Source organism: Prionailurus bengalensis, chromosome C1 (genome assembly GCF_016509475.1).
Source record: "Prionailurus bengalensis isolate Pbe53 chromosome C1, Fcat_Pben_1.1_paternal_pri, whole genome shotgun sequence".
Lineage (NCBI taxonomy): Eukaryota > Metazoa > Chordata > Mammalia > Carnivora > Felidae > Prionailurus > Prionailurus bengalensis.
The window spans coordinates 124252076-124396254 of NC_057345.1; the positions used below are offsets into that span (position 1 = coordinate 124252076).

Below are 144179 nucleotides of genomic sequence, written 5' to 3' on the forward strand. Positions count from 1 at the left end.
TTGTTACTTCAAAATCTATTGCAATTACTAATCTGATTTTGCTTAAATGATTTCATCTGTTGCTAGTGAGAACTTTATGAAGTTACACCTGAACCTTTCTTATATGACCAAGTAGTCTTTGATAGCTTCATTGTTTCTGGTATGACAGGATGCTTCAGACTTCACATCAGGCATTCAGCACTTAATTTTATAATCTATAGACAGATCCAGGGATGGAGGGTCAACTTAATTTTTAATATATTTGAAGAGAGTTTATTTTCAGTTGGAAGATTAAGTAATTTTGTGACCAGGACATATTTGTATATAAAATATGCTTTAAAAATTCAAAATTTTAAATGTGGTAGTGAGATTGTTTTCACCATGTTTCAGGAGAGTCAAGCCATGTCTGGTGAGGGCTAACTTCAGAGAGAATAAGGGGGGACAATCACCATTGTGTCTTATGTCAGCTTCATCCTCCCTTCAGTACTGAATCCAGGGCCCAGAATGTGACATCTTTCTATCATTGATAAAACCTAGTATTCATCTTTGGCTTTACCCAAACCTTTTAGATGGCACATACATCTCTCCTGTAGTCAAACGTATTTAATTCATCAAGTACTAACAAGTACTAACTGAGCTCTACCATTGTATAAAAGCAACCAACTGGGGCATCTGGGTGGCTAAGTTGGTTGAGCATCCAACTTCGGCTCAGGTAATGATCTCATGGTCTGTGAGTTCGAGCCCTGTGTCAGGCTCTATGCTGACAGCTCAGAGCCTGGAGCCTGCTTCGGATTCTGTGTCTCCCTCTCTCGCTGCCCCCTCCCCCACTCATGCTCTGTCTCTCTCTCTCTGTCAAAAAAAAATTTAAAAAAAAGCAGCCAACTGGGCTCTGTAAAATACAGAAGAAATACATGAGAAAGGTGAAATATATTCCCTGCTTATACAGTCAGGCTGGAGAGACAAGATACAGGAAGAATTAGATTTTGATCCCAGATAATATGTAATTATATGTTCAAACAAGTGACACTAATACTTATTGCTATGGGATTTCAGAGGACAGAGATTAATTAGCTTAGCATGGTCCGAGATGGATTTATGGAGGATTGTTCCTTGATCCAAATACTGAAAAATGAGTGTCATTTCCATGGGTTTAAGTAGAAAGGGGGTGGAGAACATGAGCAGTTTATAAAGATGAGAGTAAAAATGGCCTGGAGGACAGTGGGGTGGCTGGCCACTTTGCAGCAGAGGGCACAGGCTGGAAAGCTGAGTAGATACATTGGAATACATGGGCCAGAATCAATCTCCTGGCAATTTGAACGCTAGGCTAAAGAGCTCAGATTTCAGAAAAGCATTTGCCCTTCGTCTCAGCTGCCAAGGTCTTTTCTGTTAACCAATAGCTAGCATATTTATTTCAGAAAAAAATCCAAGTGTATGATTAAAGTAGGAAAAAACTATCAGAGTTTGAAGTGGTAATAGAGTTTGCAGAGTAGAGACTTAAGTGAATGGTAAGGAAAATAAGGTAGTAAACTCAAAGAGAAGAGTCTACTCATTTATGTAACAAATATTTATTGAATACAAACATGTGCAAATCATGGGCTAGGCACTGAGAATGAAGAAGAGTACCATTCATTAAGAACTTATTAATGGTTTGAATAATTGAAGAAGAATCAATACCTTAATATAGATGACTTAATAATTTATTTCCTAACAGTAGAATTTCAGGCTGTGTACTAGTCCACAGAGGAGGTGTTTTTTGTCATACTTGCCTTTCCTGTCATCTCAGGTGATCACACATGCTCACGCCTACACTACACCCATGTGTTATGCCACACTTGAAAAGTGAATTGAACTCCTCCAAACTGTTAATCTCATTCTCTACACTCTCGTATTCTTGGCTTTTAAGAGCTCCCAGGAGGACAAGGGAGCAGTAAAGCAAGAGTTCTGAAAAGTTGAAGACAACAACATTAAGCGTAAGCTAGCTGCTCTGGAGCAGGGACCTTATTTAGGAATATTTGTCAGAGAGCATTTATCATGCACTCATTCCATCAGTAAATATTAATTTAGCTCCTTTTATATTTTAGACACTGATCTAGATGCTGGGGATACAGTTGTGAACAAGACTGAAAACCTTCCTGTACTCATGGAGCTGATAATCTGGTGGAAAACAAACGAATAGTGGTAAGTGCTATGAAGAAAAGTATACAGCGAGGCAGGATGATGAAGAGTGACGGGGGTGGGAGTGGGTGCAGTGATGGGAAGGCAGTAATTTTAGATTGGGTGGACTGGGGAGAAACCTCTCTGAGGAGATGGCATGGAACACTTCAGGAATAGTGTTCCAGGAGAAAGAAAGGCAGATACAAAGGCTCTAATGCAGGAAGGGCTAAGGATGGCGGAGGTACTGCAAGAAGGCAGTGTGGATGGAATCCTGTGAGCAGGGGGATACATGGCAGGAGAGGGAGGTAGGGGCCAGTGTATCTAGGGCCTTGTAGGTTCTATAGGAATACTGGATTATTCAGTGTGATAAGAACTGTGGATGGTTTTGAGAATGGGAATGACATGACTTGATTTATATTTTTAGATGATCATTCTAAATACAGTCTGGAGAAAAAGACTGTATAGGGGAACCGTGGATGCAGGTCTGTAGATGCACTGTTGGTAATTGAGGTGAGAAGTGACAGCGGTTTGGACTAGGGTGTGGGGGGAGAGGTTGTGAAAAGTGCCCAGACTTTTGAAGGTGGAGCTGGCAGAACTTGTTGATGTACTTGGGTGTGAGAAAAAAGGTGAACAAAGGCTAACACTCCCCTACCCCAGGGTGAATGGTACGCCCATTTACTAAGATGGTGAAAGGCTGGGGGAGGAGAAGGTTTGGCACTTATTATTTGCTGACCGATCCAGTAAATCCAACAATCAATGATGGTCCAGAGTGAGGTAAGATGATAAGTGCATATAGTGGCCGGGAATCATTCTAGATCATCAGAGAATTTCAGGCATTGGGGTATAGAAACCCTTGAAAAAAGAGAATTTATGAGTGCCGTGGCAGAAAGAAAATTAGCTAGTAGTTAGCACTGGACTGAAGCTCAGAACATTTTCAGGGTTTGAAATAAGGGATGGAAGAGAAAGGATTAGGCATTTACCCCTAAGGCCTCTAACTTTTACGTTGACCGTGTTCCTCCATTGATCTACTATTTTAGACGCTCAAGAAAGTAAATTTTTTTCTTGATTGTGTAGGAATAAGCTGCCCCTTCAGCTGGAACAGGGAGCTAGAGTATCTCTCCATCCAAGTTTTACAGGCTTTCATCCAAATCTAGCATTGGCATATGTTGCCTAATAAGAAAAGCACAACACTTCCTGAATTGGCTTAACTCCATCTCACACGTGAACCTTGCTGTAGCCACATAAGTAAACCATGCTTATAGCAGATGGCGGAGGTGTAGTTTCCATTTGAGCAAACTGTCTTCTCAGCTGTATGCATTCAAGCAACTGCCAAGAGTAAGTTAATTTTCCTTATTTTATTTTGCACATATGTAATTTTAAAATTCTTTATTTTGAAAACTTTAAAGTTCCAGAACATTGCCAAGAATTGTACAATGAAGTCTCATATACTCTTCCTCTAGACTAATTGCTGGCATTCTGCTATATTTGCCTTACCACCATCTCTTTTGATGTATATATTCATATAACTACACATACACGTGTATTATTATTACTGCTATTTGTGTTGTGGAACCACTTAGTGTAAGTTACAGATACCATAACCCTTTATCTTTTCCTGATGTATTTCCTGATATTCTCTTATATAACCACAGACAATGACCAGGTCCAGTAAATTTAACTTTGATACCCATTACCATCTAATGCACAGTCCATATTCAAATTGTACTTGATGTCCTAGTAATGGCCTTTATAGCTTTTTTTCTTCTGATTCATTTCACTGTATTTAGTTGTCACCTTATGACATATTTGATGTTCTTCTTTTCCTGTCTCTATAGTCATAACTTATGTTGTAAGTCTTTCCCTCCCTTTTTTAAGTCACTAAGCCATTAACCATTTAAGGGGAGGGGAGGACAAGTCTAGGGGAAGACAAAAAAGTAGAGAAGAAATTTCCCATTATGTTATTTCTTAAGAAGACAATGCTTCCATTCATGACATGACAAGACTATAGCTTCAAACCTTCAAGTGTGAAATAAGGTATATGTAAGAGCTCAAGGAATTTAGAGAATAAGGGAGGAAAGAGAAAAAGGAAGGAGGAAAAGGAAGAAGGAGAGACAGAGAGGGAAAGAGAGGGAGAGGGAGAGAGAGGGGGAGAGAGAGAGAGAGGCCGAAGCACCATAGGGTCAGGGTTAGCCTCCAACTTAGAGAGCCCAACTCTCTGAGGTGGGCTGGGCATTTCTTTACTGGATACTAAAGTAGGAGTGTAACCTGCACCAAAGGTTTTAATTCATTTAATTCTACCTTGGTCCTTAGGTTGAGAGTCATTGTAACACAATCCGAAAACATCACGGTAAGCCAAACAAACTGCTCATCCTGTGCATTCTTCTGATGTTGGTTGGATCTATTTTGGTTTGCAGGTTTGAGACGTCTATATTGACCTCAAAACACATCATTCTACGTATGCATTCCCAGTAGGGGCAATCCTCCAGGGAAAATTTAGTTTACTGTTCAGTAAATCTGTGAGTAACATATTTCCATTCATTACACCAAGGTATCTCAGCCTCAGCACTATTGACATTTTGGGATAGGACCATTGTTGGCACTACCGCCATTCTTTGTTAAGGGGATATCCTAAGTTTTAAAGGTGTTTAGTACCATTATTTGCCTCTACTCACTAGATACCAGTAGCACCTACCCCATTGTGATAACCATAACATATCTCCAGAGGTTGCCAAATGTCCTTTGCAGGGTTAAAATCAGCCCACTGAGAACCACATTAGACGGAACTCCTCAGGGATGGGGCCATTTCTGATTAACTTATTATTGTGTGATAAGCACCATGTTTGCTACAGAATAAGTACGTGGTAAAGAGCAAGCTAGTGAATTAAAGTGCTATATTTGTGCTAATTTGCTCAGTATCCCTATTATGTTTGTACTCCGTTGTCTCCACTACAGACTTTCTCAGGGATTGAACAACGAAGGGCTGGCTTGGCTCCATGTAATCTTTATGATGAAAATACATTTCAATTAATATTCAAAGTCCTCGTTGACCCATCAAATGCAGATGAATAAATACAACCCAGTATGCAATTACTGATCTTCCTCAACTGATGATAGAGTTACGGGCTGATAAGCCCGTAATTTATGATAAGCCCATCATAAATTGAGACTATTATAAGTCGAAAATGCATTCAATACACCTAGCCTACCAAACATCATAGCTTAGCCTTGCCTATCTTAAATGTGCTTAGAACACTTACCTTAGCCCACAGGAGGACAGTATCATCAAACACAAAGCCTATTTTATAATGAAGTGATGACTGTCTCATGGAACTGATTGACTATTGTACTGAAAGTGAAAATCCGAATGGCTACATGGATACACGGCTGTTGTAAGTGTACTGCTTGTTTGCCCTCGTGACTGTAAGGCCGGCTGGGAGCTGCAGCCCGCCGCCCAGATCACAAGAGAGGATCCTATCATGTATCACTAGCCTGGGAAAAGATCCAATTTCAAGTTTCAAAGTACAGTTCCAAGTGAATGCATATCACTTTCACATCAACATAAGAAAAATTAAAAATTGACATACGAAAAATCATTAAGTCCAACCATATTTAGCTGGGGACCATCTGTATGTTCAGATCTATTCATTTCATTTATTAAAGGAAAAGATCATTGACAGTTTAAGAGGGGGGGGGCAGGGAAGGTGGTGGGACAAAACAGCTGACATCTCTCACTGAAAATTCCTGGGTGGAATATATAGAGGGGCGGGTTTTAATGCCCTTGGGGGAATGATCAACTTGGTCTGTCGGGAAAATTGAAGGGTCAATCATCTAAACTACAAGAGACTCCTTTTTAGCTGTAACAGATGCACAGTGTGCAAAAGAACCTTTTGTTTATTTTCATCAGACTGGAAAGGCACGGAGAGATGGGGTGTATGTTAAATCACCGCATTTAAAATACTACCTTAATCTGTGCAGGATGCTAATAGAGGGGGAGTCTGGGTGGGTAGGGGCCAGGAGGTACACAGGAACTCTATATACTTACTTTCTGCTCAGTTTTGCAGTGAACCTAAAACTGCTTTAAAAAAAACAGTCTATGGGGAAAAAAGAAATGTCTTAACATTTGCTAAGACATTAATGCTAAGTTTAGTGGACTCAAACTACATTTTTCAAATTTTCCTATTTCATGTGTCCTTCTCATACTTAATGACCTCAAAAATCATACGGTTTCAGTGATAACAGCTGCTCCAAGGAGAGGATAATGATGCAAACTCCTGGCAGGGGGAGAAGCTGAAGTGAAGGTCATTCTAAGATGAGGCTTTTCTGACAGCTTCGGCTGCCTGGTTTTTTTCACCACCTGCACCTCCCTGATTTTCAAAGTACCTATTTTATATCTTAATTGAACTGCAGTTTAAAACCCTTGAAAGCACAACACAGAGGATTTTTGGAAGGTGAAGCAACACTTCAGGTATTTCAGATTTTGCAAGATTCAGCTTTTAACATCTGGCCTAACAATATCCACATAAATGATAGCTCACTACTTAAAAAAAGAGAGAGAGATCGAAGATTTAAGTGCATCTTCTAGGAGGCAAATTAAGGAGATTTTCAGCAGGATTTATACTCCCCCCACCTCCTGCAGCACAGTGTTCTGGTTGCCACACCCTATCATTACATTAGTTGGTTCCCCTCCTTTTCCTGGCTTGGAGCAGCACTCTGCTTTGCCACCTGTTAATCCCATTTCATGCTTTGGAGTTGCCCACTTGACCACTGATTTTATCTTTGATATTTTCTAGCAGCTGTCATAGATAGCACAGGATAGGATTTGACAACACTGTTCTGTATTTCTTGCTCAGTTCCGACCCTTCTACCTGCTCAGCCAGTTTTACCCACTCAACAGATATGCGCATATGCTCCAGGGACTCTCTGAGGCACTGAAGATATGCACATTGTGCTGTTGGGAAGATATTTAATACTCTTGGTGGCGATACCACATCCAATTCATCGGCAAGTTCTGTTTCTAAAACCTATTTTAAGGTTGTCCAGTTGTCTACATTTTCATGCCTTCTCATCAAGCCTGAGACACCATTGTCTCAGGACTCCCACAGTGACCTTCTGATCTCTCCACTTCCTCTTAACCCACTCCCTATGTGTGCTTCCTATGGCAGCCAGAGCAATTTCTTTTTTTAACATCACCCAGAATGTTGTCGCTTCCTTGCTTAAAACTGATCAATGGCTTCCCATCACACTAAGAAGGGAATCTTAACTTTTTACTATGAGCCTCAGGACTCTGCACATGGGCTGCCACTTGCCACTCCCATCTCATGTTCATGTTGAACACCTGGTCTTCTTTATTTTTTGTTTAATGTTTTGATTTTTTTTAAGTTTATTTATTTATGTTGAGAGAGAGAATGAGCAGGGTAGGGGCAGAGACAGGAAGGAGAGAGAGAATTCCAAGCAGGCTCCATGAACCGTGGAGCCTCGAACCCATGAACCATGATATCAGGACGTGAGCTGAAACCAAGATCGGATGCTTGATTACACCTAGTCTTTCTTAAACCCACCTGCTGATTCCTCCATGGGGTTGCTCTCCCCACAGACTGCAGTTCTCCATTACTGGCTCAGTCTCAGTCTTTAGAACCAAAGTCATCTGCTTAGGGCCTTCCCTGACAGATCTATTGGAAATGAGCCTTTCCTACTTACTAACATGTCTCCATGTTTACTTCCTTCTGAGCATTTATCACAATCCATATTTGCTTATCTATGTACCTCTCCCTTCTAGAAAATAAACTTCATAATATAAGGGCCTTATTTGTTTTGTTTATTGCTATATCTCTAGGTACCTTGAGGTTAAGGTCATTCTTAGATGGTCCAGTATCTTGAATAGAGGATGGAACACAGTTGGCACTCAATAAATATTTGTAGAGCCGATGGATATTTGCCCCATATTGTCTAGCAATGGTCATTCAAGAGAACATCAATAAATACTTTTTGATCAATTGCCCTATGAGGGCCTATGATAGAAAACAATACCTTGGCAGAATTATGTTTTGAGTTATAGTTCTACATTTTGTTCTTCAGAGTTACTAAGAATTATAACATCATAAACTTACGGTATAAAATATTTAGTGTAAGTGATATATATATTATATATTATACATATATATTATATATTATATGTATATGTATATATAATAATATATATACACATATACATTAGTACAAACATGTATTGCAACACTTTCTAAAAGATGTCTTATGCATAAATGGCACACTTAAATATTTAAAAATTATAACATTATGAATAAACTTCACTTACTAACATGTATTTTTTGTGAGCTCCAGAAGCAAAACCAGGTCCTTGAAGTCTTGTCTGAAGCAAAGGTCCCAGAGCCATCTTAGAATTTCTCAGGGATGTAACTCTGGCCACAGAAGCAACTCCCCTTCAAAAGAATCACTTCCTAGGAAACACCCTCTCACTTGGTTAGGGGTAACTTAGTGATGTGGTCATTTTCTGTGCCCCCCACACATTCTTGGGTACAAACCAGGAGAATGAAAGTGGTGATGGAGAATAGCTGCTTTTAAGGAATGGGCTCAGTCATTTTAGGTCACTAAGTATAAAAGTCTCCCTTTTTAGACTTAGTAAGTTGAATCTTTTTATGAATTAATTAATCTCAAAGGGGAGAGGAACTCTTTCATAATTGCAAAACATAAGCCTGCCTCCATGTGACAGATGACTCTCAAAAGTCAAATGGGGCCTGGACAAATTGAACTCCTACTACATGAACTACCCAGCATGGACAACTTGTAGCAGGACACTATTTTTAGTGCCTTTGGTTTATAACCTGAATTCACCCAGGCTTTCAAGTGGGTACAAGTTCACAGTATCAGCTAGATCTCTCGTTTCACTGGCTTGCACTCTTATCCGTACACATACATAATGCTGGGCCTCATGCCCTGAAAGATCTCCTATACCCCTCTAGTGATTTCTGTAGTCTACATGCTCCAAACATGTGCTCACACAAGAGCCTTCTCTCTCTTTTGGATGGTGCTTAATCCATGAGGATGAAACCATAATGAATGGGATTCATGCCTTACAAAAGCAGCTCCAGAGAGAGATCAGTGAGATCAGTGACCATGTGAGGGCAGTGAGACACAGTCCTGTCTATGAACTAGGAAAAGGGCCCTCACTTAAATGCAACCATGCTGGTGCCTTCATTTTGAACTTCCCAGCCTCCAGAACTGTGAGAAATAAATTTCTGTTATTTATGAGTTACCCAGTTTGTGGTATTTCGTGATAGCAGCCTAAATGGACTAAAGTCGCCTCCCTTTGGGCCACAGTGAATAGTGCTGCTATGAACATGCGTGTACCTGTAACTGAGCTTTCTTTTACTGGGTGAAACCACTACATTTGGGGCACCACAGAGGGCTTCTACCTCTCAGCATCATTGTTGCACTGCTATGCACCCTCAAAAATGACTTTGATGGCATTAAGGTTGTGTGGTTCTCATTTTGTGTGTTGTTCTATTCTTTTAGAATGCTGCTTGTTTCTCAATTTCTTACAGAATTTTGAAAGGAAGAGCCCTTTCTCTGTTACTTCTTTCTGCTAGTGTTCAGTGAGGCTGATATGCTAGAAATGAGAATAATATAAGATTTTACTTAACATTACTCCTTTTCTCTGAGGACCAAGACTTTCTTACAGGGCCACAGACTTGCTCCTGGCTTCTTTCTTTCTTAGGATGAGCCATTTTCAAGAAAAACCTTGGTCTTCATGTGCCTGCCAATGAGTCCCAGATAATTCCGAATGCCTCTTAGACTCCAGCTAGAGCTCCTATTACATATAGATAAAAGGATTCACGGTTAAACCTTCAATAATGGGTACATAATGGTTTGGGTTAACTTGACTATATCAAATACATGTGGTTGTTTATTCAGATGTTTACTGGTTGTGGTTTTAAAATATGTCCACAAATTTGATACTTCCCTCTATCAAAGGTGGAGCCTAATTCTCACACCTTCTATCCTTTCCACCTCTCCAGTATATGGGCTGGACTTGGTGACCTGTTTCTAATGAGTAGAATATGGTGAAAGTGATGGAGTTGCTCTAGGAGCTAGGTCATAGAAGACACTGTGGTTTCTTCCTTGCTGTCCCTCATACTACTTGCTCTGGAGGAAGCCAGCAAGCCACCATGTCATGAAGACACTTAAAGTAGTCTGTAGAGAGGTTCACTAAGGGAGGAACTGAGGCCTCCTGTCCTTAGCCATGGGAGTTTCCCATCTTAAAAGCAGAGCCTTCAGCCCTGTTCCAGCCTTCAGGTGATGGCAGCCCAGCTGCCATCTTGATTGCAGCCTCATGAAGAAACCTTGAGCCAGAACCACTAAGCCAAGCCACTCCCAAATTCCTGACCCACAGAAACTGAAAGTTTGTTATAAAGCAATATATAATTAGTATATTTATTTAATGAGCTAGACTTTGCAGGATGCAAACAGGTAATAAGAGTATTCTTTCTCGCTTTTTTTACCTAATAAATATGCCTTCTCTGTTTTTTGCTGCTCAGGATGAAATAATAGGCATGTTGTTTAGCTTTTCTGGAAATTTTTGGGTATTAAAGAGCCCATTTTTGTCTAATAATCTTGTAATTTGAGCTCGTATACAATTTAAGTTTCATCCCTCTGCCAACTCAGGGATATATTTCAGGCCTGAAAGCATGTGGTTGGGAGGGAAGTGTGGTTGGTTTATTTCCCATCTTCCTCTACTTCCTCTCCCCCACTCCATAGGCTGTGTCTGATGCCTCTGCAGGTAGGGGGTTGGGTAGAGGAATGAAGCCAGGTGAGGAACAGAAAAGGTCTTGACTGGTTTGGTGGCATTATGACATTTGTGACTTCTGGGAATGGCACAGTGGTACACTCATTTGCCTGTACCAACTTGCAAGAGCTAATTGTTCAATTGTCAGGGATATTAGGTGGTTGTTAAACCTAGCCATCATTAAAAATTAAATTATACATAAACTTACAATTGTTTTAAAATAAAAGATAATAAAATCTTATCACCTCCTACTTAACTGCATTTGACTGCAATCTATGTTCCTGAGTTTACTCATGTCTACTGCATCTGCAAGGTGGAAGTACTTTATAATGGTGTTCTACGTTGCATCTTTTCCCAATGCCACGCAGATGTCATGTGGGTAGCCTGAAGTTGGCTGTGGTGGGAGTCTGGAGCCATGGAATTATATCTTGTAAATCAGAAATGCTACAAATCTGGATCCTTTTCCTGAAGATCTAGTTGTTAAACCTTTACCAGAACATCACTGCTATGGTATATTCCAAATGCAGATCTTCATTCTCCTGGAATGCCTCTGGTGGAAAATGTGGTTTCTATAGTTGCCTTTGCATATGCTGTCTCATCTGCTTGACCACTTAGAATTTCCCCCCCAAGTAGTTTTCTGTTAGGAATACCCCATTCCTCTAGGCAGCCCTAGTGTAGAGAGTTATCCAAATTGCTCCTTCCTATGGGGTTCCTTTCTGGCCCAGGAGGAACTCACCTTCTTTTGCCTCATCTGAAAGTACAGGCCGTTCCCATCAGAATTCCCTTTGCTCATCTTGCGGTCAGAGCTGCAAGCCTTCTGCAGGCTGCAGCTGCATCCTGTCACTCTCAGATTTGGACACCAGTCTTTGTGTTCCTTACTCTTGAGATACCATGTGCCACGACGTTTGAATGCTCTCTTGATGTGCCTGCCCCCTTGGTTGGCTTGAAGAGAAGCACACCTCCCAATTCCCTATGGGGATATTCAGATTACATGACAACTCTCTTCAAGCGAATATTTTCCCATATTTTGAATCCTTTCATGGATTCTTAGTCTGCATATACAGCTTGGATACAAATGGTGTGCTAATGGTACAACTGGAGTTGGACACCCCCTTTATAAGTCTCCCACAGACTGTTTGAGACCTCACCTTAAAAAATGACTCTCTTTGCTACCTATTGTTTATTCTGTGTTTTGAGGCCTCTGCTCAAAGCAGGAGAAGACAAGAATAGTCACATCTAACAACCTGCTACACATGTCTTAGCCTCAATCTGTTTTTTCTTTCAAGTCTGTTCAGTTGGGAGTTGAGGCAACGCAGGCTGTACAAAGGCCACATGGGCTTCATAGGTTGCATGGGTTGAGGAAGGGTTCCAGGGACTATGAAGCTCAGTCTGAGTCGTTTACTTAGTGCCTAGCAGCAGATGGGAGCTCAGCTGTTGATGCAAATGATAAGAGAGGAAAGATCCAACGCTGTGCTGGATGAGTGCTATCAAGTATCAAGTATCAGGAACAGAGCACAAGCCAAAGATGGGGGATACGAGAATAAGTTAGAAGCTGAGGTCAAGATCACGTTGGGAAGTGGATATGGCTCTCAGAGAACTCATTACCATGCTCTAGCCTGCTGGCATGGGCCACTCAGCTGGCCGGGGCCTGGTCAGCTGGTTGAAGGCACAGGGTGGGCATGGACAATGTCATTTTAAGTTCCTCGCGATTAATTAGATGGCCTTTAGTTTCTTGTCTAGTACCTTGCCAATTATGTTTTCAACGGGAAGATACAAAAGGAAGTAATATTCAAGTAAGACCCTTTTCAAAATGAGCATCAATCTGGTGGCTAGCACAGAGTGCTAAAGGGATACTAGAGAGGCACATTTAGATTCAGTATTTCCTAGCTTAGCAAATACTTGCCCTAATTACATAGTCAGTTTTGCCTATAACATGAATTTCTTGAAGGCAGGCTCCTCATTGTATGCAATGTCCCCACAGTACTACCACACTGGTAAGTGTCAAGTGGGTAGTCAGTAATTTCTGATTTACTAAAAGTGTTTCTCTCTTATTTAAAATTCTTAGTTTCCATCATATATAAAAGTCCAAACTCTCTAACCTAGTTTCCAGAGCATGCTGCAACATCAGAACTCATCTGATCTGTCTCATTTCCCACTGTTTCTCTACATACATGCTGTGCTCTGCCCAATCAGTTTTATAACTTGCCTCTGGACACACCTTTTACTGTTGCTCACGTAGGGGACCAGAATATGCCATCCCAAAATATGCTACTTTGGCATAAGGATTATTTTGAGCTGGAGACAAAAGAGAATCAATAGATGTAGAAAGAAGTCTCCCCAAGGCTTCCCTTATCTGACTAAAAGGAGAAATTTGTGAAAAATGAGGACTGTCATTAATAGGAAGTTTCATGGCCATGAAGAAGGTGAAAGGTCAGTGTCAAGATGAACCAACACAAACTTTATTCCATTAGTTTCTCTCGTATATTTACCTTCCATTGGTTTAGTGCTCTTGAAAGTTTAATAAAACTCTCTCTGTTGTTTTGTTATTTCTCTACAAATTATTGTCTTGTTAAGAGCCTATACTAGCCCAAGTTCTAACCACCCCTTTGAGTTACTCTTCATTGAGGTTTCTCCTGAATGATGAGTGTTGTACATGTTAATAAACTATTTTTATTTGATCAGTCTGTCTTTTATCAGTCTAATTTTACACACCGTCTTAGCAGGAGAACCTAGGGGGATAAAAGGAAAAATAATTTTTCCTCCCTTACACTCAGACTTTTACTCTCTTAGGAAAAAAAAATATCATTCTTCTCCCTGCTCCCTCATTAAATCCTACACATCACTACACACTACACTACACTACACATCACTCAGATTCTACCTGTTCCTAAAGCCTTCTCTACTTAGATGTTTGAAGTGATCATGCCTTCAGAACTCTAGTCCATGCCCTCAAAGACATGGCAATGAATGATCATCAATCAAGCACTGACTTGGCATGTCTATTCTATGTACATTTGGAACTTTTAGTCAAATTTGTGTTGATATTTTGCTCATCTAACCTGCCTTTAAACCCTTTAAAATTTAAGACTTGGTTGTATTCAATAAACCCCAGTACCTGAGATACCTCAGAACCTCCCAAGTTTATGACTTTCCCTGAAGCATATGATTTACCCCATAAAATTCAGTAAGGGACACATTCAAAAGCAGTCTTTTCTATACCACAATTTGTTTAATTGCAAACCTCAATCCATTAAAGTATGTCTTGGAAGCAAATAAAATCAAATATTTATTGAGCTATATGCCCAGCATGCTGGTAGCTACTTCAGAGAATAGAAAGATACATAGACTTTTGTGAGACTGAAAATACAAAGGGACAAAGACCAGAGCATATATAAAAATAGAACTCTGACCCACAACCATTGCAGCAGTCAGTCCAGAAAGCCAACCACAATCTCTGCGACAACTGGCCCAAAATGGCCAGGATTTGATCAGTAACTCCTAGTCATGTATAATTTTACTAGAGCTTGAATTGAATTGTAGTCTTTGAGGCTGGTGCACAGGAGAGTTAGCTAGTGGCTGCTCTGTACATACACAACTTTATTTTCGTACTCATATTGTGACATATGTATTTTGTGGGAGAAATTACACTCTACATTTCTGGTGGGTTTTTTTGAAGGTGTCAGGCTTAATACCTGATGAATTTTAAGGGTCTACTTTTGTGAGATCTCAGTGAAGAGTGATCAACTTTGAAGAGTAAAAAAGGAAATTAATAAGTTAACCGTTTAGTCCTGTGAGACTAGAATAAAGGTGGTACCAACTGACAGAAATGGAGACTTGGGAAAATTAGGTATAAAGGTCAAGAGACTACAGGAAGTTCAAGTTCATTCAACAGATATTACTGCCAACTCTGTCCTAGGTATTGTTGTAGATGGTGAGGATATATGGAGAATGATATTGACAAAAATCCTTGCTCTTGTGGAACTTATATATGAAAATGTAGACAGTTGGTATTTGGTGTGAGATTTTGAAGTTACTGAGGACTTATCCTTGAGTATATATTATCCAAGATATATACCTGGGGTCCAAAGAAAGCAATGCCTGAAATTAAGATGGTATCACAGCACAGAAATCACACTAGAATCTGTTGTCACAGAGCAATACAGTGGAATCTCCTTCAGAGGGAACTGGGGAAATACATTAATGGACGATTAACCTAGGGTTGGAGACTGCTTGAAGACAGCTGGTCTAGAATTAACCGTATCTTCACTATCACAAGAGTATCACAGCATTGTCCTTTAGCAGATGCTGCGGAAACAGGTGGTAATAATGGTAACCTGCATTTACATACATTTACAAAGTACTATCATTTGCATTATTTAATTAAGAAAAAACCAACTGCCTCCCTATGTTTACACATGGAGAACTGAGGCCAAATTGAGAGTAGAATCATCCTCAAGATTAGTAAACAAATTGTGGTCAGATTAAGAATTAGAAGTTTTCATGATCCTTAGATACTCAGAGGTATTTATATTATTATTTTTTCAGCCTGTATATTATAAATGTAGCATATAATGAGCTTGTCACCCTAAAGAATGTTAAAGAAAAGAATAAAAAGGGTGCTGATTATATTACTTACTATATGCAACCACATTTCCCCTAAGTAGTAATTTTAAGAACATGGTTAAGATTTTTCCAACTCTCAATGACAGGTTTCTGAATAATTCATTAGAGGTGCTTGATACTGATCATTTATTAGAAACTGGTTGAGCAACACAAAAAATGTCCATTGATATTGTTTCATTAGTCATCTGAATATGTAATTTCAGTGAAACAAAAGATTTAAAAGAATTAAAAAATGTAGTATATTGTCACTACGGCAAGAAAGTTAAATTCTTCCTATTTCTTACTATTGCACTTGAAGATGTTAAAAACGCACTGGTGGTGGATAACTCCAGTTAAATTACAGAACCCTTTAGTCTTGTTTTTCTTTTCTAAATACAAATTAGGACGTTGGTCAAGCATTTTTTATGGGATAGTCAAAAGATAGTTAAGAAAAAAATCTATACAGCTTACTATTTACATTTGTGGAGTTCCATGAGCCATGAATTGATCTAAGCCCTTCACATTTGTAAACTAATGTAATCCTGGCATGCATATGTATATGTGTGTGTGTGTGTGTGTGTGTGTGTGTATACACACACAAGTGTGTAGATATACATAAACAGATGAGGCAGGTGCCATCATTTTCTCATCATATGAGAAAACTGAGAGCCAAGGAGGTGAAGTAGTTTTCCCCTAGGGATACAGCTTGTACCTCCGAGAACTGGGATCTAGTTTTACACACAAAAGGTTCCAGAAAGCAAAAGTTCTGCCAAGCCACTTTGCTTTTAGGTCCTCTCCAACTCTAGGAAACGGAGCTGCTAGCTTTGGTTCTAGGGCGGGGCCATGTGGAGCCTCGGCCACCTCCCTCGTCCTTCATTCTGCCCCAGCCACCCACGCCCGCTTCCCTCTTCTTCCACCACACCCTGCTTTACTTCTTCTATCTCCGCTCCTCCCCAGCGTCACGGAATGGTCATCGAGCTCCGCGCCCTTGCAACCTGTAGCACTCGGCTCCAAGCAGCCAAGTCACCTTGGAGACGCGCCCACGCGCGGTGGGCCGTCGCGCCGCCGTGACGTAATGTCGGCGCCGCCGCCGTCGGGCTGGGGGGGGCGGGGCGGCGGGGCAGGCTGGCCGGCTGGGGGCGTGGCCGGGGTCCAGCTTCGGGCCTCCGCGGCCATCGCTGCCTGAGCGGTCCCTTCCCCTCGCCCACTCCCGCCCTTCTGGGCCGAGTGGGGCTGGGTGGCGTCCGCAGCCTCGCCCCGAGGGACACCGCGGCTTCAGGTGCTGGGCCTCCAGCGCAGCGCAATGTCAGGCGCCGCGACAGCTCTGTGAGTCCGAGGCCGCGGCCGTGGCGCTGGGCGGCGGCGGGTCCGGGCCGAGGCCGCTCATGGTGCCGCCACGACACCATCGCGGGGCAGGAAGGCCAGGTAGGCAGGCAGGGGAGGGCCGCGAAATCAACCTGCCCCCAAACCGGCACTGAGTGTCCACGAACGGCCCCACCCCCAGCTGTTGGTGGCGATCGGAGCGCCCTGGCCGAAATGGTACTGGTCTCCGAGGGGCGGCGTGAGGGGAAGGCTGACAGGGGCGTGTGAGCCTGATGAGGACTCAGGCACTAGTGGGAGCTGCTCGAGCGCCGCCTCCGGGCTTTTTCTCACTCCCTGAGGAGGCGTCACCGGCTTAACTTTTGTGGTTTTTTTTTTCCCTCAAAGGAAGAGGATTCCCTTTAACAGCTGTTTCCTCACTCGTCTCGTGAATTTCTCTTTCGATCTAAAGAAAGTAGATGCGGTGACAGGCAGGGGTGGGTGCGGGAGCGTGGAGTATCCTCCCCTTCTACCACGTGAGGCGTTTGGAAACGTGCCCTCAAGACTCAAAACAAATCACTTCCTCTCAAATAATCAAACTCCCCTGCCAAGAGACAGGGGGCCGAGGAGACACTCAGAAACAGGCGCGAGTCTAGACCTTGCCCCCTGTGGTGGATTCCTCTGTAGGGAGAGGCGAATGGAGTTGTGTATTTACGAAACTTGGAGGAGCTATTTACCAGTAGTTAACTATTGTTAAATACTGCCGTTTGTTGAATACTGGCCTTTTTTTTTTTTTCTGTACTGTGTACGTTTCTGAATATAATTTGAAATATACAGTGAATACCATTAGAGGCTAGAGAATAGTGTCAATTGTATTTAACACACTTAGGTATTTTTCTTTTCATTTGTTCATTTTGAATTTTAAGAGTTAAAAAAGATGTGATGAACCTTATTTTGAGTCGTTGATGTTTTCGTAATCATCATTTTATGGTTGTTTTTAGGTGCGCTGAGTTCTTTACCTCCTTTTAGACTCAGATCTGCCAAGTTTTCAGGCATTGCTGTTGAAGATCTCAGAAAGGCCTTCAAAGTAAGGTAAATCCAACTTTTAATTTACCGTGTGACCTTTAAACTGAACCTTAGCTAACAAGTGATGTTTGTTTCTCTTACGCTAATTTCTCATTTTCTACGGTTATTTTTCGAAATCTTCTCTAATGGGATCTGTATTTTCTACAAAACAGACTGCAGATGGTGTGTGTATTTATCATGAACCGGATGAATTCCCAGAGCAGTGGTTTCACCCAGCGCAGGAGAATGGCTCTTGGGATTGTTATTCTCCTACTTGTTGATGTGATATGGGTCGCATCCTCAGAACTTACTTCGGTATGTAATTCTTGTGTAGGAATGATGTTGCATTCTAGTAATGCTGCTGTCAATCTGCAGTATCTCTCTAATCATTTCTATCTCTCGTGCTTACTTCAAGCACTATTTTGGGGGCGCCTGGGTGGCTCAGTCCTTTAAGCATCCAACTTCGTCTCAGGTCATGATCTCACCGTTTGGGAGTTCCAGCCCCGCTTCCGGCTCTGTGCTGACATTTTGGAGCCTGGAGCCTGCTTCAGATTCGGGGTCACCCTCTTTCTCTGCCCCTGCCCTGCTCATGCTCTGTCTCTCCTTCAAAAATAAAATAAACATAAAAATATTTTTTTTAAAAAGCAGTATTTTGAATGTTGAATTACTTATATTTTCTTTGATAAGTGAATTCGTGTCAATTCAAGTTGAAACAAAAGATACTCTTTTTTGTATCATAGTTTTCATCTGTCTTCTAGAGAGTTATTTAAAAAAATGAGACTATGTGCATGTTTTCTTAATATTTGAATAATGTATCTGCTGTTTTCTTGTAAATTCAGGGTTTTTGCTGTTGTTTATAAATACTATTTTCTAGTGGAACAAGTATCTAGGATGCAAAACCATTTGTCACCATTTAATGGATAGTAAGAATGCTTTTGGACAAATGAGTGAAAGTGATCAGAGTTTTCATTATTGTGCATATGCATGAGTGCATGCACAGTTATACATTTGCCGATTCAAACATTGTAAAATACATGGTACACAGCGCATTCAGTTAAATTTTATTTTGCCTTTATCAGAGTACTCGTGATAGTAATGTGTTATTTTGAGTGCACAAAGTAGTTTTTCTTTCTAATTATATATGTAGTTATTTTTATTTGTTTAGTTAATCTCTATAAAAAGACATGCTTTTTATAAAGAAGTTTCACTTTCAGAAATTACTTTTCAACTTACATGTTGCAGTCTTAAGGCTAATATACAAAAGGAAACTAGCATTTATAAAATGAACTTAAATGTGAAAAAAAAGCAGTTTGCTACTGCTGGTCATCTCACATCATAGCTAAGTAAATAATTGATATTGACATTGTAGGCAATGAATAAATAAATTTTTAGCTGTTTTGGAAGTAGGCTCTGGAATAAAACAGCCATTTATTTTTCACTCTTCTATAACTTTTTTTTTTTTTTTTTTTAGATTAATATTCTGTAGTTTAACCACAAAGAAATCTCTTTAATGTTGACAGGGAACTAAGCCTATCTTTAAAAATTTATTTTAGTTTTAAATAAATGGTTTTATTTTTATTTATCTGGTAATAAAATTTAGGACAGAAGAGGACCTGATCAAATTATAATTTAAGTAATTCCAATCTGTTGATAAGAGGATATTTTATAATTTTGTTATCCAAGAGCATATATGATGTGTCTAATTTTTCAGCCAAATATGCTCATTAAACTTTTGAGATATATTGTGTATTTCAACAAGAAAATCAATCTTTGTATTATAAAAATTTTCTAACATCTACAAAGTAGAGAGAATGGTATAATGGATCTTCATATACCTAACAACTATCAAATTTTGCCAATCTTCTCTTATCAACCTCCCAGACATGTTTTCCTGGACTATTTTAAAGCACATTCTAGCCACTTATCCTTTCACCTATAAATTTTTTCATATTCACCTCAAACTGAAAGGTCCTAATTTTTAAAAATATGATCACTCTGCCATTAACATATCTAACAAAATTATAATTTCTTAAAATCATCTGGTACCTGATCCATATTCAAATTGCTTTTAATTCACTTTTGTTCCTTAACTGTACTCCCCCACCCCTGCCTTTTTTAAAAATCATGCTATTAATTTGTTGGAAAAGCTGGATCATTTTTCCTATAGGATATATCACATTCTGGGTATCACAACAAGACTGCCATTAGCCTGGGTGATTCAGACAACAAACATTTATTTCTCACATCTGTGGCCTGGAGAGCTCAAGATCAAGGCACTGGCAGATGCAGTGTCTGGTGAGGATATGCTTCCTGGATCTTAGGTGGCAGTGTTCTCACTGTGTCCTCTCAAGGCAGAAAGGGCAGCATTCTGTGGTGTCTTTATAAGGCACTAATTCCATCCATGAGGGTTCTGTCCTTAGTTATCTCCAAAAGCCTCACCTCCAAATACCATCACATTAAGGGTTAGGATTTTAACATATGAACTTGGGGAAGACATACATATTCACTTCATAACACACATTCCAAATTTTGCTGATTGTTTCCTTGGGGTGTCATTTAACTTGCTCCTCCTTTTCTCTTACTTCCTGTAAAATGGTACTTAGGTTAAGTCTTGATTTGATTCAGGTTCAGTTTTTCGGGAAAAATACCTTGGTGGAACTGGGTACTTCCCGTGATAACACATGAGTCACAAATGGCTGCAAGTCTTACTTTGGGTGATGCCAACTTTGGCACTATAAAATTTCTTACCAACCTTTAGGTAGTAGTCAGTTATCCATATGATTATTCTCTTGATGGACTATTTCATTTAGGGTTGTAAAATGATGATTTTTCTAAGGGTCATTACTTCTGCATTTATTAGCTGGAATTCTTTACGGAGAGCTTTCTGTAACTACTATGTGGTTATCCTGAAACATGGTTCATATAGGAAGGGTTGAATAAATCTTGATTCTTTTCTTTTGTTCATTTTAGAGTAATGTTGCTTAGCAACTTCCATTAGTAACCATAGAGTATCATTATACATTCATGGATTTTTGTATACTTACTGTGTTTCAGACAATTGTAGTTACTCCGTTTTATGCTTAAGCTGTCCTATCTTTGACCAGTGGGGGCCCCTTCAAATTGGCTCTACTGTCCTTTCAGTATGATCCTATTAATCTTTAACATCCTATTTGTTTTCTGGTGCAAGATGCCCCAGGCTCATCTGGTACTTTTCCTGCTCCATACTTGGATTTGGTCATTTCTTTAAGAACCCATGGTTTCTTTTAGTGCAAGATAATACAGATTACCATCAGGATTCTATAGGTGCTTACTCCTCCTGGGTCATTTTTTCCAGGCCTTTCAGTATACATAACTAGGAATATTTTTTTAGGAAACAAGAAAATCATGAGTTCTAAGTTAAATGAAGGTGACAGGTTTTATATAATTTCCTAACTATTAAACTTCATGCAATTTTATTCATACACTATTCTGCTTTATTACCTTCCTTTATGCTGTTTCCTCTGGGCTATTATTCAGTCCCCCACACTCAGCTCAAGAATAGCTTCTCTTAGGAAACTTCCATAATCCTCAAAATGGTCTGTCTCCCTTTGGTAATTCCATGGTACCTGTATACCCCTATTGTGGTACTTAACACATTATGCTGTTCTTTTCATAAATATATGAAAAGAAAGGCTGTCTTATTTTTCCTTAGCCTTTAGCGCAAGTACTCTTTCTTGCATAGTAGGTTTTTGATGAATGTTGAACAGAACATTTTTTTTGGAAGTTGTTGCTGTTTTGTTTGGGAATATTCTTTGTATATAAGCAAATACAATATTTAGAAGTGAGTATAAAATATTTTCATAATCCTTTTTGATTTTCTGTTTCACTTGAACTTCTAGAGTTAAAAATCATGTAATAGGCTTATTTTATTAGAGATAAGTAATAAGGTTTAAAGTCATTTCATAGTTTCTGTAAATTTTTCCTCTACAGTATGTTTTTACTCAGTACAACAAGCCGTTCTTCAGCACCTTTGCAAAAACATCTATGTTTGTTCTATACCTTTTGGGCTTTATTATTTGGAAGCCATGGAGACAACAGTGTACAAGAGGATTTCGAGGAAAGCATGCTGCTTTTGTAAGTTTTAAATTTTAAGTACTTGTTGGAGAGGGGATTTATTTTTTCAAAGTGTAAAGTTAGTCGTGTTTCAAAGGACTGTCAAATTTCAAGTTGTTAAAATGAATGAAAATAGCATAAGAGAAACTGACTTTTGTCCAAAATTTTAAATTCTTCTTCTAATCAACCTGGTATCAAAATATCTTATGAGAAATCAAAGGTGCATAATCACTTTCTTGCTGTTACCTCATAACATCCTTTGAGTTGTTAAAAATTATTGAGCTGGCCCAGATCAATTAATGTGGAGATGAAGATGAAAGTGAGGAGTAAGAAGAATATCTGGAGTCTTTGGTCATTTGCACATGGGTTGAATAGCATCTAATTAGTGGTAAAGTTGATTGTAGAAATGAAGTAATTCAAGGTTTTATTTATTGAAATGAGAATAGCATATTTAGGCCATGATTCAGATGTTTGGCTAACCAAATTACATTCTTTCATTGATAATCAGCACATAATGTGCTGATTCATGGAGTTGAGAGAAATGGCAGTTTATATAGTGATGTATCTTCCTTGTAGAAGTAGACACTGAATTTTTGAGAGTGAAGAATATTAAACTGCCTCTTACATTCTCTTCTTTTTCCCATCTCTCTCCTTTTCTCTTCTTTTAAAATTGTGATAGAATATGCATGACATCAGATTTACCATTTTAGCCCCTTTTCTCCCCCCCCCCTTTTTTATTGTAGTTAGATATAGATGGCATAAAATTTACAATTTTAACCATTTTTAAATGTATAGTGGCATAGAGACACTTTGGTGGCTCAGCTGGTTGAACGTCCCACTTTGGCTTAGGTCATGATCTCACAGTTTGTGGATTCGAGCCCTGCATCAGGCTCATTGCTGTCAGCACGGAGTCTGCTTCAGATCCTCTGTTCCTGCTCTCTCTCTGCCCCTCCCCTCATTCTCTCTCTCTCTCTCTCTCTCTCTCTCTCCCTCTCCCCCAAAAATAAATTAAAAAATAAAAATAAATGTATAGTGTCATATAATGAACATTTTAAATGCTCGGTGGCATTAAATATATTCTCTTTGCTGTGCAGCCATCACCACTATCCATCTCCAGAACTTCTTCATTATCCCGAACAGAAACTCTATCCATTAAATAATAACTAACTCCCATTCCCCACTCTTTCCAAATACTTTCTTTCTCTTTTATTTTTTTCATGTGTATTATTTTTTGTGCATTAGACTAGTATTATTTATTGTCTTTTCTAATGAACACGTTCTATTTTTTACTTTGCAAAGGTAATGTACATTATAGAAATGTGTATACATTGTAGTATTACATGTAGGAATATGTTATGTGTATATAATACATGCACATTATTGAAAATTTAGAAATACAGAGGGACAAAAAGAAGAAAATAAGTAATTCCAACATTCACAGAATAACCCCAGAGTATTTTGGCATATATCCTGCCATTCTTTTTCATGTATTTTCATTTTATATTTTATAAATTGGAATTGTACCATTATGTCCTGTTTTACAACTGGCTTTCTGTTCTTAGTGGTATATCATGAACAATAATGTAGTATTCCTAGAACATTTTTTAATGTTTTTTTTATAGTAGTGATGAATGTTTATTGTTGAAGACAAATTATGGTAATAAGAAGAACAAGAATAGTCTGTCCATAATCTCACCATTCTAACACCACTATATATGTTTGATACTTTCTAGAGCTGTGTATTTATGTGAATATATTTAAAATTATAGTAGAAATAAGTTTAATATCATTGTCTAACCTGATTTTGCCTTCCATGTAACAATATATCATAAACACTTTCCCAGGCCAATAAATAAACATTTGTTATTATCTTTTCTATTTTATTTAACTGTTCCTTGATAATTAGGTTGTTTTCACTTTCTCTTTTGATGTAAATAAATAGGAATATTTTTTATACACATCTGTAGTTATTAGGATAAATTTTGCAAAGCCTAATTGCTGGATAAAAAACTAATGCCATTTTTCAGGCTTTTGCTTCTTACTGCTAAATTACTGTCTATATTTCATATCACTGTTAGCAATGCATGTGATTGAATCCTTACCAAACCCCAACATTTATTAATTTGACAGGTGAACAGTGATACTTTGTTTAATCTGCCTGCTTTTGGTAGCTTTTTCTTTTATTTGTTGTGTAATAGAATTCTTTTTGAGTTGTCTATATCTTGTTTATTTTTCTACATTGACTCCTTCTTATTGACTTATAAGAATTCTTTTAAGAGCCTGGGCTTTGGTGTTTGAATCTTGTTCTGTCATTTGCTTATTGTTGACCTTGAGCAAGTTATTTAACTTCTTCAGACTTTAAGCAGAGATAATAGGGTAGCTGTGGGTATGAATAAAAGCATGCTTCTGCAGCACTAGCCCAGAGTTCTCCCAAGTGCAGTCCAGGCCCTGAGATCCATTTAGGGGGTTCTTGGTGTTAATACTGTTATCAGTGTAACACTAAGATGTTTTTTGTCTTTTTCACTAACCCACCTGTCCTTTTCCTGCCAATCTGAAATGTTATAATAGTATTGTGAAAAGGTTGTAAGTTTTGTATTTAGACTGACTTGAATTTTAATCCTGGCTCTGTCACTTAGATGAAATCTCTCAGCTTCAGTTTCTTCATCAGTAAAATGAAGTTGATAATACCTACCTTGCATGATTGAATACTTGGCATTAGCTGCTATTTTTATTAATAATTATACTCTTAAAGGTCTACTCTGGATTCTTGATTCTGTTCCTTTGAGCTGTGAATGACAGCAGCCTTACTTTATAACATGAGTTTAATCGTATTTTGTGTCCCATTATCTGTAGTTTGCAGATGCTGAAGGGTACTTTGCTGCTTGCACAACAGATACAACTATGAATAGTTCTTTGGTAAGTGCTTTTTTTCTCATCAGAAGTGGAATGGGTGGAATTGAGCCATGACAGGAAGGACTAAAATAGCTTTATAGCACCACTATATTAAGATATAGATATATCTTAAAACTGGGTGCCTTCCATAAGAATTGTAACTTAGTACTTTGTTTCCTGGGACCTAGAAGTAAGCAATTCCACCTTCTAAAGAGGGAGGGGAAGAGTATATTGGTTATGGAGTGAAAATACTAAGGGACAGTCCTTTGTCCTTTGTTTCTTACTAACTTTGTCACTTTGTGTTCATTATTATTAATATCACTTAGAAACAAATATATTTGCTGGACACTGACAATATATAAGCAGATTATTTATTCCACAAATTTTTATACAAATTTTAAGAGCACTTAATATTTGTTAAGCACTTGTTCTAGGCTCCAGAGATATAGCTTATGTTCTAGTGTGTGAGAGTGTGTGTTTGGGGAGGGGGAAAGAGATAATAAGTGAATCAGTAAAGTAATTAACATATTCACTTATTTTAAGCATTTATAATCTAGTTGGAGAGAAAGTATGTAGAAATCTGGGTTTTTGTAGATCATTGTTAAGGCCTTTCTGTAAAATGTATTGGTCCAAATGTGGCATTCTATCTTATAAAAATTTTAATGTTACTCTAAAGTTTAACACCAGTTTATAAAGTACTAGTGTGGTGACTTTATTATTGTTTGCCTTTTAGAACTGTAGTTGTATGCAAGATAGGCTACCAGATGCTCTAAAGAATTTATGAAGCTTAGAGAAAATCTCATTTCTTTTGTCTGGGATCTTTAAAATCAGCAAGGTTAATATCAGTTGCCTCTATCAGCATAGAAGGAAGAGTTGAGGTGGCAGACTATTCTTATAACTACTCTTCTACTGATTTTTGCTGTTATCTGTGAGATGGATATGTCAAAATTTTCTAGACCAAATGCTGTAATGAAAAGTTTAGTGAATGAAGAGACTATGTCTTTTTTAAGATCCTGTTGCCTCTTCATTTACTGAATATTTTTCATTGGCAGAGTTCTATGCCAAGAGCTAAAGGGAAATTAAAACATTTTCTGTTAATTTAAGAAATAGCCTAGTTAAAGAATTGTGCCTTAAATATAGATCATTTAAAGAACATTTGTAAAAACAGAAGAGTTCAGAACCATTTAAAAACATAGACCTTTAACGCATGGTTAGATAAACCTGGTAGTTCTGTTGTCTACCACTTAATTATTTCATATCTCGGCTTCCATAAAAGTATTTTTTTAATGTTTATTTATTTATTTTGTGAGTGAGAGGGGTGAGTGGGGTGGGGAGAGGCAGAGAGAGAGCTAGAGAGAGAGAATCCTAAGCAGGCTCAGCCTGGAGCCCAACTCTGGGTTTGATCCCACAACTGTGAGATTATGACCTGAGCTGAAATCAAGAATCAGATGCTCAACCACCTGAGCCACCCAGGTGCGCCAAGTTTTTTTAAATACCATTTTATGAGGTTGTTATGAGGACTAATGGGAAATATATGTTTAACTGCTCTGGACTTGGTGTCTAGTGCATTGCAGGAACTGATAAGTGGTAGCCATTTTTTTCTCTGTCCATTAAACCTGTAATAGTTTTAGGAATCTTAACCTTCAGTTGAATTTTAAGTAATAAGAGGAAATAATTTGGCAGATATTTACACATTATATACTTAATTATCTCTTTATTGTCTGCCTTCCCCTTTAACCTACATGATCATTGATGACAGAGACTTTGTCTTCTTTCACTTTTATAGCCCCATGATCTATAACGGTTTCTGACATAGTAGAAATTTAGCATGTATTTGTTAAAAGAATACATGAAAAGGAATAGGAGATAATCTGTTAGCTTGAGAAAGGGGTCTGTTTTTATAACATTTAAAGGCTAAATATCATAATGTACCAATGCTGTTCCAATATATTTTGGAAAATTCTCTGTAAATATGGTGGTGAACAGCTGTGTTTTGAGCGGTATATATGACTATATACTCTCATCTTAAATTTTAGACAATATATCAACTATTATATTTGTTGTTTATATTTGTTTCTGTTTTTGTTACATTCTAGAGTGAACCTTTGTATGTTCCTGTGAAATTTCATGATATTCCAAGTGAAAAACCTGAGAACACAAACATTGATACTGAAAAAAGTAAGCAAAATTTAGAATTTTATAACTTAGAAATGGGAAGAAATTTTAGTTTCATTTAAACCATCCCCAAACTTAGTGATTTTGTGGGTTGACTAGGATCACCTGGCATTTCTTCTTTTCCATGTGGTGTCGGCTTGGCCTGTAGTCTTCCAGAAGTTTTGTCTAGAAGGTTTTATTAATTCAACTAGAAATAATTTAAAAATATCAGAAATCTGTATGGTTTTATTATATATATATTTTCAAATGGACAGTGTCTTCTTCAGCCATGCCACTAAACACCCCTAATAGCAAATTATGAGTTTCTTGTATCTGTGAATGGTGCAAAGAATGTCAGCTTCAGTGTAAGACAGTGTTTATCCATAATACTCTCTTGCAAAGAGTGAACCTCTAGAGGAGTGTTCCGCATGCTTGACCAGGAAAATAATTCTCATAAATTGGGTATCTATGAGGAAAAATCCAAGTAAAGTTACACAATAAATGCTAAAATAATAACCATACTATAATCCTGGCCAGGCAATATATGTACATAATTGCAGAACCCTTGTTTGAATATTTGGTCTCATTTTAAAGCCTTTAAAACATTTTTATAGATGAAAACCATTTTCCTGTTAATCCTTTGAGCAGAGCTGCTCCAGTTAATAATATAACTGCTTTTCTTTGCTGTCCAAGTCTGATCATATATGGATTAAAGAATACACATTTATCAGTAAATTAAAATTTATGGGTTTTGTTGGATGTGAGGGGAGACATTTAATGATTTTGTATTGTACTTTTCCTTTTAAGCTCCCAAAAAGTCTCGTGTAAGGTTCAGTAATATCATGGAGATTCGACAGCTTCCATCAAGCCATGCATTGGAAGCCAAGCTGTCTCGCATGTCACATCCTACTGTGAAAGAACAAGAATCCTTACTCAAAACTGTAGGGAAACTTACTGCAACTCAAGTAGCAAAAATTAGCTTTTTTTTTTGCTTTGTGGTAGGTCTTCTCTTTATTATATGTTTAGAACTTGAATTTTAAGACAGTGTACATACCAACATTATGCTATTTAAGTGTAATACTGTTAGTTTGCTTAATCGTGACTTTAAACTCAGCTATCTGGCATCATTGGGGAATTTGAGTATCAGAGTCAATAATTGCTTGCCATACCTCAGAGAATTCAGTAATTACTATAACATTATAGCTACTTCTGTATATATTTGGAATTTGACATTGCTTCAGGGTCAGAATAATTAATAGTTATTTTATACTATGATGTATACACGGGCTAATAAATACCCAGAGAAGAGTTTACTGTATGCATTGATTTTGTCAAAAAAGTGGTTTGGTGGTTGTATAATAAATTCATGTAAATGTGGTCAAATATTTTAGCAACTACTCATAGTAAACATTTCTACAGAATTTTTTGTAGTATTGTTGATAGCTTCTTTATTAATATAGAAACTGAAAAATGTGCTTAAGATTTCATGATAGAACAATCGTGTAGCAAATACTCTTTTTGAATAAGCTGGGATTACTTGTCTGAGTTAGTGAAAACTCTGGAGTTTAGAATTTAATAATGAATTTCATTGCTCTTTTCTGTGTATGTCATTGGAAGCAGCCTAATCCAAGGTTCTTTAGTATGAGCCTATAAGATTTAAATTTATATTGAACTTTTTTAAACACTAGATAATGCATGCTAATGTCAATATCATTAGCCTGATTATAAGATTTTTTTTACTTCCCAGTTTTGCCTCATTGCGTAGCCCACTTTTTTCTATCCTCTTCCTGGATAACATCTAGTTGAGTGTTACTTTAATATATTCAGCAGTGCAAATCAGAAAATCTTTGTGAGTTATGATAATTACATATATACTAAAAAGCTCATACATTTGGATTATGCTGTTAATATGAATTTCCAAATGTTTGCTTATTTTAAAAGAATGTAAGGCTCATACATTTGGATTATGTTGTTAATATGGATTTCCAAATGTTTGCTTATTTTAAAAGAATGTAAGGCAAGACTAAGATTTATTAATTATATGTTACCTAATTTTCAAATGAGACTTGAGGTGGAGAATAATAAAAGCATCTATATAGTAAAAGTTAAACCTGGGTGGCTCAGTTGGTTAAATGTCCAACTCTTGATTTTGCCTCAGGTCACTATCTCACACTTCATGAGACTGGGCCTCACACTGGGCTCTGTGCTGACATCATGGAGCCTGCTTGGGATTCTCTCTCTCTGTCTCTCTGCCCCTCCCTTGCTCATGGTCTCTCTCAGAATAAATATATACACTTTAAAAAAAAAGAGGGAAAGATAAGAGCCAGATTAAATGGGTAGTGTGTGTGTGTGTGTGTGTGTGTGTGTGTGTGTATGTGTGTATGTGTGTGTGTCTGTTTAGGGGGGGAGCTGGTTGTGGAATAGGATGATTATATCAGGAACTTCAATTTAAAGGAAGAAAGCTACTTCAAATGAGCACACAGTTTATCCCTAGGCAAATTGGTAAAAGGAAAGGCAAATAGGAAAACCTCATGAATTACACAACTTATTGCCTATTAAAAAGAAATACTGTATTTCCCTTCTTTGGATAAAGCAATTTTCCAACTCATGACTCTGAGAGAATGTATTACATAGATTAAATACATTACATAGGTACTATTCCATATAGCAGGTTTATATACAGATAGATATGTGCATATAAAAAACCTTTTAAAAATTGTGATGAAATATATGTGCTATACATTTGCCATTTTAACCTTTTTTTTTCATTCTAACCATTTTTAAGTGTTTATAGCTTTAGTGGCATTAAGTACGTTCACATCGTTGTACAACCACCACCATCTATCAACAGAACATTTTTCATTGTGTAAAACTGAAATTCTATATCCATTAAATAAGTCCCCTTTATTATCTTCCCCAGCCTCTGACAAGCACCATTCTACTTTCTGTCACTATGAATTTGACCACTCTTAAGTACCTTGTATGAATGGAATCATATACTGTTTTTGCTTTTATGACTGGCTTACCTCAGCATAAAGTCTTCAAGGTTCATCCTCATAGCATGTGTCAGAACTTTCTTCCTTTTAATTTTTTTTTAAGTTTATTTGTTTTGAGAGAGAGAGAGAGAATGCACACATGCCTGGGGGAAGGGCAGAGAGAGGATCCCAAGCAGGCCTCCACACTGTCAGTGTGGAGCCCAAGGCAGAGTTTGAACTCAGGAACCATGAAATCATCACCTGAGCCGAAATCAAGAGTTGGATGCTTAACTGACTGAGCCACCCAGGTACCCCAGAACATTCTTCCTTTTAAAGGATGAATACTATTTCATTGTATGGATATACCATGTTTTGTTTATTTATCTGTTGATCTGCATTTGGGTGGTTTCCACTTTTGGTAGTCTTTAAAATAAAATAGAAGAATAGAATAGAATAGAATAGAATAGAATAGAATAGAATAGAATAGAATAGAATAAAATAAAACCTAAATAAGTTACAAGCCTAGAAAGCTATGTTAGTATTTAGTAAAGACATTTCTATAGAAAGAATAATAAAGCTTTTTGGAAACCTTATTTAAGAGAGTGATAAGCTTTGATAAGGTTTAGAGCAGTGCTATTCAATACAAATATAATATGAGCCTGAAATGTGGTTGTCCTATGTATTTTTGAATTTTCTACAATTAGAAAAAATTAAAAAAAAATTAAAATGTTTATTTATTTTTGAGAGAGAGAAAGAGAGAGACAGACAGACAAAGCATGAGCTGGGGAGGGGCAGAGAGAGAGGGAGACACAGAATCCAAAGCAGGCTCCAGGCTGTCACCTGTTAGCACAGAGCCCAATGTGGGGCTTGAACCTACAAACCCTGAGATCATGACGTGAGCTGAAGTTGGATGCTTGACTGACTGAGCCACCCAGGCACCCCCCAAATTTTTTAAATGATATTTTAAAAAATTTTTAAAGAGAAATCAAGTTAAGAGAAACAAGTAAAGTTAATTTTAATACTATATTTTTATTTAATGCACCATGTATAAAATATTTTAACATGTTATCAGTGTAAGATTGAGATAGTTTATATTCTTTTTCTGTACTAAAATCTTCTAAGCATTTCAATTTCATTTAAATTTCTATTTTTATTTAAGTTTCTATTTCTTTTCAACTTCAGTTTTTCAGTTTTAGTTGCAAAACATTTCAGTTCAGGCTAGCTACTTTTCAGTTCCTCAGTAGCTACATGTGGCTAGTGGCTAATGTACAGTGCAGAACAGAAGGAGTTAGTGATTACTGTATTTGCCAGTCCACCTTGAATGTCTTTTGTCTCATGAGGACTTGTGGTGTTTTAATTTTTCTCTGTAGGATATAATTTGGGTCATATAGTACTTATCTAGAGTACCTTTTATGATAATTTTAAAATAACTTATCACTCATGAAATAATGAAATATATGACTTATTTGTGATAGATTATTTTATTAGTAAGTGGTTGTCCTCAACTCTGGAATAATAAAGTGAAACACTGTAAGGTTAATTTTTATTGGAGGGTAATTGAGATGAATCTTCTTTTGTGATAAGAGTGCGTTGGATTTGAAAGCCAGAGAATGGGGAGAGGTGAAGAATAGGAAGGTCTTTCTAGAAAGAGTTTATTTATAACTCATGATGAATTCTTAGGAGTTTTGAATGGCTGCTACCTAAGTGATCTGTTTTTATTTCTGTATCTTGTATTAGCAGAGACAGTGAGATTGTCTGGAAAATGAGTATTTATGTGTTAAAGTGGTAAGGAAAGTGGGTCCAGAAAGCTCATGATCACCCTGTAAGTTTTATCGGTTCTTGCAGACAGATCTGCAAAAGATAATTAAGAGTAGAATCTTACTTTTCTAGCACTTGAACCACAAGCAGATTGTGGCCTTTATTGCCATATATGTTTGATATTGTTCATCTTAGCAATTGTTACCTCATTTTCTCGTTTAGAAAGTCAAGTGAAATTATCTAGGGAGTCAGAGAACTACAGATGGTGTCAGAATCACTTTGCTATAGTTTGGCTTTCACTTTGAGTACAGTGTAGACTACATGAATCTACTAGACTCAGCTATCTGCTGCCTTCTAGCAGTGGTCTAAGATATGCCTTTGTTGCTTCGCTGAAATGTGTATGCTAATAATTATAGTACTCACGTAACTAAAAGTTCTGAGAGAGATCAAGAGGTGTACCTTTCTTAAGAGGACATTCGTTCTTCAGTGGAATATGAATGTCGAAGTAACAGTGATGCCAAAAACAGAGAGGAGTTAATTGACTTTGATCCAGCAGTCTGCTTTCTTAGTATATATATGCACTCATGCACATATGTACCCAGAGGCATGCACTAGAATGTTCATAGTATCATTGTTTGAAATAGTCAAAAAATATCCATTAACAGAAAAATGGATGAGTTGTGATAATAGGCATTAGGATATCTAATAGCAGTAAAAATAAATGAATTTTGGAACACCTGCCCCCAACACACACATCAGGCTTCATCAAAAAGAAGTCTTACTTCTTATTCCTTAAATTAGGCACAGTATTGAGGATATAAGAATATCCTAGCCTGGATGAGCCTAAGAGAAGAAAAAAAAACCCTCAAACTGGAAAACTTCCTTAAATTATATCCAGTTATGAGAATTCTTTGTATTGTGTCTCCAAACTGAGTATCAGAGAAATAATCATAATTAGCTAGCAAATTCACATTTTTTATTGGACTTTTTTAGATTTCCAAAATGAATGTCTTTTTATCTATCAGTCTACCTAGTTGGTAGCTACCTTGATCCATCCCCATAGGCATCATCTCGTTGAGTAGATTTCTCATCATGCTATATTTATCTGTACATATTTTAATATTGGAGAATTTCCCCAAATTCAAATTTGATTTAGATAAACTTTAATAGAATGCTAGAAGTGTTTGGATAAAGCAAATTTTAAAGTTGATACTCAGTTTTACTCTCATTAAAAAAAAACTTGAATACTAATTTTAATGAGCTATTGTTAATTTCTTAAGGGAAATTGAATAGCAATGATCTTAGATCTAATTGTAAATGCCCTCTTTTTTGAGCTTGTGATTTTTCAATAGAAAGCAACTTTTAAAAGCTCTTATGATAAAATATTTAGGGGGAGAAAAAAAAGGAGGGTCCTATAAACTGTGACAGATGTAAGCATGTCATTCAATTGGGTTCACTTTGTTTTCTTTGTCTTTAGTGGTTTCTGGCAAATTTGTCATATCAAGAAGCACTTTCGGACACACAGGTTGCTATAGTTAATATCTTGTCCTCAACCTCTGGTAAGAAATTTGTCTTCAAAATTTACATTATAACTTGAAACCTTTTTCTGTTATATGTGTATGTACATATACACACATTTTTATCTTATTACAAATTACATTCATTCTAATAATGTACATTAGTGTGTTGTAACTACATAAATGTTTGTAGTTTTATGCTGTGGCCTTGTACTGTTTACATTCCTTCGACTATGTTATGGCATTTTTTATATAACAACATATTAAAGTTTGATGGGCTGTTTTTTTGTATTGTGGTTGTCATTCCTTTCACATATTCTTTCTGAAGATCTTTTTCTGGACCCTTTGGCTAAATGTAATTGCTTTTTTCAGAACCATAATTTACCCAATGAAAGATGTTTTATTTTAAAAATTGAATCACCTTCCAAATCTGGGAGAGAAAAAGTATTTTTGAAGCTGTAAAAATAACTTGAGCACACATGCTTGATTATGATGAGGTCATAATGTTACTCTGAATGCTCAATTTAACTCTTATTAGTTTAAAATAAGTAGGGTTATACTTAATCTGTATTGTTGAAATAAACATTTAGTTTAAAGGCTGCTTTCCACAGTATTAAAGCTGATGTATCTTTTTTCCCTGCAGGACTTTTTACCTTAATTCTTGCTGCAGTGTTTCCAAGTAACAGTGGAGATAGATTTACTCTTTCTAAACTACTAGCTGTAATTTTAAGGTAAGAATGTAACATAATAGCTAGTTAATTCTGCTTAAAAATATAATGTTTAAATTTTTCTGTTAGTGACATAGGATAGTTTATATTATACTATGGCAAAGCAAGATGAGGATGAAAGAAGGGTTTATGTGGATATCATGCTATGCAGCCTTGGATCAGGTCCTTCTTTAGTTTTCTAAATGGTCCTGGGGAGAGTAACTGGAGGGAGGGACCCCAAAGCAGCTTTGGCTCCCATTCAAGTGAGGACAGACAGTATACTGCTGTGTATTGTACTGATGTTTACCTTTAATTTTATGTGGCACCTTAATCCTCATCACCTCCCAAGTTCCTGTTTCCTTCTCCTAAAACAAGTTCCTCTTTCTGTTTTGGTTTTGGGTTTTATATCTCCTAGTAATCAAACGTGCAGTCTTCTCTGATTATTTCATCCTCACATGATCTTTCAGTTGTTTTCTGTATAAACCATCTGGCAGTTTTGAATTAGTGTGTAACATCAGTATTGTCAATAACTGTATTTAAATCTTTTATGTAACTTTGTGTATGTTTGTCTTGTCTTTTCTATGGGTTATAAACCTTTAAAGGCCAGAGCCTTGTTTGCTGCTTATTTGTGCCGCCTGCAGTGTAGCGTAGGGCTTTGCTTACTGACAGTACTCAACAGAGATGTATTGGTTTGATAAAGCTGTTGTCTTTATGAGAAAAAATCAGAAATCAGAGAAGAAAGTTGAATGATTTAATGAAGAGAGTAGTGTTTCTTAGCTGTCAGAGCTGGGTTTGAGTCAGAGCTTTGTTCTTTTTTCCTGTCAGTTTCCTTAAGCTCTCTGAGATAGTTTCCTAGGTGAGAACATGATGATCGTATTAGCCTCGTTTGGAAGTTTGGAGCCGGTGTATATAAAAAGCAATTATCACAGGGACTGAGGTACTTGGTAGTCACATACATGGTGGCTCTTATTACGGTGTGTTTTTCTCTTTTAGCCATAACCATGGTAGTTTTCAGGGGTAGGCCGGTTGACCCAACTAATTCATTATTTAGATGTTATGCCCACTAGAAGTTTATTATATTGCATGTATGATTAGCTAATGTTTTAGCTAAACCTATTCTTGTGTTAGGGGAATACAATATATTTGTATTGGGGAAGTAAATGAAGTTTAATTCAGTTGAATTTTTTGTCAATTTATAATTAATTGTTCAAATATTTCAGTATGGTTTTATTGTTAATTTAGGTTTTACCAATAGACAGCATTTGTGCTATCGCTAGGTTTGTATGAGTATACTGTATGCATATCTTCAAAAACAAGTTTGGAAGAGGCTGAAAAGTTGGTTACTTCTTAACCAAAAGCAGGAGGTAGCATAGGAGGTAAGAATACTTACCTAGAAGCAGGCTACCGATAGATTCAGTCCCATCTGTGTGATTTTGGTCAAGTTACTTCATATGTTTGTGTGTGGGTTTTCTCATGTGTAAAATGGTAATGGTAACAACAGTAATACCTTTATTATAAAGTAATTTGTAAATTTTGCAAGAATTAAATGATTTGAATACAAGTATAGCATTTACACTGTCCTGTTATCATTGTTAAATATTATTAATTAAATCACTAAGTTCTTTGACAGTTTAAGTTTTGCTCAGTTTTGAGCATAGTCTTGATTACTTATAAATAATTTTTATCTTCATTACTAGTCCTTTTAAGGAATGTATTATTTTGCTTATTAGTAATGCTCTTATTCTCACAGCATTGGAGGTGTTGTGCTGGTTAATTTGTCAGGGTCTGAAAAATCTGCTGGAAGAGATACAATAGGTAAGTAAGTACTTGACTCTGCATTCTTTCTGTTACAGTATACAAGACAGTTTGTACATATCACTGTTTATGTCCTTGTGTGCATGTATGTGCATGTGCACACACACACAGAGAGGGTGGGCACTAATGGGGCCTTTTTTTTTTTAACGTTTTTTTGGAAATCATGTAAAAAAAATTAAAAAATAGTTAATAGAATTCTCATATAGCCATCACTCAGATTCTCCACTGTGTACATAGCTTCAGTATAGTTACAAAAATCAGGAATTAACATTGATTATAATTTAGTTAATTTGTATATCCTTTTCATATTTCACCATGTTTCCCATGAATGTTCTTTTTCTGGTCCAGCATCACTTATTGCACTTAGTTGTCATGTCTCCTTAGTTTCCTTTAATCTAGAACTGTACCTCAGTCTTTTTTTTTTTTTTTTCTTTTCTTTTATAACCTTAACACTTTGAAAGGATACTGTCCAGTTGTTTTGTGGTATGTTCCTCACTCTTGGTTTGTCTGATACTTCCTTATGGTTAAATTTATGTTGTGTATTTTTGATTAGAATGCCATGGAAGTGATATTGGAAGTGTCCTGATCAGTAAATCATATTAGAAGGCACATAGTGTTGTCCCATTAGTAGTGACTAATTTTTTTTTTTTTAATTTTTTTTTTCAACGTTTATTTTTATTTTGGGGACAGAGAGAGACAGAGCATGAACGGGGGAGGGGCAGAGAGAGAGAGAGAGACACAGAATCGGAAACAGGCTCCAGGCTCTGAGCCATCAGCCCAGAGCCTGACGCGGGGCTCGAACTCCCGGACCGCGAGATCGTGACCTGGCTGAAGTCGGACGCTTAACCGACTGCGCCACCCAGGCGCCCCAGTAGTGACTAATTTTTAAGGTAGTGTCTGCCAGGATGCTCCAGTGTCAAGTTACTAACTTTTTTCTTTGCAACTAGTAAGCATCTTGTAGGGAGATACTTTGAGACTACGCACATACCATGTTTCTATTATACTTGCACCCACTAATTTTGTGGTTCACTCATGATTCTTGCCTTGAAACATTTAGTGCTATGGTGAACACTCAGTTTTGATCTATTGTTTAGACTGAACAAAAACAAAGATAGTAGAACCCAGTTTTATGGCTTCCTTCTGGATACTTGGTTTAGATATTTGAAATTCATTGAATGGAACACTGCTTTCTAAACTATCCCTGGTTATTGCCCAGGCATAGTTTGTGCCTTGAACTGCTTATGTCTTTCTCACCCTTGAACTGATAGCTATGCCTTGAACTATATCATTTCTCACCCACAGCAGCTTTGTATATGTAAAACGATATATGTATTTGTTGTGTATGCGTGAGGTTTTATTGATAGGCTTTTTTTGCTTTCTTAAAAAAGTTAAATTTTTAAAAAATAGATTCAATAAAACATTGGAATTTGGGATAATTGAAGTATTAAATGTGGTCGTTTGGCAGACAGCACATTAATTTAGCTGTTTTTAAAACTTACTTAAATGTCTTTGAGAATGAGTTAATATTAAAGAGAATCAGCATTTATTATGCCCGTACTATACGCCATGTATTAGATATTTTAGAAAACATTAAAAAGTATGTTTGTACTTTTCAAGTTCTTGACTTTAATCATTACCTAGACTTATAAAATAAAAACACTAGAGAATAAAATAATATTACACTTAACCATGTAAATATTAAATTGTCTAAAATAGAAGACCAGGAGGATGGAAATTCAGTGGAGTAGGAGGAGGATGCTTTGTGGCAGAGGTGGGACTTGAACAGGGCCTTGAAAATGGTAGTACAATATATACTAAAGATGATACATGACAGTGGGGAGGACTGTATAAGCAATGGCTTAACCACTATTACACCAGACAGTGTCAGGTGTCAAACTGAAGTAGCATTTCAAAATTAAAAAAACAAATAGTTACTTCCATGGTTTTAACATTATGTGTGTTTGTATAGATCATTGGATGTTTGCACATGCGTTTGTTCACTCTTTAAACTGCTTCCTGAACTCCTGGAGGACATGGAGGGGGTGGGCTATAGTTTATCTTTTCATATTTGTGTACTTCTTGAAATAGTATCTGACACCGTATTAGATTTTAAATAAGTGTGTGTTGAATGAATTAATGAAAAATGCGTGAACTCATTACGTTGATTTTTACAGGTTCCATTTGGTCTCTTGTTGGAGCCATGCTCTATGCTGTCTATATTGTTATGATTAAAAGAAAAGTAGACAGAGAAGATAAGTTGGATATTCCAATGTTCTTTGGTAAGAATATGTTTAACCTGTGAGGCTATTTACTCTGAATGATTAGCTTAGGGTTTTGTTCTAGAGGGAATAAGGAAGCCTTTCTCTTTTCCTCCATATGATTCTTTAAAACTGTCAGATTTTAAGGCTCATGAAGTCCAGTCTCAGTGTTTTTCTCATACCTTGTCCTGCATAACTGTGTACCTCTGACAGAAGGCCAGTTTCCTCAGTGTGAAGTAAAGAAAGAAATTCTTCCTAATGCCTTTTTTGCATTCATGTTTCAGCCTGTGAATCAGATATTTTCCTCATTGATAGGAAAGAATTATGCTATTATAAGCATGTGAGAGTATACCTGTTGTATTACACATTTTACCATTTTTGACTTTTTAGAAGCAAAGAAGACTATTCTAGTCTATGTACTTTTCATTAAAACTCATGGGACACTTAAAGGCTTTCCATCTGCTCTTTAAGATATAGGCTGTTTTATGACATAGATTTTTCAAATTACCAAAATGTAGTTTCTGGCATCAGTTCTTAATTTTTGTAAATAAAATACTGAATATGAGAACTTATAAGTTCTCATTTGCCTGATATCAGCTGAGTAAAATAGTTGTGTTATCTGTCAGATATCTGTAGATATCTTCTAAAAGATATCTGAATAGCAGTAGATTAAAAAAAGCCTGGTGATGAAAGTTCAAAGTACAGCTTATGGGGAATTAGGAGACCAGGAATATAGTTGTTATAATTTCATTTATTCCATACTCATCTGAGAAATAAGGAGATTGGACAGATGAGTAGCTTTCAAACTGATTTGCAGAGGATCCTGGGATGGGTGGGAGGAGGTGGAGTTGCATGTATGGTTCTGGTTCTTAGAGCCCTTTGCTGCTTCAGCTGGAACAGCTCTGTTTTCTTGGGCTTTTGCGTTGTAATTTGATTTGTAGAAAATATTTTTCTCCTAAGAAATGTTTGAATATCTTCACCTAAAGTTTAACAGAAACAAAACATTTGGAAAGCTACCAGACCAGGTGATCACTCAAGTTTAAGTATGGAATTCAATAAATATGCCTTAAATATGAAGGTAACTTTAATAATGTCTTATTTTAGGGTCATAGAAAATTCCACCTGGAATGGAATGAAATGCTAATATTTTTTGAGTGTGTGTTTTTTTTTAAGATTGGCAATTTTCAGGAAAAATTGTTTAATTTATTCTTATTACATACAGACAAAAAAACATATGTGATTTTTATATATCATATATGACATGATCTATAACACAATATTGATTTGTTCTAGGCTTTATAATAGGCAGGACCAGAAAGAAGTTAGGATTGGGTTGTGGAGGGTTCTTTAGGGTTGGAGATGTGAGCAGAGCATAACAGGGAACAGTGAGTGAATCTGTGCGATTGTTCTGGAGAGCCCACTTTAGGGAAGAACAGGAGGGTATACAGGCCAGATTCTGGAGGGTGGAAGCAATTGGGACCTTTATTTTTAGGTTCAGAGGTTGGTAATACATGTGGGATTCCATAGACTTGATAGTCAGGGACGGCAAAGTAGATTTGGTTTTTGATCATGCCAAATTTCGGTGTTTTGATTACGACAACTTCTTAATGTTGTGTAAGCTTTTCAGATCATGAATCCCTTCTGTATGTGTGTCGTTTTGTTTGTTTTTATTTTTATCACTAGATGTCTTAAATTGGGTATTCTAAAAGCAGGATATGAGACAGGAATTTCTTGTGGGTGATGTATTGAGGGGATGCTCTGCAGGGAAACCTGACAAGGGAGTAAGAAAAGCAGGATAGAGTAGGGGAAAGAACTGTTATGGTCTCAGTATAATTGAGGTTTGGCCCAGTTCATGGCATGTCGGGGCAGGAGATGGAGAGGGAAAGGAGCCGGTAATGTCTAGGTACTCCTCACAGGCATCCTCACAGACAGTAGGATTTCAGCCATGAGAGGAGCCTTGTGCATCCTCTATGGGTTAGTTGTGGGATGCAGACAGTGTGGGGTGATCACTTCTTGGGAAAATTTGGCTTGTTTGCTCTCCGAGACCATTCTTCAGAGGAGGCAGGTAACTGTGAATCTTTAGGAGCAGATAGAGACTAGGTGCTCCAGTCCTGTAAAGATTTAACTAGGCATCCGAAATACTAGCCTATTATTTAGCAACAAATATGAAATATGTATTTACTATAACTTAACTTTGAAGAAAGCTCTATAGTTATCTAATGAATCTCATAGTGGATCTGCAATGTTTAACTGTACAGAAAGTGCAATAAAATTACTATAAAACTGTAATTTTTTTCTTTACAGTCTTTGTATTCATAGGGACTCATATAAACTTGCATTTCTATAATAACAATAATAGCTCACCTTTTACTAACTTTTTACTTTATGCTGGTACTATGCTGTATTTTGTAAGTGTTAATCTAATCCTCCCACTAACCTATTTAGATATGATTTTACACTCATGGATTGGAAAACTGAGGCTTCAAAGAGGTTCTGCATCTTGCACAAAGTTTACACTACTAGTGAATGGTGGAGCTGGGATTGGAACCCAGAGCAATTAGACTGCAGAGCACATACAGTCAACCACTAAATGTTACAGCCTTCCTTTATGAGTAGTCAGTCTGTCCTTAGTTCATATGTTGAGTAGCTATTTATGTAGGTATGTTCTCTCACCAACTAGTTTATAGGCTCCTGGAAGGCAAGAACCAAGAATGTATTGTTTTGGAAACTTCCTTCATTATTCCGAGCATGCCACAGGTGTTTTATACATAAATATGAGTTGAATCAGGGAGCAGCCATCAACTTCCTCATAATTTAGGCTGAATATCTATATACATACCATATACCAATTGTTTCTTTAAGTTTGAAGACACTAAATTATTAGTAGCTAAGGTTAGCAACCTTTCTTTCTGAATTAAGTAGTTTATTCCGTAGGAGTTGCTCCGTGCAGTGAATAGTTGAACCTTGAAGATTCAGTGATCACCAGCTGCTAGTGTAGTTTTTTCTGGTGTTGAGTTGTCCATAGATATGAACCAAAGAAACAGAAGTTCCAGTTAAGAAAACCAGTTAGAACTCTTTGTGCAAAATCTAATGTTCTCTAATTATAGAGTTATAAGTTTGAAAATTTTAAATAAATCACAATTACTAACTTTTGTCTCTTTTATACATATTTAGGTTTTGTAGGTCTGTTTAATCTGCTGCTCTTATGGCCAGGTTTCTTTTTACTTCATTATACTGGATTTGAGGACTTTGAGTTTCCCAATAAAGTAGTATTAATGTGCATTATCATTAATGGCCTTATTGGAACGGTTCTCTCAGAGTTCCTGTGGTTGTGGTATGTACTATTTATTACACTATCATTTATTAGTTACCAGTTTATGGACTTTGGGATAGATTAAGTATTTTATATTTCTTCTGTCTTTTGATGGTTCCTCCTGTGCACCTTCCCACCCCGCACACTTCACAATTTAATAAAGTAACTCTACTAGAGCAAGAACTTTGTCTTTTAACTTCTGTGCACCCATTGTGTAGAGTATTACCTTGCACATAGAATGAGCTCAACAAATATTTGTTGAATAAATTTCTGATGAACATAAATGCTCTACATTTGTAAAAGTGTTTTAAAGGCAGAATGTTATATAAATGAAAGGTGCCATTACCTAATGGACATCTAAACTTACGAGGTTTATATTCTGAATATGAATAACATGAGTTCTGAGTGAGAATCTAGGGAGCTTTGCTTATTTAGGAGACTTTGGAATGTCTGGTTGTTCATAGATGCTTTTTGTTTTTTTATTCTTAGGGCTTTTCATGTAGGTGAGCCAGATGTTTAACCCTAAACCTCGATTAACTTGGAATGATAACATGCTTTGAAATGTTATAATACCAAGTATGTTGATATGTCATAATGATCCTAAAATAGTTAGAAGACAATATTATGTGTGGTGTTTAAGAAATCTTCCAGATATAGAGCTTGATACTTAGTCCTGTTCCCATCTAATAGGAACTGAAAAAAAAAAAACAACAACACAAATTGTACCTAAACTCCTAAAAGGAATTTTTTATTATATGCTGGTTAAGACTACTAACTAGTTTTCCCTTGCAAAAGACTACAACAAAAGTAGCCTTTTCCATGGACTTCCTTAATGCTTTGCCTGTACTTTCCCCCTTCCTCAATTAAGGAAATTTCTCTGTTTTCTTGATAGTCTCCCACACTCCCTTTCATTTGTAGTACTGAAAGATTAACTTTCATTTGTAGTAATTTATGTATTTAAATTCCTTTGCTGATCTAAAACTCTTTGATAATCAGAATCCATTTACTCATTCATTCTTCCATCTTTCATTGCATGCATTTTAGGTGCGCATCAAAGAGAGTTATGTATTTTGTTTCCTATATTATATATCATATACTCTCTTTCATCCTATTCTTTTCTATCAATTTTGGTATTTCTTTTGTCTCATTTCTCTTGCCTCTCTCTACTCTTGGGTCTGGACAGGTAGAATTACTTACTCTGGTAGAGTTTTGATTGAACTCAGTTGAGTCGTGAAGAATTGTTGATCTTCAGCCATTTTTTACTGCAATTTAAATAATTATGTGTACTTAACTATATTTTAATACAAGTTCATGTTTTCTAGTTCTTTAAGTTTAGTTTAAATTAGAAAATTTCAAAGCAAATGAATATATTTCAAAGCAATAATTAAATTTTTCTTCGGGTGTTGGCTAGTGAAAGGGTTTAGTATGATGCTTATTACATTAAGACTCATAGTAAACATGGACTGTGCCACCTGTAAGAATTAAAATGCTCATTCTTTATTGAGAGTTTTATTTTTAATAAACATATTACAATAGAGTTTTATTATGTTTAGCAGAATTTGATGTAGGTTCTGGAGGATGATCAAGCATGACATGTAATTTCTCTATGTGAGTTTTTTAGTTGCTCCCTTGGAAAAACTTTACATTTAAATAAATAATAACATGTTTTGAAATTTTTTTAATATAACTTTTTTAGAATGAAAAGAGTAATTCATGCAAAGGTATACAAAAGGGTGTACAATGAAAAGGAAATCCTATTATCTCTTTTTCACTCCAAATCTCCATTCCTTTCTTTCATAGACAACCACTGTTAACTTCTAAGCCTTCTACAAATTTTTCTGTACGTGCAGAAGGGTGTGTCAGTCTCCTAATTACCACCCCCCACTCCAACAAATTGTTTTATTTTTAAGACACAAATGGGAGCATACTATAGATAGTGTTCTGTACTTTGGGTTTTTTTCACAGATTATCTTATAAATCTTCACATATCAGCACTTAGGTTCAGTTCATTTTTAAAAGCCTATGTATAGTTCTAATACATTATGTTTCAATCCATTATGTAACATAATAAGTAGAATATAATGTATGCCACTGGTTCCTTATTGAGAGGCATTTTAAGTTTCCATTCCTTTACTTTGTAAATAAAATAGAATTGAATATTCTCCTATATGTCTTTGGGTATATATGTAAGCATTCTATAGGATAAATATCTGTAAGTGGAAAAGACTGAGTCAATTATAGGGACTTTAGATTTTGATAGAGAATTGCAATGTCATTCTCCACAGAGGAAACACAACTTATATTCCCAGCTGTGTATATATGAGTATTGATATGAGTATATGAGTATTGTTGAATAGTTAAATTATACAAAGTCATATATTATGATAAAAGCTATATTTATCCTTACCTAGAATGGATTTTTCAGGATCTCAAGAAGGTTTATTTTTCAGATACACTCTAATACTCGAGTGTTTAGAGTACTAATGATAACAACTCAGTAGCAGCAAACCAGTCAGTGAAGAAACAAACATATCCCTTATACTCTGGGTGTTCTTGGCAACAAAACAAGTATAAGAAACATATCTCTCTATATTTTACCTTTTTTTAAATTATAAGAAAATACACATTTCTCAGAAGTCATAATTTGCATGTATAATGATTCCCTTCTTTGGGAGAAGCAGGGTTATTATTCTATGTTTAACTGTAAATGGAACAGTAAACTTCAGCGTACATAATCAAGGGCTGAGTAGTAAACTACAGATTTAAAAGTATGGTTGTGAACTTTTTTTTGTAAATTAAAGATGTGTTCTTGTCCCTCATTGTTTATTTTTAAACAATTGAGGTGTGCTGTAAAGCGCATATACTGTGCCATTTGTATTAGATGTTGAATGGTAGCACCTAGTTCTCTGTCTCAGCGTTTCCCAGAGTGTGCCCCTGAAATGATAATAGATGATAAAAGGATTCAGCCATCAGCTAAATTAGGAAAAGGCAGTATAAGTCAAATAGTTTTCTTTTTCTATATTTATTTTGAGAGAGAGAGCATGCACATGCAAGCACAGGCGGTGGAGGGGCAGTGGGAGACAGAGAGAATCCTAAGCAGGCTCCGTGCTCTGCACTAAGCTTGATCTCATGACAGTGAGATCATGACATCAGCTGAAATCAAGATTCGGATGTTTAACCAACTTAGCCACCCAGGCACCCCAAGTAGTTTCCTTTTTAATACTTCATCTCAGACTCTTTATGATAGTACTTTGTGTTACAAGTCTCTAAGTACATATGCTGCACTAAAAAAGGAAAAATTGACCTCCTGAACTGTCTTTTCACAGAGCAGTTAGCTCATAAGTAGTGGGAACCACTAGTACTTGAGTTCTCTTTCCTGGATTAAGAACTAATGGTATAGCCTCTAGTGAATATGTTGAGTGACACTTTATCAAGATAGCCTCTTTTATTGCAGGATAGCATTATTAATACTAATATATACTGAGCTAGAATTTACTAACCTAGAATTTCCATGGGTCTGTAAGTCACAATTACATGCATTACAGTTTTATCTTGGCTTATAATTTCTTTTTTTTCTTTTTTTCTTTTTTAAAGTAACCTCTGCCTGCAATGTGGGGCTCGAACTCATGACCCTGAGATCAAGAATCTCATGTTCTACTGACTGAGCCAGCCAGGCGCCCTGTTTTCTTTTCATACAAATTATTAGTCTGTATAAATGGCTTACCTATTTGGTATAATGCTTTCTTTCATTTTTTTTTTTCTTTCAACTAAACAAAATCATGTGCAGATTGCTATTTCAGAATTTGATACCAACATTGGTAGTTCAAGGGGAAAATAAAGTGAAGAGCTTAAGTTTGGTTAGGACATTTGCTAGAAAAATGGAAAGCAATAAAGTACCATTAAAAAATAACCAGTCCTTTTCAATGCTGAGCTAAACCAAAAGAACAACACAGGTCAGAAGACTATTTTAGTTTTCATGAGGGTGAGATATTTTTGGTTTGGTGAAAGACTCACGTGTTGGCTTATCACTTTCTTAGAAGTCTGTGGTGTGAAGTGTTGTCCTGCAGTTTAATAAAGCTGTTTCCTTTGTTAGCTAAGTATCGTCATTACAAAACTATGAGAACTCTTTCAGCAATTTTATTAAAAATGTTAATGAAATAGAAGCTATGCATCCAAATTGAATAATATCTGTAAGCAGATCTGGAAAAAGGCATAAAGTACTTTGAAAGTTTTATTCTTACGTATTTGGATTTTTAATATTTGAAGGTAAACTTTAAGAATCTTTCTAGTTGCTTTATTGTGTCTGAGTCTGTCCTAAGCTTTTGTTTTTGCTCCTGATCTCTCATGTCCATATTTCCTTTGGTTGTTTTACTCTTCTAATATGGTAACATGTATTTTCTTCTTTTTCCTTTTTAGGGGCTGCTTTCTTACCTCATCGTTGATAGGCACACTTGCACTAAGCCTTACAATACCTCTGTCCATAATAGCTGACATGTGTATGCAAAAGGTAAGACGCACTATTTATTAGATATTTTAGATGTAGTTTTAAAACAGAGACAGTGAAAGTTAGGGCACATGATTAAATGTCCCAAGGTGCTTTACTACATAGAGATATATAAAAAGTACCAAAGAAATGGATAATCTCTTGCATTTTTAGCTTTCCAATTTTTTTTTCTTAATTTCTTAGTGAAGAACAAACAGTATCTTTATATGTAGTTCTCCAGTTTTAGAGCTGATTATTGCATGTTTTCTTTGGTAAGTCAGTGGTATAGAATAGAAAATGGGATATATCTTATTATATAATTAGTGGTGTTTTGATTTCTAAGATAAATTCCAAAGTTTCTTTAATAGTGTGATACTATTATCAGTCTGAGCAACAGGAATAATGTTTCTCAGCAAATGCTCATTTCTGTCTGGTTCAGGAGGGGCAAGTGCTCTGTTCCTCTTCTGTGATGTCCTGGTCTGGCTGCAGGGACTTTTATGATGAACATTGGCAATGATAACATCACAGAAAAGAGAATACCTTCTAACAGCCCGAAGGGAGGAGTTTCTTTAGTGCTTTTGGGGTAAGGGGGAGAAAGGCATGCCATATATATTCAACTAAAAGATGTAGTATAGTCATTTATCAGTTTAGTGTTTGTAAAACTTTGAACTCCAGGAATTAAGTAACAAAATTGTGTGTGTGTGTGTGTGTGTGTGTGTGTGTGTGTGTGTAGTTTGGTTTAATACAATTTGAAGAGGGAATGTGTGTGTGTGTGTGTGTGTGTGTGTGTGTGTGTGTGTGTAGTTTGGTTTAATACAATTTGAAGAGGGAATACTTGAAAGTCCTAAGGCTTATAACGTGTAGAAATTATAATCAAAGTTTTAAAGATATTTTTTTTTAGATCTTTGTGCAGTTCTTAGGATAAAGGCAAAATACTCTCAGTGATATGTATTTTCTTTATTTAAAAAACGGTTCTGTGCTGATACTGTTTCATGGCTCAGTAAATTCTTGCTTATTTGTCATGGTTATTAACAGAGTTTCTCCTTAATTTAGGTTATCTTCTATATCATGCATTTTCAAAGAGCGAGAATATTGTAACATATACATAACACTAAAGTTATACATCATTAGGTTCTTTATAGGTTTAAATAATATCCAGGTCCTTCCACATCTCAGGATCTTGAATATCAACCAAAATTGCCCTAGTGAAACTAGGGGAGTGCTGTATAAGAGGATTTTGGTAGACTACTGTGTAAATGAGCTTTTCTGTACTGATATTTTGAAAATATCAGCTTTTGCTGATTTGAAAAATAAAAATTGAAGGTTAATTTTAGGATTTTTAAAACACTGTCACAGGGGATCTAATTTTATTTAATGAGTATGTAATTTATGGATTCAGATATTTTAAGATGAGGGCAAAACATAAGGAAAATGAAGATAAATGATTGATTGATTAGAAAAACATAACCAGTCTTTTCTCGATTGTCTTCACATCTCGAATTGGACAGCCAGTTAAATGAGTTGGCTGGGCCTCCAGTGAGAATCAAGGGTAGGAAGATACTTTCTAGAAAAAGTGGCAGGGTGTCCCAGAACTGTAATAGAAACAGGAGAACTCTACTTTCATGTTTTTTTTTTTTAATTCTAATAAGCAACTATTTTTATATATAGTTTCTGAAATTATAGCATTTATCAATATTTTTTATTGTGCTTAAATAAATTATTTAAACCTATTTATAATTGATATTTTGTATGAGAGGAAGCATCTCTGCTAGTATTCACATTTATATCCAGATATGGTCAGGTTTAGACAGTAATGTAGACAATTTTTTGTCATTGTCTTCATTTTATTTTATTTTTAATTTTTTAATGTTATTTATTTTTGAGAGAGAGAGAGGGCAAGCAGGGGAGGAGCAGAGAGAGAGGGAAACACAGAATCCTAAGCAGGCTTCAGGCTCCGAGCCATCAGCCCAGAGCCTGACGCAGGGCTCGAACTCACGGACCGCGAGATCATGACCTGAGCTGAAGTTGGACACTCCAGTGACTTGAGTCACCCGGGCACCCCTCAGTGTCTTCATTTTAAAATGCTGTCTTCATAGCTTGTTGGAAATAAAATCAGAACTTTTTTATTATGTGGCAACACATAAATAACTGCATTGTTACAGGTGAACTTTGCTTTTAAAGGTCAAGTAGGGTTTTACCCACCTTTACAAAGTTTACTTTTACTCAATTGTAAAATAGGGTTTTAGCTGAATATTCATGAAATCACTCTTATCTACTATATCTATATCTTTAACTTTCATTAGTCATAAGTTTTCATACTTTTTCTGGTCTTGGGTCATTTAAATACGTCATGGCTTTTCTAGATTATTAATATTCTGGCAAATATTCCGAGAATATGTTTTGCCAATAATTTGATAGCATTGTGAAGGCTTTTTAGTTTCTCTTACTGACTGCTCTTTCCTGGGTATTCTTACGCTCACAGCCTGTGTGTGTATCTGCAAGCAGGACATGCATATTAAAAGTTGTCAGTGATTATTCTTGCATTATGCATTGTGAGTCCCTCATAAAAAATATTCTCACAAAACCCCTTTGCTCTGACTAATGGTGCTGTGAACTGGAGTAGTATATGTTTCCCACCAGAGGGAGTCTTGCTTATGATTCTAAACTGCAATTTTTTTTTTTTAATACTTACACAGAACAAGCAGTTTTTCTTATTTTAAAGATAGGAGTTACTATTTTCATCAGTATGTTGAAAGCAAATCACACCACTGGGTTGCAGCTGAGTCTCAATCAGTGCAGCCTTCTTTGACAATTGGTTTTGATTCTTAGTTGAATCTAGATGGTAGAGGTAAACTAATGAAGGGAAAGATTTTTCTTCACTTTATGGCATCTCATTATCTTCAATTTTCTTGACAACCCTGATAAAATGATGGATTGGAGGCTCAACCTTGATGATACCTGATGGGCTCTTCACCCCTGAGGCCCTGCTTGCTGCTGTCTTCTCTGGCTCACGTTTCTTAGTAAAAGTGTTCTTGTTTGTTGTCTTTAGTGTACTTAAGCCATGATTTCCTTTTGGAGTTTTTTTCATTTGTTACTACATAATCGAATTATTTTAAGAGTAAGCAGGAGAATTTGTTGCAAATTAAAAAAAAAATTTTTTTAATGTTTATTTATTTTGAGAGAGAGACTGAGAGTGAGCAGCAGAGGGACAGAGAGAGAGGGAGACATAGAATCCAAAACAGGCTACAGGCTCTGAGCTGTTAGCACAGAGCTCAATGTGGGGCTCGAACCCACGAACTGTGAGATCATGACCTGAGCAGAAGTCGGATGCTTAACTGACAGAGCCACCCAGGTGCCCCTGTTGCAAACTGTTAATTAAAGGTTTGCACAAGTTGCACTTAAGGGTTTTTGGTGCTGTCTTTGGGAAGGAATGGTAACATAGCACAATGTATCACAACATATTATAGCATAGTTTTTTAAAATGTGAGTTTTCGGAGCACCTGGCTGGCTCAGTTGAGTGTCTAACTCTTGATTTCAGCTCAGGTCATGATCCCAGTGTCATGGGATTGATCCCCATGTCAGGTTCCACACTGAACCTGGATTCTCTTTCTCCCGGTGCCACTCTACCCTGCTCGTGCTCGCTCGCTCGCTCTCTCTCTCTCTCTCTCTCTCTCTCTCTCCCCCTCCCCCTCTATCTGTAAAATAAAAAAGTAAAAAAGTAAAAATAAATAAAAATGTGAGTTTTTGAAGATGACTTCAAAACTGAAGGGAGGATCTACTTGAGGATCGGCAGTAATCAGTACAGGAAAAAAATGGGCAATGTGTTGTGGAAGACAAAGCTAAATGGTTTGTAATTCTGCTCTCAGATGTGCTATGCCTAATACAGGAAAAGCATGCCTTCTGGCTTTCCTAGGCCATTTTCCAAGCAAGGCATGTTTTTGTCGGTAATTTAAGCAAGTGGAATCATATGCTGAAGTTCTGAATCCTCATATTTGATAATATACTTAATATATTATTAATGCTAATTATTATCTTCTTGGTGTTTTGACTTATTCCTGCAGATTTTCATAAATGGAAAACTTATTTTAAAGAATAAAGTTGTCTTAATGATAATGGTGGATTGTTTTTATTTTTCTATCTTTTATTTTCAGGTGCAGTTTTCTTGGTTATTTTTTGCAGGCGCGATCCCTGTATTTTTTTCATTTTTTATTGTAACTCTCCTCTGCCATTATAATAATTGGGATCCTGTGATGGTGGGAATCAGAAGAATTTTTGCCTTTATATGCAGAAAACATCGTATTCAGAGGTATATTTGGTTCCAGTATAAGTTTTTGAAAATATAATCCTTGCTAATTAAACTGGAAATCATATCGTGCTGGACTAATTTGTGGACACTTTGGGAAGAATTACTGAAAGATTATAATTTTATATGTACTATGCCACATAAAATTAAAATAAGTTGTTTAGATCCTTTGTGTGGTAAGATAGTTTCTTCACAACTACTTTAAAAAATGTTTTGATTTATAGGTAAAACCAAAGTGCTTACTGTTTTGCTGTGATGAATTTAAATGTAGAAAACTTTCATTGGTGTGAACAAAATTTAAATAAAATATGATAACACTGCTTCAAATATCTTTCTTTTTTAAGAGAGAAAGATTTTTACATCCTACTATAACAAGAACTTGGGGCATGTTGTTGGGAAGTCTTGCCTTAGTCTTAGTGTTGACCTCACAGCTTCAGCCAGTAGAATAGATAATTTTTAAGGGCTCCTTTCCATTCAAAAGCTTTCTTTAACTATTGCCTTAAAAACATTTTTTTTAAGGGTTCCAGAAGACAGTGAACAGTGCGAGAGTCTCATTCCTATGCACGGTGTTTCTCAGGAGGACGGAGCTAGTTAGCTGTTGTCTGTAGTCCAGGTTTGTATGTTAGCTAGTATTAGTGCTGAATAAGGTCCTTTATTCCTGTAATCTCAAATTCTGTCTAGAGGGTAAGGGAGTGAAGCTCTGGACTCATACTGCCTGGGTTCCAATTCTAGCTTCTCTGTGCACTAGCTGTGTGACCTTATACAAGGTTCTTCACCTGTCTGTGCCTCAGTTTTCTTATTTGTGAAGTGGGGTTGTGGTAGTCCCTCCTCTCTCATAAGATTACTGGGAATATTAAATACTTGGTAAGATTTAAAGTGTGCAATAGTGCCTGACTCAAATTAAGTGATCCCAAGTTCAACTATTACTTTTATTCACGCTAAGGATCATAATTTTATTTAATAATACACTTTAGAAAAATGTTTTTCCTCTAGTATAAAAGTAAGAAAAAATATATTAATTTGGTGTATATCCAGTCTTTTCTCTGTATGTCTGTGTGTGTTTTCCACAACTGGCATAGTGTATATTCTGATTCTCTGACTATGCTTTTTCAATTAATGTTTCAAGAACATTTCCCCATTTTTAAAAAATTGTAAAAAATACTATCTTTTATATTTCTGACAAGACAGATAAGTACATAGTGTTTTTATCTTTTGCTGCATCAATGCTTGAAATACATCTAACATATATTTTTGGCAGCTATAAAAGTAGTTATGTACTTATTTAGAATGAGAAATCACAGTAAATTACTGAAATTCTGCAGATTCAGGTCCCTTTCTTCTAAGATAACCTGAGGCAGTTTATATTGAAATGTTTCCTGACTCAGCTGGGCTTCCCCTCCTCACTTAGAACATTTAACAACTCCTGTCAACTCCTTGCACTCAAATTGGCCTTTGAAGGTTAAGTGTCATCATCTTTGTGGCAGATTCACCTCTAACCTAGGACTAGTGTCTTGGTCTTGTGTTTTCCTTTGGTCATTTTGTATTCCAGCTTTTACTGTTATGATGGTCACCCATGCACATAGTTGAGAGAGTTCGAGTTCTAGTTCTACGAGATTGCTCGTACAGAGCGGCTGCCGCCTGCCCTGCCCACCTGCTTCTGCTCTCGTCCCACTCCAAGAAGTCAACGTTAAACTCGTCAGTTGTTTTGACCCCCCTCTTCCCCCCCTCCCCCCACCCCACCTCACACACTGTCTTCAAGTACCACACTTACACTTCTGTTTCTTGATTTCTCTGTTTTAGGTATCTTCAGTTGATGTTCCCACTTTGGTAGATGAGGATAGATTACATTCAAGTTTCATCCTCCTCTCTCCCCACCCCACTTGCCTGCTTTTCCACCACCTCCTCATCCCAGTGTACTTATTGTATAATTATGGATAGATTTGTAAGCAGTGTTTGCATGGTCATGGTCATATAAATGTTACTTTTACCTGAGTCGTGGTGGATTGTGCTTGGCATTTCCACAGTCCAGAGACCCTTTGTTACACTTTTAGAGAATACACCTCACATTTTCTCTGGGGATAGAGAAGGGGCACTTGACCAGCTGCAAAAAGTAAGGCAGGACATTTGAATGTCTAACTGCTTTTTCTATAAACCGTGCCAGTCTTTCTGTTTTAGCTGTTTCTTCACTCCTCCTTTTAGAGATACCTGCTTCGCTGTTGTTTTCCAGTCTCTGCTCTTCCCTTTGTCCATGTGACAAAAATCCCTTTATTTTCAAAATAAATGTCATCATAGAATAACACATTCATTTTTAACTGAATAAACTGAGGTTTTGGCAGCAAAGTAGAACCAAATATGTTTACTTACCATCTTTAAATTTTAAAAAGTACATATAGTTATTTTTTAAAGCTTTGTAGTGCTGTAACATATGCACTCTCTCCCTACTGTGTGTGCATTATTCCCATGGTCACACTTATGCCCACCCCCCCCCCCACCCCACCCCAGCAAGGACTCAGTAAATTTGGGAGTGAGAATTGGATAAGAGGAGATAGTGAAGACGGACCTCGGCAGAGTGTAAAGGAAAGGTGTGGCAGGAGTCTTTGTTGCATCGGGGTAATGGTGGGTATGCCATGAGTCAAACTGTCACCACATGATCTGTAAGCAGTGTTGGCCTTAGACACTGCTGTGGAACTCACTCCCATGCGCTTTTAGTGCTCACCTCCGGTTCCAGTATCCAGTTGTTAAGTGTAATAAACTGTGTTTGTTATATATTTCAATGTTAAGATAATTTGCTTTTTACAGTATAAACTGTAAAAATTAAAGCTATGACAGTTATAATCTAATGATGATTTTGTGTTTGTTTTTATTTTTAGCTTGATAATGGAACATTATGCAGCGAAGAGACAATCCCTGGCAAGTTTTTGTAGAAAATGTTTCAGTGCCTAGTCTGAAAAATAACAGTTTCAGTTCTTTGGAACTCTAAAATATATTTTCCTCATACCTGTTTTCTTCATTTCATAATGAAGTACTTTGCTATGTAGCTGTGTACATATCACCACAGTTATAGGAAGTTCCAGTCCACAGTCCCGCTAAAAGACCAACCTGCCTTACACATCTCAAGGAATTCAGCTGATAAAATAATTTGAACTAATCAAGGAATAAAATTCTGATGTTCTGGAGACTTTATTTTCACATTATTTGTTAAACACTGGGCTATATTATGAAAATGTTTTCAAGAAATCATTTAAGTATATAGATCAGTGTTTCTTACAGATAAAATGATAAAATAAGCTGCCTATAATAGGTATGGATTATACTTTTAAGTTTCGTAGAATATTGCAAATTAACAACACAGAAAAATGTTTAATTTTATGCAAGTGTGTCCATGCAAATTTAGTGGGACTTTAAAGAAAATCAATCTCTGAGAAAAATCTGGTTCACTCACACTACATATGCTGTATTACCCTTTCATAGCATTAGGTGCCTTGTATTTTAAATCTGTGACAAACTATGACAAATTTTTAAAGGGGAAGTATTATTGTAAAATGAAGAATTATGTATTTCTAAAGGCTGTATTGCTGTAAATTTAATTGATAAAGCTCTGCTTAATTTAGAGTTTTGAAGAAATATTCTCTCTTCAATTAAGACATTTTCATAATGGAATGATTTAAATTGAAGTGATGAAGAGTATTATTGAAATAAAATGTTTATATATATGTATTTGCGTGCTACAGATCTATGAATTGGTTTCTGATTTTTTTTTTCATATATGTGCCAAATTACTCTAGAACAGGATGTCTCTTAAATAATTCTAGTTTTCCGAAATAAATGTTTAATGGTTAAATATTTTACCTTGTTTGTTAAGAAGGTAAAAAAAAAAAATACTTTAAAAATTCCATTTGAATTTTTCCTCTACCAAGCTTAAGTTAAATATAAAATACTCCTAATTACAACTCTTAAATTTGAGTTTTATATGTACTTACTTTGCAACTGCCCCTGTTCACTGCAGACGTCAGTGAATGAACAGGTGTCTCAGGATTCATCTAGACTTTTGATGAATCACCCATTTCCTTTTCAAGTTTTGTGAAAATAGTTCATTTCTCTTCAAAATTTCCTAACAGATCTGATTTTTAAAAATCTCTTTGCAGTGTTTGGCTTCAGTTTGTGTTATTCACACTTTTAAAGTTGTTTTGGTGTTACCATAAGTCTAAAATAGAGTTTAACCATCTTTTTGCTTGTCCTGAGATCTTTTATATTAGCTTAAAAGATTGTTTATGATGTTAAATTTAAAAAACAAACAGTTGTTCTCCTATTTAGTGCCACCAATAATTCTTGTAAAGCTAAAAGTAGTATTGATTTTGTTACTGTGACCCAGGGTAAAGGCATTGTAAAGAATATGGACCTATAATGAATTTTTGAAAAAAATATTTATTTAGTTTTGGGAGAGTGCAAGTGGGGGAGGGTAGAGAGAGGGGGACAGAGGATCCTAAGTGGGCTTTGCGCTGACAGGCTGACAAGCAGAGAGTCTGATGTAGGCTCAAACTCATGAACTGCGAGATCGTGTCCTGAGATGGCCGAAGGTGGACACTCAACCAACTGAGCCACCCAGGTGCCCCTGCCTCTTTTTTTTAAGTAGGCTCCATGCCCAACATGGGGCTTGAACTCATGACCCTGACATCAAGAGTTGGATGCTTTACCGACCGAGCCAGCCAGGCTAAGGAATTTTTTCTTAAAAAGAAATTAATGAAGTAACATTTCAATAGCTCAAGCTTCAGTTGAGGTTTATTATCTAGATACCTTTACTTTCTGTTTTTTTTCTGTTTTGTCACCAATACCTTCAACAATTACAGGGTAAAATCGTTGAAACAGTGAAGGCAGAATTCAAAATTTAAATTATTCTGTAAAAATGGTAGGAAATGAGGTTGAACTTAGAATTTTTTGGGTTTTCTTATGCTCTGTGTTCACATGTCTTACAGATCATGTGTTGTCACTCAAGGACTCAGTAATAAGCCTTAGCATGCTGGTTAGACTTCTTCCACTAGGCTACTATGTTTTGTTTTTTGTTTTGTTTTTTGTATTCTTAATTTAAGAACAACCTCTTTAGAAGGAAGCATCATTAAATCAGTTAACTGAAAGTACAAATTATTGCTGCTTCACTCATCTACCTATTACCTTTTCTCTCAGGTGTTGTCTGAATGATTTTTTTGTTTGAATACTGCAGCCACAAAGAGTGAGCAGTTGGGGACTTCCTTTCTGCACCTTTGTAGTCAAGGGTTCATCTGCTCAAAAAATAAAGTTGTGGTTTACTTCCATTCTGTGATTTCCCAGACATGTAGGTCCAAGGCCCTCAGATTGCAGCAGCCTAATTGCAGGCCTCTGCAAATGTTGGCAGGGTTACATTCTAGTAACTGCTCCTGTTCTCCCTCTGTTAGAGCAGTACTGGTCCACAGTTCTGTTTTTCTGAATCCAAAGACTACATGGAGCAGGGGCGCCTGGATGGCTCAGTCGGTTGAGTGTTTGACTCTTGATTTCAGCTCAAGTTGTTATCTCAACGTTTGTGGAATTGAGCCCCTCGTCCCCAGCTCTGCACTGAGTGTGGAACCTCCTTGGGATTTATTCCCTCTCTCCCTTCTCTCTCTCTCTCTTTCTCTCTCCCCCGCTCTGCCCCTTCCCTGCTCACATGCTCTCTCTCTAAAATAAGAAAAATTAAAGTAAAAGACAAAATAGGGATTTCTGATTCCTTCTTTCAGTCTTGGACTTTTCTTCCTATATGTAATTTAAATCCCACTCTTAAATGTTTCAAATTATGACCTTATGTTTGATGAACATCAGACTCTGAATTGAAACAAAACTGAAAAATGAAGCAGCCATACAAGTGCTTCGATGAATGCTTGTTGGAGCTCATAGAAGCCATTAGCTGTAGGTGATACACCTATACTTTAAATAAATTTTGAATTTTTAAGAAGTTGATATATTGGCTTCTATCAGCCTGGCTTAGTTAATTCCTTACATTAAACTGATTTTCCTCTGGTAGCTGATGAATAAAGTTTATTGTTTCTATAGAAGTGAACTCACAAGGTTAAATGTTAATGTTCTCAAAGGAATACTGCCTTGTTGCAGGAAGAATGCTAATATCCCATTATGGTCGTTCATGCAGAGCTGATTTGCGGTTGCAAGGTATTACTTCTCTGGAAGCTAAGGGTTTTCGGATGTCAGTGTGGTAAGGTATGTGAGCACTAATCTTCAGTGTGCTGGTTGAAGAAACAAAGTATCTGGAAAGAAGAATAAAGTAGGAATTAATTAGAAAATATTTTTTTCCAGAATCATATTAGCAAATAAATGAAATGTTATTTTTATTTTAAGCAATTCTAGTTGTTATAATTCTTCATTTCTCCCTACTTTCCTTTTGAAATATTCTTTATTACTGAATAATATTTTAGGAAGAATTCACAGAAATAATTAGTATTTGTGACATCTGCAGATTTAATTTCTATTTTGTAATGGTGATGTGACTAATACAAGATTTTCAGTTTACAGAATTTGAAGTTAGGGTTCTATTTTAATATGTCATGTACCAAAAGTTTCATTTAGATAAATTGAGATATACTTTTTGCATAGACTTGCAATTTTTAGACTCCCCCCCCCCCATTTCCTTATTTTAATATTATCAGCTTTATCGGTGTACACAAATTTTGTTTTGTAGTTCATGTACTGTATTTACACAGGTAATCTCCCTTTAAATCTTAATAAACTGGGGACACAGATGAGTTCATTATAAATTAGAAGCAAATAATGACTTGGGAATTCACTGTTAACATTGACATGAAGCTTTTCTGTTTTGCTGTCAGACATAATGATTGCATGATAATTGAAATGTTTATTTTAACTTTAACTCTTATTTAGATTACCTTTTTTTCATTCTGATTTTTGGTTATCTAGAAAAATTGTGGTTTATATATTTTAAAAACTAAGCACCACTTTAATGTCATTGCATTTAAAACAATGTTTTCTGGTAAAATTTTTCATGTGCAACATACGTTATTAGAATCTCAACAATGAAATCATTGACATATATTTAAGGAAAAGTTACGTGGGGAAACTAGTACTCTGGTTAGGCATATTTGCTGAAATGCTAAAAATATCTAATGAGAACATTTTGAGTTTTCAGTAAGATGAATGTGAATTTATTTTTGAGTTGGGAATTTTCAGTGGGGAAGTACTCAGATGAAGACATTTCCTTCATGATGTTTCAAAGTTGGAAAAGAAATATTTCCAAATTGGAACTTTTAAAGCGAAACTTTTAACAAGGAATATCATGAACTTTTTAGTTTTTAATTTTACATATTGTTTCATTCTTAAGAGTTACTTTTATTAACTTTAATTTAGATCCTATATACTAAGCCTTCAGTATTTCTTTACTTGGTTTCTCTCTCTCTCTATTTTTTTTAAGTGTTTATTTATTTTGAGAGAGAGAGAGAGAGTACACTAGCAGGGGAGTGGCAGAGAGAGAGAGAGAGAGAGAGAGAGAGAGAGAGAGAGGGGAAGAGAGAGAATCCCAAGCAGGCTCCACACTGTCAGTACAGAGCCCGATGGGGGCTCGATCTCACAAATTGTGAGATCCTGACCTGAACCAAGATCAAGAGTTGGACACTTAACCAACTGAGCCATCCAGGCACCCCTTTACTTGGCTTTTCTATAATTAGTTTTAATGAGAGCAAGTAATTAAATAAGATCAGTCAGGCAAGAGTACTTATTAATTTCAGCGGGTCCTTGAAAGGCAGGCAGATTTGTTTCAAGAGTCTTACTTTTTGACACAAGGTCAAAACAGTTCTTTAGAATCTTACTACCAGTATTTGCTTATTTGGAATAGCTTTCACATTTTTTTTCTTAGGAAAAAAATCAGTGTCAGTTAAACCATGTAACATCAAAACAGAATTTTGTTGAAGGCTATCCTTGTCTTACTCTGGTATAAAGTATAGTAATACATTTTGTGTGTGGTAGCTTAGTGTAAGATTATACTTTAATATACATTCTCCAAGGAAAGCTTATAAGAGACAACACGCTAGAGAGCCGTGGCTCTCACTGCACGTGCATCAGCATCACCTGCAGGGCTTGCTGGATGCACCCCCCACCCCCAACCAGGGCCCATTCAGTAGGTCTGGGAGAAGGCCTGGGAATTTGCATTTCTAACAAGTTTCCAAGGAATGCCCCTGGTACTGGTCCCAAGACCACACTTTGTAGATACCCTGAGGAAAGGGCATTAACTCTGAAGTTGAATTCTCCCTGTTCCTATTAGCAATCTAATTTGGGGGCAATTATTTAATCTGAAATATGATAGTGAAGTCAGAAGTGCCCAGTCCCATGTGCCTGGGTGCTTGATAAATGCTGACTTCCTTGATTAGTGCCCCATCACTCTTCTCAAGTGAACACTGAGGAGTGACATCAATGCCCTCTAAGTTCCTCCCCAGGTCCCAAATCCTGTGATTCTAAAAGTTCTCTAGTTCAAGCGAGAATGCCAAACAACGTAAGTGTGCGTGGTGCTTGAGGGAGTAGTAATAGCAGTAATACTGCTTAGACCATAGTTCTGTTTTGCTTTTGTTAGGGCTTAGCAAGTGGACTCTAAAAAGCTTTCAGTCAGATTTATAAAGCAACATTGCAGAACTTAAATTCCAGCACAGTCTGCATCCAAGACTGTTTTATGGAGCCTGAGTATATCAGATAAATGTGCTAACTTTTCTAAGTGACCGGTCTTATTAGAGTCTCACTACATTGCCTCCTCTAACGCATGTTTAAAATATGTAGTTTTCATTACTTGCTTGGCTTCTAGATGGCATTAAATAAGCTGCGAAACAAATCCAAGCTAAAATCGTGAGCACATGATTTTTATAGCATGAAATTATTCAATGTTTTATTTAAAAGTAGTCACTAGTGTATTCAGTATTGTGAATTTATAATCTTAAAAATTGGGATGCTAATAATACCAGGGTAAGGTACTGTTAGATTTTTGCATCTTTTAATTCCATCTTGTTAAAATAATCACAGCCAGGGTCCTTTTGCTTTCTCCTCACCATCTTAATCTGCTATACCATAAATATGGAGATGAGTACATGTAATAAAAAGCTTGTGTAACTAATTGGTTGGGGTTTGGAGACATCAGTGGAACTTGAATAAAGCATTTGCATTCGTCCAGAATGGTCTCCTTAAACAACTGACTGCTGGGCGTCTGCAGGATGAGCCCCAAGGGCGGCATGGGTTGGGAGGTTTTCCCCACACAGTGGATACTGCAGCTGCATTTGAAATACCTATTTTTGAAAACCTGAGTGAAAGAGGCTAGACAGAATGTAGACATGGCATTGAAAATGCTAATGCCTTTTATTATATGACATGAAACATGAGATAATGGCAAAAAGATGTCAAGATACAATGTAAGGTGAAGTTCAACTAGTATACCCTAAAGTGGGTCTTAATATTCACATTAGTGTTAATATTCAGATACTTGTGTGAGGCCAGGTATGTGTACTTATTTAGTTTTCTTTATAGTAATTCTGGTAAATTCTTGTGCAGATTTGTTTTACATCCGTGATATTTCCCATACTAAAATTTTATAGTATATTCTTAATCCCCTTAGGCAGGTAAATTAAAGCTGAAGTTTTTGAGTGTCAGCATACTGTGATTTATATTTTTATATAAGGCAAGAGTGCATCATTCTGATAAAGTGGCAGCGTTTTAATTTTATATGATAGGTCTGTATTAAGTAATCGGGAGCAGTGTTCAAATACTCCCTGGGAAGTAGTAGTATAGAAGTAATTTTCTGTAAAAGTCAGCTTCAATTACCAGACCCGGAAGGCCAGATGTAATGAAAGAGTACTTTAGAAAGATGAAATGTTTATGATAAATTAAGGACATACTTTTTTAGGTATGTTTTTCTTGGTGTGGATAATTTAATGCAGATTTTTACCTGAAATTTGTTATTATAAACTTGATAATTTTATTCATCTATTTAATAATATTTTAAGATCCTGGAGTATTTTTTTTTTTAATTTTTTTTCAACGTTTTTTATTTATTTTTGGGACAGAGACAGAGCATGAACGGGGGAGGGGCAGAGAGAGAGGGAGACACAGAATCGGAAACAGGCTCCAAGCCATCAGTGCAGAGCCCGACGCGGGGCTGGAACTCATGGACCGCGAGATTGTGACCTGGTTGAAGTCGGACGCTTAACCGACTGCGCCACCCAGGCGCCCCCCTGGAGTATTTTTAAATTTAAACATAATTATAAAATCAAATCTAATTATTATGTTACTAACTCTGGTATAATTTTGGGCCAAAACTATCCTGGTTTTGAAGGCCATTTGAAACACTTCTTATTTTTATACTATATTATTTGGGGAAGATTATAGACTACAAATAGTCTAATGTAAAATATGAATGATTTCTTTTAATTCATTTTTTTGTAAAATCAGTTACACTTATAGTATGTATTTTCTATTTCAGTAAAAATACATAAAAAGTTCAGGTCTGTCTTGTGCAAACAAGCATTTGATTTCTAAAGCTTCCTTTTATTAAAACATTTCCACTCCACCATTCTTTCATACCTGAATCTCTAAATGTGTCTCAGGTATTTGATCAAGCAGATCTCCCTGTGGAACTCGGTTCAGCGTGGAGAGACCAAACATGAAGTAGAGTGAGTGGCATCTTACGGTGAGGTCTAAAGCCAACATAAAAGGTGAAATTTTTTAATCAAATCACTTTTAGGAAGGTTCCCTGTAGGAGAGATCTACATTCCATCCCATGAATAAGCCCTTCCAGTGAGTTTTTTTTTTCCACAGTTAGAACAGCTATTTTATTGAGTATAACAGAGTCAGGGTTCCACCAATAAAACAAAAACTACCCTTGAGTATTTTAAACAGAATTTAAAACAGAATTGATAGCTCAGGTATTAAAGGCACTGAGAGGACAAGCAAAAGACCCAGGTAACTCAGAAATTAGCAAGAGCAGGATTCCAGGCTGGCCCTAGGCTGATGAGGCAAAGCCCGAGGCCAGGGCTGCCCAGAGGAAGCCCAACCACAGCAAAACCACAGCAAAGAGCAGGAGCCTTACAGGTGATGCCACTGAAGGCAAAGGAGGCAAAGAAATGCTCTGGCTTCTCTTTTCTTTATGCCATTCCCACCCATGGTCAGGATGTGACTGGAAGCCAGCAACCAAAAGAGCTGGGAAATGGAGCCTTTGGGTGTCCATGCCTCAGCGTTGGAGAGGAGATCATTCATAGGTGCAAGCATTGAGTGGCTAGCTTGGATTTGGAGACCAGATTTTATGGAAAACACTTATTGCTAAACAACAGAATCATAGCACGTGAAGATGGCACAGTACAGGAAATACCTGGAGCCTCTGCTGGCTTTATCCATCTCAAGTCCACTCCATGAAGAGGACTTGAGGGAAGATGCCTGCCCTGGCATCTTTTATTTCTCATACCCTTCCCTCTTCCTCCACTTACTTCCCACTTCCTGCCTTTTCCTTTTCCCTCTCTCTTCACCCTGGGCTAAAGGAAAGGCGAGTAACAGGTTTGCTTTTTTTTTTTTTTAATTTTTTTTAATGTTTATTTATTTTTGAGACAGAGACAGAGCATGAATAGGGGAGGGGCAGAGAAAGAGGGAGACACAGAATCTGAAACAGGCTCCAGGCTCCGAGCTGTCAGCACAGAGCCCGACGCGGGGCTCGAACTCACGGACTGTGAGATCATGACCTGAGCCGAAGTCGGCCGCTTAACCAACTGAGCCACCCAGGAGCCCCCAGGTTTGCTTTTTTAAAAAACGAATATGAAAATAGCACATGAAAAAATTTTGTAGTGCCTGAGAGGAAGAACTAAAGCATTCAGGACAGTGTATTCATGAAAGTGTTGGGAAAGAAGAATAATTTCTTAATTTATTAGAAGACTTATGAAAGACTGAAAAATAGAATCTTAGAATCTTAGGGAGATAGTGTTCTAAGTCTTAGAGGGCACCTGGATGGCTCAGTCAGTTAAGTGTCCAAACTCTTGATTTGGGCTCAGGTCAGGATCTCACAGTCCATGGGTTGGAGCCCCATGTTGGGCTCTGCTGACAGCATGGAGCCTGCTTGAGGGTCTCTCTTCCTCTCTCTGCCCTTCCCTCACTGGTGGACACATGCTCTCTCAAAAGTAAACATTGAAAAAAAATCTTGCTCTCAGTGCTTAAAACTTCTGTTTTCTGGGGATCCTGGGTGGCACTCAGTTGGTCGAGCATCTGAATCTTGATTTTGGCTCAGGTCATGATCTCATGATGCTTCATGGGATCGAGCCCTGGAGTCAGGCTCTTTGCTGACATCACGGAACTCTACTTGGGATTCTCTCACTCCTCTACCCGCCCCTGCCCCCTTCTCTTTCTCAAAAATAAATAAATAAACAAAAAATAAATAAAACTTCTGTCTTCATCTACCTAATTATTTTGAAATGTCAATCATTTGTCAACCCTAACCTTCAGAGACAAAAATTTAAAACTAGTTCACTAATCATGCGATCATTGTTTTACAACTGCAAGAGTCTCTAGAGAATATCTAGGGACAGAATGTGGATGATGATGTGTTCTGATTTGCTGAGGGCAGTCCCAGTTTATAACTGCTGTATTGGTATAGTTACTAACAGTGTCTGCCATCACTGAAGTGTCATAGTTTAGATTATTATGTGACCACTGTAATATACCCTATATTTCCTGACAACTAAGCTGCTGACAAAGTTCACATTTTCTGACTCCCAATCTAGTGTTTTTTGTTTGTTTGTTTGTTTGTTTGTTTGTTTTTTAATATTAGACTTATGTGCTGACATAATGGTGCTGGCCAAGAATTAATCTTGGAAAAATTTTTACAAAAAATTTTTTAAATGTTTATTCATTTTTGAGAGACGGTGAGAGACAGAGTGCAAGTAGGGGTGGGGCAGAGAGAGAGGGAGACAGAGTCCCAAGCAGGCTCCAGCTCTGAGCTGTCAGCACAGAGCCCAAGGCAGGGCTCAAACTCAGGCACTGTGAGATCATGACCTTAGCCACAACCAAGAGGCAGACACTTAACTGACTGAGTCACCCAGGTGCCCTTAATCTTGGGTCTTTTGATCAGGAGTTGAGTCACACCTCAAATCTGTTTTCCTCCTGGAGCGGGTTGCTAAGGTGCTTTGTGGAGTGAAGAACCAGATTATCCAGCTTGCTGTATTGGCCTGAGTTTTCCTTCCTAAGGAAGGAAGACCATAAACCAGTTGTTATTATCAGGAAACAAAAGTTAAGCAAATTATTTTTTATTCATTACTTTTCCAGCTTTACTGAAGTATAATTGAGAAAATAAACGTTAATATATTTAAAATGTAGAACACATACATGTACATGGTGAAAAGATTTCCACCATCAAGTGAATTAACAATCCAACACCTGACATAGGTACTTTGTGTGTGTGTGTGCGCTTAAGATCTATTCTCTCAGCAAATTTTGATTATACAATAAAGTATTATCAACTATAGTCACTATGCTATACATTAGATCGTTAAAGCTTATTCATCTTATAAGTGAAAGTTTGTAGTGTTTTAGCAACCTCCCCCCATTTTCCTGGTCCCTCAGCCCTTGGCCATTACCATTCTACTCTCTGTTTCAAAGAGAGTTGGACCTTTGGGGTTTTGTTGTTGTTGTTGTTTTTCGTTTTTTGTCTGTTTGTTTGTTTTAATATTCCACATATAAGTGGTAGCCTGCAGTATTTGTGTTCTGTCTGGCTTATTTCACTAGCATAATGCCCTGAAGCTTCATCCATGTTGTCACAAATGGCAGGATTTCCTTTTGAAAAATGTCTGAATATTCCGTCGTATGTATAAACCACGGCTTCTTTATCAATTCGTATGTTGACAGACATTTACGTTGTTTCCACACCTAGGCTATTGTAAATAGAGCTGCAGTGGACATGGGAGTACCTCTCTGAGCTAGTGATTTCTTTTCCTTAGGATCATATACCCAGAAGCTGGATTGCTGGATGGCATGGTAGTTCTGTTTTTTTCATGTCTTTAAATTTTTTTTTAATGTTTATATTTTATTTTTGAAAGAGAGAGACACACATAGTGCAAGTGGGGGAGGGGCGGAGAGAGAGAGGGAGACACAGAATCCTTAGCAGGCTCCAGACTCTGAGCTGTCAACACAAACCTGGACTTGGGGCTCAAACTCACAAACTGAGATCCTGACCTGAGTTTAACCAATGGAGCCTCCCAGGCACCTGTATTTTTTCATTTCTTAAGAAGTCTTCTTACTGTTCTCCACAGTGGCTGTGTGAGTTTACACTCCAGCCAACAGTGTACAAGGGTTCTGAAAGAGCAGATGTAGGCCGGCTGGCTCCATCTTGTTCTGTATCCTCCATCTTGAGTGACTATGTCCCCGACATGGCTGCAGAAAGAAGTTCCCGCTCAAACCTCAGACCACGCCTCCTCCCTTTGAGTAACTTCCCGCTCACCCGTTCAACATGAGTTGGGGCCTAGGCATAGATCTGTGGTCAGGGAGCCATCCTGAGGATGTAGAACAGGTGGAGGAAAGCCTTGAGTTTCCTTGTTTCAACTGGGGGTGGGCTGGGATGAGTCACTGGGGAAAGGAGAGCTCAGATGAAGGTGGAAAGATGGCAAGAGAACCCTACAATCCAGCACTTACTCTCTCTGCACCCCTGAGAAAGAGGCTGGGTGACTTGAGGGCCAGACTCTTCCGATTTGGGGGAGCAGGCCCAAGACCACTGACATTCTGAGAGCAGGAGCTCAAGGACAGGAGGGGGATGGGATTTCTTCTTTGTAATCACTCTACTTTAAACCTTTCAAACCATGCCCGGCAACCTGCGTGACGGGACTCTGATCCTTCCCCAGCCAATCGGCTGAGGCCATGACCCTTCCCCAGCCAATCAGCTAAGGCCATGATCCCTATAAAACCTTTGTGCTCTTGAAATCTGCTCTCTCTTTTTCTCTCTCTGGTATCTTACTGCTGCTTCGGTGCAGGTAGGGGATTGAGCTTGAGCTAGCTCGAATAAAGGCTCTTTGCTTTTGCATCCGACTAGGCTCCCTGGTGGTCTTTGGGGATCACGAATTCTGGGCATAACAGTTCTCTTTTCCCCACGTGCTCACCAGCTTTTCTTCTCTCCTGTCTTTTTGAGAATAACCACTCTAACAGGTATGGCTGCTCACCTGACTGTCAGGAGCCCTGTGGTGGTGGGGGGAGGGTGCTCTGTCTCAGTCTTTCCTACTCATTTCAGGGTTGGGAATTTCTCAGTAAATTTCTCAGTCACCCAATGTGTCAGGGGCACTCAATTAATTAGTTTCTGGATCTCTTTGGGAGGGAACTGGGAATTGATCCTAGTGTAGCTATTTGATGTATGGTGGGAGAAGGGAAAGAGGAGTCTCCTATCTAGCCACCTTGGTGATGTCCTCTCTATGATATTCTTAAGGGGCAACTATCTCCTCCTCTGAGCACACAGCCTTTCCTCTTGTCTGAGCACCTCTATGTGAACCTTGCTGGACACCACAAATACTTGCATTTGCATTAAGGAGACACAACTAGAATCGCATCTAGCCACATGGACCCAAATCACCCCAAGAGCTAAGAGAAACAAAATTATACAATGCATACTGCTTTCATAAAGGTTAAGGAAAGAGTCCTAACAGGTACCTTAACACACTGTAGCTTCCAAAAGAAAATAGCAGGTAACCATGATTTTGTCAAATGACCAAACTATAGCAACATAGCAACATCTTGGGAGTGCCTTGCATTCCAGAATGAGCTGAGACCTAATCAAAATGACAAGTCCTAAAAAAAACCAATATGACTTTGGTAGGTGCATTTGCAAATCACTTTAATGAGGGAGCAGTAATTACTTCCCATGCCAGTAAACATTTCTGGTGTTACTCCCAAATAATGCAGATATGTAAGGCTATGTAGGGAATGATAAATTATGTGAGCATAGGCAAAGAACCTTACAAGGAATGTAGTCAGTGAACACTGTGAAGGATGTGATCAGGCGTTTTAATAAACAATTATGGAAGTTCTCTAAATGTGATGAAAACAAAAAGAAACCTGGCCATGACCAACAGCATCCGTCTCTGCTGAGCTGAACCCAGTCTGAAAAATTCAAGGAGTTCAACCAAGAGTCCATTGAAGCATTTCAGCAACCAAAATAAGGATGTAACTGTGCTACCTTTTCTTTTGGGTGTGCTTATTTCAGAACTGTTAACCCTACTTTCGTGGACAGTGTTGAGAAACCATTCCATCTTGGATGTACTTGTGTGATTCTGAATTTTCATCTCGGATCATTTTTTTTTCTTGACATTTATTTTAGATGGATTATTTGAGCATACCTGCATGAAACTATTTCTCACTTCAAGTCCTGCTGAATGTTAGTGTCCCACAAGATTAACTTAATGGATGTTCCAAAAAAAAATTTTTTTAAAGGCTGATACCACGTTTGAATAAATTAGGAAACATGTTTGCATGTTCCTGCTTGACTGCAAGACCATGTGAACTATTTACTACCCTGCATGAACAATGACCCCCTAGAGGGGATTGGGGCCAACTTGCAGGGTTTTTTTTAAACTTATCTGATCACCGATCCCCCTCCCCCACGTAAGCTCTTGCTTTTTTGTTAAATCTCTATCCATATATGTGGAGACACTTCCATTCCACAGAATATAGTTTGGAAAATGCTAGTATTGAAGATGGCAAATGGCTGACAAAAAGTCAGGAATCCTTGTGTATTTTTGCTGGCTTTGAGTTTTTGGTGGAAGAAACGTTTCCCTTCCTGAAATAATGAAGCAGCTGAATAGATGACATGTTTTCTCAACACAGGCAGTCGATTTGATGTGCTCTGGCAAACAACTTTGTGTCCCTAATAAATACAAAGTGTTTTTACCTTCAGCTTATATTAAAACATCACACAGCATGAGATTGATAAGCAGTAAAAAATTATGTCTCCTATCGTTTTAAAGTTAGGTTCAGAAAAACCTAAAGAAGTGTTGCAATTACTGCTAAAATGTTTCAGAGGGTGTGGGGTTGGCAGGAGCTGGAGAGGCGTGGAGATGAGGCAGGTGCTCCCCATCAAGAGTAAGGACCCCATTTGCCATGAGGATTTGCAGCAGTAGCATTTTGTGATGGGTTTGGTAAGTGCATTTGTTTTGAAATTGGAATCCTATTTTGTTGAGTTTTAATTATAGGCAGGCAAGTACATTTTCCTTAATATAAGAATATACATTAGCTAATTTGGACCATAATCATCAAAAATCCCCCTTAGTGTATGGAACAAAACAGGAGAAATGATAACTTTGTGATACATTGTTTTTTTGGGGGAAAGTTTTGCTTCAAGACCTGTTGGGTTTAGCAAGAGAGAAAGGGATGAAGGTCAAGGCCTGGTTATTTCTGCACATGACTACAACACACACACACACACACACCACACAGAGCTTCACTAAACCCCGAGCTGTATTTTATTCAGCAGGAACCTTTGCTTTCAGAAAGAATTCTACTTGCATCTTAATTTTGCTTCCCCCATGAGTATGTTAAGCGTTTTTTAAAGTATACCTTTAAAAACATCATAAATACATTAAACAGCCATTGTCTAATTGAAAGTGCTAATTCAAGAAATACTTTTGTGGATAGCACTGTTTGCAAAGCTTCAGTGAATACATGGATGAATAAAATAGTCTTTCGTCTCGAGGAGTTTATGATCTTTTAGGGAAAGATAAGAAAAGTAAAAACAAGAAAAAAAATCGTTACAGTGGTTGCCATTATGGACAGTTGAAAGGAAGGGTTATTTAGCCTATCGAGGAATGAGAAAAGGCTTTATATGAAAAGTGGCCTTTGAGATGGACTTTGTTTTTTTTTTAATTTTTTTAAACGTTTATTTATTTTTTGAGGCAGAGAGAGACAGAGCATGAACAGGGGAGGGTCAGAGAGAGGGAGACACAGAATCTGAAACAGGCTCCAGGCTCTGAGCTGTCAGCCCAGAGCCCGACGCGGGGCTGGAACTCACAGACTGAGAGATCGTGACCTGAGCTGAAGTTGGCCGCTTAACGGACTGAGCCACCCAGGCGCCCCGAGATGGACTTTGAAGGTTTAAAGGATATGGCAAGTTTCTGGACCAGGGAATATGGTTTGCAAAAACGGTGATTTTTATAGTGTGTTCGTGCGTGTGTGTGTATACACGAGAATTCTAATTCTTTAGGGTACTTGTTATAAATGTAGGTTCCAGAGATTTCAGGAAGTCCACATGGGGGCCCAGGAGTCCACATTTCAGGCAAGCAGCCAGGTGAAATGTATGTCCAGGATCCACAGACCTCATTTTAAAGAAAGACTGGATTGAATAATGAGTGGGGAGTGGGCAAGCGCAGTGAGTGAGGGAATGGCCGGTTGTTTGTGGCTGCCAGGCTCCAGTGCAACGTGGGCACACTGTTAAAAGTGGCCGATGAAGAAGCCAACAGAGGGAATGAAAGAGGAAAAGAGGTAGAAGAACTAGAATTGCTGAAGAAAGGGGGAGGGATAAGGCACAAGCAGCCAGGACACAGCAGCCAAAGCAGCCAATCTTTTTTTTTAGGAGGTGAAGTGTCAAGGGTCTTTGTTCTTTAACTGAGAAGTAGGGGGCAAGCTTATCTGGCACAAGAAGGAGTTGAGAGCTTGAGCAGAGAAAAGGTAATAGGTAACTCTGTATTTAATGTTTTGAGGACCTGCCCACTGGCAGGCAGAAAACGCAACCCTTTTAGCAACTGTTGAGAAAAAAAAAAAAAAAAAGTTGATGCAAACCTACCTCAGGAATTTGTTTTGCATCGGGTCAGCAGGGGGCGCTATGGTAGCACATATGCTGATAACCGGGCCCCACTTCCTAGACATGGCAATGCCCGCTCCTGTTTAATGGGATTAACCCGACCCACAGTGTAGTATTGGGGGAGCTTCATTTATTACATTTATAGCTGTGAACCTTCATAGAAGGAACTTTTAGGTTTTCTCTTTATTAAGGCATCTAGGTTTTTCTTGAACTGTCAGTTCCTATAGTCAAAAAGAAATTAATTCCAAAGTTTAAGGGGATTATTACCCATTTATTGACCTCACTTGAGGCACAGAGCCTCAGAAGTTAGGAGAGCAGAAAAGACTGAGGAACGAGAGAAATGCAGCTCGTCCTAGAAGAGGAACCACCGGTGACAGGATGTGCGCAGTGTCTGTGATGTTCGATGCTGTCCGGTTGTCTTCCAGAGAGACTGTACCAGTTTCATTTTGCACCAACGATGCCTGAAGGTCTTAACACGTCGGAAAACCCACCAGCTAAGTAAGCTTTTAAATATTTGCCACTCTGACCGAAAATATAGCCTTTTGCAATAGTTTTAACTTGCATTTCTCTCTTATGAGAGGATGAGCCCTCTTGTCATATTTAAACCTTATTTTTACGTTTTTCCCCCTGTGAACTGTATTTTCGTGTTCTTTTCCCAAAGGGTTACTGGTCTTTTACTTAATTGATCTTTAAAGGAGCTCTTTTGATGAAGTCAATGGAAAGATTTAGTTAACAATAGAATAAATAAATGGTGCTTTTCCACAGAGGAGTAATGGCTTTCCAAGCATTCCCCTGCCTCCCTGCTCCCGTGACCTGCTAATCACGTGACTTGCCACGTGCCTAAAACTACTGTTTTTCAATCACCTTAGGGTGAAGTCTCCTCTGTGGAATAGTTTGCCTCAAGAATGCCAAATATCTTTCATTTTATAGTTCACTTCAATGTGGAGAAAAGCCAAGAGTTAAGTGGTGACCAATCAGGTGAATGTGGTGGTTGGCACATTTTCACTGATCTAAAATTATCAAATGGCAGGTGGGGCTCTCAGATCCCCAGTGATTCCAATGGAGCATTTTTAGAGAATGTCCTCGATGTGCTGGACTGTGTGATAAATGTCAAGAGTCAACTGGCTCTCAAGTGAGGGTGATCATAAGCCTGATCATTGATAGCCCCATCCCTACTGGGCATTCGTTCCTTGGTAGTTAGATTATCTTTGTTTTTTGACAGCTTGAGATATAATTCATATACCACACAAATACTCAACTACTTAGGGTATATACTTCAACAGTTTTTTTGTGCATTCAGAGTTGTGCAACGGGTACCTCAGCCACTTTCTCATCACTCCCAATTTCCATCACTCCCAATTTCCCTTTGTGGTTACCTCCATGCCCCCAACCTACCAAGCCCTAAGCAACCACTCATCTACTTACTGTCTCTATGTTTGCCTGGTTCAAGATACTTGGTATAAATAGAATCATATAACATATGGTAGTTTGTGACTGGCTTCTTTCATTTAATGTGATGTTTTCAAGGTTCATCCATGTTATAGTGTATATCTATACTTCATTCCTTTCTACAGCCAAATAATATTCCATGGTACAGATATGCCACATTTTGTTTACCATTAATCAATTGACAGACATTTGAGTTGTTATAAGCTATGGTGCTACAAATATTTGTGTGCAAGTTTTGGTGTGGATATATATTTTCATTGCTCTGGAGAGAATTAGTTGAGTCAAATGGTAACTCTTTTTCTAATGTTTTGAGACCTGCCCGACCGTTTTCTACAGTGGCTATCCCATTTCACATTTCGACCATAAATGTACAAATATTCCAATTTCTCTACATCCTCACCAATACTTGCTTTATTCTATTTTTAATGTTTCTTTTCCATTATATCCATCCTATTAGGTTGAAGTGGTATCTCATTGAGGCTTTTTGTTTTTTGTTTTTAGGGTCTATGCTTTAATACTTTTTTAAAAATTGTAATATTTAATTGTAAAGATGCTAATGTTAAGCATCTTTTCTTGTGTTTGTTGGCAATTTGTAGATCTTTTTTGGAGAAATGTTGTCACAGATTCTTCACTCAAGTTTTAACTGGGTTGTGTTTTTGTTGTTGAATTGTAACAGTTCTGTATATTCTGGATATTAGTTGCTTGTATTTGGTATCAGATCTAAAAATTCACTGCCAAAGCTGAGATTGTGAGGATTACCCATGTGATCTAAGAGTCTCATAGTTTGAATCTTACATTTAGGTCATTCTTGTTCCATTTCTAGTTAATTTTTTTAAAAGAAATTTGGGGTTTATTTGGTTCCTCAGAATTATTTATTTACTTATTATTATAATCTATTATTATAATCATTTATAATCTCTACACCCAACATGGGGCTTGAACTCATGACCCCAAGATCAAGAGTTGCATGTTCTACCAACTGAGCCAACCAGTCATCCCTCAGGTTAATTTCTTATATGTTATGAAGTTAAGGTACATTGTTTTAAAAAATTACATATTATACATCGGGGTGTCTGGGTGGCTCAGTTGCTTAAGTATCCGACTTCAGTTCAGGTCATGATCTCACAGTTTGTGAGTTTGAGTCCTGTGTGGGGCTCTCTGCTGTCAGCACAAAGCCTGCTTAGGATCCTCTGTCTCTCTCTTTCTCTGTCCCTCTCCAATTCTCGCATGTATGCTTGCTCTTTCTAATTCTCTCTGTCAAAAATAAATAAATATTAAAAAATTACATTTTAAAGAAGTAAGCAACCCCTAGGCAAGGCAATTTGGTAATCTCTATTGCAAATGTATATCCTTCTCAGTTCCACTTCTAGGAATGTATCCTACAGAAATAGGCTAAGGATTTTCTGGTTATTCATTGCAATGCAAAGCATTTCAAATAAGCCAAATGTCTACCAATATAAGCTGTTAAATAAATTGTGGGACAAGTGGACTACTATGAGGCCATGAAAAGAATGAAACTCTCTATGTACTCATTTGAAACTCAAGTTTCCCCCCAAATCATTGTTCAATGAAAAAAAAAAAAAGATTAGAACCTACTATTTTTTTGTGTGCTAAAAAATGGGACAATAAGTATCTATATGCACATTCTTTTTTTTTAAAAAAAGATATTTTAAAATGTTTATTTATTTTTGAGAGAGAGAAAGAGTGCAAGCCAGGGAGGGGGAGAGAGAGAGAGGGGAACAGAGGATCCAAAGCAGACTCCATGCTGATAGCAGCAAGACCCATGTGGGGCTCAAATCCACAAACTGTGGGATCATGGCCTGAGCTGAAGTCAGCCATTCAACCAACTGAGCCACCCAGGTGCCCCTCTATATGCATATTTCTTACATATCTGTAAAGAGGCTTTGCAAGGATTCCTAAGAAATGAAGAATTGTAGATCCCTGAAGGGAGGGGTGAACACTGGGTGTATAAGGTGAGTGTGGGTGAGTTCTCCTGTCTATATTTGACCTACTGTTCTTAAAAGATGGAAACTGCAGAAATATGTATTAAACTTTTAAAAGGACCTTCTGAAGAAAACAAGGGGGAGAGGATGGGGTAAGAAAGCCACATTCTCTTGGGTATTGCACATATTTTTTTTTCCCAGTTGAAACACAAGTATTTCCTGGCTTTCTCGTGACTACTAACATACTAAACACAGGCATACCATTGCCGATTGATGTTAGAGCTGTGGTCAGTGGCCATGGAACAGAACAGCAAACCGGTCCCCAGGATGTTGAACTAATGGCCCTGACCTCATTTACAGGGTAATGAGCCAACATCACACAGGAAGGTTTACACATCAAGAAGTCTGAAGGGAAAGCCTGTTCTAGAACCTCTCTGACTGAAAGAATACAAACCTGTACAGATATGTGGTTTTACTCTTTTGCCATAAGGATTTTGGCACTAAATTATGGGCTGTAGGTGTCCTTGAAAAGAATAACACTCCCTAGCACACTCATGTCTGTCCCTTGGCCTGTAGAAATCAGAAACAGGTGAAAACCTCATCACAGATGACCCACCCAGGTTGACTCTAATGGCAATTTTGCAGAGCTTGCTGTTGTCTTTAACTGTTTCAAAAGTGTCTCTTGGCAACTTTTTTCCCTCAGCCCTTTGAAAAACAGTCGTGTTTATAGCTTGTTTTTGCTGAAAGAATGTTCTTCTCTTCAACATAAGATTCTCCAATGAAAATATATTTCCCCTTTCTGACTCCTGCGGTTAGCCTGGCAATAGGAGCAAAAGTGGTCTCAGACATGTGAACTTGAGGCAGGAAATCTAAAACCACGCAGTGGTCATCATGTGCCCTGAACCTTTACACCGCATGCTAGACCAGCAGGCCCGTGCTCCCATGCAGTTCTGGCGGATACTACAAACAGGACTGGCATTCTGGGAACAAATGTCAGACGTTCAAAAGATGGAGGCTCACAGTGTGAGGAAGGAGGTGAGTCAAATACCTTCTGTTTTCATATTCTTTTTAGTATGAACCAAAAATATCGTCTCCCTAAGTGGGAAACCATGAAGAATGACAGGCCTCAGAAGTGGGCAGGAAGGTGGGATGGGGAGAAGAAAATATCAGTATAATAAAGTCAAACTTGAGAAAGAAAAAGAAGTGAGGCAGAAAGAAAGGAATTGATCTTAGAAATATAATAGGGACACCGGGTGGCTCAGTCAGTTGAGCTTCTGACTTTGGCTCAGGTCATGGTCTGACGGTTCCTGTTTTCGAGTCCCACATTGGGCTCACTGTTATCAGCGCAAAGCCCGCTTTGGATCCTCTGTCCCCCTCTTTCTCTGCCCCTCCCCCGCTTGCTCTCAAAAATATATAAGACATTAAAAATATATAATAAAAAGAAATATATTATAAATATTAAATGTCACAGAGTCCTTTTTAAAATCTGAGCAAAGATACAAATCAAAACAAAACTCCAGAATGAAACAGAGTCACCAGAAAAACTCTTAACAAAGTAATGGATTCTTTAAAAGACCCAGGATGTGTCAGTCCAATTTTAACCAGAAGGTGAAAGGAAAACCATCTGGCTAAGCCTGAAGATGCTGACCTCGGCACTGCAGAAGCATCAGACACCCTCCACTCGCCCCATGGCAGCAGTGAGGACGGTGAAACTAATAGGCAATGTTGAAGCCTTGCCTTGCTGCTGCTAGGAATCCCTTTTCTCCTCAAACAGTGCAGAAGCTGTGAGAGGAAAGAACCACCATGAGCCAGCAGCAGTGAGAAGCTCCATTTTCAAAGCTGGGAGTGAGAGCCCTCCTGTGTTGCTCCTGTCCTGTGGTTGGTGCAAGATGCCACATGCATTATATGTAGAAGCAGATTTTCCACTGTTCTAAAAAGCCCCACCATTAAAAAAATAAATAACAAATAATAAATAATAAAAAAAAAAAGCCCCACCATTAAACTTTCACACTAGAGACAATTTAACCAAATGCGTCCCTTCCTCTGTTTTGGAAAACGTGGAGACAACTTAAAAACATTTCTTCACCCCTGCATCTCCAGCCACGTAAGTGGAGCTACTTCTTCCGTGGCAGAATTAAGCTTTCCTCTTCATTTTTGCAGAAGGCTTAAAAGTGAGGTTAAAGGGACTGTAGTTTAACCTTCTACTCATTGCTGGACCCTCTTACCTTTAATAAGAAACTATCAGCTTCTTTGTAAAGTCTCTAGGGATGTGAGTCCCCCTCTGCCAAAGAGAAGTCCAATTCATTGTTGGATAGCTCTCTGGTTTAATGGGCTTCCTTGCATTTTGCTGATCCTTCCTTAATAGCTTGGTGTTGCCTCACTGAACAAGTCTGATTCCTCTTTCTCATGGCTCTCATCTTATCCATCTTGTGAGCTATTTACAGCCTGGGCACATCGCGCCTTTGCTAGGATTGCAGCCCCATCTGCCAGGCTGGTCTTCAAGTTGCCAATCTCACCTGCAATCAGTCTTGTATCTCACTGCTAGGTTTATCCAAAAGCAGCATCACGTCTATTAATCAATCACTTGTCAAAAAATCATCACAGGGACTCTGTTTAATTAAAACCAATTTCTAGCCAAGCCTTTCTTTTCTTTTTTTTTTTTTTTTTTTTTTTTTTTTTTTTTTTTTTTTTTTGGCAACGAACACTAGCTGGTCTATGAAACCTTGTGGCTCTATTTCCCAGTAAAGCCATTCTGCTCTGGTTAGGCCAAACTTTGCAATGGTTTCCCCCACTTCCTTTGCCCATCTATACTTTTAACCTTAGACTTTCCTGGGAGGGGGGGAGGTTCTCATCTGGCAAACTGTAAGATGGCTTCTCCAAAATCATCAAGTCTGTGTGGACTTAAAGTTTCACCTTGAGCGTTTTGTCAGAAGCGTCTGCGCCGCGAGGAAGAGCCCCTGCTGGTTTCCGTGCGGGCTGTGTCGAGATGGTGAAGCTGTTTATTGGTAACCTGCCCCGGGAGGCCACAGAGCAGGAGACCCGCTCACTCTTCGAGCAGTATGGGAAGGTGCTGGAATGTGACATCATTAAGAACTACGGCTTTGTGCACATAGAGGACAAGACGGCGGCCGAGGATGCCATACGAAACCTGCACCACTACAAGCTGCATGGGGTGAACATCAATGTGGAAGCCAGCAAGAATAAGAGCAAAACCTCCACCAAGTTGCATGTGGGCAACATCAGTCCCACCTGTACCAACAAAGAGCTTCGGGCCAAGTTTGAGGAGTATGGTCCAGTCATCAAATGTGACATCGTGAAAGATTATGCCTTCGTGCACATGGAGCGGGCAGAGGATGCAGTGGAGGCCATCAGGGGCCTTGACAACACAGAGTTTCAAGGCAAATGAATGCACGTGCAGTTGTCCACCAGCCGGCTTAGGACTGCGCCCGGGATGGGAGACCAGAGCGGCTGCTATCGGTGCGGGAAAGAGGGGCACTGGTCCAAAGAGTGTCCGATAGATCGTTCTGGCCGAGTGGCAGACTTTACCGAGCAATATAATGAGCAATATGGAGCAGTGCGTACACCTTACACCATGAGCTATGGGGATTCATTGTATTACAACAACGCGTACGGAGCGCTCGATGCCTACTACAAGCGCTGCCGTGCTGCCCGGTCCTATGAGGCAGTGGCAGCTGCAGCTGCCTCTGCCTATAATTACGCAGAGCAGACCCTGTCCCAGCTGCCACAAGTCCAGAACACAGCCATGGCCAGTCACCTCACCTCCACCTCTCTCGATCCCTACGATAGACACCTGTTGCCGACCTCAGGAGCTGCTGCTGCTACAGCTGCTGCTGCTGCAGCAGCCGCTGCTGCTGTTACTGCAGCTTCCACTTCATATTACGGGCGGGATCGGAGCCCCCTGCGTCGCGCTACAGCCCCAGTCCCCACTGTTGGAGAGGGCTACGGTTACGGGCATGAGAGAGAGTTGTCCCAAGCTTCGGCGGCCGCGCGGAATTCCTTGTACGACATGGCCCGGTATGAGCGGGAGCAGTATGCGGATCGGGCGCGGTATTCAGCTTTTTAAAGCTTGAGGTGGGATGTGTGTGGGCTGAAATTCCGAGCTGCGGTTGTGCATGAGAATACACCCTTCGTGGTACCCCATCTCCGGGACGTTCTCGGCTCTGTACGTTCAGTCCCTCAGGAACCGTGGACCTTAATTTACCTTGCTAAATTCAGACCACCTCTTCCTTTCCTCCTTCCTGCCCATTTTCCTGTTCTTCCTGTTCTTCAATACTTCTGTAGTTTCCCATTTATGTTCTGTTCTCCCAGCAGGCCTCATTGCGTGCAGAAACTGTGGTGGGGGGTGTGCTGTCTCCCTGCCTCCTGCTTCCGGTGGGTGTTGGACTTGGGAATGACCTTGGTGAGAGTGTCACTGCTCCTGAGTCTTTTTGGCCCAAAGGCTTGTGGCGGGTAGACACATAGAGTTGGATCACTTTTTTTTTCCAGTGAAATAAATGGTTTTTCAACTTAAAAAAAAAAAAAAAAGTTTCACCTTTTCCATTAAGCCTACCCTGGACAACATTGGCTTACAATAGTGCAGCATGTATTTTGAACTCTTATTCATAAGTGAACGTCTCAGGTCAGGTCCCCTGGGAAACAAACTTTAAAATGGAGCTTTGCATACTGGAGGCTTATGGGGGAGTATTCTCAGATACAATGCCTGGGAGGGGATCAGGGAACCAAGACTGAACAGAGGAAAAATTTGAACTGTGATACATTTCAACAAAGGCTTGAGCCAAGTCATGGAACACCCAGGAGCTGGGATAAGCCTTCAGCATTGTCCCCCATTGATGCAGGAGCCAGCCTTTGTATCCCTGTATGGACCAGTCACTGGATGTAGGCTGCCCCAGGAAGGAGCCTAACCTTGAGCTGGCAGCTTCATTCTGCAGAAAATAATTTCTGGGGACAGACTCTCTTGAGTCCTTATCAAGCAACATTTCCTGCAGCTAGGAACATGAGTACTTCAGCTCTGAGGCAGAAGCTGGGTGGTGATCAACAGCATCTCTACAACATGCAATTCATAACCTGACTTGCCCTTGCATAGATGCACGTGGGTTTCAGGTGCTTCCAATGTAAGCCCTAGTAAGAACCATTGTTCTAGTCCTTTGGGGGTCACTGTAGGGGACAAGGGTTGGAATATTCTCCATTACTTGGCATAGCAATGCATACTGAAAGGAGACAGGTAGATACAGGTCAAAATAGTGGAAGAGGGTTCAAAGTGGAAATGCCACTAGTATAGTATGAATTTTGGATGTTGTTTTGCCTTAACTAGGAAATGTCTATACTTTTTTAAACATTTATTTATTTTTGAGAGAGAGAAAGAGTGTGAGTGAGGGTGGGACAGAGAGAGAAAGAGGGAGACACAGAATCTGAGGCAGGCTCTGGGCTCCAAGCTGTCAGCACTGAGCCAGATGCAGGGCTCAAACCCACGAACCGTGAGATCATGACCTAAACTGAAGTCAGATGCTCAACCAACTGAGCCACCCAGGTGCCCCAAGGAAACTCCTGTAATTTTTAAAAAATGTATGTATATATGTATGTATGTATTTATTCATTCATTTTTGAGAGAGAGAGAGAGAGAGAGAGAAAGTGCAAGCGGGGGAGGGGCAGAGAGAGAGATTTCAAGCAGGCTCTGCACTGACAGTGGGCTCAAACTCATCAACTGTGAGATCATAACTTGAGTCAAAATCAAGAGTCTGATGTTTAACAGACTGAGGTACCCAGGTGCCCCAGGAAACTCCTACAGTTTGTGAGAAAAAACTTTCTGAATATGATCCAATTGATTCTAGGCTTTGGAGAGTTAATCATTTTAATTTTATTAGTAGTCTGTCTATAGTATATTTACATACTCACATACAAATACAGAAAAATACATACATCCTAAGGGCACAGCTTGATAAACTTCACTCAGTGAACACATGTATATATCGAGTATGCAGATCAAGAAGGAGAACTTTGCCATACCCCAAAAGTCCCCATGTACCCCTGGTAGTCCCTATGTCCTGAGAAGGGTAACATCTATTCTGACTTTACCTGATGAGTCAGCTTGCTCTTGGTGTCTCTTTTCTATAAATGGATCACACCACGTATAATCTTCTGTGGCTGGCTTCTGTTTCTCAACACCATGTTTGTGGGAGTCATTCACATTGTTATGTGTAGTTGTGATCCATTTCATTCTCATTATTATATAGTATTCCATTATATATATACCATAGTTTGTTCATCCATTCTATTATATGTGGACATTGGGTTATTTCCAGTATGGACCTATCATGGATAATGAGGCTATGTACCTTCTTGTACCCGTGTTTCAGTGAACACAAATATTCATTTCTGTTGGTTGTCTACCTAGGAATAGAACTACTGACCTCCATTTATACATGTGATTAGTCTTAATAGATACTGCCAAACAGTTTTCCAAAGTGGTTATACCGATTTACAACCCCCAGAAATCTATGATAGGTCAGACGGCTTCATATTCTTGCTACCGTGTGCTTTTTATTTGTCTCCGCTTTAGCCATTCCAGTGGGAAATCATGGTTTTAATATGAATTTTCCTGATGAGTAATGAAGCTGAGCATTCTTTTAATATTTATTGGGAATTGCCCTCAAAAGACTGCTCAAGTTGTTTGCCTATTTTTTCTTGGGTTATCTGAGCAAAGGTCTCTCTGTAGTATGATGTCATGAATTTGTATTTATTAATAAATAAAGATGACTATGATTGAGTAAGAGGAAAATAAAGATCATGATGGTTATTACACAGTTTCTTTAGTATAATTATACTTTTATTTATGATTACACAAACTTGAAGGCTAATAGACCAAAATATGAGCCCTAGCTTTCTCTGGTTGGGAAGATTATAGATAGTTTTAACTTTCAACTTTATAGCTGTCCTTATTTGTTTTTGTCTAAATTTGTTTTTTTAATTTTTTAAAAATGTTTTATTTATTTTTGAGACAGAGCATGAGTGGGGGAGGGGCAGAGAGAGAGGGAGACACAGAATCCGAAGCAGGCTCCAGGCTCTGAGCTGTCAGCATAGAGCCTGACGTGGGGCTCGAACTCACGAACTGCGAGATCATGACCTGAGCCGAAGTCGGACGCTTAACCGACTGAGCCACCCAGGCACCCCAATTTGTTTTAATAACAAGCATAGATTCCTTTTATAATCCGGGAAAACAATGAAGCTGTTTTCATCTGGAAACAAACCCAAATGAAACAAAAGCTTGTCAGCATGTGCTGGTTGGGCTCAGCCATCAACCTTTTTTTCCATCTGGGACACTGAGAATCACTGAGGAAAAGTGTCCTCTCTGGGCATGCTTTGAAAGTTTGAGTTAGAAGAAGAGAGTGTAAAAATGAAGGACTGCCTTTATTGCATAACAGCCATGTGCTCCCTCACACCCTGCTGTGGCTGGGAGATGATCCTGCCATAAAGACTGGCTAATTACTTAAATTGCCTTCCTTTCTGGGAGCCAACCTTCCCAGCGCCATTGACTGGGCTTATTTGGTCTGATTACTGGAGTCCTGCTGTTAGCTGGGATGAGGAAAGCACATTATTACCCTGTGCAAGTGTAATGCCTTTGTTTACATTTTGCAAGGCAAACAGGGTTACTTTAGTCTTACGTAACCCCGAGTTCTGCAAAAACCAGGACTGGGGAACACATGCCCCCCTCCCTTTCCTGTTCCATTCTGTTGGGTTTTCTAACCAACAATTCAAAAACATAACACCAAACCAACCTACCCACTAACATAGAGTTTTTTTTAATTTGAAACAATTTCGAATTTATAGAAAAGTTGCAAATATAGTACAAGAACTCCCTCCCCCACCCAAACCATTTGAGAGTAAGCTGCCCACATGATTCTCTATTACTCTAAATATTCTAGTAGTTCCTGCAAAGCAGGGGATTTCCTATATAACCACGATATTACCATTGAAATTGGGATATGAACACTGACACATTACCACCATCCAAATTCGAGTGTCTTCAGTTGTCCCGATGATGTTGTTTATAATAAAAAGATCCAGTTAGAAGTATGCATTGCATTTAGTAACTGAGTTTCTGAGGACTATATTGAAAACCTGCATCTCTTTAAAACCTGAGCAGCCTTCTTGTCCCCATCCCCACAGGGACGGAGGCAATAGGCAGAGATGTGGGCATAGATATAAGAAGAGGGTCAATGTTGCTGTCCCAGCAAATAAGGTCAGATTCTGTATAAGGAGGCAAGGTAGACACAGGGCTGTGGGCCTGGAACAGGGACCCAGGAAATGTCAATTAAGCTCCACATGAGATCCCCCAATCTCCACCTTTGTATCTTCTCTGTGTTCTTTTTCTATCCCTGTCTATCCTTCCCTGTCCTTTCAACTTCTTCCCTCACCTCTTATTATTTTCACCCCGTTTTACATAATTGCACTCAAATCCTGTGTCTCTTTCAAAATACTTTCCCTAAGAAAAGCAGAGAACTATTATAAGTTGTTATCTATTGGGAGGTAGGGAGGTGCTGTATGTTTTTTTTTTAATATTGCTTTAATTTAAAAATCATATTGATTAATGTATTATCTACTTGGAAATATAATACATAATAACAACAAAAACAAACCAAAGCCAAAATGTTTCTTATTCATTCAATCATTCATTTTGAGAAAGAGCGGGGCGCCTGGGTGGCGCAGTCGGTTAAGCGTCCGACTTCAGCCAGGTCACGATCTCGCGGTCCGGGAGTTCGAGCCCCGCGTCAGGCTCTGGGCTGATGGCTCGGAGCCTGGAGCCTGTTTCCGATTCTGTGTCTCCCTCTCTCTCTGCCCCTCCCCCGTTCATGCTCTGTCTCTCTCTGTCCCAAAAATAAATTTAAAAATGTTGAAAAAAAATTTGAGAAAGAGAGAGAGACAGAGAGTAAGCAGGGGAGGGGCAGAGAGAAGGAGAGAATCCTAAGTAGGCTCAAGTCAGTGCAGAACTCATGAACTGTAAGATCATGACCTGAGCTGAAACCAAGAGTCAGATGCTTAACCAACAGAGACACCCAGGCACTCCCAAAATGTTTCTTCTAAATAAATTGATAAAGTTAGGCAAAAAAACAAAAGCTGTCACATTTTCAATCTTTATTATCTAGAAAATACCGCACCCTTCGGCCTGTGCGTTGCCTGACACCGGTCTGTGTCTCTGTGTGAATCTCCCATCACCATGTCTGTTCTTCAGGGTGACTCTCATAAAGGCACAGGTTTTTGTTTTTTGGGTTTTTTTTTTCCCCTTTAGAATTCCGTAGCTATCTCTATTCTAACTTCCTCTTCAGGCTCCTCAGGTGAGGGTATTCTGCAAGGTCCTGTCCTGTCCTCCTTGCTCTCAATATTCTTCCTCATGATCTCATCCACTCTCATGATTTCAACTCCATGGAAGATTTCCAAATCTGCATCCTTCAAACTGACATCTCTCTGAGTTCCAGGGTTGCATTTTCAATTGCCTATCAAACTCAACTGAATAGTAATATTTTACACCATAGAGCAGCTTAGATGACCAACTTTGATGTGAAAACTTCTGGTACTTTTAATGCCTTCCTCTCCTTCACACTCCCCTTTCTTTAGCAAATTGTCAATTATTCCTTTAAAATATTTTTTCATTCTCACATCACTTGCTTCTACAATACTTAATAAACATATATTATTTATTCTATTTCTCTTCTAGTACTTTTTTCCTTTTTAATTGAAGGCTTTATTGAGATATAATTTACAAGCAAAAAATTTACCCAAGATAAATGGACTGTTTTATTTTTGCAAATGTGCAGAGTTGTGCAACTATCCAGTTTTAAGACATTTCCCTCAAAAATTCCCTCATATCTATTCGTATTTTTCACCCTCACCCTTAGACTTAGGCAACCACTGATCTGATTTTTATTTTTATAGATTTGCATTTTCATATAAATGGAACCAGGCAATATTTCATCTTTTGTACCTGTCTTCTTTCATTTAGAATAATGATTATGAGGTATATTCATGGTATATCAGTAGATTGTTTCTTTTTAGTGCTAAATAGCATTTCCTTGTATATATATGCAGACATACAGATACACCACACTTAGTTTATCTATTCACCAGTGGATGGACATTTGAATTATATCCAGTTTCACATTAAATAAATGGTATTACTTAAAAGGTTCACATGTAAATCTTCATGTAGATGTATGCCTTATACATTTATTTTCAGTAGATACTTAGGAGTAGAATTGCTACATCATTTTTTTAAAATGTTTATTTATTTTTTTTGAGAGAGAGAGAGAGAGAGAGAGAGAGAGCATGCGTGTGCGCACGCATGCATGTGGGAGAAGGGCAAAGGGAGAGGGAGAGACAGAATCTTAAGCAGCCTCCATACCTAGCACAGAGCTCAATGCAGGGCTCTATCTCACAACTGTGACATCATGACCTGAGCCAAAATCAAGAATCTGATGCTTAATCGACGGAGCCACCCAGGTACCTCTCTTTTGCATATTTTAAATTGCCTTCTCATTATTGAGCTGTAAGAATTCTTTGTCTGATGTAGATTATGTCCTTTTTCAAATACATGATTTTCAAATATTTTCTCCAAGTGCAGGATTTGTCTTTTTATCTTCTTGATGGTATCTTTTGAAGAGCAAAAGTTAAATTTTGTTGAAGTGCAATTTATCAATTCTTTCTCTTATGGATCATGCTTGTGATGTCAAATCTAAGAATATTTTGTCTAATCCAAGACCACAGAGATTCCCTCCTGTTTTCTTTTATAAGTTCTATAGCTTTAGCTCCATATTGAAGCTTATGGTCCATTTTAACTTAACTTTTGCGTGTGGTGTGAGGTAAAGGTCTAAATTCATTTATTTGCATATACATATCCCATTGTGTTTGCACTATTTGCTGGAAAAAAAAAAACCCCTGTCTTTTCTACAGTGGATTGTCTTGGCCTCTTGTTGAAAATAAATTGTCTGTTAATGTAGGGGTATATTTCTATATTCTTTATTCTATTCCATTGATCAATGCATCTATCCTTATACTAATACAACACTTTCTCGATTACTGTGTTTTACAGTACATTTTAAAGTGAAGTAATGTGAATTTTTCAATTTCTCTTTTTCTTTTTTTTTTTTCAACGTTTATTTATTTTTTTGGGGGGACAGAGAGAGACAGAGCATGAACAGGGGAGGGGCAGAGAGAGAGGGAGACACAGAATCAGAAACAGGCTCCAGGCTCCGAGCCATCAGCCCAGAGCCTGACGCGGGGCTCGAACTCACGGACCGTGAGATCGTGACCTGGCTGAAGTCGGACGCTTAACCGACTGCGCCACTCAGGCGCCCTCTTTTTCAAACTTGTATTGGCTAGTCTAGGGCTTTTGCATTTTCAAATACATTTTAGGGTCAACTTGCTAATTTCTACAAAAACAATTTTGTTGGGAGTTTGATAGGGATTGCATCTAAATCAGCAGATCAATTTAGGTAGAATCGCCATATTAACAATTTGCGTTTTCCAACCTATGAACATGGTATGCTTCTCCATTTATTTAGATCTTTTAAAAACATTGTTTTGAAGTTCTCAGTCTTACACTTATTTTGATAACATTTTTCTAAATTATTCTTTTTATCACTATTTATTTTCTTAATTTCATTTTTAGATTGTTTGTTGCTAAGATACAGAAATAGGGTTGATTTTTGTAATTGGTTTTGTATCCTGCAAACTTGTTAAACTTACTCATTGCTTCTAGTAAATTTTTTGTAGATCCCATCAGATTTTCTACACACATCATCTGTAAATAAGGACAGTTTTACTTCTTCCTTGCCAGTCTGGATGCCTTTTACTTGTTGTTCTAGCATACTCTTAGGTAAAAGATTCAGTCACACTTTAAATAGAAGTGGTAAGAATGGAATGTCTTGTTCTGATTTCAGGGGAAAACTTTCAGCCTTTCACCATTAAGTATAACACTAAACTAGGTTTTTTAGAGTTCTTTATCAGGTTGAGGAAATTTGCATTTTGCCTACTTTGTAGAAAGTTGTTTTGTTTTGTTTTCATGAATGGGTATTGGATTTTGTCAAATGCTTTTTCCTATACCTTTTTAGATGATCATGTGATTTTTGTCCTTTATTCTATTAATATGATATATAACATTAATTTATTTTCAGAGATTAAACCAACCTTCCTTTCCTGAGGCAATGCCCATTTGATCATGGTGTGCAATTAAAGATATATACATATTTATGTATTCAGTTTGCTAATATTATTTTTTAAAGATTTTTTATATCAATGTTCATGAGGGATATTGGTCTATAGTTTTCTCTACTTGTGATGTCTTTGTCCTGCTTTGGTATCTCGGTGATAATATGGGCCCCATAGGATTAGCTGGCAAATGTTTGCCCCTCACCTATTATCATAGATTGCATTGTGCCCCTACACTGAATTCATATGTTGAAGTGCTGACCACCAGTATCTCAGAATGTAACCTTATTTGGAGATGGGGTCTTTACATGGGTAATCAACTTAAAATGAGATCATTAGTGTAGGTCCTAATTTAATCTGACTGGTGTCCTTATAAGGGGAAATGTGGACACTGACACAGAGGGAAGACTATGTGAAAACAGAGGGAGAAAATGGCCATCTACAAGCCAAGGAGAAAGTCCTGGAACAGACACTTCCCTCCTACCCTCAGAAGGAAGCAACCCTGCCAACATGATGATCTCAGACTTCCAGCCTCCAGAACTATAAGGCAGTACATTTCTGTTGTCTAGGCCTTTCAGTTTGGGGTGTTTCATTATGGCAAACTAATAAACGTATTTTTGGAAAGGGTTTATATAGGATTGTTTACATTTTTTCCTTAAATATTTGATAAAACTCACTGGTAAAGTCATCTGGGGCTATGCTTTGTGGGAAGATTTTTAATTACTAATTCAATTTCTCGTTTGTTATTGGTCTTTTTAGATTTTTAATTTCTTATTGAGTCAGTTTTGGTAATTTTTGTCTTTCTAGAAATCTATCCATCTCATCTAATTTGTATAATTTGCTGTCATTAAGTAGTTCATAATATTCCCTTATAACCCTTCTAGTTTCTGTAGGATTGCTGGTTATATCCCCTTTTATTTCCTGATTTTGGTTATTTATATCTCTTTTTTGTCAGTCTAGTAGAAGTTTTATCAATTCATCTTTTTAAAGAATCAACTTTTCATTTTGTTGGGTTTTTTCTTTATTGTTTTTATTTTATTTCTACTCTGATCTGTATTGTTTCTTTCAATGTACTTACTTTGGGTTTGATTTGCTCTTCTGTTTCTACCTTCTTGAGGTAAAACTTAGATTATTGATTACAGATCTTCCTTCTAATTTAAGCATTTAATGCTATGAGTTTTCTTTTGAATATTGCATTAACTGCACTCATACACTTTGGTATGTTTGGTTTTGTTTTCACTCAGTTTGACATATTACCTAATTAACACTGTGATTTCTTCTTTGACTCATGGGTTATTTAGAAGTATATTTTTCAAAAATTTTGAGGGTTTCCCAAATTTCTTTCTGTTGTTGATTTTCGGTTTGGATCTACCATGGTTGCAAAATATATTTCATGAGTTTAGTCCTTTTAAGTTTATTGGGATTTGTTTTATGATTTAACATGTCCTAGAAAATGTTCCGTGTGGGTTTGAAACCATTATGTAATCTGCTGTTGTTGGAGGGAGTGTTCTATATGTATTAGGTATGTTAGTTTACAGTTGTTCAAGTCTTCAATGTCCTTTTTTATTTCTAGTTTAATTACTGAGAGAAGGGACTTGCAATCTCCAACTATAGCTATTAAATTGTCTATTTCAATTCTGTCAATGTTTGCTTCATTTATTTGTCACTCTGCTATTAGGTGCCTATATATTTACAGATTTTATAGGTTCCCAATGTTGTAATCCTTTTATCATTAGTGTTCTTTAATCTCTAGCAATATTTTTGTCATAAATTATATTTTTGCTGATACTAACATAGGTACTCTAGCTATTTATGATAACTGTGCATGATATATGTATATATAAAGTAAAAGTACTTTCAATCTATGTTTGTCCTTAAATCTAAAGCATACTTGAAGACAGTATATACTTGGAACTTGCTTTTTTATCAGATTGATGATAATTGCCTTTTGACTGAAGTTTAAGATGATTGCCATTCACATTTAATTTAGTTGTTATGGTTGACTATACATTTGCCATTTTGCTGTTTGTTTTCTGTATGTCTCATGTCTGTTTTGTTGCTTTTTCCTCTTTTGCTGCCTTCTTTTGTGTTAAACAAGTATTTTTAGTATGCCATTTCAATTTCTATGTTGTTTTATTAACTATTTAAAAATTAATTTTCAAAGTGGTGGTCTAGGTTACAGTATGTATCTAAACTTATTGCAACCTGCTTCAGTTTAATAATGGCAGTTCTGGTAAAATATAGCATCTTTGCTCCAGAATAGCTCTATTTCTTCCTCCTTCATCTGTGCTATTATGGCCACATGTATTGTATCTGTATATGTCTCAAATTCAACAGTACATCATTATAGTTATTGATAGGCAATCACTTTAGAAAAGAAATTCAGGGAAAAATGAGAATAATACATATTTATGCAAGTATCCACATAATTAACATTTCAAGTATTGGTGTGTGTGTGTGTGTGTGTGTGTGTGTGAATTCAAGTTACTAACTGGCATCTTTTTTTTTGTTTTTTTCAACCTGAAAGTCATCCCTTAGTATTTCTCAAGGGACAGTTCTGATTGCTATACATTTTCTCAGTTCTTGTTTATCTTTGAGTGACTTTATTTTGCCCTCACTTTTGAAAGATAGTTATGTTAGATATATTGGCTAACACTCTTTTTCTTTCAGCTCTTTGAGCATGTCATTCTACTGCCTTCTAGCCTCCATTTTTCCTGCTAGAAAGTCGGCTGATATATTTGTTGTTCTCCTGTACATGACAGTCATTTTTCTCTTACTGCATTCAAGGTTTTCTCATTGTCTTTAGCTTTCAACAATTTGACTATGATGTATGAATCTCTTGTATTTATCCTACTTAGGTTTGTTGGGTTTCTTGAACCTGCCTATGGATGTTTTTCAGCACATTTGGGAAGTTTTCAGGAATTACTACTTCAGTTTTTGTTTTTTTTTTCTGTCCCTTTCACTCTCCTCTTTTGGGATTCCCGTTACATGTATGCTGGTATTCTTCATGTTGTCGGGAGGGTCTCTGTGGGTCTGTTTATTTTCCTTTAATAATTTTTCTCCGTGTTCCTCAGAGAGTATAGTATCTATAATCTATATGGCCTTTTTTTCTTCTGTCATCTCACATCTATTCTCAAACCCATTTTTCATTTTGTTGGTTATATTTTTCAACTCTGCTTTTTCTTTGGTTCATTTTATAGTTTATATTTTTATATTAAGATCCTCTATTTTCAATTGTTGTTATAGTATTTTCGTTTAATTCTTTTAACATAGGTTCCTTTAATACTTATGCATACTTATAATAGCTGCTTTTATGCCTTTGTCTGCTACTTCCAACATCTGGGCACAGTCAGAATTCATGTCTATTGACTGCTTTTATCCTTGAATATGGTCACACTTTTCTATTACTTTGTGTATTTCATAATTTTTGTTTAACACTGATATTTTGGATAGTATATTGATAATATTTTGTTGAAACTCTAGGTTCTAATTTTCCACTCTGAGGTTCTCTTTTCTTTATTTTTGTAACTTTCCTGTACTTAAACTGTAGAATCTATTTCCTTTGTTGTGAGTGGCCACTGATAAATTTGCTTAGTTTTTTCATGCTTTAAAAATTTTTTTTATCCTAACTTCCTGTGGGTCATCTCTATGTCTCCATAGCTTAGTGATCAACCAGTGATTTAGGCAGAATCACTAGTGCTCAACTATCTTGAATTTGTAAAAGTTCCACTCTCTGCCAATGAATCTGTTTCTGGGTTGGGGAATGCATTCAAAATTCAGCCAGTTCTCATGAATGCTTTGGCTTTCCTTTTATACCACGTTCTCTCAAGTCTCCCTTGCACACATGTGTAGTTTCCCAATCATCCAGGGATGTGTGGAGAGTTTATCTAGCCCTTCGATAGCTTTCTTATTTCTACGACATAAGTTATTATATTATTTATTATTTTCCCCATAAATTCCTGACTGGGCTGCCCCTTGCCCCAGATGGGACTGCAACCTCAGCCTAGCAGAGCTACAGGTTTTACCCATTCTTTTTTTTTTTTTACCAGCTTTGTTATTTTAATTAACAACACTACCAGTGAGAGTTTTACTCTCTGCCCTAAATTAAATCTGCCCCTAGCAGTGAAGCTGCTGATGTTCTTAGACCTGCCCTAGTAGTAAAAATTAACTAATATTGCCAAATGAACTGGGATGGGGGATCAGAGTCCCCCAGGCAAGAAGCTTCAGATTCCTGCTCTCCTTATAGAAATACGAGGGGCGCCTGGTGGCTCAGTTAGTGAAGCATCTGGATCTTGATTTCGGCTCAGGTCATGATCTCACAGTTTATAAGTTTGAGCCACACATCAGGCTTTACATGGAGCATGGAGCCTGCTTTAAATTCTCACTCTCCTGTCTCTCTCTCTGTCCCTCCCCCATTCATGCTCTCTCTCCCTCTCTCTCTAAATAAGCAACAACAAAAAAATTGAATAGGTTTTCACAAACAAAATTTTTCAGTTATTTGTCTTTTGAAGAGAGGATCTTCCAATCTTTCAGGCCACCATAGCTAGAGGTATTATCTCTAATTTATATTTATGATCTTTTTTTATGTTTAAATCTGTAGTCCTCCTAGAATTTTAATTTTATTTATAGTTTGAGATAAAGGATATAACTTATTTTTTTCCCCAGATGAATGGAAAATTTTCCAAACATTTGGCTGATTGAACAAATATCCAGTCTCAGTTGGTTTGTATATAATTTTTAAGTGAGATCAATGTTGCTTATGTGTGTATGTATGTTGTGTAGCTGTGAAAGGAAATGACATGTAGGTGGTCAAAATAAACTGAATCACTGCAATATGTCAAGATAGGGTATAAGAATCTGCATGTGACAGATGAAACTAATCTGCAGAAAACTTCCCAGAAATCACTAATGTTTAGACTGTATTTGGAGCTGTGTCATGTCTGAATTTGGCTCATTATGACTCTTCATACTTGGCTTTTATACCCTGTCTACATCTTTTCCTGTATCTAACCTCAGCCCAGCATTTTAGTTTTAGCTTTTTTGCCATTTTGGTGTATTTTAGACAACAATGCAAGGCCTTTCTTATGAATTCAACACCTCTTTCTCAGCTAATTGAGCTATGGTTATTTGCTCCAGCAGGAGGAATGAAATAGAACCTAGTCTTCGATGCTCAGATTGCATTGGGCCTTCTCTCTTCTTTGGTCAGAATGTTAAATGTCTCCATGAATATATCAAGTGTTTCCACAGGCTCAGAGTCAGTACTTGGACATATTTTTTCTCTACAGAGCATAGGAGGATGGACTCACACTGGAACTTTCACTCTTCCTTATTTTGCCATGTTTTAAAACCAATGGCTTTTACTTGAAGTGCTCCAGTTCATTCCTATTGTCATGATCTTGCTTTACAAAGCCATCCAAAAGGGGCCAAAAGCTGCAAAAGAGTAGGAGGCTTTTGAGACACTTTGAAAATAAGTCCCTGTCTCCACTTTTTAGAATGAGTTTGGTTTTGGATGCTGATATGGATACAAACAAGATGTTGCTGCCACTACATAGTAAGATGTGAGATGGCTCCCTTGGCCTAACACACTGTTTTGTTCCCAAAATACCAGTACGAAAAAATTACTAAAATCAAGGTGCAATAGAAGAGGCCACCTAACTTCCTAAGTCTTCCCAGGAGTGACACATATTATGATCCAATGTGTAAATGTGTTATTCTATGATGACACAGACAAGATTTCTCAAAATCTTACCAGATTGTTGCCTGAGACATCATAGCATAAGTGTTTGACATAACTATTAAAGAGCACCAAAAAAAAAAAAAAAACCCAAAAGCAAACAGCAATAGACTTACTCTAGACTTGAGTACTGATCATGTTATCAACAGTTCCGATTTTAGAGTAAGCTATTAAACACAACTTATACAAGAAAAACAAACTTTTGGCAATGATCCTTTACTAGGGAATATTCAGTAAATCACTGTAGAATGAGGTAAGACCCCCACCTTCTCCATAACAATTCTTTGTTCACTTTCTTTAGGGTACTCTTCAGCACCATAATTCAACATGAGGAATGTGTCCTGAATGGAAAATAGGCTTTGTCTCTTAGGCAGGTATGTCTAGCTTCATAACCATTAGAGACAATGAATGCAAAGCACACCACGTATAACATATACTCAATAAGTGATATTTATCAATATCATTATCATAATTCTTATGATTATTATCTTGTGATATGGCTAATATGAACTTATTTTCAAGGATACAAGCTACCCCTAAAAGACACGGTAGGGGCAAGTTTTCCTCTGACAAGCTAAGGCCCAGAAGACCCCGAGAGCCTAAAGCAGGATCACTTCATGTGGCACCACTGTACTAGAGCTCACTCAGTTCCACCTGGAAGCCTCTGCTGACTTTTACTGGTTGTACTGTCAGTGGAGGCAGCTATGCAATGCTGTGGGTGTGGTGTTATGTGGGAAACGATAGGCCTGCTGAGGAGGATTGTCTCTGATACCATTTATTTAGGTTGGGAGAATATCTCTGGCTGCCTCCGTGGACAGCATTATAGGGGAAGTGCACAGGCTTTGAAATTTGGATCCAGCCCCATCATTTCCTAGCTGCGTGAATTTGGCAAATTGCTTAATCTCTCAGAGAACCAAGTCTATTATTTGTGAAACAGGAATAATCATACCTTGCAGGATTTTTGTGAAAATTGGAGATAATATATAGGAAGTACTCAGTACACCCTAAGTGCTACACGTGATGATACTTAAATGCTTTAGCAGCATCTTTTAATGACCCTTATCTTGGAGGTTTTATGTACAGATTAAAAGAAGAAATATGTGTGTAAAGTACATGATACATAATAGATCCTTAACAATCAGTAAACTCTTATGTAAATTTCAAAGATTACAGTTATTTAATGGGCTTCTTTAAGTATAACTCTCAATTTGGAGTTAAGAGGCTTATTTTAGTCTTGGCTCTAGTGCTAACACACTGTGTGTTCTTGAGCAAAACACTCTGGGCCTCAGTTTCCTCACTCAAAAGTTAGATATTTAGATAAATAAGGAACCAAAATGTCCCTTTTTATACTAAAAAGGATACTTTCTTATGCTTTGTAAGGAAGGAGCATTAAGATACTAGGGAACATTCCAGAAGCTCAACTAACACTAACAAGTTAGGGTCATTAACTTTGCAAAATGAATGAATTCATTGCAAATGAAAGTGGAAGCAAATGGTTTATCCACAGCCAAGTTCATTCATTGAGATATATTTGCTGTGCACCTGAGTCCTAGAGAAAATTGCACTGGGTGCTTCTGAGCTCCTTCAAAAGAGATGTTTGATGGAGTCTTACATGTTTTCTTACATCAAAACAGTGAGCATACTTCAAATTTAGAAGCAGGCTTTTCTCCTCTTGTTAAGGAAGCGGTGAGCATATCACCTCAACCTTCTTTCTAGCAATATTAGCTATTAGCAATATTAGTCTGAACCCACCTGCTATTTTCATTTTTTATTTTTAAGAAAAACATCTTTTGACAGTCTGAGATCAAGTTTACCCGAAAGAACCTTTCCTCTTAATTAGAAATCCATTAAAGACATGCTCTTCAATGCATTTCTTTGAATGAAATATCATGGGGGGCAGGGTGGCAGTGAATGAGGAAGATTCTCTGCTTTAGGGATTTTTGAAACAGATGTTATTACTGGGTTACTCAGATGCCTTAGCCAGCAGACACATTCTTCATTCTTCATTTATTTGTTTTGGTATGCTCAGTGCCAGGAACATAGTAGTCACTGTTTGTTGAACAAATGAATGAATGAAAGAAATATCTTTTCATGTTCTCCAAAGAGAATAGCATAAACTATCTTGAATGTGGTAATGATAGATTCTATTTTTAATAGAAATTAACTGAGAAAGGCACCTGGGCTTTTGGAAATTGGATTTGGGAATAGTTAGGGAAGGAGAGAGACTGGCTTGGCAGTCTTCCTTCAGATGGAGAATGGGATACAATAGTGTGGAGAACAGGTTTAACAACCTGTTGCTGCGGGATTTCACATTCAATCTCCAACCCAAAGAAGGCCTGGTGGCCTCCCCCATCAATGGTTTTGTGTTAAGCATGCATGTGTTGTGGGAGCTGGGAAGGAATGGCTGAGCCCAACTAAGCTAGTGGGAAGAAGGGGAAGTTGCAAAAGGAAACCCTCTGAGACTGAAGATGTTCTTATATGTGAGATGGAACACATAAATGAGCCTTCAGCTCATTCGGGACTTGGCCCTTCTCTCTGTGCTGGTGGCTTTCCATACTGAGAATGTCCCTTTCCCTTACAGAGGACCAAGAACTTCACTTTATCTCTAGCAGTGTGTATTGCTCATGGTAGCATTGGAGAACCAGACAATGTCCGGGTGGTATGAAGTAGAAGGAAGAGTATTAGACTAGAAGTCATGGCTCAACTGCTAAGCTATGTATAGGCTTTGGGCAAACTGTTTAACCTCTTTGGGTCTGTGTGTCAATATCTGTAAGGTAAGGTCAGGAGATTGGACCAGGTGATCTTTTTATTTTAATTAAAAAACTTTTTTTTTAATGATTTCACTTATATGTGGAATCTAAAAAAAAAACAAAACAAATGAACAAGACAACAATAAAACAGAAATACACTCATATATACAGAGAATAAACTGGTGGTTGCCAGTGGGAAAGGAAGTGAGGGAATGGGTAAAATAAGTGAAGGGGATTAAGAGGTACAAACTTCCAGCTATAAAACAAAAAAGTCACAGGGATAAAAAGTACAGCATAGGGAATGGAATTCAATAATATTGTAATAATTTTATATGTTGACACACAATAACTACACGTACAGTAATGAGCATTTTATAATGTATATAATTAATAAATCACTATGTTGTACACTTGAAACTAATATATTGTATGCTAACTATACTTTCATAAAGAATCTATTCTCTTTATAACAAGACATATTTGGAAACATTGGTTATATTGCCAAGGCTTTGATTTGAATTTCATGTTTGAGAATATGCATACAAGTTGATATGGCCAGATAATTTTTAGGAACTAAGATTGGCTTTAAAAGAACCCTGGAAAACCTGGCCTACTACCTTGCATACAGGGTTCCCAGCAGCCTTGCCAGATGAGTAAGAAAGATCACTTCCTGAAAGGCTGAGGAACCTCAGGATATCTTCGGGACCTCAGGAAAATAGAAATTCACTGAAATCTATAGGTATTCCAAGTAAAGTCTGATGGTGAGTTCTTGGCATTAATTCTTAGCCTCAAATTTTCTTAAAAGATAAATCTATGATTTCTTATAAAAGTTGCAGCAAAGTAGATTTTAAAAGATCCTGTATGGTCAATCACTATTCTTTTCTTTTTTTAAATATAATTATTGTCAAGTTAGCTAACATACAGTGTATACAGTGAGTTCTTGGTTTTTGGGGTAGATTCCCATGATTCTTTGCCTACATACAGCACCTAGTGCTCATCCCAACAAGTGCCCTCCTCAATGCCCATCATCCATTTTCTCCTCTCCCCTGTTCCCCCATCAACCCCTAGTTTTTTCTCTGTATTTATGAGTCTTTTATGGTTTGCCTCCCTCTCTGTTTGAAACTATTTTTACTCCTTCCCTTCCCCCATGGTCTTCTGTTAAGTTTCTCAAATTTCACATATGAGTGAAAATATATGATATCTGTCTTTCTCTGTCTGACTTATTTCACTCAGCATAATACCCTCCAGTTCCATCCACATTGTTGCAAATGGCAAGATTTCATTTTTTCTCATTGCCATGTAGTATTCCATTGTATATATAAACCACATCTTCTTTATCCATTCATCAGTTGATGAACATTGGGCTCTTCCCATAATTTGGCCATTGTTTAAAGTGCTGCTATAAACATTGGGGTACATGTACCCCTATGAATCAGCACTCCTGTATCCTTTGGATAAGTTCCTAGTAGTGCTATTGCTGGGTTGTAGGATAATTCTACTTTTTAATTTTTTGAGGAACCTCTATATTATTTTCCAGAGAGGCTGCACCAGTTTGCATTCCCACCACTAGTGTAAGAGAGTTTCCATTTCTCCACATCCTTACCAGCAGCTGTTGTTTCTTGAGTTGTTAATTCTAGCCACTCTGGTATGAGGTGGTATCTCAATGTGGTTTTGATTTGTATTTCCTTGATGATGAGTGATGTTGAGCATCTTTTCATGTGTCTATTGCTCATCTGGATGTTTTCTTTGGAAAAGTGTCTTCTGCCCATTTCTTCACTGGATTATTTGTTTTTCAGGTGTTCAGTTTTGTTCAGTTCTTTATAGACTTTGGATATGAACCCTTTATCCAGTAGGTCATTTGCAAATATCTTCTCCCATTCCATTGGTTGCCTTTTAGTTTTGTTGATTGTTTCCTTTGCAGTACATAAGCTTTTTATCTTGATGAGGTCCCAATAGTTCATTTTTACTTTTATTTCCCTTGCCTTCAGACGTGTTGAGTAAGAAGTTGCTATGGCTAGGTCAAAGAGGTTGTTGCCTGTTTTCTCCTCTAGTATTTTGATGGTTTTCTGTCTCACATTTAGGTCTTTCATCCATTTTGAGTGTATTTTTGTGTGGTATAAGAAATTAGTCCAATTTCATTCCTCTGCTTGCTGCTGTCTACCTCTTCCAGCACCACATACTAAAGAGACTGTCTTTTTCCATTGGATACTCTTTCCTGCTTTGTCAAAAATTAGTTGGCCATATATTTGTGGGTCCAATTCTGGATTCTCCATTCTATTCCATTGGTCTATGTGTCTGTTTTTGTGCCAGTATCATACTGTCTTGATGATTACAGCTTTGTAGTAGAGGCTAAATGCTGGGATTGTGATGCCTCTCACTTTGGTTTTCTTTTCCAACATTACTTTGGCTATTTGGGGTCTTTTGTTGTTCCATACAAATTTTAGGATTGTTCGAGCTCTGAGAAGAATGCCAGTGCAATTTTGAGTATGGATATTATTCTGTTTCATTGAATCACTTAGTTCTCTAATTCTCCCCTCGTGGTCTACTATTTTTTATCTCTCTCTTTCTCACCATCATTTTCCATAATTTTATCTTCTATTTCACTTATTCTCCCCTCTGCTTCCTTCCTCCTTGCTGCCACTGCATGTAGTTTATTTTGCACCTTATTTACAACATTTCTTAATTCATTGTGACTATTTCTTAGTTCCTTTATCTCTGCAGCAATAGATTCTCTGCTGTCTTCTATGCTTTTTTCAAGCCCAGCTATTAATCTTATGACTATTACTCTAAACTCTTGATTCTATATATTGTTTATATCTGTTTTGAGCAATTCTCTAGCTGTAAATTCTTCCTAGAATTTCTTTTGAGAAGAATTCTTCTGTTTTGTTATTTTGGTTAGTTTTCTGTCCTTTATATGTTTTAATATCTTGTTATGTGTCCTGCACCTGCGAGTACTACTATATTAAAAAGGGGTCATATGCTGTCCAGGGCCTGGCCATTCAGGAGGTGTTTTTGGAGTGTGTTGCATGCTCTCTGTTGTTTTGTCTCTTGTTGCTTTATCTCCCCACTTGTAGTGGTAGTTTGAACCTTCCACCAGGTGTGCTTTGATTTTTCATTGAAGTAACCCTGGAAAAAAATTTAAAAAGGGTGTGTGGTAGAAGAAACCATATCCCATACAAAGAGAGAAATGACAGGGGCAGGGAAAAAAAAGAATAAAACAATATTGACAAGGCAGGGAATCAAAGAAATTATAAATCCAGAGAGAGAGAGAGAGAGAGAGAGAGAGAGAGGAAAATAAAGAAGAAGGCGATACAACAGAGGTTTAAAAAGAATAGATTAAAAATATTTGCTTAAACAAGCCAACAACCAGAATAGAGAAGGGAAGAAACAAGAGGAAGAAAAGAATGGAAAAAATTATACACACACACACACACAGGGTAAGAATTTTTCAAGAGTCAAATAAGAAAAATCAAATCAAAACTGCTGGACCAATATCTGATGGTGCCTTGGAACTGGTGTCTGCATTGGTCTGGAGGAGGGGCTGTCTGATTTGGTCAGTGCCACTCTTGCTCTGTTAGATATGCAGTTACCAGGCATGGAAGGGTATGATTTGGTGAAAGTGGGTCCCACCTCCACTGTGGGCCCACTGTTCATTCCCTGAAGCCCCACCTTGTTGGTGATGGGGAGAAAAATGGCAACACCCCAGTATCTCCTCCCCAGATTGGTGTCCCAGACCACTCTGGTTAGGTTTTTTTTTTTTTTTTAATAAATCCTAGTTAGTTAACATATAGTGTAATAATGGTTTCAGGAGTAGAATTTAGTGATTCATCACTTACATATAACACCCAGTGCTCATTCCAAGTGTCCTCCTTAATGCCCCTTGCCCATCCAGCCCATCCAGCCCATCTCCCCAACACCCTGCCAGCAACCCTCAGTTTGTTCTCTGTACTTAAGAGTCTCTTATGGTTTGTCTCCCTCTCTGTTTTTATGTTATTTTGCTTCCCTTCCCTTATGTTCATCTGTTTTGTATCTTAAATTTCACATATGAGTGAAATCATATGATATTTGTCTTTCTTTGACTAAGTTATTTCACTTAGCATAATACATTCTAGTTCCATCCACGTTGTTGCAAATGGCAAGATTTCATTCTTTTTCATTGCCTAGTAATATTCCAGTGTGTGTGTGTGTGTGTGTGTGTGTGTGTGTGTGTGTACACACACCACATCTTCTTTATCCGTTCATCAGTCGTTGGACATTTGGGCTCTTTGCATAATTTGACTATTGTTGATAGTGCTACTATAAACACTGGGGTGCATGTGTCCCTTTGAATCAGCAGTTTTGTATCCTTTGGATAAATACCCAGTAGTGCAATTGCTGGGTCATAGGGTAGTTGTATTTTTAACTTTTGAGGAACCCCCATACTGTTTTCCAGAGTGGCTGAACCAGTTTGAATTACCACCAGCAGCACAAAAGGTCTGCATCCTTGCAAACATCTGTTGTTGCCTCAGTTGTTAATTTTAGCCATTCTAACAAGTGTGAGGTGATTTTTATTTGTATTTCGCTGATGATGAGTGATATAGAGCCTTTTTCCATGTGTCTGTTGGCCATCTGGATGTCTTTGGAAAAATGTCTATTCATGTCTTCTGCCCATTTCTTCACTGGATTACTTGTTTTCCAGGTGTTGAATTGATACATTCTTTATAGAGTTTGGATAGTAACCTTTTATCTGATATGTCTTTTGCAAATATCTTCTCCTTTTCCACTGACTGCCTTTTAATTTTCCTGATTGTTTCCTTCCCTGTGCAAAGCTTTTTACCTTGATGAGGCCCCAATAGTTAATTTTTGTTTTTGTTTCCCTTGCCTCTAGAGACATGTCAAGTAAGAAGTTGCTGTGGCTGAAGTCAAAGAGGTTGTTGCCTGTTTTCTCCTCTAGGATTTTGCTGGCTTCCTTTCTTACATTTAGATCTTTCATCCATTTTGAGTTTATTTTTGTGTGTAGTATAAGAAAATGGTCCAGGTTCATTCTTCTGCATGTTGCTTTCCAGTTTTCCCAACACCATTTGCTGAAGAGACTGTCTTTTTTCCATTGGATATTCTTTCCTGCTTTGTCAAAGATTAGTTGGCCATACATTTGTGGGTCCATTTCTGAATTCTCCATTCTGTTCCATTGATCTGTATGTGTTTTTGTGCCACTACCATGCTGTCTTGATGATTATAGCTTTGAATATAGCTTGAAGTCCAGAATTGTGATGCCTCCAGCTTTGGTTTTCTTTGTCAGGATTGCTTTGGCTATTCAGAGAATTTTTGGTTCCAAGAAAATTTTAGGATTGTTTGTTCTAGCTCTGTGAAGAATGCTGGTGTTATTTTGATAGCGATTTCATGGAATATGTAGATTGCTTTGGGTAGTACTAACGTTTTAACAGTATTTGTACTTCTATTCCATGAGCGTGGAATGTTTTTCCTTTTTGGGGTGTCTTATTCAATTTCTTTCATAAGCTTTCTATAGTTTTCAGTGTATGGATTTTTCACCTCTTTGATTAAGTTTATTCCTAGGTATTTTATGGTTTTTGGTGCAAATGTAAATGGGATCAATCCCTTGCTTTCTCTTTCTGCTGCTTCATTATTAGTGTATAGAAATGCAACTGATTTCTGAACATTGACTTTATATCCTATGATACTGCTGAATTCGTGTATCAGTTCTACTATTTTTTTTGGGGGGGTGGAGTCTTTTGCATTTTCCACATAGAGTATTATGTTGTCTTCAAAGAGTGAAAATTTGACTTCCTCCTTGCCGATTTGGATACCTTTTATTTCTTTGTGTTGTCTGATTGCTGAGGCTAGGACTTCCAACACTATGTTGAATAACAGTGGTGAGAGTGGACACCTTGTGGTGTTCCTGATGTTAGGGTGAAAGCTCTTAGTTTTTTCCCCACTGAGGATAACATTAGCTGTGGGTCCTTCATATATGGACTTTATGGACTAGGTGGTCTTTTATACTCAGCAGCATGTGCTGTGTTAGGTGCCAGGTACTAGGCCAGCAGTGGAATCCAGAGTTGAGTCACACACAGGCCTGGTTCTTAGTCGTGGTGATAAGGGCTATAAGAGAAGTTAATAAAAATTGCCATCAGGTTAAGAGAAGGAAATGACTAATTCTGTTTGCTAAGGCTTGAGAGCTGATACTGAGGAGAAATGTATTAGTTCTGTCATCATTCACTTAATCCAGAAATCTTGGCTAGGTTCCTACTGTATATACAAGGAGTGGAGAAGTGGCCATGAAAGTAAGCAGCTAGGATCTTTACCCTCATTCAGTTGAATCCAAGCTAGAGTGGTGGGGGAGGTTGGGAAGGAGGACTATTCCCATCAAACATCTGGTGAACACATTGCCTTGTCCAACATTCCTACAGTGTAGGTTGTATCTCCATTGCACAGTGAGAAAACTGAGACCCGCAGGAATGAAACTATTTGCTGAGATCATATAATAGAAATCCTAAGGCCTTAAACTTACCTCTGCCTGTCTTCAGAGCTCCAGAATTTAACTCTGATGCCATTCAGGCAGCAAGGAGGCTTCACAGCCCATTGAGTGCATGCTGGTTTTGCCTGTCCAGAAGTCCTTCTCTGGGTGACAGATTATGTATTTTCCTTTGGAGACCTAACCCTTCCCACTCAAAGTACATTTCTCATACCACCCCACCTCCACCCCTTAACTCCCAGGCTTCAGAAGTGAGGCTCTCCCTCAGGCTTGGCCTGTCAGAGCATGCATCTTTTTGGACACCGTGATGGGCCCAGTGACAGACGCATGACCAAGCTCTATAGGTTGGAGTCAATGCCTGGGCTTTTGCTGAGAATATTGAAAAAGAGTTTTGCTCTTTGTCCTAGGATTTTTAAACTGTGGACTGTTAGCCCAGACCAGCTAGTGGTCTTCTTTCCTCCTGCAAGGGGAGAGGTTGCCTGCCTGAGAATGAAGCTGACAGAGAGGAAAGTAGGCTCAGAGCAACAGTTCCCAGACAACAAAATTTGAGTCCTTGGATCTAATTTTGCTTAAAATGGGCAAATTAGAAATTTTACAAATTAGAAATGGGCAACTTAAAAACCATACTTCTCAATTCCATGAGCTAATAGGTTCCTTCCATCCACTTAAGATAGGCTGGGTTACTATCACTTATAACCAAGAATCCTAGAGAATACAACCTCCAAGAGTGTGTGCAGAAGTTGTATTTCTCTGTCTTCCTAGTATGTTCTTTACCACACCCGCAAAAAGTCTCCATCAACCTCACCTTAACTTTGTTCTGGGAGGTTAACAGGATGTGGTATTTGCAGGAGTCTTTTGCACTCTTCTCTTTCTCAAAACTCTGTCCCCAGGGCTGTCACTATTGATGCTAGTCTCCATAAACCAAGGGGTGGATTGGGCAGCCTCCCTGTTGAGCATTCACCAGCATCTCTCCGTCTGCTCCAGAGCCTCTGCCACCCAGCTCTGGTTCCTTTCCTCACCATGCCGGTACTCCAGACACAGCTCCCTCTAACTTTGGGATGTCACATTGAGAGTTTGTGTGTTGTGAGACTGGTAGAAACATGGGTAGAGGTTTGAGAATGACCAGAGGGGACAGCTTCTTCCCTGGTCCTAGTTTCTAGTAATGTCTTATTTGGGCTTTGAATCCCAGAACCCACCCCTGGATAGCATGCCTGATGTAGCTCTTGTCTTTACAAGCCTGAGGGCCAAAGCAGGAATGCTTCTGGCATTGCCCAGGAAAGCTTGGTCAGGGGTCTCAGCTGTTAAAGAGAAATTATTCCGGCACTAGTTAAGATGATAATATTCAAGATTATTGCAACAAGGGTCAACTCTACTGCAATAGGGGAGACAGATTTAGCTTGACTCTGAATACAAGGACAAGTCAGGATTTATAAGCAACAAGCTGAATAAAAGGGTCAGTAGCTGGGAAATTAGCAAGAGGAGACATCAAAGGTAGGAGGATTCTTGCTAAAGATAAGCCAAGGACAGGTGGGTGATCAGGAACCTGGTCATATATTAAGGTTGATCAGATATCAAGGATGGGGAATGGTTTCACATGATTCTTTGCTAAGACTGGGTTTGTCTTGGGCCCAAGGATGAGGCCTAGTCAAAGGGAGGGACCAGAAGAGCCTAACTAAAGCTTGGTTAAGGAGAGAGTCTTAGTCACAGCTGTGACCTTAGATGGTTTGGAATTTTCCTTCTGGGCATCCAAGCGCTCCCCCTCCTCCAGCAGGGTCTGGGGTTGAAGACTACAGCAAGTGCTTCAGCAGGGGACACTCAGAATCATGTGTTGGAGGCTCTTGTGTCTATGGCTCTCTGTAAGAGTCACCTGTATCAGTATTTAAGCAGATACTTTTAACAACCTCTGGATAGTGTTGGATATCTGAGTTGCACAACGCTGTGATTCTCAATACCCAACAAATGCTTCTGGAGACCTCAGGCTTTCAGCCATAACTTGAGGCCATAAATGAATTCACACACTGGGCCTCTGAGGCACCCTCTCTATCACCTGCCTCTTTCTCTTTTGATCCCTGCTTCCATTGAAGCATCTGGTATGGTACTTCAGCCATGGATGAAAGTCTCTCTCCCTGCTGTTACAGGAGCATGTCCTGAGGCCAGTCTCACCTTTTGGTAAGAAAGAGCTTCACAAAGCATCATTGATAACCAATCCAATTTCTGTCTGAGGATATGGGACTGAGTTCCTGAGGTGCTTCATAGTAACATTTGGGTTGGACCAAGACCTCCAAATAAAGTCACTCTAGAAGCCTGCAATCCCTTTCTAGTGAAGGAGCCATCCTTGTCAGGGTGTTGTAGAGAATCCAGCTTGCAGATCAACCTCCATGACATGTGGGAGGCAGGTTTGATGGAATCCCACATTTAGGGAGAGTGGGTGAGTCCTGGGTAAAAGGAATCCAGCATGGGAAGCCATATATTTTTTAGTAGGGCCTAAGAAATAGTAAGAGAGTAGGATTCCAAGGATAGCCTGGTGCACCCCCTGAAACCAGATATGGGGACAAAGCTATATGTGGCCTTAGAGTCCCATTGTGCTGAATTCCAGAATCCCACAATATTTAGGTTTCTCTATATTCTCCTTAAGTGAGTTAGAGAGGATACAATCATTAGAATGAGGTTTCCTTCCCAGAAGACCCTGTTGAACTCTACTGAGACTAGTGACAGATCTACACTCTTGACTAGAGATCAAGGCCATTGTGGGTGGAAGCTTCTCTGTAGAGAGGGACAGAGCTGTGGTGTGGTGTCTCCTCAGTGCTCACTCACATGTAAGACAGACCTTGGGGATTTACAGGAATGTGTGGAGTGAGGGAGAAAAACCTTGCAAGAATTGAAATTCTTGAGTGTTCAAGGGGGTCCTTACAGCTAGAGAGACCTGGATGTTAATGTTGTGCTCACATCTGGCTTACCCTGGGAAGGCTATAGCGATCTCAGGCACATTGAAGGTGGGGAGGGGGTCATGAGGCATCTTTTAATTCTCAGCAGAGTGTGAATTTGCACCAAGTCTAAGATGCCAACCTTTCTCTCCCTGTCCTTCTCTGTTGCCTGATTCTCAATGCCCTATCACCACAAGGATGGTGCAGGAATTATAAGAGGACTCGCTAAGCTTTGTATCTCTTGGGAGAGGGGGCCCATGCCAGCAGGATAGGGAAGTGTCACCAGGATTCTTAAGAGGGATGGGTCTTGCATGTGAGGTATGCCTGAGGGGGTGTGACACACAAAATTCTGGGGGAGGTGCTTAGAGCTACAGGAGACAATTGAGTTCTGCAAGTGCTTGGGAGCAGAACATTAATGGACCAGAGAGGAACAGGACCTTGCAGTGAATGTCAGGGTGCTCTAATTTATCTTCCTCACTGGTCTCTCAGGAAACCCTCATTATTAACTTCTCCACCAAGGCCTACAAGACCTCTATTAAAATGCAAATGAGATTTGCTAAGGACATCCCAATGAGCCCTTACTAACAATTAATGCCTTAGCTGACCCTCCTTCCTTAGCAGGGAATTAATCCTAGAAGAGGACCTAAGGCAACTAAATTTTGATGGGAGGGGGTGAGAAAAGGATCTCAATGTGGGTGGAGCTGGGAATGCAGCCCACCAGAAAAGCAAGCAGCAGCATGACAGCACGGAGGGAATGACTTTCTAGGGAACACAGAAGAGAGATGAACAGAAGAGGCCTCAGACCAATGACATCAGCTCTCCATTTCACTTGGGGGAGAAATTATTCATCGTACTTAGCACCAGCCTTTCCTGATGCATGGCCAACACCTCAGAAGTCAGATTTCCTTAATGACACATTTTCAAGAGTATCAGGAGTCCAAATTACACATGCCCCCTGCCCCCATCCCCCCAACAGCAGTTCTCTTGGTCCTTTTAGGTGGACAGTCTTTGTTCCCTAGCTGCCCCAGCCAGCCACCACTAACTGCATGACTTTTAGCTTTAAACAAAAGGTTTTCTAGAGACCCCTCAAACAGAGACAATCTCTGGGCAGCAGGCAAAGGATAGTAGACATGCTTTACTTTATAAACAATTAATATGAGAAATCTTGGTCTTTTAGCCTGGAATTATTTTCAGATTCAAATCAGACTTATAAATTTAGACTTCCCTTTGAGTATTCTGAGCCTCTTGAATGTTCCATGTCACCTAGTGGTGAGCTGTGGAACCACAGAGTGTGTTTTTCAAAGCACTTGCTTAGTCATTGGTCCGATTTGGGGACTCCCTTTGCTAGTAGGTGGTTTATGGAAGAAAAGAAAGGTATGTTCTAGTCATTCAAAGTTGAAATTTTTTTCCTTGTCTCAGGACATCTAAATGGATCCTCCAACTGATTCTTAATTCTACAAAGGCAGATCAAATGTTTAATGCTTAAAGCTGGCATATTAATTTTATATCAAATTTAAAATAGAGTTATGATCTGTGTAACATTTTATGGAACATTGGGGCCCTTTGGATAATCAATATATTCGGTTCATTTACGACAATTTTATAAGGATAGAACCATAATTTTGCTCTTTTAATTTTGTAGACATTTACAGTTATTTCATTGTATATTACTGGTCATTTGTATAATTTACTTGATGTCAATTTCCTGGCCAGAGTTTTTCCCCTCCCTCGTCCTCTCCTCCATATCAGACTCTCCTGCATCTGGCTGAATTCTGCTTCCCAGTGTTACAGAGAAATCAGGGACTTCCTGGATAAATCAGCCCAAATTGGAATCTCTTGAGATATGTGAGTATTGTTAAAAAAACAAAATCCAACTGAATAAATTTTGAAGATCTCATTGGCTTTATCTGATGATTCATGAGTTGGGTAGCATCCAGTCTAGCATACAGAAAGGAGCTCTGAGGTGCTGTACAAAATAAAAGACTTTTATAGGCAGAAGGGAGCAAGAACAAGGAAATTATGCTGGATGAAAAAGCTAACTGGTTATTGCAAGGTCACTTCACTTTAGGGGATGGCAGAGGCCGATGGGGCAGATTACCTAACAAGTACTGCTCAGGCAATTCCTGATTGGCTGGTTTAAGATTCCATTTCTGGGACAGCCAACACTATAATTAAGTTCAGTCTCAGCTTGGTGATGTGGGGCTTAGCATGAATGACTCCATTTGGGCCTGTTGTCTTGTTTTTAACAGGATAAACACATTTTGAGAAATGGAAACCAAGAAGCTAATGTTTTTGAGACATTATTAATATCACAGAGCATGAATAAATTCTTGAAATGCATGTCAGCCCTCACTCAGCCTTTGGACTCACTCCTGGGTGCGTAGAGTCTCAGTCAGGGAGAAGGCTGCCTCTGGTTAGGAAGCACATGCCTCTGCATCTGCCCACCTTGCTGTCCCTCTGCTTCTCTTGTTTTGTTTGGCTTGGCTTCCTCTATTCTTTTACAAAACAGCTGGTGAGTTTGTGATCACAAGAAGGAACAAATGAGCAGGCTTGGCTGAGACCTTAAAATTAAAATGAACTTACTACCGAATGAGGGCATTTTCTGTGTGGACGCCTCTGAGCTTTGGTTCCATTTTTTTCTCATCATACCTCGGTGGAGATCCATTTCCTTAAGATGGGGGAGTCAGAATCTTTGGTTCATCCCTGAATCAGGATGGGCCTTGAAGTTCCCTGAAGACATGGATGCCATCACTTAATGCCTTAATTCTGGGAATTAATGGAAGCTGGTGACAAACCTGAAATGGTAGAAGCCCTCTGGAGACTAAATTTGAAATTAATATTTTGCAGTACAAAAAAAAGCCAAAATAGGTTCTTCTTTTCCTTAGAGATTAGTTTGATGTGAGATATTTATGATTCCAGAAATCACATGCTAGGCTGTAATTGAGCATAATTATTGCCCTGCATGCTGCCAAGCGCTGGTCTTGAGGCATCCTACAGATTCCCATTAATTTCTTGATTGGACTCTAAAAAACAGAGCTGCCACTGACAGGGCCAGAAAGAGCTGTGTCTGATCTGTATGGTCTTTAAATGAAGGAGTCACCGGCTGTCCATTTGGCCAGTGCTGTTCCTCCTGGCCGTGGGGCCTGTATCTGTGGTTGCAGGCTTCATTGCCAACACACTTTCTTGGAGTTCTGTGGTGGTATCTTCTTGTCCTTAGAAGAGCTCCACACTAGTAAATAGAAGTGGACAATGGGAAAATTCATATTAATGACTCACACACACATCCCCCAAACTCCCAGAATATAAGATAAATCCTTTGCAATTATCTGGTTATTTCATGTGAGAGTTTTGGAACAAGCCTAAATTATTTGGATAATTACCTTTTCCCTTTTTTTCAACATGTTTACAGCCCACATTCCAGAAATGCCACCCAGCAGGTTCTTACACAGCCTGGATTCTGCTTCTCCCCCTGGCATCATTTGGGAAACTGTCTGGGAGTATAACTCTTTACTCCTAAATATCAGCCTCCAAAGGTTAGGTGTATTTCCCTAAGATAACTGACAGTGTTAAAAAAAAAATCTCTTCTAAATATTTGTGTCTGGTGTCCTGCCTTCATAAATACAATCCGCAGAGCAGAAGTTAGTTTTTGCTGATTACATTTGTCCAAATTTCTGGGGTGATTGTTGTGATCATTAAAACTCACAGTTCAGGCTGTCATTGTGAATATGGAGGAAAACAAAAGAGTGTATACTGTACCCAGGACTCTTCTTGAAGAGGCATGTTTTAAACAACCAAGCCTAGATATTGGATTTTGTTTTCTATTAGATTTATCTCTTCCTTGAATAGAAGGAAGAGATACCATGCCAAATCTCTGGTTAACTGGGGGTCCCTATCGTGTACATTCCAGTGCATTTAAATATTACTGAATTTTAGGTAAAAAAGAAAAGTCAAATGGCTGTGTGGCTCTAATGTCCTTGTCTATTGTAGGGAATTTATTCCTGTCACTTGAGCAGAAAGTTTCACTTCTCACCACCTCTGGTTGGAGTTGCAGGGGGATTTCCTTTATGCCCACCTGCAGATGGAGTGTCTGCTATGCTCTAGATCCAATAGGCTACTAAGTCATTATTTCTATGGAAAAACACACTTGAAGTTCCAGCTCTGAATTTGAGATACCGGGAGCCCAACTCTGACTCGGCTTCTCAGTCAGGATGGTAAGAAAATCTTTCAGTATATTCTGCATCATCCATGCCTGCCCCTGCCCTTCATCATGCCTATCACAGGGCTGTACACATGATGGCTTATGTCATGACAGAGACTGTGGGTCTCTATTCACAGCTGAGTCCATACCCTCTGTAATTAAGCTATGTGTGCTGGAAATATTTTCATTTTGCATGGTATTGACATTTGAAATTATTCATGGTGACTTTTATCATCTAGCAGCTTAAAATATTAGGAAATCCAACCATTCAAAATTCTTTTTTATGGATTCTGGGCTCCTTGTCTTCTGTGGGGAATTCTACTTCAAACTAAGATAATTAAAGGAGTAGGAGGACTCAAAATAACTTGTTTCTATATGTATTAGTTTTCTATTGCTGTGTGGCATTACTGCTAACATAGCAGATATAAAGAACATAGATTTATTACTGGATTTCTCTGTATCACAAGTCCAGGCCTGGCTAGCTGAGTCCTCTGCTCAGTCTCACAGGGCTGCAATTCAGATACCATCTGGGGCTGGGGTCTCATATGACACTCAGCATCATCTTCCAGGCTCCCTTGGCAGAATTCACTTCTTTGCAGCAGTGGAATCCATGGTGGCTTGCTTCTTCAAGGCCAGACAGAGAATCTCTGAGGCATCATGTCTTTGACCTCTACATTGTTTTCCAGAGGCTCACCTGATTAGGGCAGGCCCATTCAGGGTAATTTCCCTTTTGATTACCTCAAAGTCACTGGTTAATGTTCTTAATCATATCTGCAAAAATCTCTTTGCCTTTGCCACTTGTAATAGGAGTGATAGTCACCATATTCACAGGTCCTATCCACACTCAAGGGGAAGAGGCAATACAGGGTTTGTTATACCGGGCTAGGGGAATCTTGGGGGTCATCTCAGAATTCTGTCTACTACTCAGCTTTTTGTTTTATAACTTAAAAGAATGCTTAGAATTTAAATCATTTGTATATTATAGTATGTACATGCATTTCTGTTACAACACAATAAAATTTTCCTGAAAACCCTCATATTCTGCAAAATCATACACTAAAAAGGGCAGGGCTTATGGAAAAAAAAATAAAGTCAAGGGAAGAACACTCAAAACCTAAGTTACTTTATAACCAGAGCACTAAAAAATACAGTAAGAATCCTAATAAAGCTACCAGCATAGTTTAAAAGACAGTTTAATTGTGCAATAAATAATGATATATTATAACAAATATAGAACTCTACCTGAGAAATCAAAAATGAGCATAGCCTGATAGGGGAGTGAGAAAAGATTGAGGCTGCTAAGTACAGCAATAACGGATAGTGTACAAAGATTGGGGGAACCTCATAATGAGCTTGTTATCAAACTAAGCCAGGAGAAAAACATAGAGTGAACAGGCACTGTGTACAGAATAGCCTTTCTTTGCAGATTGTGTATGGAGGTGTTTTAGCAGATGTTGTGGTCAGCTGCTAGTACTTGACTGCAAACACTTAAGCTTGGTGGGAAACACTGACTCTGAAAATTACTTCCATATGATACTGACTTGATTTCTTTATTTACCACTAGTGTTTGAGCTAATTTGTGTGATAGAGATTCCTGTTGTAGCAGAAGAGACTGTCAATGATTTAAATTTCTCCTGTATTGTTACAGCACTACTTATTTATTTTTTAAATATAATTTATTGTCAGGGGTGCCTGGGTGGCTCAGTTGGTTGAGTGTCTGACTTTGGCTCAGGCCATGATCTCGTGATCTGTGAGTTTGAGCTCCGCGTCGGGCTCTGTGCTGACAGCTCAGAGCCTGGAGCCTGCTTCAAATTCTGTGTCTTCCTGTCTCTGCCCCTCCCCTGCTCATGCTCTGTCTCTCTTCCTGTCAAAAATAAATAAACATTAAAAAAAATTAAAAAATTAAATAAATATAATTTATTGTCAAGTTGGCTAACACACAGTGTGCTCTTGGTTTTGGGGGTAGATTCCTGTGATTCATCGCTGATGTACAACGCCCAGTGCTCATCCCAACAAGTGCCCTCCTCAATGTCCATCACCCATTTTCCCCTCTCCCCTGCCTCCCCTGCCATCAACCCTCAGTTCTCTGTATTTAAGAGTCTCTTATGGTTTACCTCCCTCTCTGAAACTACATTGTTTTCCCCCTTCCCTTCACCCATGGTCTTCTGTTAAGTCTTCAAGTTTCACATAGGAGTGAAAACATATGATATCTGTCTTTCTCTGGCTGACTTATTTCACTTAGCATAATACCCTCCAGTTCCATCCACATTGCTGCAAATGGCAGGATTTCATTCTTTCTCATTGCCAAGTAGTATTCCATTGTACATATAAATCACATCTTTATCCATTCATCAGTTGATGGACTTTTATGTTCTTTCCATAATTTGGCTATTGTTGAAAGCTATAGACATTGGGGTACATGTGCCCTGATGAATCAGCATTCCTGTATCCTTTGGATAAATTCCTAGTAGTGTTATTGCTGGATTGTAGGGTAATTCTGTTTTTAATTTTTTGAGGAACCTCTACACTGTTTTCCAGAGTGGCTGCACCAGTTTGCATTCCCACCACTAGTGGAAGAGGGTTCCCATTTCTCCACATCCTAGCCGATATCTGTTGTTTCCTGAGTTGTTCATTTTAGCCACTGTAACTGGTGTGAGGTGGTATCTCAACGTGGTTTTGATTTGTATTTCCCTGACAATGTGTGATGTTGAGCATCTTTTCATGTGTCTGCTGGCCAGCTGGATGTCTTCTTTGGAAAAGTGTCTATTCATGTCTTCTGCCCATTTCTTCACTGGATTATTTGTTTTTCAGTTGTTAAGTTTGATAAGTTCTTTATAGATTTTGAATACTAACCCTTTATCTGATACATCATTTGCAAATATTTTCCCATTCCATCGGTTGCCTTTTACTTTAGTTGATTGTTTCCTTTGCAGTGCAGAGGCTTTTTATCTTGAGGTTCCAATAGTTCATTTTTTGCTTTTATTTCCCTTGCCTCTGGAGACGTGTTGAGCAAGAAATTGCTGCAGCTGAGGTCAAAGAGGTTGTTGCCTGTTTTCTTCTCTAGGATTTTGATGGTTTCCTGTCTCACATGTAGGTCTTTCATCCATTTTGAGTGTATGTTTTGTGTGTGGTGTAAGAAAGTGGTCCAGTTGCATTCTTCTTCATGTTGCTGTCCAGTTCTCTCAGACCACTTGCTAAAGAGACTGTCTTTTATCAATTGGCTACTCTTTCCTGCTTTGTCAAAAATTAGTTGGCCATACATTTGTGGGTCCAATTCTGAATTCTCCGTTCTATTCCATTGGTCTACATGTCTATTGTTGTGCCAATACCATACTCTCTTGATGATTACAGCTTTGTAGTAGAGGCTAAATTCTGGGATTGCGATGCCTCCCACTTTGGTTTTCTTTTCTAACATTACTTTGGCTATCTGGAGTCTTTTGTGGTTCCATACAAATTTTAGGATTGTTTGTTTGAGCTCTGAGAAGAATACTAGTGCAATTTTGGGTGGGATTGCATTGAATGTGTAGATAGCTTTGGGTAGTATTTACATTTTAATAATATTTTTTTCTTCCTATCCATGAGCATGGAATGTTTTTTCCATTTCTTTGTGTCTTCTTCGATTTCTTTCATAAGTTTTCTGTAGTTTTCAGCATACAGATCTTTTACATCTTTGGATTACAATACTCTATTGAATAGTCTATTATTTCCTCTCTAGTATTTTTTTTAAATTTTGGTTTTTATTTTATCAAAGTGTGTGTAGTACGCAGAATCAAATAGTTCTTATTGCAAAAAAACCCCATCCCTTTTGCATCTGTCACCATTCCCTGCTCCTTGAGCGACCACTTCAACTATTTCAGTTGATTCTTCAGCATCTACTTCTGTATCTCTAAATACCCTGTTTATAGTACTGTTTTTAAAAATTTCCGCCCAGTTTTAGCCATTATCTATTGACTGGTATGAGGGAAGATAAAGATTTAGCTCATGTTCACTGTTCTACTTCCATCACACAAACCCCTGCCACCCAGTCTTTCATCTTCCCCATGTGAGTAATTTTAAAAATTAAAAACAACTTTTTAAATTTATTTTTTTTTAAGAGAAGAAAAAGAGAGCATGAGCAGGGTAGAGGGGCAGAGGGAGAGAGAATCCCAAGCAAGGACCACACTCAGTGTGGAGCCCAACTCTGGGCTTGATCCCATGATCCTGGGATCATGACCTGAGATGAAATCAAGAGTCAGATGGTCAACCAACTGAACCACCCACGCGCCCCACTCCTCATGTGATTCTATTGTAATTTTTTTGAGCTACTATTGTAATTTTTTTAGCTACATATAGGATTTGCATCATTCTGATTATGAGAATGCTATTATACCCACTCCATGTAGTAGCCTGTGATTATTTTTGTTCTTTTGCCTAATATCTTGTATTGCCTAGAGTTAATAATTGACTTAAAAATTTGTTTGGTTTTCATGTACATATTAGTACAACCCTCAACTTTCCCCCAGGTACACACATCTCTTTCAAAACATTAGACATTTTATTAATTTAATCTTCTTTAAGAATCCACCTTGGGTCCCTCTGACTTGGTTTATTCGGGATTGGCTACTTCTAGCTGTGGCTGCTGTCTCTCAAGCTGTCACCCTGAAATTTCCCTTCACCATCATCTGGGCTGTGCACATCTGGGCTATGTTTTATTTTACCCAGACAGCTGACTGAGAATTTGATGGGTTATAGAAGGTTAGCTTTGAAAGCTTTGACCCATTATCATCTTGTTTTCAGCAGTGTTGTTGAGAAACCTCATACCATTCAGAATCTTGTATACAAATCATTCATATGAAACTAGGTTTTGAACTTTTCTTTCTGGAAGCTTATAGAGTCTTCTCTTTTCTTTGGTGTTCCAGAATTTTAGGGTGCTAATACCTTGCTATGATATCATTTCAGTCTTTACACTTGGCATTTGACAATTTCCTTCAATATAGAAATACATGCTTTCAGTTCTTAGAAATCTTCTGGAATTACTTTCTTGAGTAATTTCCTCCTCTCCATTTTCTTTGTTCTCTCATTCTGGGAACTCCTGTTATTCAAATGTCAGACCTACTAGGCTGGTCTTTTCATTGTCTCTTTTTTCTCTTCTGGGATATTTACTTTTCTTTCTGAACTTCTATTTCTTTCTCTGTAACTGGTAATATAGAATATGCTTGGCTTTTCTCAACACTCATTCCCTTTCCCCCCATTTATGTAGTAGCACTGACTGATTCCTGTGGTAGTTACTGGTGCTATTTCCAAATGTTTCTGATTCTCTCTCCTGGGCATGTGGTTCCCTTGTAGTTGAGTGAGGCAATATGCTTAGTCCTGGCTGATAGGTTGTAAATGGAGGTGATATATGTTACTTCCAGGCTGAAGAATTGAATTGTCAGTGCTAGATGTTCCAGAACTCTCTTTTCCTCTACTATCGTGACCATCATTGCTCCAGACTGTAGTGGCTTCTTCAGTCTGGGTCCCACTGTGTGGATGATGTTGAGCAGAGTCCCCAGTGGACCATAAGGGACATGAAACATGAAGATGTCAAGATAATTTCTTAACCAAACCAAACCTAACCTGGCCCCCAAACAACCTCAGTTCCGGAAGAGAGGCCTGGAATTTCCATCCCTTTTGCTAGTGATCTGTTCACAAATATGGGCCTAAGACAACCAACATTCCTCTGATCATCTATTTTCTTAAATTGGCTCTTTCAGACTGAAGGAACAGAGTTTGATGATTGAAGAAGTACTTTTCTGTCTGCCCACCCCCACCCAGTTCATCTGTTGAGAACGTAAATGTGAGGATGGGGAAAAATCATCCTTAAAATTAAAAATTCAACCAATATTATGATTGAAAGAGCTCTGTCACCCCTGAAGGTAGAGGGAGAGCAATTCAAGATAAGATGCACATACTAAACATTCAATGAATTAGTGCCTCTCTTTATCCTATGCTTCCTGAGTTTAAAATTGGCCTTATCCGTTAAAGTCATTAAAGGTGAGAAGTTGTAGATTAAAGTTAATAAATTATGTCCCTCTTTTCACATCTAATTGCTGTGAATGGCTAGGAGTTATTTTGTACTGTTTGTTTATGTTTATTCAATTAGACTCACCCTGTTCCAGAAAGGATTTGAAGCCACTTGCTGTTTGATGATCACAGCCTTGGATTTGGGAAGGATTTACCTAAAGGAAAACCAGAAAGACACCCCTGGAGTAGTTACTGTGGCAAATATTAAGATTCCCAGGGTGCTGGGAAGTTGACTTAAGGCCACTCTCCCATTTCCTAGTTTCCCATTTCGTGCTTGCTTTTTGACCCATTCCACAGAAGCACCTGTAACCCAGAGGAGAAGTGCTTGCCCAAAGTTGCAAGTCAGATTGGAAGCATGGTACAATGATTAAAAGCAGGGCTCAGCAAACCAGGGCCCATGAGCCAAATCTGGCAGGTGACCTGGTTTTGTACTGTTACAGAACGAAGCCCATCCTAAGCTCATCCTTTCTTAAAGAATTGTAAAGACACAAACCCAACTGTCTCCGGCCCTTTACGGGAAAAGCACCACTTCCTTATTAGGAACCCAGGCTTTTAGCACCACACAGACCTGGGTTTGAATCCTAGTGAGACTCTATCAAGTTACTTAATGACCCTGAGTCTCAGTTTCCTCATTTGTAAAATGAGGATAATGCTTCCAGCTGTTCTGCGTGGTTGGAAGGATTGAATGATACTTGTATTGTTGAGGGCTCTTTGCAGAGCCAGGCAAGTATTCCACATAAAAGCCTGCTTATTTTTATGAATTTTATGTGAGCCTAGCCTCTTGGTACCTTGTAGAGCAGGCTGCTCCCATCCATACTGGAGCTGCAAAGACGTCATTATCTTCTGATGGTGCCGTGGTGTGGCTCCTCACTGCTCCCAGCTATAGTTAGGCAATCACTTTTGCCCTAGCACCTAATCAAACAATTCTGCCATTTCACATTCAGACACTGTGCACTTTTCAGACTATTTTGTGAAACCCATATATTTTCATTAAGAGTTGATAATAAACTCTAGCACTGAAAGTTTTTCCACGTTCATGATTGATGACAGTGCGATAGGATGCTGAGTGGCTCTTGTCGCCAGCTCAGGCGAGAATCTGCTTGGGGCAGTTGCACCTTCCACCCCATCACTGCCTGCCCAGAGCCATCTGGAGACAGCCCCCTTCTCCAGGGACAATTGCAGAGTAAACAGCCTGGGTTTTGGTATCCTTTTTTCTCTCTCTTTTTTCAATAACACTCTGGAGGCAGAGTTTCCAGGCAGAAGGCAAGTTGTGATTATATCGAGGAGGTCTGGAAATTGATCACCTTTATTTTTGTTCAGTTCAGTGGCAGCAAAGGATGAAAAAAATCCATGGGTTCATTCTCCCTCCCTTTTAAAATTTGTCTTTCCCTTTCTAAAAAATTTGGCTTATACTCTTGAGTCAGTGTGTCTTGCATCCTTAAAGATAAGGCCACTGTGGAGGTCTGTTCCAGGCGCTGAGATGTGGCAGGAACTGGAAGAAGCCAGAGGGACCAGGATCTCACCACTGGGCAAGGAGGTCTTGTGAAGAAAAGCAGCCATTGCCCTGTCACAATAGCACCAAAGCCTTGGTGGAGTTGGGGTATGGCCATGCCCATGAACTCCAGCCCAGCCTCTTTTTAGAAGCCAACACTTTATACTTGATCCCTTCTGCCAAGGCACAAAACATCCGGGAACACTTTAGGGAGCTCTGCTCATTCCCTAGTGGGAGACAGCCATTTTGACAGGAAGTTGGAGGCACAGAGAAGGTCACAGCCACACTCATTTGGGGAGGGAACCCAGCATCAAGACTGTGAAGGTAGAAATTGCCAATTTCTGCCCATATGTGCATAGTTAAAAGCTCAGAAAAGCTTTGAGAGGTGAAAAGCTTGGTTACTTCCATCAGAGGAGGTGACAGTCTGTGAGTGTGTGTGCTGTTCAGCTTTGATTTAGAAGGAAGAGGAGTGCTTGTCCTCTTCCCATGGTACCACCTTGGTGGGGCTAACGGTATGGGGCAAGGATCCCAACTCCTCCTCCAGGAATGGGGCTGTTTGAATCACCTTACCTTCATCTGAAGGTAAGATGGGGCCAGCCTGCTCAGCCCAGCTAAGGGATGTATGTCTGGCACTGACTGACCTTGGCTGATTGATGCCATTTTGTAGGCAGCCCAAGGGTATTCAGATGGTGGCATGGAGTGAGGGGAACTGACTGGAATTTGGTGGTCAATCAGATGTACCTCTTTTATCCTTAAACTTGGGCTGTTTATCGGAAAACCATTTTGAATGCATTGTCTTTTATTTCTATTAGATTTCCACTGATTTGTGTGCCGAGTCACACATCTGTAAGGTGGGTACCGACCTGCCAAAACAGTTAGTGATCTACCTTTACCTCAGTTTTCCACACATTAGTAGAGAAAGGAGAAGATTTACTTTTTGGTCTCCATAGCAAAACCTTGGCATTGCTCCTAGGGAGGCAATGAGCAGAATGAGAATGAGAGAGCCTCTTTTTTGCTCCATCCAGAAAGAAAATCAAAGATGACAGATACAGGACAGTGGGGTGGGGGGGCTCTGAGAGATGGCAGGAAAGCCCGAAAGCCAGTGCTGCCTGTCAGAGAGAGCCACCATCTTGCTTCGGGGAATCTGGTTTGGTTTCCTTCCCTCAGAGATTCTAAAACCCTAAGTTGGACCCCACCTTTGTTTTTACCTTGTTCATCTTTAGGCTCCTGTAGGTTGCCGTTCCCTTCCAGAGGGGTTGGGAGTTGATACTGAATGGAAGCGAAGGAGTTAAGAGACATTTCCTCAACTTTAAAATTGAACACTCCCTCCCTGTTTTTGTAGCCTTTCCTCTCCACTTCCGTCCTGATTCTGTTTCTTCCACAACTTACTGGAAAAATACTGTGCTTTTTTCTTGCTCATGTACTACTACATAGACTTTTTAATGTCCCTGCCTTTAGGGGGAGGGAATGTTTTCACTAAAATGTGAAGGACTGATAGTCCTGCTTTTGATGACTTGAACAGAAAGATAGACATTTAGAAATGTCCTCCCCAGCTGTTGACATTCCTGGAGCTGTGCCTGTTGTATGCAATAGGGGTACTGGAATAAATTGAGAGAGCTGCAAAAGGGAACATTTGCAAGACTCCTTTGCTCCCAACTAGCCTTAACACTTCCTTCTGTGAAATGTAATAATATGTTTGTTTGATGCAGAATCAGACTGTCTTAAAACATAGAGCATCACAAAACAAAGATGTGTTTATGGAAGGAATCACACATAAAAAATTTTCTTGTGGTTCCCAAATGCATTCAAATGGACATCAAATCACCTGCAGGGTTTGTTATAATAAAGATTACCAACACCCAAGGATTTGCATCTCTAGCAAATTCCCAGATCTTGCTCATGCTGTCACCCAGGGATCGCTCTTTGAGAACCAGAGCATTGAAAAGATTGTGGGTTTTCCATTTCATTTTTTTTCTCTCAACAAAGTCCATCATGTGCTTTGTTCTCTTAAGTGTTTCTAAAAATATTCCCAGAGGGCATACCTTTTCCTTTCATTAATGTAAAAACTAATGTCAATACCGAATTAAATATGTGTATCGTCAACTTTGCAGTTGCTTGCCAGGGTATGGCTGCTCTGAACCTGTCTGATTTGGGGACATGCCTGGCAAATAGGCCCCACTAGCAGGATGGCTTCTGGAAGCCTAAGGAAAGAAGGGTGTGCTTGTTTGCTTCTCAGCCATTGCTGGGATGTCCCAGGAATTCCTTACATTTTCTCCTTGTCATGCCCAAAGCAACTTCCCTTGTCAAGCACCAATTCCAGGCTAGGTAGGGCCAGCAGGAGGGGATGGAGGATGTGTTCTGTGCTGAAGACTTTGGAGTGGGATTTTCCTATCATAACTGGTTGCTTTCTGTTCTTTGGTGGTTCTTATGTTCTTCAGTGCTCTTTCATCGGCGAGTTAGAACATACAAACCTCAAACTACCTTAACCAAAAGACGGAAATGCATCAGTTCAAATCACTGGAAAGTCTAGGTGAAGGCTTCCAAGCTGTTTTCCAATGAGATCTCTAGTATATCTCAGTTCTGTTCTGTCTGTGTTGGCACTACGACCGTAGGTCACCTGCTTCCCCCAAATGAGCAAAGAATTGTCATGGGCACTGGGAAGAGAGGTCCCACTTCCCTCTTGTATTCAAAAAGAAACCAGAGAGAAAAAGATAAGGTAATTGTTTGCCATTTTTATGTTTATTCCTTCATTATGAATGTTTTTCTCTCTTAATTTCTAATCATCCAAAGCCTAAAAATCTGTCATCGTTCACAACCCATGAAGACTTCCCTGACTACCCTACCATGAGGTAAGTCCTCCTCCTCTGAACACCACCAAGTCTTCTTGTGGGAGGTGATGTGACATGTTAGACATCTGGGCTCTGCTAGGTGCTCCTGGACACCTGCTAGTGATCTGTCTTCTTTGAGCAAGTTACTTTTGATCACTGTACCTTCATTTTCTTTTCTCATCATAAGATGAGCATAACCAGTGTCCTCCTGGAGGTTTGAGGTGAGCAAAACTAACCATATTAAAAGTACTAGGATGGTGTCTGGCACAAAGAAAGCACTCAACAAATAATTCCCTTTATTCATTTTTCTTCTGTGCCACTGCCCACTTTCTACTTTGTATTATTATTTCTGGTAAGAGAGACTCAATTCCCCCTTTTTGTAGGAAAAAGGCTCCCTCAGCTACAGAAAATGTCCAGATGTACATATTGTGGATTTTGTTGATGTCATGGTGTATGGTGACATTTTGTCACTTCCCGCCATACCCTGACTCAAATGTGGTTAGAGAAGAGATTATTGATGGGCTCTTTCAGTTTGTATCTCACCTCCTCCAACCTCCTTCACCACCTCCATCTTCTCCCATAACTGCCCGCCGCCATGATGAATAGCTAGAGTTTTAAAAAAGAGACCTCTTAGATTAGCCTTTCCAGGGCTCATATTTCCATCCCAACACTTCTTAATATATCTTTATACTTACCACCAACAATTAAGATTTTAAAGTCCTTGAGGACTCTAAGCATTCCAGTCTTCTTGGTGCTGATGGATTCTTTAAGCACTTCCATATTCCCATGTTCACATGGGAAAATATGCATTTTTACATTACACCTCACATCCAATTATAGAAAAGACAGATGCCTCCCCAAGAATTCTTCCTCATGTGGAGAAATTGGAACAGTTGTGCATTGTTGGTGGGAATGTAAAATGGTATAGCCACTATGGAAGACGGTATGGAGGTTCCTCAGAAAGGTTAATCATAGATTCACCATATGATTCAGCAACTCCTTTTCTGGGTATATACCGGAAAGAACTGGAAGGAGGGTCTCCAAGAGATTTGTACCTCCATGTTCTTAGCAACATTGTTCCCAATTGTCCAATGGTGGAAGAATCTAAGCATCTACTGACAAATGATTGGATAAAAAATTGTGATATATCCATGCAACAGAATACTATTCAGCCTTAAAAATGAAGGATGGGCACCAGGGTGGCTCAGTGGGTTGAGCGTTTGACTTCTGCTTGGGTCATGATCTCACAATTTGTGACTTCAGGTCCTGTATTGGGCTCTGTGCTGATAGCATGGATTCTGCTTTGGATCCTCTGTCTCCCTCTCTGCCCCTCCCCAGCTGGCTCTCTGTCTCTAAAAAATAAATAAACATTTAAAAATAATAAAAAAATAAGAACAATGAAGGAAATTCTAATATATGCTACAGTGTGGATGAACCTTGAGGATGTTATTCTAAGTTAAAGAAACGAGTCACAAAAGGACAAATACTGTATGATTCCACTTATATGGGGTACCTAGAGTAATCAAATTCATAGACACAGAAAGTAAAGTGGTGATTGCCAGGGGCTGGGCTGGGCATTGTGTTGTTTAACAAGTATAGGGTTTCAGTTTTGCAAGGTAAAGAGTTCTGGAGATTGGTTGCACAACATAATGAATGTACTTAACACTACTGAACTGTACATGTAAAACCAGTTACAGTGGTAGGGGCACCTGGGTGGCTTAGCCAGTTGAGTGTCCAACTCTTGATTTCAGCTCAGGTCATGATCTCAGGGTTCGTGGGTTTGAACCCCACAGTGGACTCCATGCTGATGCCACGGAGCCTGCTTGGGATCTTCTCTCTCCCTCTCTATGCCCCTCCCTTGCTTGTGTGTGTGCTCTCTCTCTCTCCCAAAATAAATAAATAAACATAAGAAAATAGTTAAGGTGGTAAACTTTATGTTATATATATTTTACCACAATTTAAAAAAGAAGTTCATCCTCACACCCTGTTTTGACAAAGGCTATCTTAAAAACGAATCTCTGACTCTGTGGAAATTTTTCACTTTTCAGGCTGATTATTGCTGTTATAGAGAGGTTTTCTTATTATAACTGGCAAAGGAAATTTTTTAAAGATTATCACTGAAACAAAAACACAGAGTAGTTCTCTATCAGGAGGGCTATGCACACTGTCACAAAGAGAAAATGCAGATGGCAGTGGAGAGAGCTCCAAATCATTTGCTGAGAAAAACAAAGAACACCAAGGCAGGCAATTATGGTATGAAATGAGCAGTTAAGGGCTGTTAGTATTGGGGACAATTCTGGGCTCGACCTGGAAGTCCCTTTTTAGAACTCAGAAAACAGCAAAGGGACAGAATGGAGAGCCTGTGCACTCTCACTGTGTGTGGTATCGGGTGGCCATATGGTGGATTTTAAGCCTCTATGACATGTATGTTCATTATTTATATACATTTCCTGTCTTCCCAACCCAACCATATTCTTAGGGCTGGATCTATATTGGATTTAAATAAAACAAGACCCTTCCTTTTATTATGTTTATGTGATAAGTTATGATCATGATTTATTTTATTTTTATTTTTAAATGTTTTTAAAAAGTAAACTCTACCCCCAATGTGGGGCTCAAACTCACGATCTCGATATCAAGGGTTGCACGCTCTACCAAATGAGACATCCAGGTGCCCCCTGATTGTGATTTTAAAGCTATGTCAACATTACATATTGTTAAAGGTTCTGTTCAGATTATACGTCCCAGATAGAACCTGAGGAGCAAAGATGGAAAGACAAGAAAAGGGAGACGTGCCTCAAGGAATTGGCAGAGGGAGTGAAGTTAGGCTTTGAAGGAGCAGATCTAGGAACAGGGAAGAATGTATTTATTTAGGAGAGTAAGTAGTATAAACATTCCCTTCCAGAGGAGTTCAGAATATTTTTTACTTCAAGTTAGTTAAAAGACTGGACTTTTCTTAAAATACAGGCAACAAAGAGGATTGTCAACATGAGATCTGTCATTTCCTGTCTTCTCTGTCAGCAGGATTCAGTATTTATCAGGCACCCGAGGGGGGTCAGGAACATGGGGGCCCATAATGTAGTCTGGCTTCTGCACCTGGTTTGGGGTACCTCCAAAGCTGCTTTCAGTAATGTCCCAGGAAGCTTCCAGCAGCAAAATCCTGTGGACAATTGCAGTGCCTTAGCTCAGAGCTTGGCAAATTTCTTTCGTAAAGGGCCAGATAAGTAAATATTCTAGGCTTGTGGGCCATATGGTTTCCCCATTGCAACTACCCAGCTCTGCCATTATAGCATGAAAGCAGCCAAAGATAAACGAATGAATATGGCTGTGTTCCAATAAAACTTTATTTATGGACACTGAAATTTGAATTTCATATAATTTCACATGTTAGGAAATATTTTTCTTTTAATTTTTGTGAAAGCATTTAAAAATATAGAAACCATTCTTAGCTTGTGGGTCACAGAAAAACAGGTGGTGGGCTGGATTTGGCAGGGAGGCCATGGTTTATCAGCCCCTGTTTAAAACTTCCCAGCTCATTCTAATGTGCAGCCAGTGTGGAGAACCCCTAGCCTATACTTTGAATCTCTTGAACTACAGACCTGATGTATCATTGTATCCCCATATACAGTGGGGGTAAGTTCTTGATAACAGTTGAATGAATTTATCTTTGTGGATTGCCTATATCTCCTTGCTGATGGGTATTTGTTGAAATGGTTAATAAACTAAGATAACTAGGGAGCAGGGCAGGCTATGGTTGTCAAAGATGGGAGACAGGGCAGCAGCAGAGATACAGCATTTGGGAATCAGGGGAGGCAGCAGTATTGGGGCACAGCTGTAGTTGGCATGGAGGTGCACCATTCAGACCTCCCTGCCAGAGAACCTGCTGTGTGAGGTAGCTGGTGGATAGTCATCAGTTGCCACTCTTTTGGGTTTTCACTGAGACCATGTCTTCCCCCACACTGCCTCCCAGCCAATATTGAGCATGACAGGTGCCCAGAGCTGGGCTGGTCCTACTGCTCGGTGTTGGACCTTTCAGTGGGAAGTCTCTGTCCTGGGGCTCTGCACCAGCCTGGCTGAAGCTTTCTCAGAACCCCACTGTTGGTATAATGCTCCTTCCTTCCCATCCTTCCCTCTCTTGTTCTCAGGTGTCAGAGTGCATCTTGCCTTGAACTCACCCCTCCACTTTCTCCTTCATCCTCTAATACATTTTTTCTCAGAAGAGCAGAACTGATGCAAGGGATGGTCAGGGAGGAGACTTAGTGGAAAGTAGATACATCCCATTTTATTTCAAATTTGGGACTTCTTTTATTTTCTTTGTCCACCCTCTCCCATTTCTCTAAGGTTAGAAGCAACAGCAGTGGCAAAAGACTATGCTGATAGTAATGAAATTGATGAAAGAAGCACAGTCGAGTGTGAACTTTCTTCCTGAGCCCACACTATTCTTGGCTCAAGACTGGTAACTCCCCAGGAAACTTCTATGTTTAGCTCATGGCTTCAAGTAAAAATTAATCCTACTTCTGTTCATTTGTGCTCAAAGTCATGGAGTTGCCATATCCTTGAGGCACGTGGGCAGCTTTTGGATGGGGCACATGGGAGCTGTCTGAGAGCTGAGTGTGGCCATCTCCAGGGTGACTCCAGCCACAGTGACAGAGCCTGGGGGACTGGGGCCACTAGCAGCTCCTGGAGACCCCAGGAGACAGAGCCTCCTCCCCAATAGTTTCAGTCAAAGTCCTGGGGAGGGTATCAATTGACTAGCCCTCAGTCATGTGCCCACAATTTTGTCCAAGAGACCTCTATTTGGATGGAGCTACCTAGCAAAGAAGTGGGGATAGTGTTTGCAGACGGGGGGAGAGAAGGCAATAGCTACCACTCTTTTCTACACATGACAGGCAACAGGTGAAAAGTCAGGCCTTCAGACGTGATCACAAAGCACACAGATTTGGAAGGTAGCTGCCCAAGGTTCAGGTAAAAGGCCAGGAATGGGAAGCTTTGGGGAAAGGGGGAGAGGGAGCAGAAGAATAGCTAATATAAAATGTTAATAGTGAGCATATACTGAATGCTCTATCAGCTGGGATGCTTTCACTTGCAAATAGCAAAGCATCTCACTCACAAGTTTAAACAATAAAAGGCTGAAGGTGGAGTGACTCCAGGCTGCTTTATTGTCTCAGGGTCTCAGTGTCTGGCCTCAACCCAGGTGGCCCCTCATACAGCTAAGTGTTAACCACTAGCAAAATCACATCCTGGGGCTTCTCTTCCTGCCAACCACCACCCCTCCTTTTTTTTTTTTTCTTTTTTGAGAGAGAGCACGAGTGGGGGAAGGGGAGGAGAGAGAGAGAGAGAGAGAGAGAGAGAGAGAGAGAGAGAGAATCCCAGATGGGCTCCTCACTGACAATAGTGAGCCTGATGTGGGCTCGAAATCACAAACCCTGAGATCATGACCTGAGCCAAAGTCAGATGCTCAACCGCCTGAGCCACCCAGGCACCCCTCCTGTCAACTCTTAAAAATTGTGGTAAAATAGGGGCTCCTGGGTGGCTTAGTCAGTTAAGCGTCTAACTTCAGCTCAGGCCATGATCTCATGGCTCGTGAGTTCAAGCCCCACGCCTGGCTCTGTGCTGACAGCTCAGAGCCTGGAGCCTGCTTCAGGTTCTGTATCTCCCTCTCTCTCTGCCCATCCCCTGATCATGCTCCCTCACTCTCTCAAAAATAAATGAACATTAAAAAAATTAAAAAAATGTGGTAAAATACACAGAACATAAAATTTACCATCTTAGCCATTTTAAGTGTGCAGTTGAGTAGTATTCAGGAGATTCATATTGTTGTGCACTGTCTCCGGCACTCTCTTCATCTTGTAAAATTGAAACTCTGTTCCCATTAAACACCAACTTTCCATTACCTCCGCTCCCCACCCCTGGCGCCCACCGCTGCACTTTCTCTCTCAATGATTTTGACTGTTCTGCATATTCGTATAGGTGAAATCTACAGCATTTGTCTTTCGTTCCACCTAGTTTTTGTATGACCCTGATTTAAGAATGATTTTTACAGTGGTAAGTGGTTATATTTTAAATGGTCATGTAAGTATCTACATAATATCTTCCATTTTTCTTCTCGGCTCGCATAGCCTAGAATATTTCCTCTCTATCCTTCACAGAAGAGTTTAGAAATCCCTGAGCTAGATCAATGGTTTGCAAACTATTCTCTGCTGCCAACTGATCTCTGGTGGAAATGGAAAGGGGAGGGGTACCTGGGTGGCTCAGTCGGTTCTGTCACTGGCTCAGGTCATGATCTTGTGCTCCGAGAGTTTAAGCCCCACATCAGGCTCTTTGCTTACAGCTTAGAGTCTGGAGCCTGCTTTGGATTCTGTGTCTCCCTCTCTCTCTGCCCCTCCCCTGTTTGCGCTTTGTCTCTCTCTCTCAAAAATAAATAAACATTTAAAAAATAAATAAAAAAAAAAAGAAACGGAAAGGGGATGGTGCAGGGTTAGAGCCTTGGGGTCCCCTTCCAAGATCCCACCCCAGACCGCAGCTTCGGCCCGAGCGGTTTATCAGGTTTGCATAATGGCTGTCCATGACAGCTTTCACTGGGAGACAGTGGTCCAGGACAAAACTTTGGGAAACCTCTGCACCGGGTGTTTTCTGAGGTTTCTCACAGATTCGACATAGAGAAGTCCTCCCTTTCCAGCTAATTCAACTCCTAGGATTAGGGTCAAAGTTCACTTGAAGACATTTTGGTAATTTGATGTTCAAAAAAAATCAGAAGTAATGTACAAAATGAAGAAAATACTAACTTTGTAAATAAGAAAAACAATCTTTTCATAGTGAAGGAGATCAGGATATGCCACTCCTGGAATGTGCCACTTTGGCAAAAGAATTGTTTTGAGCTGAAGGCATCTGAGTTCCTGAAATCCCTTATCTGTCTAAAAGCAGAGCCTCCCCAAAGAACTCAATTGTCATAAATCCTCTCCCAGGAAGTAACTCTGATCTTCTTTTCTTAGAGAGAGTGGGCACCACACCCAGACAGACATTGTCAGAAAACTGTCAAGTCTCCTACCTAATCTCCTAAGGGCCCCTTTACCTTTAAAAAAATCATTTGTGCTGCCTCATGCATCCTGTCTCTTGACCCCTTCTAAGAAGTCATTTGTTCCCTCAGAAGTACCCCACTGCCCTCCCCATTCCCTTTTAACATGGTATTGCAGGGACAGAAAGTATTTTTTTTTTTTTTTTTTTTTTTTACTCTACTCTTCTAAATGCTTAGCTGGAGCCTCTATGACAAAAGACAGATGATATAAGTTTTATGTGACACGGGACTCTTTATAAGGAAATGAAGACTCAAGGAAATTGTTAAACCTGAGTGTTTCTAGGTTTGCTGAAGGGTGGACAGTCATGGAAAAACCGTGTCAGGACCAAAAAGTGTATGAGCTAAATGTAGTAAACTGGAGGAAATAGCAAAGCTTATTTATTTAGATTTTTCTTGTGTACCTTGGAGATGAGGCTATTCCTTTCCTCCATAAAGGGGAACACCTCTCACATGAGGGTTTTATGACCTGCTTTAGGAAAAAGTCAGAAAGTCTTCCTGCACATGCTCTTTCTCAGATTCCTTCAGCTTTAAATACTCAGTATGCCAAGGTGCCGTATTTTTGGTTAGCATGTCATGAATCCCATCAGTATATAAACTGAATTTCACCTCTTAGTTGGGTATTCACTTCCTTCTGGGATGCCCTGATACATGTAAAATTAATAAATTCATATTCCCTCTTTCCTGTTTTTCTGTCCAGTATTAGTTTAATTTGCATGCCCTCATTGCATGAACTTAAGAAGGTAGAGGAAAAGTTTTCCATCTTCTACAAAAGCAAAGTGTATGTTAAAATATCTTCCTGGGAGGTATTTTGAGAAATTCTTTACAACCAAAAGCATATTTTGAGGAAAAGCTTGAAAATTGCAAACTCTTTAAAGAGGTAGATCCAGCTAAAGTTTTGGTGGAGACGTGCACACCCACCCCACTTCCATGGCTGGGTGCTACATCTGTGTGCAGTGCTCTGGGAAGGGCTGGCAGGGTTCACCAATGTGGGATTAGGGTTGTCAAAGTGATTAATCTCCTCCCTGCTAGGAAGTGAAAAAGCCTTCACTTTTAAAAAGAAAATTGATTTTCAGATTCCAAGTATGGTTTTTTTTCCCCCTTAAGGGTGAGACTTTCACTGAGTCTCTTTCATTTTATTTATCCATTTACCTTCCTGACATGTCTGGCTCCTGTAGTAGGCTGACAAAGCCCACCAACATTCATTTTCAACTTATCTCCATAATAGTCTCATTTACAATTGAGGAAGGCACCAAGCAAGCCATCACTGGGCTTCCATTTTGACGTCTGTCTGCAATCCAGCCCATTTGTGAGTTGCTGGGTAACAGAATCAGGGGAGGTGCTCCTCCCAACTCTAAGACCCCGGCTTTCAAGCACTTGAATGGCAGTTGTTTGACTCTCTTATCAGAGCAGTAGCTCTGTCCCAGAAGCCCCTCACAATAAACTTCTGTACCAAATTAATTAAAGAAAGACTTGATAATTCCATTCCAATGAAAGTAATTTTAGATACATAATGCACAATTTGCTTTTCCACTTAACTTTCAAATGAAACATTTAGGGTATTTAGTACCATTTGCATTAATCAGCAAAACCATCAGATCCTCAGGCAAAAGAGACAGACTTTGCCAGGAGGGTGGGGAAGAAGGTCTGTGTGAAATGTGGTGGTCATTGGACTATTTGAATGGAAGATGAGAGAACTATGGGTTGCTTGCTACCTTTCTTGAAAAAAGAGCATTTTTGGAAAAGACTGTGATGGAGGTTGCTGTAAAAGAAAAGTTCTTCATGAGATGCTCCTTAAAATGGTAAGGAAGGCTTTATGCAGGACTATTGTAACATGAGTCAACTCTATTGCAAGAGGGGAGAGAGACTGAGCACAACTCTGAATACAGCAAAGGTAGCTGGGGATATAGCCAAGGAGCAGAACAAGGGTGTCAGCAGATGGAAAATCACAAAGTGGAGACATCAAGGATAGGGGTTCTTGTTAAACTGGCCTGGCATTGCTCTTGTTAAGGACAAGAAAGGACTAAGTGTCATCAGGGGCAGAGATGGGGAGCTTGGGTGATCAGATATCAAGGTTTGGGAGTTGATGTAGCAGGATTCTTTCTAAAACTAGGCTCCCCAAGGAAGGACACAAAAGCCAAGGTCGAGGCCTACTTGGGAAATGGTCTCAGAGGAGCCCAACTAAAGTTCAGTCAAAGAGAGTCTTTGTCATTGCTATTCATCTCATTTGTGCTGGAAATTGGAAGGTAAACATTAGGCACTGGGAAAGAATTTTCAGAAAAGGTGGTTACCTGTGAGAAGAAGGACATGTGTGAATACCACAGATGCCTTACCTCCTGGGTGGCCTGTTGAACTTTCTGTGCCCATATGGGTTGAGGTAGCTGTGCTAAAGATGTCTGTGATCTTACCTCTCAGTAAACCTGGGTTTGGAGCCTCCCGTCAATTGTCATTAACATTGTCTGCCAGAAGCCAGGACTCCAGTTGCTTTGCTCATCGTGGGGAGACTGGCTGGGCTGCCACTTGTTCCCACGCCAGCAGGAGGCACAGTAGAGCTTCAGGGAAAAGCAGAGGTCTGACCCCAGTGCTCTTATACCAGCATTTCACAGCAGCATTCCCCCTTGTCTGGCCCTGCACTATCCCTTTGGTTTTGCAAATCTCCTATGCCCTGTTTCTGTTCTTTATTCAACGATGTAGTTCTTTCTTCCTGGGTCTAGTTTACTCAGTTGGTCTTTTCTGCCTTAGTGTGGGTTGCCAGTACTTTGGTGCAGTCAAATGTTCTACCACTGAGCTATACCCCTTGCCAGAACTTTGGTGAATATGTGTCTCAAGCCTAGAAACTCTGAAGTTCATTGTGTTCCCTTTGAGAACCTCACAAATGCCCTTATGCCCTATTCCCACGATGCCCTCATCAATAAGGCACAAAAAGGGCATTAAATGATGAATTCACCCTTCTGAAATTAAATTCCAGCAAGGAAATATGCTACAGGGGACAGGTCACATAAAGTCAAGTGGAAGGCAAGTGAACGGCACATCTTTAATCCAGCCCTCAGAACCTGGGACTGAGAGCCATGGGGTCTGTTGCATGTGAGGCTGCTGTCATGTGAGGCTGTTGCAATGTATTATTAATATGTTAAGGATCAGACTAGAAAGCCGCACTGGAAGTCAGCCCAGCTTGCTTCTTGTTACCATCTGTTTCCTCCCGCAGTTCAAGGAGAGACTCTGGGCTCCCTAAATCCACCAGTGGAGATCCAGGGGATTATATATTTGGAGGAATATATAAAAGCCCTGACCTTTTATGTTCTAGTATGCCTTGCCTTTAGCTGGCCTATCTGGTTCTGACCCTTTGCCGAGCATTGACTTTCAGGAAGACGCAGGCCAGGCTGCAACTCTGCTTCTAGCCTCAGATCCCTGTTGATCATTCCCACCCCCACCCCCCCCCCCCCCCCCCGCCCCGGGCCTGGGTTCCTCTGTGCCTGTCGGGTACCTGTGAAGTCACATGATGTTTATCCATAGGTCTCTAAACCTCTAGCTTGTATTTTGCGTGGTAAAGATGAACTTCCCTTTCTGTTTGGGAATTTCATTGGTTGACACTCTAGACTTCCTCCCCTTCCCCCTCTCACCAAAAGCTTTCAGAGACTGGAACGTAGCTCTCCCTCAAAGAAACTCTGGGACTGCTCCAGCCCAAGTCTGTGGGTGGCCTTAGCCATCTGGCTCCCTCTATTTCTAGCAGTGTTGACTTAGTGCCACTGAAGGTCCTGTGTGCCTGGGGGAGAGGTGAGGTGATGCGGGCAGGACCATGCTGAGAAGGCTGGAGGGGGAGGAGCCTTGTTGTTCATCCTGGCCTAAGCATTGTCTCATTGTGCAGACTTTAATTACCAAATCTTTCAATTGATTGTATAAAAGGCTTTGATTCACTCTATTTTGTTCCCTTCTAATTTCCTTGTAAGAGTGCTGGTTGAAAGCTTCAGTCATTCATGAAATTGGCTTCTGATGCCACACCTTTCATTTTCTCTGGCCTGAGTACTTGGCATATGTGTTCCCTCCAGCTACTGTCTTCTTCAGCTCCCTTCGTAAGCTCAGCATGTTTCATAGTGGTGATCAAAGGGGCATCTTTTACACTCTTTCTCTGTCTTCCAACTTCTCCACCATGATGGAAAAATGAAATCCCTTCTGGGGAATCCAGCCATATTTCCTATGCAATAATATCAAACCTTCCCCCATTTGCAAGCGATTCATGCTCAGCGTTGTGAATGTGGCACAAAGATATGAAGTATCATAAAAAATAATTGTACCTAGATGGCTAAGGTGTAGAACCATCTCTTGGTGTTTTTACACCAGGGGGTGTGAGAAGACCTGCATTTGACACCCATGGTCACACTTCAGAGTAAGACAAAGGTGAGGGAGTGGATTGACATTGGTGATACTTCTTGTGATACAGAAAGTACTTAACAGTGATGTCAGAGCTAAAGAAGAAGCAGAATTCAAGGTTCTTAGATGCTAACTTCTTTTCAAACTAGGGGAAAAGTTCAAACAATGTTTGGTAACAACACTTGCAGCTGGGATCCCAGAGGGCAGCCTAAGTGGTGTACCTGTTGAAAATTGAGAAATGTTTGTATGTTTGGAATGTCCAGTGGGGCTTCATTTTCACAAAGAATGAAGGGGCCTCATGGGAAGGATCCTATCCTAAGGGAGAGAGAGGACAAGCATTCAAATTGGGTTTAAGGACAATGGGTTAAGGAAGAAGGGAGAGGGAGATTTTTTTTTAACAGCTTTACTGGGACATATGTAATTTACATACATTACAATTCACCCATTTAAAGCTACAATTCAATGGTTTTTAGTATAATCACAGAGTTGTATAACCATCACCGCAGTGAAATTTAGAAAGTTTTCATCGCCCCAGAAAGAAACCTTGTATCCTTTGGCCATCAATTCCTCCAGCCCTAGCAAACACTCATCTACCTTCTGTCTCTATGGATCCACCTATTCTGAACATCTCATATGAATGCAATCAGACAATATGTGATATTTTTTGTCCAGTATCTTTCATTTATCATAATATCTTCAAGGTTCACCCATGTTGTAGCGTATATCGGCACTTCATTCCTTTTTACGGATGAATAATGTTTCATTGTATGAATGCACAATTTGTTTATCCATTCATCAGTCGATGGAGTCATAAATTGGGTTCTTTCTACTGTATTGATTATTATGAATAAGCTGCTATAAACATTCATTTACCAATATTTGTGTGGACATGTTTTTACTTCTCTTGGTATATATACTTAGAGGTGGAACTGCTAGAACATATGGTAACCAGGAAAAAGAACTTTGAGTAGAGCATGATATGTTCACTTCAGATTGTTTCTCTGATGCCCCAGTCTTAGATTCATTCAAGGAATCCTAGAAAGAGTGATGTCAAATAAAACGAAACAGAAAGTCATACCGCTGCAATCTCTGAAGGCATATAGTAGTTGCTTGCATGGTGTGTCAGGCCAGTTTACCTCAGAGAGGCAGTCAGGAAGCAGAAAGCCCTAGGAGACTAGCAGTAGGTGGGGAGGAAATAGAGATGCCCAGGAGTGGCTCCAAGGACTTCCCAGACCCATAGAGGAAACCTCTCCATTCCCAAATGTGGGGGAGGGGTGTGAGTAGAGAGAAGTTCTTCACAGAGAAGTAGAGAGTCTGTAGGTTCCATGAGTATAGTCCTGTGACAGAACTCTGTGTGTGCATGTGTGTGTGTATGTGTAGGGGTTGGTTCTTACAGGGATGGCAGCTTCTAGGCACAGGGCTTGCAGCCTAGGCAAGATACGGGCAGACTGCAGTATCTCTGACATGCCTGGAAGAAACACCAAAACAGAAGGGGCCGTGAGAACCAGAACAGTGGCTGTCTTTGTGGTAATCTTCATCATCAAGTTCCGTCTCCCCTCCTCCATGTTTTGACAATGTGGAAGTTCCTGAAACCTTCACATTCTTCTAGAACTTGGGAGAATCCTCAGAATGACTGAAGCAGAATTTTTCATCAATTTCACAGGAAAGTAGTTGGGGATAGAACATGTTGATTGATAGGAAGTGAGAAGATGTGACATTTCTCACACTCTTGAGTTTATGAACGAGATTCCCATTGGCAGCTGATTGAAAGGAGGAAACATGAGTGATGTGTTCCGGGGACAATAAATAGATCTGCTCTGTTGGAGTGGAAACTTCATGTAGGGAAAGAAAGGGGATGAGGAGTAAAAGTAAATCAGCGATTGATAGTTGAGGGTTTTGGATATCTTGAAAGAATTTGGATTTTATTCTGTAGCCATGGACAGGTATTTGAGCCTCTGTCTTGAGCACGACCACGACAGAGGTCTTGTCCTCCTCTATATAAGAGCGAGTAACTTGCTGGAGCTCCCATGTTCTCAATAAGGAGGGTCAGGAAAGTGACAGGAACATTTGTTTTGAAGTTTAAGTGTTATAGCCAAATAAGAGCATGAAAAATGCTCAGCATCATTAGCCATCAGGGAAATGCATATGAAAACAATAATGTGTTGCCATTTTCCACTTACTGGAATGACTATAATAAAAAAGACGATAACAAATGTTGGTGAAGATACGGAGAAATTGGAATGTTCATACATTGTTGGTGGGATATAACATGTTGCAGCTGCTTTGGCAAAGTTTGGTGATTCCTCAAAAAGTTAAACACACAGTTACCATATGACTCAGCAGTTTCTTTCCTAAATGACCACCTAAGAGAAATGGGAACATATGGTCACCCAAGAACTCGTACATGAAATGTTTATAGCAGCACTATTCATAGCAGCTAAAAAGTAGAAGCAACCTACATGTTTATCAACTGATGAATGGATAAACAAAATGTGGGGTGTCCATACAATGGAATATTTTTCATCCACAAAAATGAATGAATGATACATGCCACAATATAGGTGAACCTGATATCATTAAGCTAGGTGAGAGAAGCAGACACAAAGGACCATATATTGTTGGGTGCCATTTAGTTTTTTAAGTTTATTTGTTTATTTTGAGAGAGAGAGAGAGAAAGAGAGAGAGAGAGAGAGAGAGAGAGAGAGAGAGAAACATTCCAAGGAGGATCCGCACTGTCAGCATGGAGCGCAACATGGGGCTTGATCTCACAAACCGTGAGCTCATGACCTGAGCAGAAATCAAGAGTTGGGTGCTTAACTGACTGGGCTACTCAGGCACCCCTGTTTGATGCCATTTACATGAAATCCCCAGAATACACAAATCTAGAGATAGTAAGTGGATTTTGTGGATGACAATAGCTGAGGGTAGGGTGGAATTGGTACTGACTGCTAATGAGTTCTCTTTGGGGTGATGAAAATGTTCTGGAATTAGATAGTGGTAATGGTTGCACAATCCTGTGAATGTGCTAAGATGTATTGAATAATATACCTTAGGGGATTTTAAAACAATGTTATGGTCAGCAGGGACCTAACAACTCCTCCTTTCAGAATATGTGAACTTCCGGAGGAAGTTCCTGAGATGTGGGACTGTCACTACTGAGACCGGGACAGTTCCAGTCAAACCAAGATAACTTGGTTACCCTAGTGTGTGCTGAGACTATGTTCAGCAATGACAATGAAAATAGGCCAAGTTCACATTTAACAGAGCAATTTCTCATTCACAATAAATTTGTCCCTACCACCTTGTGAATTAGTTGCAGCAAGTTTTCCTTATTTCCTGTTTATAAACAAGGAACTGAGGCTCATGGGCTTAGAGGTTGGCCTAAGGTTGTAGGGAAAATAAATGACAGGACTGGAAGTCCAGCCTGATCCTTGACTGAGTCCAGGTTTTTTCCTACACGTGGGTAATTGTTTGTACATAAAGGTGGTGCCAGTAAGCATGTGGCTCACTCACCCCCATAAATGCTGGCCATCTGGCTTCTGAATTCAGTGGTGATCCCACTTTTCTTCTCCTCCCCACTCCCAGAGGCTGCATCCTGTGCGACCTCTCTAAACAGTAATGGCACTCAGCATCGTTGCCAAGTCCATCTTCCCTGTTCCTCTGAAATCTCTGGGGCAGGGACTGTGTCTTAGTCACCTCTGTTCTTGTCTCTTATTACCTTGCCTGGTACACAGTTAGTACTAAGTAACCGTCTGCTGAAAGCAGCCTGGTTTCTGTTCCAAAGAACAAACAGGAATGAACATCTCAGAAGAGAAAACTACTGTTACTCATCTCTGTCACCCAGCCCCTGTTACCATGTCTTCAGGCTGAATTGTTCTCTCTTTAGGCCTTCCTTAAGTCTCATTTTCTGAATTGCTTGGTGGTGGAGCTGGCACAATCTGTTGCTTTTCAAAATGTGTTGAAAGCACACTCTGAAGGTCAAGCCAAGCCAAGATTTCTGCAGAGATTTTGCATGGCGTGGCCTGGATGCAGCTGGCCACTGAGGACAAAGTGCAGTTGTGCCCCAAGTGAGCAGATAAGAGACAGTTTCCTTGGGTTTTAGAGATTCCATGACTGTCATGAAAAGGGCTTCACGGGGCGCCTGGGTGGCTCAGTCGGTTAAACGGCCGACTTCGGCTCAGGTAATGATTTCGGGGTCCGTGAGTTAGAGCCCCGCGTTGAGCTCTGTGCTGATAGCTCAGAACCTGGAGCCTGTTTCAGATTCTGTATCTCCCTCTCTCTGACCCTCCCCCATTCATGCTCTGTCTCTCTCTGTCTCAAAAATAAATACACATTAAAAAAAATTGAAAAAAAAAAAAAAAGAAAAGGGCTTCACGTGCACAGGGCCATGTACTCCAGCAAGGCCTCGTGGGAAGATCTATGAAGTAGGAGGCACCTGTCCTCCATCCTAGTCTGTCTTCTGGGAAGTTACATAAATATCCTGGGCCTCAGAGAGTTTCCTGGCCTTTCGGATGAGGATAATTACATTTTCCTACTTCCTTTATAGGTTTTTCTGTGAATTTCAGTTTAGATAATTGATTGATAGTTTCTCAACTGAGTCCCTCAGGAAGACAGATGCTGCTTCAATCTGTTAATTTACTTTCTACATGGAGGTGCTGTGGGCATTATCCTTAAAAATTATTTGCAGCACTTTCCTGGAGAAGATTCTATTTCCTTGCCTTAAAGATGCCAAGCTTGGACATGAGATCTCCTCTGGCCAATGAAATACTAATAAAACTGACATGGGTTATTTCTGGGCAAAAGCTTTAAGAGCCAGGGTATGGGCTCTATATTCTCATCTATGTTCTCTTTTTCCTCTGTTGTGAGACAAGCAGTGTTCCAGGCAGAGGCTGCTCCATCAGCTTGGGTCAAGAAACAAAGAGGACACAAAGAAGAGCTTCTGCTGACACATGTTGGGCATGAAACATGAATGAGAAATAAACCTTTGTTGTTGTCAGCCACAAAAGTGTCAGGGTTGTTTGTTACTACAGCATAACCATGCCTATCCTGACCAAGTACAATTATATGAAAAATATTTTGCTGAAAAAAATGTTAGAAAATCACTGTAATAAATAATGGCTCAATATAAACTCTTTGGTAAGAGAGATTTGTCTTAATTTCCTATTGTTCTTTGTTTACTCGATGCCTAGCCTGGTGCCTGATAAAAGTGTAGGGTAATACTAGGAATTTGGTAAATATTTGTTGAATTAATTAAATGAAAGTGTTCTGAAAAAAATAAATAGTATCTCCTGAAGACATTGTTATTTTTACCATTCTCAGATTCAACTGTACCTGTTCTTTCCTTCATAAGTCTTGCAAAGTGTATTAGTCAAAATCAATATATGTCCTAAAGTACCATGGTTACTATTATTTCCTTTGTCTGACAGGAATTTTTTTATTCTACATCAAACATTTCATTGAAAAGTACAACTGAAAAATAGAAGGAGGCAAGCAGATCTCATGGTTCTCATGGTATCAGTTTTCCGTGGTACCATCTTGAATCAGAACCAGTTATGGTCTGGTTAACTGCATTGGGCCATAGTAGCCAGAAAGGGGCAGATACAGAACCTAAACTTGTCCTTAAGGTAGGTGGGAGCTAGGGAGACAGGTCTAGCTGCAAGGGCTGGTGTAAGGCTGGGATGCAAAACCGTCCTGCAGGCAAACATCAAAGGCAATGCAGTAGTACAGCTCCTGCAGTGAGATTGTGGAGCTGTGGAAAGGATGTGCCAGGAGGAGGTAGGCATCCCACCAGGCAGGCAGACAATTGCCCCAAGATGCCAAAGGAGGCAATACTGGAAAGTCCAGGCAGATATAAAATACCAGAAAAGTCTGTCACCAGTCTTGTCCATATAATGAATTGCAGTTTGGAAGGAGAAGGGTGCTGCTTCCAAAAGTAAGACAGGATTCCAGATCTAAAGAGACAGACTGGAAGGGTGGAAGGCAGGACTCAGGGCACAAAGTGTGGGAACTGAGGCAAAGGTAAGGGCTAAGAGTTAAACTAACAACAAGGGTGGCTTAATGTCAAATCCTAGAAGATGGAATTAGAAGACTGAGACCTCAGGGGAACTCAGCTGGCCCAGGGATCCTAACTCTGGAGGCATGTAGGTAGAAACCATAAATCAGGAAGAGCTTAACACAGATTACCATTCCAGTCCAGGAAATGGAGCTGTTAGTCTCTGCAAACCAATGATGTAGCTAATGCAGTGCAGTGGATCTATACACACACACACAGGCACATACACACGCATACACACATATGCATACACACATGCACACATATGCATGCACACATACGCATGCATGCACGCACGCACACACACACACACATACACATGCAGAGGAATCCAGAATATTAACCTTACATTTATTTTGCTTGCACCCAATGACTGATGCAGGTCAAAGTCTCTCATAAACATACTGGATAGCAAATGAAAGTTCCCTTGGATAGCCCTCAAGACAGTTCTCTTATGGTTTATTAAGTAGTGACTGTCTTTAGATGAGTTTTTCTTTTTTCTTCTTTTAAAAAATGGTTTGGATGGTTCAAAAAGTAGTAAGCTGTTATTCAACCCCAACATGTACTCATTAAGGGAGAAAGTTGAGAGGGAAAAATGAAAGGCCCTTGCTGTCTGGATTGTACTTCTCATTGACTGTCACCCATGTTTTATCCTTCTATCAAATTCCTTGTTCACTAAGTCATTCAAAATGCCCTGTTTCCAGCCTTTGGCATCAACAAGCAATTAGAATGTTACCTTTGACCTTCATCATAACATGTACTTCTTATTAGTGCCATTTTTCTCTAGTATAGTCATGATTTAACACTAGTTACTTCTACCACAGAGTTCTGCTTTGCCTAATCAGATCACATCATGGAAATAACACACGAATTTTTCCCCATAATTTAAAAAGTATATGTAAAAAATTAGCATTTAGTTTTGGGCTCTAGGACTCCCCAGAACCTGGGAAATGTTAGGGCTGATGCTTAAATTTCTTGAAGGTAGAAATGCTCTCACTCTTTAGGGCCAATTCATCAAACTTGTGTCTGTAGGCTGCTTCCAAGCTGCTGAACTATTTTGTTGGCAGAACATGAAAAACTGAGAATTCAGCTCCTCCTCAAAAAAAAAAAAAAAAAAAAAAAAAAAATTGGCCATAGTCAGCTGGACCTGAGTGCTGGCTGCCCCTTTCTGACAGATATGTGTTCTCTGTAGTCTCCACCTCTCCCTGTTGACAGCCACAGCATTTGGTTATAGTTATCCACCCTGGCCCCAGAGGAAGTTCGTTTTGTGAATTTATGACACAAGCACTTAGCCAAAACTGCTTGATGAATGGTGGATAAATGATCCTGTCAGTTTTTAAATGCCATTGGAAAAAAAATGAGAAGTAGGGTGAGTATAGCTTCTCTTCTTGCCCTTCTCACCTCTCTTCTGGCTATTCTGGGCTGTCTGGATCCTTCTTCCCTTGACTGATAAATCCCCCTCTTTATTCTTTGGGCTTTTCTCTCTGGATTTTCTCCCCAAGATAGCTCATGTATTCTGGAGTCCACCAACTGACTCTTGGCTGGTGTCTCCCAAATCTCTCTCTAGCTCACCTTTTCTCTCAAGGTCCCATTCCAAGATTAAGCTCAGAGGCTTTACTGTGTGCAAGGAAGCTATGGTTCAAATCCGGAGTCAGCAGTGGGCCCTGGGGCAAGCATTGAATGTCCCTGGCCTGCCACACCCATGAAATGGACACAACATCTTCTTTTATGGCTGAGAGTATTAACAATGGTTTGTAGGAGTGCCTGGTAATTGTTTTTTAAGCCCAAAGCCACTGGGTGGCCATGCTCTGTTCTTTCTACTTTCAAACACTGTCTCAATCCCAGAAGACCTTGTCTTGAAAAGTGACTTTTTACATTGAGTTGTCAGTGTTTCAGCTGCCAGGGATGAGGCCCACCAGAGAGTCAGGGATGGATGAGCAGGCGGGCCACCCTGAAAAATGGGACAAGGTAGAATTTGCTGACAAGACAGATTGCTCAGACAACTTTGCGGGACTCCGCAAGTGCCAGGAACCTCAAACTTGCCCAGTGGCGCCCTGCGATCCTGCCGCATTAAATCGGAGCCATTTATTTCCATCATTAGCAGCAAAGTAAAGCAAATGAATGCTTTGGGGCTTCCTTATTAACAGTTATGACCGGCAGATAAACAAAGGCAGGGGAGCGAAAAGTGTCAATGACGACCCTGAGGCTTTCTCCACCAGCTTTCCCGTTGCTTCCCAAAACACGGTTTTCCCCTTAATAATGGCTTTTAAATACTTCCAGTTTATTTCAATGTTTTGATATACTCTCGTTTAGTTTTTAAATTTTTTTAGAAGTTTCACAGAAGTGGTAGAGGGTTAGTGTGGGTAGGAAGAGAAAGAAGAGGAGGATTGGACACGATTCTGGCACTGGGCTTGGTGCATTGCATCCAGTATTTCATTTTCCTCGACTTGGGCTTATCTTTACAAGATCCCAGGATGAGTCTGATCATAGAAATATGAAGTTGGAAAATTTTTACCTCAGCTGATCCAATCTTTTCCTTCTACAAATGAGAGAAGTCACATGACTGGTCAGTTATTAGAAAGAGGACAAGCACCGGGCCCTCTTGCCTCCCTCACACCAGTCTCCCTGTCTGTGAGACCCAGGGGGCATTTAGGATGCTGCCAAAAGGTCAGGGGGACGTTGGTGGAAATAAGTGTGCAAAAGATAAAACTTTTCCTTCCTGTGCAAGGAAAGAAAATTCTAATTTTTCTGTTTATGAACGAGTATGTGTGTTCTGAGCCTGGTGAAATACACAGATATTAAAACCTGATTTAATCAGATTAAAATATGATTTTTTTTTCTGATAAAAAATACATAAAAAGATACAAAGGCAGAAACTGTTCTGTTTCTTTTGCTTATCAGATATTGTCATGTCTGTGCGAGGTGCATGGAAAAGACTTTCGTGGCCATTAGGGGTGCCGAACCAGCACTGTAGGATGGCAGCAGAGAAGGATGGAAAGATTCCAGGTTTCAGAGATGAATATTAGGAGGGACGTTAACTATTCTTGGAAGTGAGATGCTTACAGATTTCTTTTTATGTGAAGTATTAATCTTTCCTTATTTTTAAAGGCAATGCAGTCAGAGTTTTATGTTATGTCAATGAAAGCATCCCAAGGAGACTCTCTGAACCTCTGCCCTATCATCTGCTAAAGGGAAATAACAATGGTGTATTGGAACTGACTCATACCAGCCAATTGTGGGCATCTCTTTCCCACTTTACATTCAATAACATCACAGTGTTAGTTTCTGTGACATCATGTTGGTGACTTGGAATAAGTCTGGGTGGGAATATTTTCACCATAGAATTTGGCAAAAGATACAAATCAGGGATTTTTTTTTTTGAGAGTTGGTTTAGCAGCACCCCACTGATAAAAATAAAATTTTGCAGAATCATTAAAACCATTAGAGATGATATGTCTAAAGCACCCATTAATGTGCTTGCTACAAATAATAGGACTTAACAGATGGTGGCTATTTCTTGTTATATATATAGTGGCGTAATAATCCCCAAGGCAACCAAAAAGTTACAGTACAAATGCGTGTGATTTCCCAGGTCAGACGTGTGTGTGTGATAGGTGTTAGAGCTGCGTTCCAAAAGTTTGAAACAAAATTAGTCTAGTTCTTTTGTCGGTTAGTCTTCTGTTATCCAGAACATTCTACTTCTACCACTGGGAGTAATGCTGAAGAGCTACGTATTAGATTTAGTCTCCAGGTGCAGTGAACAAGCTGGCCAGATCAACTGTCTGAAAGAGAGGCAAGGTGTCATAATATCACTGGTTTCAATGCTGGGCAAGAGTCATGGCTCTGCCAAAGAAGAGGGGGAAGTGGTTTCTGAAATGGGGTATGTAGGGCTCTTATTGTGGGTTTCCTGGAAAACTCACTGTAATTGATATTTGTATGAGGAACAAGACCTATGAGAGGGAGAAGGAAGCTCAACAGGTAGGGGAAGCAGCTGAACTATGACGCTGTGACATCCAACACTCAACTGATCCCACAGAGGAATCTGAAGCTGGGGGCGTCCTTTTGAGTTGTTCAAGGACTGATTATTGGATGCGAACTGTCCCTGGGGAGGAGGCATTGCCTTGCCTTTGCCTTTGGCTGAGGTGAAGCCCTGAGAGGACTCAGCTGTGATCCATCCACCGATAGTGAACATTCTCTGTAGCTCTCATTTCTGGGGAAATGAGTGCCTTGGGTCTGGAAGAGACCTGGGTTGCGCATCACAGCATCCACTATGGTGGGTTTGGGATAGACTTTCCCATGGTGCTTCTCTGATTGATCCCTCCTGCATGGTAGGCCAGGCCTTAATAATCAGCCAGTCCGTCATTTTCATTTATTAGGTCTAAAACGTTAGAGCACAAACCCAGCTAAAATCTCCCCTCCCCTCATGCCTTCTGTAATACCTATCCAGACTGTTTGTTTTCCTTGCAATAAGTACCAGCCAAAAGATCTTGGTTGCAAACAATAGAAACCAACCGTGGGTAATGTAGGCATAAAAGGAATTTATGAGAAGGATGGCTGGTAGCCATCCTTCAAGGGAAGAAGGATAGCGGAAATAATACTGATGAGAAATTGTGCAATTGAATACCCTCCCGATCCTCAACCCACCGTCCCACTATACACACACTGCTCCTGAACACAGCTCCCACTGTAACCTCCCTTGGGGCATTCAATCCAGTTATCACTTCTGTTATATATGACTGCCACTGCACATCTAATGCAATGGTATGGCTTTATGTATCTGCTCATTGGAGATTTAGAATCCTTCTGTGAGCCCTCAATTGTCTGGGCTGAGGCCATGTGCCCCCACCCTCAATGCCAGGGCATGGGAAGAAAAGTAATCTTTCTGTTATAACTGGCTGTGCCCTGCCTACCACCAAGATTCACACTGTGTGGGAATCCAAGAATTAGAAAGGAGGTTCATTTGCTGGGTCATAACAGAACTTGATAAGCATCCACTGCCCAATCTTCTGTACCACATGAATCATACTCTTGCTCTATTCATGTGTGTTTTTTCTAAGGGTGGTATTCTAGGAGGTCTCAGGTCTTTTTACTCATGTATCTCTACAAATAGTGACTGCCTAGTCTGAAATGCAGACCCATTTCTCTCAAAAAGAAGAGCAAACTTTATTCCCCTGCATTAATGTATGCTATCAAATATATGTGAAACATTGCTTGGTTCCAAGAAACAGACTTATTCAAGTCAACTCAGGCAAAAAGGGGCTTAGTGCTAGGATGCAACGATGCTACTGGATCTGGAAAGACAGGCAAGAAACCATCCATGGCTTCTGTCTTCCAGAGTGGAGTCATCTTTCTCTTGTGACTCCCATGGTCTCTGTCACTTGGCATCCCTACTTCTTCCCTGTCTTGGCTTATTCCCTCCTTCAGAGATCTGGTTCAGATTCTGAAGGAAGTAATAACTTTGATTTCACTCATTATTTTCCTCCAATGGACAGGGCCTTGTGGATCTTTGACCAGGTTAAGGAATGAGTCTGATTCCCACCCTGTTTATCCAATGACCACTCATCCATGCATACAGAATCACTACAACTACTTTCTTAAACACCTCAATTATAATGGGATGTTAGGTATGCCAGGTACCATGTCTGACATGTTTCAAGTTTCTCTGAGTATGACCCTAGTTGCCACCCAGTTCTTAGGAAGTATTTTTCTCTTTTTAGGTAGCAAAAGAACTATTGGTTAATAGATGTCAGGTTTTGTGCCTGTTATGTATTACATACTTTATCGAATTCTTACATCATTTGTCTGAAGTTGGTTTTACTCCTATTTTATATATGATGAAATTGAGGATGACAGTGCTTATGAACCCAGAATAAGATGGTAGAGGTGTATATCAAATCCAGAATCATCTTGCTCCAAACCTGTGTTTTTTCTTCTACCCCAGGACACCTCTGTTGACACATTCATGACAATGCCAAGACATTCCTGTCTTAGTTATCAATGACTCTTTGAAGAAAATTACCAATTAGGGACTTTTCTACTAGGGAACAGTTGAAAAGTAAGTAGAATAAAGTAAGAATAAAGATGAAGGACTGGAGAAAGAGATGTTCACATGCTGAGCTGAGGCTGCTGAAGAAATGCAGTCTTTTTGACAGCTGGCCTTTCCGATGGCCAGAAAATAGCCTTGTCATCAAGCAGTGGGGTGTCGCTCCTGAGTAATGAAGAGAAACTAACTTTACACAGCCCAAGGTGGGCACTCCCCATGAGTTCCTTGCTTTGTTTGTCCAAAACCATTTCACAGACAATTATAGCTAGCAGGATCCTCCAAATAAAACCTCCCAACATCTGTAAGATAAAAAGTAAGTCCTTTTAGAGGTAGAACTTAAAGTACTTTGTTGTAATGGTTTCATAGAAAGGAAAGCTGGACCAGTCAGGAAAATTCATTTAACCAATATCTAGCCCTACGTCAATCATTCATGTGCCCTGCAGGGGGATAATATTGTAGAACCTAGAAAGTTATTGAAAATGGGAATTGGAAATGGGAATACATACAACTACACGAGCATCTAGCATCATCTGTAATTTGAGTTCCCTCAGCTCTTTCTCCTTCAGTCTTCAATGCCAACCATAACTTATAGTGTCTCTGGGAAGTCTTCCTGGACTGAATACACCTGAAATAAATATAGATGATTTCTTTCTCCTTCCTTCCTCAGCTCTATCTGTTAAAACTGCTGTGTGCTGTGGGCAGACCTCATTGTTAAGCACTTACTGGGTTTGGGGTTCAGTCAGCAATCCATTCTTGCTAGAGTACAGTGTTGGGAAGTGAGGTATTCTAGTTACTATGGCTACATAACAAACCACTGTAAATCTTAATACCTTAAAACATCAACATATTTATTTTGATCATGAGTGTAGAATTCAAACAGGACTCAGTAAGGTCAGCTCATTTCTGCTGTACTTGGCATCAACCAGAATGACTTGAAGGGGACTGTAATCATTTGAAGGATCCCTCACTTAACTGGCTGTTGGGCTGGGCTGACTCAAATATCTGGGGTTTGAAGTAGCTGGAATTATGTGGACATCTCTCTAATTCTATGAGGTCTCTTTGTGAGGTCTTCCAGAGTGGCAGCCATGGAGTGACTGCATTTCTTCATCCTAGATCAGGGCTTCCAAGATGTGTATCCTAAAGAGAATGAGCCAGGCAAGAAACTGTAGCCTCTGGCTGACCAAGCCTTAGAAGTAATGTAGTATCACTATGCCATACTTTATTGGTCAAAGCAATTACAGGTTTCTACTCAGATTCATGAAAAGGAAACCTAGACCCCACCTCTCAGGGAGTAAAGTGACATTCACATTACATATATATATATATATATATATATTCACATTATATACACATTATATATATATTCACATTATATATATATATTCACATTATATATATATATATATATATATATATATATACACACACACACATATGTTGGAGTGGTTGATGGGTACTTCTGGAAAATAAAAGCGGCCACACATGGTATATGTAAGATTCAAAAGTTGGGTGAGGGAAGATTGGAACAGGTCTTGAATGTCATACTGAAGTGTTTGTTCTTTTCCTTTTTGGGGGGCAGTTCACTTACTGGTTGCTGACTATCCTCCAGGGTTTCATCTGTGTAGGTTCATCATCCCCAGAAGGCCTGCAAGACTGACAGGGAGAAGCAATTGCACCTCATGTATTTTTTTAAACTTCCTAACTTGTCAAGGCTTTGCATTTGATTCCTCCTCAGTACATGAAACACAAGTGCCTGTCTGCTCAAGCAAGCAATGAAGGCAAATCAGACCAGATGGGTTTCTTGCCTACCCTCAAGTGGCACAAACCCACATGTTCTAGCATGCTAGAGCTGGTGATATTGAGGTGGCCCATGATGGGATACACTGGTGACAGCACTGAGTATCAAACTGTCAGAGTACATCAAGATTGACTCTGGGCTTACTGCCCACCTGCTCAAAGAAGTGTCCAATTCTAGTGTCGATTCCTTCAGAACATGTAACACCTAGTATTTATTCCATCTACCAGAGAATGCTGGATCTAGAGCAAATGCAATTTTCATAGTCATGGATCCCAGTCCACTAGTTGCTCCCATTCAGAACTCTGGTGTCTCCTTCTAAAGGGTCTCCATCCAGTCTGCTTGAAAAGTGAGAGACAAGGACGTAATTCTCATAAAACATAATTTGTTTTTTCTGAGACAGAGATGGGGAAGAGCTGCTATTTGAGTTTCAGATTAGTGTCCTCTGTCCTCCATTCACTTTGACTTTCCCTTTGCAACAGTGGGAAATTTGTTTATTGCTGTAAGGCAGCTGTTGAAAGGAATCATGACAGAGTTTGTTCTTCCTCATATTTGTCAAACGGCAGATGTTCCTCAGTGGAGAGAAGATGGTTGTAAGAACAGGGACACTATTATAAATAATAAAGTCTTTCCTTTTGTTCCCAACTCAAAATGGGTTGAGTTCAAAAGTTGGAAGCTCAGAACAAACCACATCCCAAGAATAACAGTGCTGGACAGGCCCACAAATGCACATTTCAATCATAATGTAAACTGAGGGAGGAAGGTAGACATCGACCAGCAGGCAGGTTAGTTCAGCCAAAATGCTTGAGGCAGCTATCTTATGCCAGCCCTTTTTTCCTTTCTGTACATTTGATTCCAACCATCACTTTCCTCATGAGGTGTGGGCGCTAAGGGCAGAGACAATGAGGGTCTGACAGCGGGGAGCACAGGGGTGGCCATTGCTAAGCATAGTCACTCGTAGGACAATGGCTGTCTGCATTTTTGAAAATGAGCAACTATGGCTTTGAGTAGCTGATGTTAGTTCAGGAAATTGGTGTGTTTTTCCTTTGGTTGGTTAGTTGGTTGTTTTTTTAATGCATCAAAAGGTTTTACAGTGAAGCCTACACATAGAAGGAAGTCACCGGGATGGTACTGCCTGTCCTGAAGCCTGTCCAGTAGGCTGGCTAACTCCACCAGTACACACGGATGCCCTGGTGACAAGGCCATGCTTGCAATCACTCTTAGAGTGGCTGGTTCATTTTGAACTTAGAAAAAGCATTGTAAGGCTACAAAAATTCGTGTTGATGTGATCTGTTGCCACTCAATTGCCACCACTCTGCAAACCACATGAAGCTCATACTTAGTGAAGATAAAGTTGGACAATGTAGAGTCCCTGTTGTTCTGTAAGTTCTGTGGGTTGTGTGATCTGTTTCAAAATAGGGAGTTCTGCCGGATGAAATATCTGGCTATTACAAAGATGCCCTATGTGTCATACATGTGTTCCAATTTTCAGAGACTAGGAATCTTGTGTCTCTGGTGGGGACAGATGCCTCATTTAAGTGTCTGTAGCATTTCCTGCCACCACCATTAAACTGGCAACTGCTGTCTTATGATAGCTAACAATTTACATGCTCGTGGCTTGACTTCCAGATAAACCCCTTTAGAGAAGTGACTGTCTTCCTGCCTAAAATTCTCCACAGTGCTTTCCAGAAAGGATATGCTGAACTCGTGATCTGTTGATTTAGTTCGAGTGGAATTCAGTAAGATGTACTTAGCACGCAAATAATTCTAGCTCACCTATAATGACACCTGGAGTATTTAGAATGTGCCTCAGGACGC

At 39.2% G+C, this 144179-nt stretch overlaps 2 protein-coding genes across 3 annotated transcripts; both read left to right on the forward strand.

Moving 5' to 3' along the window:
* Window positions 1–16623: 16623 nt before the first annotated feature.
* Window positions 16624–53883, forward strand: SLC35F5 (solute carrier family 35 member F5). 2 transcript variants are annotated; one of them, XM_043576606.1, is made up of 16 exons: window positions 16624–16960; window positions 17836–17926; window positions 18073–18214; window positions 21869–22012; window positions 24845–24907; window positions 26980–27061; window positions 27845–28035; window positions 33248–33329; window positions 33931–34018; window positions 35745–35809; window positions 37984–38088; window positions 41242–41401; window positions 45797–45887; window positions 50015–50169; window positions 50686–50779; window positions 53037–53883. In XM_043576606.1, exons 1-15 carry the CDS (start codon window positions 16921–16923, stop codon window positions 50759–50761), a joined length of 1575 nt encoding a protein of 524 aa, XP_043432541.1. In that variant the 5' UTR covers window positions 16624–16920; the 3' UTR covers window positions 50762–50779; window positions 53037–53883. The 2 variants fall into 2 exon arrangements, with proteins under 2 accessions (XP_043432541.1, XP_043432542.1); XM_043576607.1 differs by lacking the exon at window positions 53037–53883 and adding an exon at window positions 51716–52424 and having other exon boundaries at window positions 16745–16960.
* A 21412-nt stretch (window positions 53884–75295) lies between these two features.
* On the forward strand, window positions 75296–76920 carry LOC122481283 (RNA-binding protein 4-like). The gene is given in 1 exon segment (XM_043576609.1): window positions 75296–76920. A coding segment is annotated over 1 exon segment (1098 nt). The 5' UTR covers window positions 75296–75361; the 3' UTR covers window positions 76460–76920.
* Window positions 76921–144179: the final 67259 nt, after the last annotated feature.

Excerpts from the sequence above, each read along its gene's own strand:
- SLC35F5 (XM_043576606.1), top strand. The coding sequence starts at position 16,921 with ATGGTGCCGCCACGACACCATCGCGGGGCAGGAAGGCCAG. Across the intron at positions 16,961-17,835 it reads TCGCGGGGCAGGAAGGCCAG|GTGCGCTGAGTTCTTTACCT; the intron begins GTAGGCAGGCAG and ends GGTTGTTTTTAG. Across the intron at positions 28,036-33,247 it reads GCTTTTTTTTTTGCTTTGTG|TGGTTTCTGGCAAATTTGTC; the intron begins GTAGGTCTTCTC and ends CTTTGTCTTTAG.